The 121,896-nt window shown below is 32.9% G+C and overlaps 3 protein-coding genes and 1 long non-coding RNA gene across 5 annotated transcripts; all 4 read left to right on the forward strand.

Annotated features, from left to right (window-relative positions):
- The first annotated feature begins 61,034 nt into the window (after positions 1-61,034).
- On the forward strand, positions 61,035-66,119 carry LOC146993903 (uncharacterized). 2 transcript variants are annotated; one of them, XM_085826623.1, is made up of 3 exons: positions 61,035-61,145; positions 61,928-62,035; positions 65,268-66,119. In XM_085826623.1, exon 3 carries the CDS (start codon positions 65,448-65,450, stop codon positions 66,114-66,116), a length of 669 nt encoding a protein of 222 aa, XP_085682749.1. In that variant the 5' UTR covers positions 61,035-61,145; positions 61,928-62,035; positions 65,268-65,447; the 3' UTR covers positions 66,117-66,119. Both variants share the same exon structure in this region, with proteins under 2 accessions (XP_085682749.1, XP_085682750.1).
- Positions 63,865-64,756, forward strand: LOC146993904 (uncharacterized). The gene has a single exon (XM_085826507.1). The coding sequence runs from the start codon at positions 63,869-63,871 to the stop codon at positions 64,754-64,756; it is 888 nt and encodes a 295-aa protein (XP_085682633.1). The 5' UTR covers positions 63,865-63,868.
- Positions 66,120-88,065: 21,946 nt separating the features above from the next.
- LOC146993905 (uncharacterized protein F54H12.2-like) lies at positions 88,066-89,373 on the forward strand. Its single transcript, XM_085826273.1, has one exon. It carries the CDS (start codon positions 88,066-88,068, stop codon positions 89,371-89,373), a length of 1,308 nt encoding a protein of 435 aa, XP_085682399.1.
- An 18,202-nt stretch (positions 89,374-107,575) lies between these two features.
- LOC146993906 (uncharacterized) lies at positions 107,576-109,782 on the forward strand. The gene is made up of 2 exons (XR_015043828.1): positions 107,576-107,986; positions 108,859-109,782. It is a non-coding gene; the product is annotated as an uncharacterized LOC146993906 (long non-coding RNA).
- The last annotated feature ends 12,114 nt before the right edge of the window (positions 109,783-121,896 follow it).

Consider the following 121,896-nt stretch of genomic DNA (forward strand, 5'->3'; position numbering starts at 1 on the left):
ATAAAATTTCTAGCATAAGTGTAATTCGGCTAGCAGATTGTTGGAAAAAGTGTTCAGTAAATAAAAAGAAAAGAAACATGTCTTTACTTCGTGAAGACAAAATGGCGCCGAAAAAAAAAGTAGAAGGTTGCTGCAGCAGAGTTGGTCGCCAAGTTGTCGCCAAAAAATCGGCAAGTTACCATAATCCAAAGATCAACCCCTTTATCACCTTACCGAGATGTCACAAAACTACCTGTTACAATATTCCAAAGATTAGCCAAAACTTGATTTTTGATTTGCAAGAATGCACACTTTATAAGCATGAACAGGTGTGTACAAGTAAAAAAAAAAAAAAAAATCTTTTTCACTTGTAACTGTCTCATTGTTCTTGGCAAAAATCATCATTATAAGCATCTCAAGCATACAAAAGAAAGTGTCTTAAATGGTTCCCATAATAATGCAACTTTGGAAATGAATAGAAACTAGAAATATATATGGCACTTTGCCACCATTTTTATGGTTTTTAATTCAAGGAAAACCTTTTTCTGGAATCTAAGATGTGCTTGTAAAGCAGGAATCTCATAGAAATTTGCTGTGCTACTTTAAAATTTTATTTCATGGAACTTATTGAAGTAACTTTGCTGTTCTTCAACCTGTTTTTTAATAACCCGTATTTTTTTATAAAATTATAATCATAAATGCTTTTTTATAGTTTATTTAGTCTTAAGGGTAAAATGGTAAAAAATACTGAAATTATGAAGATATTAAATTAAAATTTGGAACTACTCTGATATGCGCCCTCAAGTCGCCAAATTTCTCGCCAAACATTTTTGGCGAGAAACTTCACGCTGCTGTATTACTATCTAAATTTTTTGTCTATATTTCGAACTTTAAGCCTAAAATGTCTCCAAAAACGCGGTTTTCCCACATGCAAAAACTACGTTTTGAACACACGATTTAAGCTAAAAATCCGAAACAAAAACAAAAAATTTAGATAGCAAAAACGTAAAGTTTCTAACCAAAAATATTTGACAAGAAGCCATGTACACAGCGACGTGTTTTAACTTAAAAAAAGTCTACGAATGGCACAATGTAGGCAATGAACGAATTTACAAGCTACGCACACCTCGTTTTAATAAATTAACATAACAATAAATTTCAAAGAATACCATGTACACAGCATCCTGTTTAAACTTAAAAAAAACATCTACGAATTGCAAAATTTAGGCAAGGAACGAATCTACGATCTACGCACACCTCGCTTTAGTAAAATAACATAATAACAATAAATTTCAAATAATACCATGTGCACAGTGTTTTGTTTAAAAAACAACAATAATGACAGAAATTCATACTAAATAACCAATGAACATAACATTTTACAAAATAAGAACAAGAATAAAATAAAATGCACTTACCATGAATTAATGCTTTTTCGAGCAGCAGAAATACCAATTTCATACCGCCTTTAACATGCCGCCACGTAATTACTATCATATTTACGTGACAGCCAGACACACTCCAGAAAATTCATACTATGGTTCACAAATAAATAAAATCACAAATCCCTACTTCTATCATGCACAGCCATTAAAAATAATCTCCCAGACCCTCTTTCCACACCTCCAAATATCCACTACCTCTCAACAGGATGGCTACAATGTTATTTCCTTTTGCCGAACTTCAATTCAACAACTTCTACCATTTTATCTTTCCCTCCCATCTTCTCAGACACAGACGCGAATCAACGAGCTCCAGCTAAAGATTGTTCAACGTCAACAGGGTTGCCATAGAACACGCAATCGCGCCAAAAACCAGTGCAGAACACATGTCGCCACCTTTGGTGAAATTAGGGCGTATATCAGAGTTGTACCTAAAATTTTTTTCAATATAAATATATCAAATTTTATATTTTAAATATTTTTCCCCCTTGATGTTAATTAATATATGTGTTTAATGGAAGTATGAGAGGAATTTTGTAAATTCTTCAGTTTCTTTCTTTCTTTTTTCTTTCTTTTTTTTTTTTTTTTTTAATATTTAGCACTTCAAGCATAGATATTTAATATTTAGTCAGTAACTTCTTAAATTTATGCATGTAAGTTTTTGTTGCACAGACATAAGACATTTTTCATGATATGCTCATGAATTGAATGTAAAAAATACCTACACAGCATGCATTTAATTCAGCATTCTGTGCAACTTTGTATGCATAAAGTAAGATGCAACTCTTTAGATATAAATATTAGGTATTCATCAGGTACCGGGATCAGATTCAGAAATGTATGCATACATACATAAATTTCTAAATCCTGTCCCAGTAACAGAAAAGGGGAACCAAATATTAACTAAAATAGCATTAGTCTCATTTACGTCGTTAATGCTGAAACATTTTCCTTGCTTTTACTACCGTACACATCTCATTTGTGATATTGCATTTTTCAAGGTCACCAATGGCTAATCAGCAGGGTTCTAAGCATACTTACAGCAGAAAGTACATGATATTGAGCATAAATGTGTCAATTGTTTCTTCTTAAACATGCTATTTGGCAACAGCAGTGTGGCATAAAGCATATGTAATTTATATTTATGCCAGAAAAGAAAAAAGAACATGATATTAAACATAACATTAGGAGAAAATAATGATGTTAAACATGTGTAAGTCTCATTTAGCTCATTAAACATGCAACTTAGTGCATATGCACTAAAGCTAGGAGGGAAAGAATATTAAGTGTATGTAAATGAAATTTGCCTTGTTAAACATAATGTTTAATACAGTTCAGAGTCCGAAATCCGGACCTCAAAATTACCAACAACATTTACTTGTAGGCTTTACGCATGTGCATTTAATTTCCCCCTCCACACATAATAAAACATCTGGAGAGTCGCAATTCTTATTTTCACTTCGACACTAAATAAAATACCTTGATATTAAAGAAGCAATCATTTTAGCGTAAATTTGTATGCTACGCAGCAACTTGGCTTACATCTCGAACCTAAACATTCCACATAGATACATCATTGATCTGATGCCAACCAAAACATGACAACTTGAGTAATGACTCATGTAGCGATGCCTAAGCATTTTTTTGTGTTATTAATTGAATGATAAATGAGCCAGTTTCTCTTAGAAAGTCCTCCACAAAGGAACTCCCCCCCCATTAGGCAGATAGCCCTCGAGACTTTGCCATAATAATCACACACACACAATTGAATAATAAATGAGCATGGTAACCTTTTATGTTGACATTATGCGTGGCGATTATTACAGATTAAATTAAATGAGTTAAAAATTGTTGACGGTGAAAAATCTACCAAAAATTCTTTCCATATGCTAAAAATAGATTTGTTGATAATACTCATAGACACAAAGATTACATTTAGGAATATTTAAATTAAAAATAAAGGATTTGTTGTTCATGCAAATCCAAAACCAGCGGCAGGACTCATATGGCCGCATTGAGTCACAGAATTTAGGACCCACAGAGACTGCATCAGGCGGTAAGATAGCTAGCGCCGGCCCTCAGTAAGGTAACGTATATATGGGAATATGGCCTGTATATGTAGGAATTTATTTATTCAGAACTTTGATAAGCCTTAAGCATGTGCAAAAAATAGACATAAGTATAATAAATAACTAAAGTAATACAATTCAGGCTTAATTGTCTCAGTGTGCAATAGAAGCAAGATAAAATTTAACAGAACGACTTGTTTGTTATCAAGCTCATGATTGTATATCTAAGTATATAATGTGAAGGATAGCTAACTTTGATCTTCATAGCTGTTAATTGTAAAGGTTTTCAGATATCGCAAACAAAGGTGAAATATTTCAATTAACAGATTTTGTAAAGAAATGTGGAAAAGCGGAAATAAATGAAGATGATAAGAAAGAAGTTTTTCTTTGTGATGACAATGCTTCTCAATCATGAATCAATTAATGAATGGCAAAATCTGTAGTATGGTTCTAAATCACCAAAATACCGAAAGTGAAGAAAAGCGACAGAGAAGTTACTGAAAAAGAGAAAATTTCAATTGACAAGTTAGTCGGAATTTTTGAAATAGCAGCTACAGGACTTCAACAATGTAACTAAACAGGAGATATGTCCGTCTGCCTATAGAATTAAAGAGAATGTATTAGCACAAAAAATGAAGCAACTTACATTGAAAGAAATGTCTAATAAGGTAAACAAATAAATATTAAGCTTTTTTTGTAAATTTTGATACCCTTTACATCATAAATACTTCATTATTTTATAAATCACGATTTCGTATTTTTAATTGTATAATTTTTGCATGCTATCTCATCAGATTTAAATTAATCTAATATCCAGAAAAATTCCAAATCTGGAATTGCTGCAGTCCCGATGAGTCTGGATTTTGGACATTCTACTGTACATGTAAATTTATGTTAGAAAGAAAAGCAAAACAATATATAATTAAATATTAACATAAAAATAAATGCTATTTATGGAAATTGTTTTGAATTAATTCTGTATTTGTAAAACAGTTACAAATACTTGTATACATACAGCAATGCTTCATTTGCCTTTTATTAGATTTCTCTGGCCATTTTTCCGAAAACAAAACCGTTAAGAATAGTACATTTTCAGAGAACAATCATACTTAAAATTTCCTACAGTGAGTCTTGCACATTATGTTTAATTTCATGTACACTGCTCAAAAAAAAAAAAAAAAAAAATGGGACAGTCCTATATCTCCCAATCTACTGGGCCGATTGACAAAATTCAAATTACGTTCTTCATGTTTCGAAAGCGCGACTTAGGATATATATTAGATTTATATATAGCACTATTCTAACATAGGTATTTTGACACAAAATCGGACTTTTTCTGAAATAACATACCAATTTTTTTACATATTTCGATTCTACGACTCAAATTACGCCTAAATATGAAATTTTGTAAAATTTGGAGCGAAATTTACGGAGAAATTCACAAATTTATGTTGGCACTTTTTTGTCAATTTGCGCCAAGAATACTTCACTTGGCGAACTTCTTAATATATGGCAACCTAGTTTCCTTAGGAAAAAAAGTCACCATCGTTCCTTTTTTCCAAATAATATTCTTTATATTATATTTTTCATTATAACTTATTATTTTAAGTAATTTTTTCTTTTCGAATTTCATTTTAATTGTTTAAGTTGCACATTTTTTTTTTTTTCTAATAACTGTTCTAAAAATTTCTATTTACCTATTCGAACTGCGTAAATAAAGGTGCAGCGTTTACTTATTTTTTTTTTTCAAATAGTTTTCTTTATATATATTTTTCGTCATAGCTATTATTTTAGGTCATTTTTAAATTTTTATACTTTTATTTTAATTGTTTGTGTTGCATTGTCTCTTCAGATAATTGTTTTAAAATTTTCTATTTATTCCTTCGAACTGAGCATTTTAAATATATTTATTAATATCAATTTTCCAGAATTTGATTTTATTTATTTGAACTGCGTTTTTTTCGGAAGAATACTTTGTAACCCAGACTACGATGCATTTGAAAACTGCATACTATATTAAAAGAGAAAATACAGTAAAGCACAGTTTTACACGCCTTTCAATGTTCCGTTCAGAAAAAATATATATAAATAAGAGAGATGTATAACCGATATTTTAACTTAAGATGACTTGCATACACTGCTTTAAACAGTTTTATCATTGTGCCCATTGCTTTACACAATTTTATTCTACATTTGGTTTCTTAAAATGTTATTCATATTTTAGTCAAATATTTTATTTTTGAAATCGCAAGAATCAAATATCATAAGATTGAAAAGTTTTAAATTTAAAAAAATACGAATACTAAATTTTACGAAAAAATTTATTTTTCTTCTCTGTTTCTTTAAGCATTCTGAAAGTATATTGAAAAGTATCCAACTTTTCGAAACATTTTGGTATTTCTGACAATCATTTTAAATAAAGTTATCGCCTTCCATTTCATAAAGGCCCACAAACGGCCGAGCGGTAAAGTTGCTGAACACTGGTAGTTCACTCCGGGGTTCGAACCCGGTAAACGGGCTGGTTGCATGGCGTTTTCGTGGATTTTCTCATGTGTACCGCGTATGACAGCTGGTTTCCCTTAGAAAGTTCTTCACGAAGTATTTCGTCAGAGCCTTTATCAGTCTTTAGAGGCTAAACATTTTGAAGCTATGAGATGAAAGGAAAGACTGGTTTCATCAAAAGGTTTTGGTTTATTTTATTATGACAAAGCACACTACGGCTATCTGCCTAAGGGGAGGGATGCCTTCCTGGAGGACTTTCTAAGGGAAACTGGCTCGCATACACGTTACACCTGGGGAAAACCACGAAAACGCCCATGCAGCCAGCCCGTTTGCGGGATTCAAACCTCGGACCGAACTACCAGTGTTCAGCGACTTTACCGCTCAGCCGCTAGTTCATCAGGAAGGGAAAAAAACATCTTTAAGTGACATCCACATACATCACTGGATAAACTCCTGAATCTTCAAATAATTCGACTGAGGAAATCATGGGATTCACCATTTATGATACGATATGATGTTCTATAACGTAATTTACACAACCATATAGTTTAAAACCAGTCGCTCTTCACTTTAATCTGCAATGATATCGTTTTGTCTTTTCTGTTAACACAAGCTCAATTGATGGTATTTGCTGGTTTACTCGTCCAAGAGTTTTCTCTTTGAACACCTAAATTCTTTGAAAGTATCCTGAAAGTATATTCGAAAGCGTCCAACTTTTTGAACATCTTGGTACGTCTGACAGCGAAATTTCCCTGCAAATTCTTGCTTACTTTTCTCCCTAATTTTCTTCTTTCCTTCTACAGTTATTTTCAGTGCTCACACAAGAAAATTAAGATTTTTCGACTGCTAGACTTCCATACATTTTGCATTCTTGTCAATTTTTTAAAATTTCAATTATATGAATTGCGTTTCAGCTAAAGACAGCTTTTCATTTTTTAGTCATTTTAGCTATAAATAAAGTTTAAAGCGAAGTCCAAAGGATAAATAATTTAATTAAAAGATTTTTGCTAAATGACAAAGAAATAAAACAGTCCAGCAGGGTTTATTCTGTACCACAGAGTAACCCGATTCTTATATCGGCTGAAACAATCTAAATCATATTAAAGATCATGTTTTTTTTATACAATCTATAACGCGAGAGAAAAAATTAGCTTCTTAAAACATGCTTTCTAAGAGAATTAATATAAAAATTTATATTTATATATATATTTTTTAAAGTTGGGACTTGAACCAAACTGTCAGACTTTTAAAGCTTATTTTACATGGTGGTTATTATTAAAGTTCCACTTTGAAATGGTCATAAAATGAAAACTACCGGACCAAATGTTATCAAACTTGGGAATCGTGTAAAGGAGGTTATGAGAATTTCTTTTCGGCGGAAAAAAAAAGAGTTCAAAAACTCACCATCAGGGGAAAAATGGCGCTGTATACAATATTGTTAAATGAAATAAGACACGAAAACATCTGCTTAAAATGTGTTTAATATTTTCCGAAACGTGTTACAAAGCATGTTCAATGTAGCGTCCAGCATTTTGCGAAAGCAAGTTAAATCATGTTACTGCATTCTCAACAGCAGCTCTTAGCATATCAGGTTTGGTTTTGGTTTGGTTTATTAGATTACGGCAAAGCACTCGAGGGCTATCTGCCTTAAGAGAGGGATGCCTTCGTGGAGGACTTTTTAAGGAAAACTGGCTCGTATACACGTTACACATAGCATATCAGGAGGAATGTTATCAGTGTATCACATTTTTCATTTCTGCCAAATTGTTTAGATTATCACCATAAACAGTGCTTTTGAGATAACCTCATAGACAAAAGTCACAGAGGTTGAGGTCTGGTGGGAAGAGGGGAAGTGTTGGCCTATAAGACGTTCATTTGTGAAATGTTGCCTAAGTAACTATGCGACACTCTTGAGGTGGTGCCCAGCCCTGCATAAAAATCGTAGTATCTAAAATGCCACGTTACTGCAGTTCATGTATCACGAAACATTTTAATATTGGCTCTAAGGAACTGCAATCGCAGTGGTCCAGCTGTCGACTGCTCTTCAGAAAAAAATGGTTCAGTTATAAAACTAGCTGTCATTCAAGAGTAAACGGTGTGAAATGACTGTTATGCAATCGAATGCAGTGGAACTAGATAGATAACATGAGGGATTTCTTTGGCGAAAATCGATTAAAAGTATTTTGAATCAGTATCTTCATGTTTTAGTGCCGAATTCAGGCTTAAAAAATTACAAATTAGCGATCTGTAAGAAAACGATTTCCAGATTGTACGCACTTGTGAGAGTGATTTGCGATCTTACATTTTCTAATCGCTAATTCGTGGTTTTCACGGACGAAATTCTCACTTACAGGGATGGCGCACTCGACATTTATCGAATTTAACGTCTTTAAATAATAATTTGCCTACTTCAAAGTTTCTTAAGGGTATACAACATATTAAACCCGTTTAACAAAAGGTTAAGTTAGATTCCGACCCATATTTCGTTTAACAATATTGCATACAGCGCCATTTCCCTCCCTGGTGGTGAGGTTTCGAACTTCCTTTTTTTCGCGGAAAATAAATTCCCATGACCTCCTTTACACGATTTCCAAGTTTGATAACATTTGATCCAGTAGTTTTATGACCGTTTCAATGTGGAACTTTAATTATAACCACTCTGTATATTATTAAATTTTAATTTGAAGCTATGCGTTATATGTATACCATGCGTAAAATTTTCGCTTTTATGGAAAAATAAAAAATCGAAGCAAATATAGTTAGTATAATGGACCAAAACTGAAAACATTTCCCCTCCCTCCGAAAATAAAATATTGAAATTTCGAACTTGAATTTACTGGGTTATCGAAATATTTAATTTGACTTATCTTCTAAGTCCTAGTTCCAACAACAATTCCGTCAAAAATTCCGAATTACTTAAGCTAAAGTTAAAGATTTAGTATATATTCACTGTATGTTAATAAAGTAATCAGAATGTAATAAAAATAGATTATAGAATTTACGCTGATGTAACTTTTTGTCTGACTGCACAACATGTAATGGAAGAGAAGGTTTGTAGAGATCTGTTTTTCACATGCCTCTAAATGTAGATGTCATATTAATTTTGTCTCTTCAGTGTCAAAAAACTTTCCTTTGAGAGGCAACTTTAGTTTTTGAGAAAGAAAAAAAATCACAAGAAGACAAATTTGAAGAACATGCAGGACGATTGAATATACGTACTTATTTTCCGAACACAAGCGATTCTCCGACTGGTTATTGAATAATGAAAAGATGCATTGTCATGCAATACAAAACATTTGGAATACGTTTTCTGGCTGAATAATGTAAGATTAAAAGTTATCTGCTTAATTCACATTCATTTACAAGTCAACTACTCGGGCAATTGCAGAATCGTTTTGATCCTGAGCTTGTAGGACAAACCTAATATCACTGGATTTAAACACTTCTTCAATCTTCCGAGAACGTTCCTTCTTTAGCTCATATTCCAAGAATATTAAGTGAATACAATTATTGCCAGAGAAATTGAATATTCATTTGCACTACGGCTTGGTAGTTTACTAACGAGTTAACAAAACTTAAATTCTGCTTTTTGTGTCAAAGAATACAACAATATTTTAAATATTTACAAATAAAATATTAAATTGGAGATTTAATTGGAGCCTCGTCAGTTGCCTAGCATTTGAAAAAGAAAATATTGTTAAATACTAATTGTTTGCTGCTCAGTCTAACCCAGGCTGCATGGTTGGTTTTCGTAGTTTTTTAGGTTCTCTTTACAAAGATTCTCTATGAAAGCATCTTAATCAAATAGCTCCCATGTTCTTTCTATGTTCAAATAACCAACTAACCTAGTTTAAGAGCGATTTCCAAGTGAAGTTACTAGTAAAATCCGAATACTCATTAAAAGTCCTGTAGCTAGCCAATCGGTAGTAACATGAAAGATACGGAACCAATAATTGAAATGTTGTTACGGTACGCTGTTTCTTAACTTAGATGGTCATTCCTTAATTAAATAGCCACCAACAGCCGAGCGGTAAAGACGCTGAACACTGGTAGTTCGGTTCGAGTTTCGAATCCTGCGAACGGGCTGGCAGCATGGGCGGTTTCGTGGTTTTCCCCATGTGTAACGTGTATACGAGCCAGTTTCCATTAGAAAGTCCTCCACGAAGGCATCCCTCCCTTTAGGCAGATAGCCCTCGTGTGCTTTGCCATAATTAAATAATCCAATTCAATCCTTAATTAAATATAATTGATTTGTAAATTCTACTAGAACTGACGGTAAGAATTGAAGTGGAAATAAGTAATATGGTGTGCAATCTTGATTAATATAAAATTTAAAATATTTGCATAGAAAAATGTTTGCATTCAGACAGAAAGTTTTTTGAAATATTTGCAATTACTTTATAAGAAGGATTTATTAATAACAGCAATAATTACTTATTATATTTCTGATGATTAAGATTCAGTTCTTGACAATTACATTCTAAATTAGAATTTTAAGGATATAATGAAAATACGCTACGCACAAAAATACATTTTAGGAAAAAAATTAGTTGATTTTTTGTTTTAAAACTTCTTAATTCATTTAGTAAACATCGTATCCTCGTTGTTTATTGAATCCAGAATGTTGGTGTCGTTTATATAATTATTCTTACTTGTCCACAGAATCTGCTGACTTATCCAGCCATTAAGTAGCTGCAGATCATTTCTACATAACCATTGAACTTCCATTAATTCATTCTCTAGAGGGTTGTATGTTTATATCATAATTTGACTTTTATAAAAAATGATTATTCTAAATATTATGTTTCTATAAAAATATATTGTGCTTTAAAAATATGGATAATAGTATCAGCCGCTCTTTCAGCCACTTCAAAAGCAACAGTTTGTTTAGAAATAAATTATGCAGTTAATGTCATAAAATTCAAATAAATATCAAACTAAAATTCTAAGTTTTAGACAATTCGATTTAAACGAAGTAAAGTAGCAGACGATAAAACGCGGAAGGTAAAAATTTACTCTTACAAAAACTTACTCTTAAACGTTTTAAAAAAAGAAAAGATACGAGAGAAATTTAAAAAAAAGTAGTTAAAAATTTGAATAATATCATCTATAATTTAAAAAAATAGCCTTTCATATAGTATTAATAAATATTTATTACGCATCATTGAGGGAAAAAATGTCATATAATTAATTCTCCGTAAAATTTTACTTGAAGTATAAGGTTAAAAATAGCTGTGGCAATTCAGTGTAACAAAAATCCATAGACCACATTTGGCGTTATTATCGCTCAAATAAAAGGTGCCAAATTTCAAAACGCGAAATTATGTAAATTCGTGTATATCTTAGAAAATTTTGAGTAAAAAAGTCTAATTTTTTGCAGATATGCTTAAAAATACACCTACTTTAAGATGATGGTAAAAATTTTATAGGTTATAATTCAAAATTTTTTTCGAGAAATCTATAGAAATTATTTAAAAATAAAAATTTAAAAAATAAAACGCAAAAAATGGGTAAATTTTATTTGGAATGAACCAATATTTCGAAATGTGAGAGAAAAAATCAAAAAAGTTTAATTAAAAAAGAGATATTAATAAATATTTGCCAAATTCAATTAACATTGAGGAGCTAAAATTTTGAGAGCTAATATTTTAAAAACTAATCGTACGATTTTTACAAAACTTGGTATTCTGGCATAATTTGAATCGTAGAATCGAAATATGTAAAAAAATTGGTATGTTATTTCAGAAAAAGTCCGATTTTGTGTCAAAATACCTATGTTAGAATAGTACTATATATAAATCTAATATATATCCTAAGTCGCGCTTTCGAGACATGAAAAACGTAGTTTGAATTTTGTTAATCGCCCCAGTAGAACGGGAGATATAGCACTGTCCCATTTTTTTTTTTGAGCAGTGTACAAGTATTCAAATGAGTGATCTGTTAGATTTTTAGAATATGGACCACTTTTTTACAGCTTCACTATGGAAAAAGATAATGTTGAAATCATGCAAAATAATAATAAATTAGTGAAGAATAAATTATGTGTAGGAAGTCAATGAGGATTGTGATATGATGTGCAAATTGTGCGTAGCAGTCAAAGAAAACAATGACAACACAAGAAAAATGGGGTAAAAGTTTACAATTGTGTACACCTTTTTTTTTGGTGATTTTTTTATGATGCCAATATCGGCAGCAGAAAAGCACAATTTCAAGATGGCCGCTACATGAAACCAAAATAACAAGTCAAAGAATTGTACAAACAGTATGTCCATGTACACATCAATCTATTTTCACTTTAAAAAAATCAGAGAATCACACAAACTAGGCATTGCGCACTTCCTTAACTTTCCATGTGCGCATCAATCTATTTTCACTTAAATAAAGTTAGGAAGCTAAAAGTTAAAACTATCATGGTGACCAGAATGGGGGTTTTATCGCCAAAATCAATCAAAATTTCTCGCCAATTGAAAGAGAACCTTAATGTACACTAGAGCCAAGAAATGGATGTGTAATGGAGTTACTAGTTTTTTTCTCTTTCTTTTTTTTTTTTTTTTACTAAGTAAGGCATACAGACAAGATTTATTTGAAGTATTTCATATGGCATTTTTCAAAAGTATTGTGAAAATTGTCTTCACTATTTGCTGTAAATGCAGTACAAAGTGTGATGTTGGGACTTGTGCGATTCCGCATTTGGAATTTTTTCGAATATTAGAACATCTTCCGAAATCTAGTAAGAGGGCAGTTGGGAATTATAAAATTAAAAGAGTGAAATAATGACTTATCAAATAATAAAGCATTTATGATCTAAATGGTATAAAAATTTACAAAAAACAAAGCCTTATATTTATTTGTTCACTTTATTAAGCATATTTTTCACTGTAAGTTGTTTTGTTTTTGTGTTGATAGAAAAAACTTATTTTGGGGCCCAACTTGATGAAAGTTGCGATTTTTTTTTTTTGGTGCTATTCCTGTTTCTGTGCAGTGCCCTCTCAAGTAAAATGTCATCCAAAACATAGCTAAAACAAAAAAGTATAATCTAAATAAACTGCATTTTAAATCAAAATAAAGCACGAATATACAGATTATCTAATCTGTGCAGTACGGAAAAGAAATATCGACTTACCTTTGTGTCTTTGGAAATTTGTCTTTGTGGATTGTTTTGTGCGAAATTCATTAACAGCATCCAAAAACGGTTTAAAATTATTTGAACTGGAATCTGTATACTGCCATCGGCACATAATTTCTCAAAAGTAAGAATAAAAATATCCTTTGCAGTGCCGGACTGTCAATGGCATTTCTTTTTAAAATCACTTTTTATTACTCTCTACATATGGTATGGTTCATCTTGGGGTGATCCTCAGTAAAACTCTCTCATGGCACCCACACATAACCCCTTAATTTCTTGAAACAGTGTACTTTCAATAGATAACAAGTTGCTTATTTATAAAACTGTATTGCGTCTTATACTATGCATATTAATGTAAATCATACAGGAAAAAGTTCCAGCAGGCACAAAATTGTGCCCTAAGACAGATCACCAACTTGGCCTGGTACATTCGAAATCAAAAACTTCATGATGAATTAGGCAATTGAACAACTGAAATATATTTATGCTAACCTCTCAAGTGTGTATATGTTATATGCATCTCTAGACTCAGGTTAAAGCCAGCTTGTTCCGCTTTTCAGCTTTCCCAGATGGCATTTTTGGGTCTTGGAACTCTGCGCACACTTTATTTATTCTAGAATTACCAGTTATCTACTCTCCTTTTACTAAAAATCATAACATAATAATTTGAAAAAAAAAAAAAAAAAATATGTTAGTTACTCATGACAACATTCGAAACAACCTACATGTTCAACAAGAGGTACGGTCCTTGACCCAGGCACCCTGGTGCTACACCGCTTCCATGTGAGCGAGATATGATATGGTTCATTAGAGAAACATCTTCATATACGTACAGCAGAAAAAAACTGATTTGTAAGGCATGTAAGAGTTCGTTTAGATGGAAGGACATTTTAAATATGCATATACTTAATCGCACAGGAAAAAAAACCTCACGTGTGTGAGGTATGTAACAAGTCATTTGTTCCAACTAGTTATTTAAACAATCATATACTTATTCATAAATGCGAGAAACTTCATATATGTGAGATATGTAATCAGACATTTACTGAAAAGGGAACTTTAAAAAAGCCATTTGCTTAGTTACACAGGAGAAAAACCTCATGTGTGTGAGATATGTAATAAGTCATTTAAAAAACCATATGCGTATTCACACAGGAGAGAAACCTTATGCATGTGAGGAATGTAACAGGTCATTTACTGTAAAAGGTGATTTAAAAAGACATATACTTATTGACACAAGAAAGAAATATTTTGTGTGTTAGTTATGTAACAAGTCACTTACTCAAAAAGGAAATTTAAAGAGACATATGCTTAATCACATAGGAGAGAGACCTCATGTGTGTGAGGTATGCAACAAGTCATTTACTCTAAAAGAAGGTATGTAACAAGTCATTTACTCTAAAAGAGAATTTAAACAGATATATGCTAATTCACACAGGAGAGACACCTCATGAGTGTGAGATATGAAATAAGTTACTTGCTGACAAATGTAGTTTAAACAAACATATCCACACCTGAGAGAAACCTTATGTGTATGATATATGTAATATGTCATTTACTCACAAACCCAGTTTAAACAAAAATGTACTTATCCACACAGGAGAGAAACCTCATGTGTGTAATATATGTAAGGAGTCCTTAACTCACAAACATCTTTTAAACAACCATATACTTATTTGCAAGGAGAGAAACTCCATGAGTTACATATGTAAGAAATTGCTTAAATGTTATAAAAATTGAAACGTGGATGCCTACAAATAATAGAAGGCTAGTGTCTTTTGTTAAAAAGCTAGATTAATAAGAAAGTTTACTCATCTGTGCAGTAATGACTTGTCCATGCTATAAAGAAATGTCTTTCTATGAGGCGTATTTAACTTGTCTTTTCATATCAATTCTTAATAAATCATTTGCTTCTTTCCACAAGATTAAAACTTCATGTTTGAGAGATAATTCAGAAGTCATTTTATCATCATGTTAGTGCAAAATACAAGAGACTTATTTTTCATGAAATTTGTTCCTCGAAATCATGCCATTAGTATATCCCACTACATGTGTTTTCTGTGCGATATGTATTAGTATTTCATATCACATATGCAGGCTGATTAAAGTATTTCTAATTTAAAGCAATTCTTATTCTTGGTATTTAATTTGTAATGAAAGATTTAAAACGGCGTGTTCGAACTGTGAAAAGGTAATGACTGCTTATAATGTTTTGAATCAAGAAATTGTATTCATGTCACATTCCTCCCATTCAGGTAATGTCATGAAATGCTTGAAATGTTGAACATTTTCATTTGACTGGAAATTTCATTTACATTTTGCACTGTAATCCACTTTTCACTTCATTTTTGTAAAAAGTATGGAATGTGAAATATCTTGTTTTGTGATAATTTTGGTATTCTAGGATTTAAGTAGTTCTATCTTCCTTGTTAACTGCTGGAACTGCTTTTTTAATGTTGAGAATGCTTAGAATTTAGATTTCAGTAAGCTTATGTGTTCAGTGTCATATATTTAAAATGTTAATTTTGGACTATGTGTTTGATGGTCCAATGCAGCCACTATGCAGCTTGTAGTGTCTTTGAACAAAGTCAGAATTTCTTAAGGTTTTTTTTTTTCCTTTCTGTGGTAGTGCATAATCATTCATCCAGCAACCATGGGTATAATAATCCTTCAGTTAAGCAATTCGGCCATTTTGTGCGTTTCATTTTTGTTGGATTTCAAAGTCGAACAGTTTTTTTGCCTTAAACTATGGCCTTGTAGCATTTGCAAGCAATGGAAAATACTGGTGTAAAATTTCTGCAAGAACACAAAATTTTGCTGAAAATTTTCTAAATAAAACAACAAGGAAATTCTTTTCCTCCATAGTCGAGTGTTGCACGAACCCAGTTTTGAGCAATTCCACCATTTTTTTATGCAAAAACAGATAGCTTTGTCCTTGAATAGGAGAAAATTGCAAAAGAATAACGGAAAGATTTGAAGAAGCATGTATTTTATTTTTTTTATTCATTGCTTATTTAATAATTCAAATTTGTATTTTAAGGAATGTTTTGTTTGGCTATATTGATAATGTTGTACCAATTTATAATAAATATTGACAGTTTGGGTATCTTTCTGGAATAAAGGTGTGAAAACCACCAACTTGCACCCAATAAGTAACTTTTCATGTATAAAAAATCAAAAAATTGTGCAAAGATTATTTCTTTATTATATTACTACCTTTTTTTGTTGCTCATGGGTCCATGCAAATGTTTCAGATACACTTGTTCTAATATGTCTCTGTTTATTGTCTATTATTAAGTATTCAGTTTTGACATCCGATTCCTATGGAATTTGCTGACTTTCATTTTACCACCTTCAAATTCTTCGTGATCTGAAATTCTGAAGAACGGGTTAATATTTCATAACCCTGTGCATGCTGTAGCTTTTAAGTTCATTTTATTAAACTTGGCTGTTCTTGTGTTAACAAAATATTTAATTATAGTTCTGAAATGATATATGAAAATGTTTCTCAGCTTCGATAATGATTGAATCAATTTACGCAACAGTGCTATAGAAAAATCCCATGTGCATATATAACTAAAAAGCATTTGGAAATATCTTTGCAATGTAAGAAACAGTTATTTACTAAATACGTTTTTAAGGAAGATTTTTTTTAAGTCATATTATTTTTGAAAAATTTTCGAGCAAGAAGAAGACATCATTTTTAATTTTCAAAGGCACACACTAGTTTTCGATATGCATTAACACTTATGTACCAAAGTAAACTCTCATATTTATCCTATAATTCCTGCTTTGTTTGGAAGTGTTTGTACAAATCAACCTTATGAGAAATGGGAGCTTAAATTTGTTATGAAATTCACTGAGGCAAAAAGAGACAACGCAGTATTATTAAAAGGAATATACTACAAATGTCTTGAAACTACAATTTAGTAATTTGTAAAATTATTTACCACAACAAGATACGGAAAAACGGGTGGTTAGGAATTGTAACATTAATTCATCGTATTGGTTAGGAATTGTAACAATAATTCATTGTACGCTATTTCATTTGAAAATCCATAGAATTTAAAATCCATCCTTATAGACTCAGTTAAGAAATAAAAATGGGTGTAGCTAGAGTTTCATATCCTAGACTCTTTAAGGGCAAACTTAGTTTTTGGAAAAAAATTCAAGAAATGTCTTGCAAAATACTTGAAGTCAGTTTTTTCCCCTGAATTAATATTATGTAAGATTTTATTTATGTCAGTATTAACTTACCCCCAAAGCAGGAGCGGCCAAACGAATACCCCCCCTGCCCGCAGAAAATTAAAGAAATAGAATACAGTATTTATATAATGTATTTACAATATTACTATACGGGTGACAGCAGAGAGCGACTCCGAAAACACGGCCGGCTTACAAGTACTACTCGAGTATCTTCCGAAATCCACAACTGTACAACGACAGAATTCCATGGCGCCAAGGAGCTCGGCGTCGGACGTTTAAAAGAACTTTTTACTGTAGACAGCTATAACAGGGCAAGGACGCATGTTCCTAAAACGTACTCGCCCAATGAGGTAGGAAAGGGAGGAGGGGCCATTCCGCGCTAGAAGTGAAGCACTGCTTTGAAGCTTGGGTCACCAGACGGGGTTGTTCTTTGTTTACATTCAGAAGCTTGCTTGACAAGATTCTGACAGTATTTCAACACACGACAGTTCCATAGAAATCGAAAAAGGGACACTTTTGCATGAAAGAAACATTCATAGTGGGATGGATAATAGCAATTTGTATAGTTTAGTGACATTTACGCAAATATCACATCTTGGTTATTTTTCGATAACTAACAACAGCGATTTTGATTATGAATTTGTTTTATAAAATTATAAGCTGTTGCACTACAAAAATATAGATTTTAAGAAAATTGCTAAAAGAGATCTGCTAAAATTTATTTTCTAGAAGATTTGAAAAGTTTGAAACTTGATGGCTAAATGTAAATATAAAATTATGTATGTTAAAATATTTGTAATTAGGCACATAGGTCAGATTAAGTTTTTATTAAATAGAGTAACGCATGCAAGGGCTATCTGCCTAAAGAGAGAGATGCCATCGTGGAGGAATTTTGAAGAAAAACTGACCTTTGAGTGGGTATTAAAAATAATACTTATAATTTTCATTCAAATTATATTCATATATATTTTTATGTAAAACTTTCGGGTGTATGCTAAATTAGTGTAAATTACTTTACACGAAAAATATAGTGAATGCACAGAAATTAAAGATTTGCACATGCCGGAAATGATAAATAGGAAATATGTATGGGTATTTATGCATGTGCTTGCAAAAAGCATGTATCTGCCTTTGACAAAATACTTAAATATTCATTAAATTATTTATAAATGTATTTGAAATGAAGAATTTATTCACTTATAAACAACTGTGAAAGTACTGTGAAGAAATCTAATTATTAAATGTATCTAATTTATAATGATTATAAATGTTATCTAAATATATAATAACCTTAATATTGAATAGTAAACATAAATTGAAATCCTGTTGACAAATACATTATAAAACTATTTAAGCAAGAATTGTTCGTATTGGAAAGCAATTTGTTAAAATGTATTGTAAAGCAAATGCTATGAGACGCGCACTTAAGAACGTAATAAAGAGTTTTGGAATATGTATTGTTGAAATGAAGGGTAAAAAAAAAAAAAAAAAAAAAAAAAATCTGATAAGTATAATTAAAAGAATTATTCCCTTTACATTTTATAATAACTCAGTTACAAGTTTTAAATAATACTTAAAAAAAAAACTTGTTTTATTCTCTTTCAGAAATGTTCAGAGAAAGTCAAATACTATTTAATACCTATTTAATTATTAGGAATTAGCGAAATACTTATTTAAAGTATTTCGCTAATTCCTAATAATTCTCTAATTTAAAATGAACCGAATAGAGCATTAATTATAAATTGACTTACATTTTTCTATTTAAAAGAAGCCAAAAAATCATGTCATATTTAAGAAAGTATTTTAGGAAGAAGCTCTATAAATAGAAAAGAAATAATGCATAATTTTAATATTAATAATACAATAAACTTTGATCTTAATTTTTGTACCTTAACCGAATAAAATCAAATTACCTTAATTTTTTTTCTAATGTAATTAACGAAAACTTGTGAAAATATTTCATTCAAATTAAACCATTCTGAGAAAACTGTCCTGTGAAAAGTATAGCATTTAATTCCGTTCAGAATGAAATGTTGTTTTCACATACTTACGACTCTGAAGTGTTGTAAAAAAAGAAAATATATACATTTATATGTATATTTGCGACGTAATTACAAAATATTTACACCCGAACGCGTCAAATCCCATAGAACTCAATGATAAATGAACCAATGTTTTGGTCACCACGTAGGGATCGCCGGTGCTTCAGAGCAGGGTACGGAGAAACTTGTTTAGGGCGACTCCTTCTTACTTCCTACCTCCATGTACTCGCCGTACCCCCTGCTGTGATAATGCGGAATCACTATTGGCTGATCGACTTGCTACGTAAAAACGTCACTTGTTTGGTCACGTGATAAGCCGATTGCATGTATTCTGAAGTGTCGTGGAACCATTGTAATTTGTAGTTTGCTCTATAAAACGTAACAAATTTTGTATGCATATACAATTCTGAATTAATAATAAACCACTAAAAGGTACAGCTGGTAAAAAATAAAGAACACAAACCTCTTCGGACATATCGCTTAAAGTATTTTATTTGGACGGCATAAGATATGTTTACTAGGAAGACAAATTCCGGCAAGCAAAATATATAATTATGTAAAAGAAATTTCGTTACCAGAGCATAAAAGTATCTAATCTTGTACTTTAGATTTTCAAATATCAGAAGTTGTGAAATAATGTAAGAGAATTTTGATTTAACATAAGAGATTCAATTTTGAGGGAGTTGGAGCTTGACATGAAGGGATTTTTTATTTATCTTTAATAAAACAAGATTGGTTTTGTATTTTTGAAAATTTTTGGCAGAAGAACAGTTTAATCTTTTAATATTTCATTGGTATGTTAATATTTTCTTGAACTAAAATTAAAAAAATGGAGGACTGTTAATATTTGCAGTAATAACCTATATTCTGAAAAATAATATTGTTTTTGATTATTTAAAAATATAGAGCAACTTCTGATGATGTCCGTCTTTTAAAAAGACAAACTAGAACACTACTTTGTCATTGTCACCAGTAATGCATCAAAAAACATTGTTTCAGTTTTGGATGTGGGTATTCAGTTGCATACTAAGTTATGTAAATCATAGGAAAAAAATAAGCATTCAAAAACTTGGAAACAGTCATTATGGTATTTCTAGGCACAGTTTGTCATGATGAATTAATAATTTCAAAAAGTTGTGGATTTGTCATTCGAAAAGCACTTTGTAAGGTTGGAATGTGCTCAAAATATCATGATATGCCTTGAATAATAAGAAGAAATGCTTACCATCAAGGGTCAGAATTCAATAGAGCCAGGATTGTTGCCTATAGAGAGTGTGGATTATCGACCGTTGCACTAGTCGACATCCAACCACTGTTAAGCGAATATGGCATGTATGGAATGCTGAGGATTATACTGAATGGCATGCAGGATCTCAATGCCATCCCATTATTAATACCCGAGAGGACAGGCATATTGTGAGGTCAGCCCTCCAAATTTACAACCACATCACAGTCCATTAGTCAGAAAATGGGCATGTTTGCAGCATGCCCAGTATCTGCTCGTACGGTGTGTCAACGTTTGCATCAGCATGGACTATCAGCACGGTGTCTATTACTTTAGCTTTCCTTGATAATGCAGCACAGAGCGATACGGCTACTGTGGTGTGTCCAACAACAAAGCTGGATATAGAAGGGGCACAATGTCGTCTTTTCAGATGAGTTCCGTTTCTGTGTGCATTATTCTGATGATCGTATAAGTGTCTAGAGGCTCCAAGGAGACCGCACATCGCCTGGTTGCATTCAGTATCGGCATAGGAACCCTAATGTGATGGTATGGGCAGCCACTGAGCACATGGCACACACATCTCTAGTTTGGATCGATGGTAATTTGAATGCCAGATCGGTACATTTCTGACATCTTACGTCCAGTGGTTGTGCCCTATCTTTGAGGCCTGCCAAATGCAATCTTCCAACAGGATAATACAAGACCACATGTTGCACGTTGTGTTCTGACCTTTCTCGATACGCAGTGCATTTGATTGCTGCCCTGGCCTGTACGGTCTCTAGATCTGTCACCCATTGAAAACACCTGCTCATGGTTTGCTGAGGACTGGCCTAGCAACCCTCTCCATCTAATACTCTAATACGATTGAAGTGTGGCATAGACTTGAATCAGAATGGAATGAGATGCCGATTTCTGTCATTCAAGCGAAATTCTACTCAGTGCCTAACCAGATAAGGGCCGTTTTACCTGCCAGGTGGAGCAATTGTTTCGACTGATTTCGCACCCTTGTAAACCCCCAAACTGCTTACAAATTTAATCATTTTGTCTTCATGCCATACTATTTACGTACAACAAATATTTTTTTTATTTGTTTTATTTCATGCTGTAGCAATTTTAACGGCTATTAGTGTATTATTGATTAACAGTTATCTAAGAGACTTCAAGAGTAGTTACTTTACATAGTTTATAAATTATTGCATATTTCTGTATAAAAAATTATTGATGCAGGATAGATAGCGCCTAAAGACTTCATGCAGCCATCAATGGAGTTGACAACACATTCATATTAGATCATTTTCTTTTATATGTTTCCCGCCCACCAGTAGATTGCAAATAAAAAACAAAGTGACTTACAATTACAACACAGCCTGACTGTCCTGAAGTAAACATTAACAATATATATAAAGCCAAAATAATTATATTCGCATAATATGTGCATGACACTTTGTTACTAATAAATATCAGAGTATCTTGGATCAAATTAATATTTTAACAGATGAAAAATTAAGTTTGACACTATCATAAGTAACTGCAGTTTTTTATTATCATAGTGGCAGGGATATCTTTGAAGATATAATTAATGGCATCATTAAAACAAAAGTAAAACCACCCACTACTAGACAGTTACAGGATCGCTATATATGTGTACAGTGGTTCTCTACTTCGAAATCAGGAACTGTCTATTAATGGGGTATATCTGATAATGTGAAATGTCCATTGCTGGAGGCTCGACTTACATTATCATCATGTTGGGAAAATATTTTGCATCATGACATAATTTATGTGCATGATAAGATACATAAAACTGTTTTGAGTGATATCAGATGTAAATTTAGAAAGACACTTGGTACACTCCCTATTAAAGTGGCTTTTCCATAGGTCTTAGGCATTGTTTAAGATTACATAAAGCAGTCAAGTTGATTCGTGATGAATTACTAACTCTATCTCAGATTTTATTATACTTATGAAAGTTACAGATTTTATTTAATAAAAAGCACCAGAAATAACCACTGTCTTATTGACTAGCCATATAGTCGCTCTCATACCATTTGCCATTGTGCATAATGATATAAAACTAATACCTTAGTAGCATTGCTCAGTCAACATCATGATATTCATGAAATTTTCTAAGGGATAAATCAAACAAAAATGTAAGCAAAAGTCTTCTAAAAGATTATCTTCCCTAGAAAATATCAGCCAGATTTAAGATAAAAATACAACATGTCTTCTGAGAAGAAAATAATTACTTACAAAATCATGTTTCCAACACTAATAAAGCACCTAATTATATATTAAAATTTCAAAACAAGATTTACACAATTGATATTCAACTAAGTCTTGCATATCTATTATTTGGCTTCATAAAGTAATATATTGTCTAAAATGAAGTAGTAATATAAAAACATATTAAAAACAATATATTTTTCTTAATGATGATTATTTAAAATTTCTTAATAGAATGGTTTTTCTGAGTAAATGAATTAGAGTTTAAAACAATAAATCTAATAGTGCTATAATAAAGCTCCGTAGGAAGGCTATATTTCCTGCTAATTTGTACTTTAGATTTTTTTTCTGCTTTGTGGAACTTTTCTCTTCTTCATAACATCATGCTTTTAATGTACCTTTAAAAGCTAATTAATTAATTTTGACAAGTATTTTGCTTGAGAGATGCTCTCATGGAAGCTACTAAATGATATTTGTCTCATAGCTGCTTTTCCGATTAGAAAATACATGATAGACCAAGCCAGCCATGACCTGCCTGAGATCAGCGTACAAATGTTTTGTGTCGTTAAATATGAAGCTAGGTTAAGTGATTAGTTTAGTAAAACTCTTAATCTTTATAATAAAATATATCATAAATATATTATACCTACGTAAATATGTATCACAGAACATTTGCTTAGATACAGCTAGGATAACTTCTCTTGTTGATGTTATTTTGCATAGACTTTTTAATCAACATTGTCTGAAGTAATGTGCTATAGCTCTTTTGAGATTTAGAATGATGTCAGACAAAACTGGACAAAATTTATATTTTCCAAGATCCAAATTTTCCTACTTAATGGAAATAATGCTTACTCATCACATGAAGTAAAATTCTGAGAAGAAAAAAAAAAAAAACTTATGAATGCATTTTAATGAAAATTAATAACAAACAGCAATACAGTCAAAAGTCGTTAATTCGGACACCCACAATACAGAATGATCTATAATCCGGACCTCAAAGTGTTAAATAAATCGATATCATATGAAGAAGCAAGTCGAAAAATAAGAAACGTATCTTTTCACATTTTTTATTTAAACTTAACAACACGTGCACAACATTACATCAGCATCCATAGCTCGCACACAGAGAAGAGAGAACTTGGTGTTGCCAATACGGTAAATATAAATGTACCAAACTAACATGCCTCCTTACATTTATATTTACTAATTACTAACAAACAGAAACTCCATTTTGAACATAAGCAATCTTTTCATCTTTACCATTTACAATTAAGCATAGATATAAACAATAACATTCAACACTTAACACAAATTATTTTTAAAAAAAGTTTCTTTCATTAACTTAAATGTTAAAATCAAAGTTAAACACAATTTAGTTTAGATAAGGACATTACCAAAATCTATTTCATTTCAAGCAAATATATTTAAATAAACATCACTCAAATAAACAGTATACAAAATTTATTTCAATTTCAAACCTTCTCTAAATTTCATAAATTTAATCTTTCCTAAAGACTTAGTAAAGATATCTGCAATATTTGATTCTGAATCAATCTTTACAATTTCAATTACTCCATTTTGAACATTTTCGTGAACATAGTGATATTGAACTTCTATGTGTTTTAAATTTTTAGTGAAGTTCCCATAATTAGCAATGGCCAAAGCTCCTGAATTATCTTCATAAATTTTAATGGGGTGAGTTATATCAGCAAAAACATCATTCATAACATTTTTCAAGAAATTAATTTCTGTCACAGCCTCAGATAGAGCAATATATTCGGCAACAGTGGAAGATTTTGTCTAACAATTTTGCTTTTTGGATTTCCAGTAAATTGGATTACCAAATAATTCAATAACAAACCCAGTAGTTGACTTTCTGTCAACAATATCACCTGCCCAATCAGCATCAACATAACAATTCATAATATCAGTTTTAAGATTTTTACTATAGGTTAATTTTAGATGTTTTGTTACGTACAAATACTTTAAAACTCTCAAAGCATATTTGAAATGTGTCTCATCATAACAATTTTGAAATCTACTTAAATAATTTACGCTGAAAGATATGTCTGGTCTAGTACCATGACTAATATACAAGAGTGCTCCTATTAGATTTCTATATTTGAGATTTTGATTTAAATTAGATTGGCTTAGTTTAAGATTAGTCTCCATTGGTGTATCATAAAGCTTTGAATTTTTAATACCATACAGTTTAGCTAAAGATTCAATATAATTTTCCTGACTCAGTGTTAAGATATTGCTTTTCTCATCATATTCAATATCAATTCCAATGTAGCTTTTTACTTTAAATTTTTTAAGTAGTTGTTCCTTAATATCATTAATTACCCGAGTATCTCTGCAACATATCAACAAATCATCAACAAATAAAAGAATATTTACAAATACATCATTTTCAGATTTTACATAAAGACAATAATCATATTTACTTCTACGAAATCCTAGACTCTCAATATACTCGTTGAAGCACTCATACCAAGCACGAGGGCTTTCTTTTAACCCATGTAGTGCTTTGTTTAATTTATACACTCTATTCGAATTATCATTATAGCCTTGTGGCTGTTTAACATAAACCTCAGACACAACATAACCATTTAAAAAGGCAGTCTCAACATCCATTTGATGAATATTTAAATTATACTGACAGGAATATGAAAGTAACAATTTTAAGGTTTGCATCTTGATGACAGGGGAGTAAGTGTCCTCAATACTATCTTTTTGCTGAAAACCTCGAACCACTAATCTAGCTTTAAAAACATTACCTGGTTTTCTTTTGAATACCCACTTCACATCTAGAATTGCTTTATCCTCTGGTTTAGTCACTAGTGTCCCAAGTGTTATTTTTAACAAGACTGTTCATTTCACTGTCCAGCCTCACTGCATGTTGTCGCCTCCTCAAAGTTACCTGGAACTGTAGCATCACAAAAATTTGCACTAACACAGTAGTACCCGAATTCTTCATGAAATCGAACTGGTGGTTTGATTTGCCTTCTTGGTCTCATTCCACTTTTTGTTTCATCTTCATTTATCATACTATCCTTGGAGTTATCATTACCCCTCGATTCACACACTTCTTGAGGATCATCATTCTTATCTTCATCATACAACCTACACACATTATGTCTTCTTCAATAATGTCAACATGTCTGTCAACTATTATTCTGTTATTCATCAAAACTCTATATCCAACTTCTGTATATCCAAGTAAAATTCCAAATTCAGCCTTTTTATCCCACTTTGACTTTCTCTTTTCTTCTGGTATTCTTACATACACTCTACTTCCGTATAATTTCATTTCATTAGCAGATGGTTTCCTATTGAAAAATATTTCATATGGTGTCTTCTTTACAATAGTATTTGTTAATGTCCTGTTTTTCAAATAAGCAGCAGCTTTAATTACTTCAGGCCAGTAACGTCTGTCAACTTTTGCTTCGGCTAAAAGACATCTTGCCATATCCATTATAGTTCTGTTGTAACGCTCAGCAGTACCATTTAATTCGTGTACATATGGTGGGCATGACTTTATCTTGAAACCTTTTTCTCTTGCAAATTTGTATATCTTGCTATTCATATATTCACTACCATTATCACATCTTAGTTCTTTGATAGTCTTCCCTGTTAAATTTTGAATTTCATTTACATATTCAATTAAGCAATCAGAGACTTGATCCTTAGATTTGATACAATAAATTTTTGCCAACTTGCTATAATCATCAATAAAACTCACAAAGTATTTCTCACCATTACATCCAATTGTTCTGTGAGGTCCATTTACATCTGTATGTATAATCTCCAGAATATCTTCTGCTTTTCTTCTATTATTCTTGAATGGTAAATTGTGCATTTTATTTTCAATACATATGGCACACTTCATATATTCGGTTTCTATTTCTTTAGGGATTCCTTCCAATAGCTGATCTTTGCACATATTATCCAGATATTTAAAATTTACATGTCCAAATGAACGGTGCAATTTTTCTTTTAACGTTAACTTATTGTTGGTCAAATTTGAAAATATTTTGCTATTTTTAACATAACTCTTTACTTTATATAATCTTTCTTTGCTACTGCTACTAATAAACCATTGACATCATATATTTTAGAAAACTTTTCTTTTGAAACTATTTTATGATTATCAGTAATCTTCGAATAACTTAATAAATTTGCTTTCATTTCTTTTACATAAAATACATTCTTCAATGTTACAATCGATTCAGAGTTATATACAGGAAAAGAAACTATTATATTGCCAACCTTTGTAGCTTTCAAAATCCTTCCGTCACCGACTTTCACTTGAATAGGATCCTTCAAAGTGACTTGCTCTTTGAAATATTCATCACTGTTTATAATGTGGTCTGTGCATCCGCTACCCAGTAACCAATCGATTTCATTTTTATTCGTCACAGTATTTGCACTGGAACTTGTCATGTTACTTTCAATAACAGTGGTGTGAAAACTATTGCCTTGATGAGTGTTTATTCTCTGGTTAGAGTATGCTCCACGTTCACGATGTCCACTAAAAGCACGACTACGTCCTCGATTGTTTGAAGAACTTCGACCGCGATAATTAGTGGAGCCATTACAACGATAGTTCCTTTGATGGACATGCCAACAATTCTTTTTAATGTGACCAGGTTTTCCACAGTTATAACAGACATTCCCCCCTTGTGGACCCGATTTACTTGTTTCGATTTTGAACACATTTGATTTTTCTGCTGGTGCACGATCTTCATAATCATTTTTCTCTTCAAGTAATTTTGATTTGATTTTGCTCTTTAGGTAATCGACTGTTCTGTCCTTCTCTGGTAATACATCTACTAAGTCACCAATGTGACTGTAATTTGAAGGTAATGCTCTTAGCATATAGTTCAATTTTTCTTATTCCGTCACGGTGGCGCCGGCATGTTTCAGTTCGTTCACATACTTTTCAAAATCATCGAAAAATATATTTACATCAGGATAATTTTTCAGTTTCACACTTTCTAAGTTATTTCTACAAACAATTTGTAGAGATGTTGAAGTTTTTAAATACATTGCATCAAATTTCGTAATTATATCAAATGCAGTCTCACACTCGTGAATATATTCCAATTGCTTGTTTGTTATGGCGCCGTAAATGTAATTTGTAGCTTGTACATCCTTTTCTTCCCATTTTTCCACGTCATCATTTTCACTGACTTTTCGCTGAACCACAACTTTACACTTTTTAAATTTAAGAAATTTCATCATACGCACTTTCCAATTAAAATAGTCCGAACCATCAAATAGCGGTATGCCGATATCGCTGCTTCTTGTACATGCCATTTTTACGCTAGTACCGGTAACTTTTAAAACAAATTATAACTATTAAATTCTTCATTCCTATTCACAAACCACGAGAACTGCTACCATGTTAAATAAATCGATATCATATGAAGAAGCAAGTCGAAAAATAAGAAACGTATCTTTTCACATTTTTTATTGAAACTTAACAACACGTGCACAACATTACATCGGCATCCATAGCTCGCACACAGAGAAGAGAGAACTTGGTGTTGCCAATACGGTAAATATAAATGTACCAAACTAACACAAAGCTAAAAAGTTTCTGCGCATGCGTCGCGTTGGTGCATGCGTATAGGCGTTTACGCGTAAGACCTTTACGGCTGCAAATATGCGTGTGTGCATAATACGTTTACGCATGCGCGTTTAACGTATAACAGACGGTATAAGCTAAGCTAAAATTATCTAATTCAGTTAATGTTGCAGATTGTGTTATTCCTTAATCTTCGAATTGGATCCGGTTTATTATTTTTTGCAGACTGTTAGAGCAATTTTATAAAAGTAAGCTTGAACTTTCGATTATGTCAAGTAGAATTTCCGATATATATTTACTAATACGTAAAAGATCTACTAAGCGAAAGTATGTTTCGAAATCCAAAATCTTTTTATCAATTTCACGCTGCTCTGCGTGGGGGGGGGAATGCCACGCAATGAATTGGAAGTTGATCTGTCAGCACTATCCTTAGCTTCAGGGCAGATATTTTTATTTTATTTGGCTTATAATTTCTTACTAAATGTAGTATTTCATCTCGATGTACTCCGTCTTTGATATGATTTAAATCAAGTTCCTCATCATTATAATTCGCTTCGGATAGTGAAGAAAGTGACGGAGAGGTTATTGAAAACGAAAAAATTTCGATTGACAAATTAGTCGGTATTCTCGACACAGCAATTATAGGACTTGAACAGCGGAACTTTGTAAATAAACAAGAAATTATGTCTGTTTAATAGAATTAAAGAGAAAGTATTATCACATGAAACGAAGCAACTTAAACAACTTACATTGAAAGAAATGTTTAATAAAGTAAACAAATAAGTATTAAGCTTTTTCTTTTTGTAAATTTTGATACCCTTTAGATCATAATTGTTCTTTATTTCATAAATTACGCTTTCATATTTTTAATTTTGTAATTTCTGCATGCCATCTTATCAGATTTAAACTGATGATCTATAATCCGGAATCGGCGAAGTCCCGACGAGTCCGGATTAACGACTTTTGACTGTACCAGTTTCTAGGAAATGATGATTTAAGTGAAAGAAATATTAATTAGAAAATATGTAAACTGACGTTTAACATGTATGTTACAAAAGTGCATAAAAGCTAACAAGTTAGGTAAAATGTATTTCATCAAAAAGTAAAATCTTCTATTAATGATTTACTATGAATAAATTATTAGTAGTTATGTGTACATTTGAGAAAGAGTATGAAAATCATCAGTGCAGCGAATATGTTCTACTGATATTATCACTTAACGCACTTACCATTTATAGACAAAAATATGAAAATTTCCACAATTTGTTTGCAGAATGAGTGTGGATGAATCTAAACAACATAGGAACATTTCTTTAGATCAGTTCTCATCCGGTGGTATGCAAAGAAGCAAAGTATTTTTAACTTTTAAATTAAAACATTAAAACTCAACATCCTGATTGAGTTTTTTTTTTCGAACACTCGTAAATTTATGTGATTTGAGCTTTGTTCAGGAGTGGTGGTGCTATTAAAGGTTTTCAATTTTTTTTAGATGGTACGCGTTAGTCAAAAGGTTGAGAACCGCTGCTTTAGATTAAATATTAGAAGAAAATGATAATTGCAGTTTGTCTAATTTGTAGATTTCCACAGTGATTAAATTTTTTTGGGTTAACATTAATATATAAATAACTGTTGTAATCATAAAACACAGACACCTATTAGAAGCATAACATTACAGAAGACAGTAGGTAAAATCATATTTATTATGCAGATAACTTTTAATACATGATTTAACTGTACATGTGTAAGCAAATCAGTTAGACTTGAAGTACATGGTTTAAAAAACAGTTAAACTTGGAATATACCTCCTCGTACAGCCATTGCATGAAGGTAAACAGATACTAGATGTGCAACTAAGAATATGTGAGAAAATGAGATTTCAATTATTACCAGTGTTCAGCTGATGTAGCCATGGGTAGACTGTGGTGCATAATCATAGGCCTGATATATTCAGTAGATAAGAGATCTGATGAAATCATAGATCAAGGGCTAAATAGATTAGTAAAAAAAAAATGGTGGGAATTCAAAAGTTGTTTTCTGTTATATGCCAGACATTCCTTGTTGATCACTAGTTCTAAACAACCTCTAAAGTTAGACAGCAGTGAGCTTCGAAAACCTCAGAGTAATAGTAAATGATTCATCGGATTTTAAAAAACTGCCTTTTCATAAGTAGTATACATACAATAATCAATTTATGGAAATGAACTAGAAACTAAAAAATTACCTCGCGTGCTACAGACATTTTATGAACATTGATCACATAGCACACTTCCAAATGGCTATTGATATCACATTTTTTGTACCTCGAGTTTCCATACTGCATCATCTATCACATATGAAGTCTTCCATTGGGCAAACATTAAAGAGTGCATTTTTTTATATAATGTACTGGTAATACATTATGTACAAAATGTACCTGGTGCTCACATAACATACACAGCAAAACATTTGTTGTACATAAAGAAAATTTGGATAATTTCTCATTCTTTATTTGGATTCAATCATTATAATATGCATAATATTTTTAATATTGGAATTTTTAATCTGATAAATCATTTGTAGTAGCCCTAAACAATGGCACCTGTTCAACTGCACATTAAACATGGAGGTTGTTTTTTTTGGGGGGGGTTTAATTTATTTGATTACAGTATAGTGTGGCTAAGGGTAGAGATACTTTCAAAGAGAAATTAGCTTATACATATTTCATACATGCGGAAAACTATGAAAACACACATGCAGCCAGCCTATTCACCAGAATGTGAACACAGGTTGAATTATCAGTATTCAGCTACTTTACTGCTAGTGAAGCCAGAGCTAGACATTTTATTACCTAATAGAATAATTGCTGCTTGCAAATTATGCTTTCCAGTTCCTGCCAAAATTCTAAAAATTTTGACACTCTTATGTCTTGCAAAACCCATTGCACTCTTACAGGTTGCCCTGGCCACCGATGATCATTAAACATGAAGGCAACTGGGATGTAATGGACCATACGATTACACTTGGTTTCAGAACTGTATGGAGATGCATAATGCATGACATAATGTGCCATTTTGTTGATGCAGACTATTGATGTGATCCTTGATGGTGTTGATGTATTAAGATTCATCTGGAAAAAATGAATTTATGTTATTTATCCTTGTATTTGCAAAGTTCTATGCACAACTATAGCTGTAGTCACTTATAATGTTCTAACGAGGGTTTAGTTGGGTTATTTGAATATGGCTAAGCACCTAAGGGCTGCTTATTTTTTCTACCAAAGTTAGCTGAAACAATGGTCACTTTAAAAAAAACTACTTTAATTTTTTGCTATGTAGCACCTACTTAGGTCTGAACTGAAGAATAATATAACTGAAACAGCCATACATACAGATTATGTTATCTTAATCAATGAGTCAAACTAGTGAGTTCATTGCTTAAGCATTCACCAGCTTAAGGAAAACCAGATCAAGTAGGATAGTGCTTTTTTTTTTCTTTTAACATAATTAAGTATCAATGTGCTTTAAAAATGATAATTCAGATTGTGACAAAGGTACCTATTGATTATTTACTACATCTCAGATTTTTAGAGGTAGTTATTTCCCAGCAATGATGTCTGTGTGTTTTCTTTGGTGGTAAAGTGCCAATAAATAATATTTAACTGTAACAGTCATGTATAATCATAACTGACTTCTGATAATTGTGTATGTAATTTTATGTTTCATTTTTGTTAGCCATTTCTCATTTTATAAATATGGGTCTTTTTGATTTGCTAAAAATAATGAAAACAGAAAACTGCTCGTTTTTTCTAGTTTCAGTCCTATGTCATGGGATAGTAAAAATCTCATAGAATGAAATAATAATCATTCCAATAGCATATTGCAGTACTAGTAAAGTTCTCATATGTGCAAATAAATCATTATGTGAAAGAAAGGAAATTGGTTTGAGGGAAGCATAGCTTATTAATTTTTGTTCATCAGAGTTCACAAAGTGTATAACTTACTCAAAATAATTCTAAAATGGTGAATTTTGGTACTTTCTAATTTTCTGAACCTCACCAGAATGCTGTGAAAAATTATTCATGGTCTAAACCATGTTGCTAAGAAAAGTTTATGTGGCTACACATGTCACTAAAAATCATTTATGTGGCAACCCAAGTATACACATAGCATTCTCCCAGACAGCACTTCTCCAGATATTTCACCAGTGTGGTTGAAGATTATGATCCCTCCTATGGGAATTTCAGCACTTCAGCATTGCGGTGGACCACATACTGCAGTTTCTGGTAAAATCTTTGGCAATGTAGCTTTCTGCATGCATTCAACATAAAAGGCATCACATGCCCCTCTTTCCTTTCTCATTTTAGGATTCTGGTGCCAAAATTTTACAATTTTCTGATTTTTTTTTCTAATTAAAAAGATTTATAGGAAGAACAACAGTGAAAAAAAGCCTAGAATTGTGCGTGTCTTCTATTGAAGAATGTAAAACAATAGGTGGTGGTGGATGCATCGTTGAAATAAATTTAAAGATATGCAAACAAACATCCCTCTCCTAACTCACCAACAAGTTTGCAAATGCTCTTCAAAGTTGCCAATGAGTTCATGACTTACCACATCTGTGGTAAGAATGTAAATTCCATATATTTTATGGCTCTTGTTAAAGATGGAATTAAACACAGGAATTTTAATTTAAGTATAGGAATTTTAATTTAATAACTTATAATATTTAAACACAAAAACTTATTTCTATGTTTCCCTTAATGGGAAAGCAAACATAAATATTGTTGCAAAATGTAGTTTAAAATATTAATGGTAAATTTAAAATACATTCAAAATGCAATTTGTCACAGTTCTAGATCATCCCCATCTTTAGAAAAAGGAAAAAAAAAAGGTAATGAAGTAGAAATAAATAATGGAAATGACACTGTGTATTTTAAAATATAAATGAAAATTTGGGATAATCCAAGCAATGTTTATGTGTGTAAAAAGTATATTCCTTACTACCTTATGCATACTAAAGGTACCTGATAGATTTAACTGACAACAGTTACTTTTAAAAGAAGAAGAATATTAAGAGCGATTCAAAGGTTGCATTTAATTTAAGGGACAGTAGGCAATGTAGGTATATATATTTTGCTGTAAATTGACTGGCAAATGTTATTCAGTAAAGGAAAAGATCCCACATGTGCTTTCTCTATATCACTACTTTAATCTAGTCCATCATTAACAATATTTTTCCTGGGTTTCCATCTCAGGGTGAAAACTGAGATAAATTTAGGTGTAAAATTGTAAGCTTTGTAATCTTGTTCTTAAAAATGTAGTTGTATCACGATAAAACATTAATAAACAATGTTAAATATTGTTTTTCCAACATTCCATTAGCAAAATAGAATAAGGATATAACCCTCTCAAGCAAATAACCCATTTTCCTTCCTTTGTAATGATCCGGTATTTCTCAAGGTGTATTGCATAAAGTAAAAATATATATTAACATATTGTTACGAATTTGGTATTTAAAAAGCTAATGTTAGTTCAATTATAAATTAAATGGTTTTATTTCTCGCGCAGTGCAGCGCGTGACGAATATTAAAAGAAAGCTAAGCCGGAAAATTGAAAATACAAGAGCGCGTGCATTAAATAAATAAATATCTCTTTTTGATTTCGAGAAAGTACTGGAAAATTCTAGCGCGTGATTTTAAAATCTTATAAAAGGAGGAAAACATCTCAGTTTGTAGTAGTTGCTTAGTTTTTTGTTGTTTAGAAAACTACTGTTGTTGATTGTAGCGAATTCGCGGATTAGCTTTCTTTAGCTGTTTTGAATTACGTTCTATTGGACATTTGAGTAGTTAAAAGATAACTACTGTGAGATATCGTAATACTGCATGATAATTTGAGAAAATTTAAGCATTTTTGTTGTGATAATAATAAATTTTTGTTCATTTTTCATCGGACTTGTGCATTCATTTCGTAACGAACCCGTACGCACGCAACAATTTTTGGTGTCAGAAGTGGGGTTCGAATGCCAAGAACAAGAGCGATGGAAGAAACAATTGAGACAGCTCATTAGTGCTTTTGCTGCATTCCAAGAAAAGATGGAAGCTGGCCAAGCATCATTTAAAGAAGAGATGAAAGACTCTGTTAAAGCAGAGATTAGATCCGTTAAGGAAGAAATGAAATTGGGCCAGGAATCCGTTAAGGAAGAAATGAAATTGGGCCAGGAATCCGTTAAGGACGAAATGAAAGCCGTTCAAGCTGGTCAAGAAGAAATGAAAAGAGAAATTACTTGCATAATAGAAAATAAATGTGAGCTAAATATTCTGGGGATAACGTGCGGCCCTGATAGATTGTCTGATCGCTGGCCACCAGATCGTGTCGAATACGCCATGGAGGTCCAGAGAGATGAAGGCCGTGTGGAGAAGATGGATCCTGTTGTGATGAATGACTTGGCGAATTTCATCCAGTGCATGAAGAAATGATAGGCTAGGGCGGAATCCATATTGTTTATTGCTTATGATGCTCTGTACTTGGAGGTGGTTACTCTCGTTGTACAAGATGTTTTTCGTAAAATTTGTTAAGCGCGGGCAGGAAGCAGATGAGACGCTAAGAGCAAGGAATCGTAGGGGCAAACAATTTCATCTCCAGCGCGTGAGACTCTGCATCGGAAATTATAAAGATATGCTCATTTTAAAATTATTTTGGGATATTGCTGCTGAACTGAATTTTATGGTTTAAGTGCGAAGAAAATGATATTTAATAAATAAAGTTAACAAACAGATTGTTAAAAAAACTCCTCTAAGGACGTATTTTAAAATGTGAAACGTTTCAGATTTTTTTTCCTTTTATTTCCGTGATTGAAATTTTTTATTACTATCATACTGGCGATCACCCCAAAACCAATAATCACTTTAAATAAAATGCTTATCATCATCTGTATGTTGATATCCAATAACGCAAAACAGGATACAGGCAACACAGGTAATTTCTGAAACCAGGCATCCATACGAAAACGTATTTGACAAATAAACAAATCTTCTACTCTTTATGAAAAAAATACTTTCAGTTTATTGTTCACCACTTTTCACCTGCACTTATATTGTATAAACTTCAGGCTGATTTGCGTTCTCGTACCATCTCCAGCACACTTCTACCTCCACGAGAGAAAATTTCTTTCAGGTTTCTACTCTGTCAGGCCCCACATGGGGTGTCACATCAGGAACTGGCAAAAGCAGGACTTTAATTTCCTGCTGAAAGCCAGTATAACCGCAAAGTTCCAAAGTTCTCGTACGAGTTATTAGATCTTTGTCTTCTTACTTTTTTAATGAAACTGCATAGTCCTTTAGAGGCGGAGCGGTGGTTTTAAGATATTTGGTGTCACAGCTAGAATCTTACTGCATGGCGGTTATTTCTATGTGTTGCAGTAACATAATTTCAAACTCAGTTTGGTTGAGGGCTGATAATTCTCCGTTTAATCTAAAGTGTGCGAATTTATAAGAAACTTTCAGAATTCTTATGTAAGCGAATTTTTCAAAAAAATATAGGTAAACCAGACCAGTTTAATAAACTAAAACAAAGTTATCAATTTTGGGTATTTTATTGCGAACTGTTCGTCTTCCGGACGCATTGCACTAATCTCCAGTTGTTCATTATTCCATTCACGGGGAACTAGCAGGGTTTAATGAGCATCTAACGCAGTGAACCACCTGTTCTGTCAATGGCGAAAAGAACAAGAAGGAAACACACTAACTGCTGCTGAATTTTCAAGTCTCACTCCGCTATTTCGAGTCCGTGCTTCTTCTTCCCTACTGATTGATGCAGAAAGATTAAACTGTGTAGATTTCAGATGATGGGATGAACGTAGAGCTGAATGAAATTACCTAAAAGAGGAAGACTGGGTTAATTCTGAAAGATTCCTTGGGAGATGGGCTGTATATGGCCTATGTCCATATATTTGACATCTTCGTTAATAGTGAGTTTACAGATGAAGCTATTATTAAATTTCCTGAAGATTGCTTTACTGTTTACCAGTTCAGGATCCCGGTGCAGTTATTCATTGCAGAATTTTGGAAAGCTTAATTTTTTATGCCAAATCTTCTAGTGACACGTCGAGGAGTATTTGCGTAGAAAAATATGTCGTTTTATTCCGGGAAGAAAATTTCTTACAAAATGAAAAAATAGTAATATTACATTCTTTAGTTTTCTCCTGTCTTTGTTCGGCATGCTGCTGTTTTGAAGCATTATTTTTATTATTTGTCATTTCAATTAAAACTATCGGCGAAATTCAGTTAATCTTGTGAAATTCTTGTAATCGTGGGTAAAGTAAATACGAAATGCTATCTTCATTCTGGATGCAGTGGTGAATGGGAAGCATTTGACAGAAGCAAAGATTTAGAAATGAGACTATTCAGGAAAATTCAGGGACAATACGCCTGTAAACAAATGTAACATCAACGACCGTTGTAATTGAAATTACTTTAATTGTAATTCGACTTCAATTGTAAGTAAGGCCGCTTGTGGCAAATCAGAGAACTATGTTACCAGGGAATGTGTTATTGTTGCAGTCCCACTCGTGAAGGTATGTATGCATTAAAGTCTCCATCTAAGACAATACTATGGTCGAGAGAACTGAAAACCACGCTAAATGTTTCCTTGTATCACTTGTTAGATGGTGTATAGGCGGAGATAATTGCTAGTGGTCGTGGGGTGAGTAGTATGATGGTGATAGTTAAGGCATAAGTTATCCCGCCTTCCTAGCATGCCTTCGTGGTGTACTGGTCTGCACGCTGGGCGCGTATTCCAGAGGTCCGTCGTTCGATTCCCGACGAAGGCGTTGCTAATTTTTCACTCTCATTTTACCCGCGTTCAAGAATGCCTAATGTCTCTACAGTGGAGCTCGAACTAATAGGGTTGTTGCATGATGATTCTCCTCAACCAGGATTTGGCGATTGGGTTCCCTAAAAACTCCAGTCGCCCTTTAGAAGGGAGAGTATATAAGGTATTTCTCTCACCTTCATGGCATGCCTTCGTGGTGTGGTGGTGCACGCTCAGAGCGTAATTGAGAGATCCGTGGTTCGGTTCCCGGCGAAGGCGTTGCATATTTTTGATCTTGCCTGCTTCCAAAGTTTAATCTAATGTTTCTACAAAGATTTAAAAGCTGTGACATTCTGGTGTGGTATTGGGTGGAGAGCTTAATTACAAGAATTATATACTACGGGCATTGGCTGTCACGACTTCTATCCGATGTATACATGTAGTAACTCCTGACTCTAATAGTTGCCACACGCCTGAGCTTGTGTTCCTGTAGGAGGATTACGTCGGGATTGTACTCATTTACAAAAATATGAACTTCATTATTTCTATGGAATAAAACATTTACGTCACCTGTCACAATTTTAAGTTCAGAATTCATAGTTGTTTTTGATAAGATAGCCTGTGGTTTTCTTCGAGTATCTAATACAATACAGACATTTTATCTAATTCATTTTTGCACTGCTTCAAAGCATGCATTTCACTTTTAAAGACTTTAATAATGCTGGCAAAATTTAGTCCAGACTCTTTTTAAAACTGATTCATAACCTTAAACAGTTCCAGATGACCTGAAATTTCATTTCTGTTTGAGATATTTGGCATATTAATCTGTTTGTAAACTTGGTAAGCCACAGTAGCAACTAAAATTGTAGTACTCTAGGCAGTACCCACATTTTGGGTAATAGGACTTTCAGCAGTGGCTGGACTAAGAGCCTGAGCATAGTTAATTCCTTATTCTATTGTAAACGTTCTTGGAGAATTATTAACATGCTTCTTTTTCCATTAAGGAAATTTCAACATCCTCTATACCAGGCTACATGGAGCCAGAACTATTTTCTCGCTTTGGCGTCTCGAGACGCTCCTGGTGGTCACGATTGCCAATTCAGGGACCTAAATATGTCACCTGCACATTTGACACATCTAGGTGCCACATGGCAATTCCCGGAAGTGTTGTGGCACTTCTTACAATTCTGACAATGGAGCATTTGATTTTTCGCTAAATATATTCCAGCTTTAATACGAAAAACCATTATATATACTATGAAAACTCTCGTTAGGATTATATCTGCACCTTAAATACTAGCATCAGAGCCCTGGTCTTATGTTTGGCGAGCTTTACTTTCTTACGCACATCGCATCGCGTAGAGATTCACGTATTATATAACAATCTGAGTTTGAGAGGAGATAATTAAATACGCTTTTACAGGCTTTTTATGCCTTGGGTTGACAACATAACTTTCAATATTTTTATATAAGAAAAAAAGAATTAAGTGTAAGATGATCGTCCGAAGAAACCGGCTGAACTGTAAGGAATTCACAAGTAAGGCGTCCAGAAAATTTACAGTTAGAAGACTGTCTAGATAAGTCTTTGCGAATGGCATAATAATTAACACCCTCTGAGGGTTTAGGTTTTAGGATAAGGGGTTTTAGGCTGATCCGGCTGCAGCCTCACGCCTGTGCCTGCTGGGGTACTACTACTGGCAATATTTACATTTATAATTATCAAGGACATTTTTACTAGGATTAGGCTTGTCATTAATATTATTCAATGCAGCATTATTATCAGTACCAAGATGACAAATGTTTTCAATAGTAATAGCTTTATCATGTACATCAAGATTAGCAAATATGTTTTGTAACGTTAACTGCGACTTACGTTTAACTAATTCTGTACCTCTCGCTGTTTTAGCCGGCTGTAAATGCAAAAAGTGCACAGATATTCACACGTGAAACATTCAGAGATCACTTTCTTCTACAGGGTTATGAGAAGTAACTAACTTTGAGGAAATATGTAGTGAAATGGAATATGTTTCTTTGTTCGTGCACTTGAAGGAAATCTCGAATCAGAGCAAGATATTCTGACATTCTTAGGCAGGCCAAAAAAAAAAAAGTCTTCTTGGGGCGTTATTTGCCCGTTAAATACTTTAACTGATAAGACTTTCCGTGAGAGCTCTTGGAAATCCCTCCTCCATTAAATGTTATTCGGCTTTTAAAGACACAAATCAGTTCTTTTTCAAAAATATAAAAATGTTCACCATTCTGTAAATGAAACTTGCGAATTACGTTCTGAAGTGTGAAAAAACACTTTAATCACAATCCAAGCAAAAGAACAAGATAAATAATGTACTCCAAAGACACCGCTCTGCCTATAATAAGCAACGCACTTTCATTTAACATGTTGCAATTACATCTTGTATCGTATTGTATAACTCAATTTTAAAATTGTTATATGCCGCAAGATTGTACGAAAAAACTAGCGAGTAACACGTTGGTTATAAATTTTTACCTAATAATTATAATTTCAAACTGCAAATGTACTTTTAAAATCAGCCATGGCATCATCGAATAGAAACTTTTTTCCATGTCACATATATTTCAAGAAGAAATTTGAAGAACTAATTTTCCTAAGTGCTTAATAGTACAGACTTTTTTAAAAAGCTATCAGGTATTAACCTTAATTTTGATCGACACTATTAAACGAGAATACTATGTATTTGTTTACAAACAAAAGAGAAGCATTTGCGAGATTTATAAAATACCCAAGTCTCAATTTTAATAGTTTTATATTATTGTCCTCTACAAGTCTGATATAATTTACGTGTTTCAAATAGGTACGGAAAATTCAGTGTAAAAACATTGATCTGCATTTTGTTAGTAGATATGTTTTTCTTAAATTTAATATTTTTTAACCAACATGTCTGTAGTCAATAAGCGTGTTGTCTTCAATCCTGAAGTTCCCTGGTTCTTCAAACATCAGCATACAAGCATCATCAGTCATCAGTAAACAAGTAAGTAAAACGTAATTATGAAAATAAAATATTCTGCAACGATTTTAATGTCAAGTCGTATAAATTATCAAATGCATAACTTCCAATCTCTGAATTTGCTTAATATCATAGTTTATATCATATCGATTTCCAGAGGCGTTACTCATGTTCGGGTTTAATGATAATCAAAATATCCTAAATTTGGACTCAAAACCATTTGATTTCTGAAACATTGGTAAATATCCTCGCTTAATAATATTAGTATCATAATAATGCTAATTAATTGAACGCAAAATGCATTCGCTGGCTGCATAAGATTGCTTGGACAGCCGCTAGGTTCAGACCACTACCTCACAGAAGTGGCGTTCTTAGCGCACAATAAAATATTCATTTTAAACAGAGTTTTAGTCTACTATATCACGGAATCTATTATGCTGTATTATTAGCTCAGAAAATACATTCATTTTGTTAATCTGACACAGAGCAAATAGCATGAGAACCTAATTTACAAGCTATCCTCACTTGAAATGGGTAAACGGTGTTACAAAAATGAACTAAGCGTGAAGACTTAACGGTTAACATTCAAAATGGCCTTAACCTGTTTACGAATTTCCTGCCCTTAACTGCTATGTAACAGGAATCAGAGAACAACTTTGAGGAAAATACAAATAAAAGTTCCTTAAGCCATTCTTTTGGCTTATAACAAAAAAAAAAAAAAAAAAAAAAAAAAAAATACAAATGATAAACAATGATTTTATTGTAATCAAAATAGCTGCTTTTGTTACCAAGTTTAATTGTCTAAATCAGATCAAGCATACGAAATTCATTGTAACAAGGGTCCCCCAAGTGTGCGACTTTTGTTAGTATACAGGTACATTACAGGTACTGAATACAGTTACCTTGTGCATAGACCTGCTGCTTTAGGCGTTAGAATACAGGTAACAGTTCGACTTTCTTTAGTTCCGCAGCCAATTGTGAAGAACAGCTCGAGTCGACTTATCCGATGATCTCCCATTCCTCTTTCCCTGCCTCAAACCTCTCGAAAGAATATTTAGCTGGCCGCATATATAGAGTGTCCCATGGTGTAAAGAAACACTACTCATTTACAGACATCGGTACTTACGTATTAACGCCACTCCAGCAGAAGCGTTGCTGATGTGCCAATAAAGAGCAAGCCTATTGTTTGCACGCGGTTATCCTTTGGATTCCTTTTCGCCTTGTTGTTTGCTGATTTTTTGCGCCATTTTGTAGTGCTAGGAAAATGCGTCTTTGGGAAAATGCGCCTCTGTCACACACAGAAGAGGATGCAATTTTATTTTTTCAGGAGCGAAATATTTTACCAAGAAAACGAAAATGTACCAATTCGCATGGTATGAAACTTTATTTTGGTAAACGTACGTTTTCCTGCGATCAGCAAGTGGAACTTAGAAAAGACAACTGGTTTGAAAGAAGCAGAATTACATTTTGTTCAGCTTTGAGATTCATTAACTGCTGGTGCGAGGAGTTGACGTGGATTAAATTTTGTGAAAAGCAGCTTGATTTATCGGAAAAAGTGTTTTAATTTATGATTTGTCGAAAAAATGTTAGGTGTAGATTGGCGGCACTTAACTACCGCTAACTCTGCAGCTGCTGTGGCGTTAATACGTAAATACCCAAACATCTGTGCTTTCACCGGAATTAGTACCCGTCCCTATGGTAGTCATCGTCACTTACCACTATTCCGTGGGGTGACATAGAAATAGGATGACAAAGATGAGTCTGTGATTCTTTTGTAATTAAACTTAAAAAAATGATAAACACAAAGTTTAATTCAAAGTTAAACATCTGATAAGTCTCAATATAATTAAACTCTTACGCAGTTTACGAGTAGCACAGGCATTATCTAATTTTAGCACACAAATTGATTTAGAAGGAGGAATATTTTAGTGAGGTAATGCCGAGCATTACACTAGCCGAACTAAATTCGTACTTTTAATCTCTGCCTCATGGATATTAAATTTGTATAACTTTCTGATGTATTTGAAAATTGTGACAGGAGCAAAGAAGGAGGAAATACCTCAAAAGAAGTATTAGTGAAATTTATGTATAATTATCCCAAATGTTGTAAATGGAAAATCCTTTTATGCTGAGAATTCTCTTGCCCTATATTGCAGCTGGATACGAATGAATATTTTCCGATACTTGAAAAGTTCAAGGACTTAAATTTATCAAGACGTGCTTTGAAGAAAGCTGTAGTACAGAACTTTGAAATTTATTATACGCGTAAATTTAATAAATTTAAGTTTAAATATCTTTAAACATTGACCATAAAGCAACATGTATCATGGGAATTAAAATTATATTTCTCATTACAGTGAAAATCGTTTAACAAGAAACAGAGGGGACTGAAATATGTTTTCGTGTTAAAGGATATTTCAAAAAATACAATATATTGAACAAAATTACGTTTGTTAGAGTAGATTTCTCTTACGTAGATATGTATGTATGCCTGTATTTAATAAAAATCAATGAAACAAAAATCATCTGCAAGAACTTAAATTAATAAAAAAATTTCAAGTTTTTTGAAGAACCAAACAGTTATTGAGTTTTTGGAAAACAATCTGACATTTTTCTTTCCATTGCCTTTTTTAACATCAAATTGTCAACAAATTGTTCATTTCATTTTCGTCATTGGAATCTGCATCAATGATGTTTTGTGAGCTTCGAACAAACTCCAAAATGTCTTGTTTCTACCATAATTGGGGCTTTACGCACATTATTATCTACTGCAACGAGTTCTTTCAATGACATAAATTTCGACAGTCCAATAAAACAGAAACTTGCTCAAATATTAAATTAAGTGGTTGCTCACTTTCAATATTGTCTTTCTCCATTTCTTTTAGCGCGAACCAAACTCGCAATGTACACGTCACCGAATTCCAAAGCCAACTGATGAGAGAAGAGGTTTTTTTTATTGTGTAGCGTTTGTACGGGTGGAGGGTGACTGTATCTTATATAAACAATATTGGCTCGTGTCACAGGCTATTCTGAGGGTTTTCAGAGACTTTCTCCTTTCTACTGAGCTTGTGAAACATTTGTGCCAATCACCTTTCTCTTATTTCACACGCCTCTTAAATCTCGCCTGTGCGGCTGGAGTATTCCGTACTTTGTTCATTCCCAGAAGCGAAATCTTTTTGTGTTAAGCAATTTGCGTTTCATGTTAAAAAAAACATATATGAAAATACATAGTAGTTTCTCGGGACCGTTGTATTATTTCGTGTTGACCGACATTTCGTTGATATTCGATTTGAGACACCCTTTATAAATATATCGCAAGTCTGCAGAATGAAGATGAGATCGTTGTAGTGAAGGTTGATACTGCTGACCTCTTCTAAGATCAGAAGGCCCACCAGCGGCCGAGCGGTAAAGTCCCTGAACACTGGTAGTTCGGTCCGAGGTTCGAATCCTGCGAACGGGCTGGCTGCATGGGAGCAAATAAAACAATTTTAATTGATATTTAAGGAATTTCTTGCTGATGATGCAGTTTCGAGATTACATGCCAAGTTTCGCGGAAGAAGAGTTTGACGACGAAGTTTTTCCTTAGAGCGATGGCTTATTTTGTACGAGTTGCCTCCAAGTTACATCATACTTTTTTTTAAATGTAGCTACTAATTTGGGGCGGCGTATAGATTTTTTAGAATAAACAAATTATTGTAAATCAGTTTTCACCTCAAATTATACGGTATATTAATGTAGCTACTTTCGCGAAATACATTTTCGGAGGAAATTAGTTTCAGCATTTTTTTTAATGAAACTGCATTGCATCTTAGAAGCAAAGCGGTGGTTTTATAATGAAAGGTGCGACAGCTGGGGAATTTTTCTGCGTGTTTATTACCTGTATATGTTGCAGCAACATACTTCCGAGATTTTCTTGGAAAATGTAGTGCTGACAATTCTCCATGCAGTGTAATGTGTGCGAATTGATACGAATACTCGAAAATCCTGATGTAGATAATATTTCAGAAACGTATGGGTAAACCATTGCTGTTTCTCAACTAAGAAAATATGAGAATGTCAACATTTTAGCAGTTTTTTGCTAGGCCTCTTTTGCCTCGAATACATTCCACTAAGATCTAATTTTTATTGATTTCATTGACGGGGATCTCATAGGCTAATGGACACAATGAATCAATGGTTCTACTGATGGCGAAATGAAAGACACTAACTGCTTTAACCGCTGATTAATTTTAGGGTCTCCATTTCGACTTAGAGCTTTTTCTCCCTTGTTTGATGCAAAAGAATTACACTGTATAGATTTCAGATGACGGGATGAACATAAAGCTGAAAAAATTATCTAAAAGAGGGAGATTGGATTAATTTGAAATATTCCTTGGGAGATGTGTTGTACAGGGCGTATGTTGCTATTTTTACTTCCTCGTTATTATTACTAATAGTAGTTTACAAATGGAACTGCTATTAAATTTCTTCACGACTGCTTTATTGTTTCAAAATTCAGTATCTTCATGCAGTTACTCATTTCAGAATTAACAAAGCTGAATTTATTTTACAAAATTTCAAGTGGCAGAGCGAACAGTAATTGTGTATAAAATTGATGTAATTTTGTTCCGGAAGCAAATAGAGTACAGTAAACAAAGTAGTACTATAAGATTTTTCAGCTTTCTCCTTTCATTATATCCAGTGCTACAGTTTTAAAATAGTTCTTTTTATTCTTTCTCATTTCAGTTAACTTTATCAGTGAAATAATTCAGTTAATAAATTCAGTGTATATCCATTGTGATCGTGGGTCAAACAGATAAGAAAAGCTATCTCCACTCTGGATGCAGTGGTGAATACGGAAAATTACACAGAAGCAATTATTTAAAAATAAAATATCTCGAAATTAGATTTTTCTGGAAAATATAGGAATAATACTCCTATGAACGAATGTAACTTCAGATGGAGATTGCAAGGACGTAAAAAATTCGAAGCAAATTTAACAGCAAAATTTATTTTTCAGACATCTGCATATCTTTGCATTTCAGAAAATACGAAAGTCTAAAAATGCATGTGCGTCTGTATGTAACAGTGTCATCTTGTTTATATATGTACACATACATAGATAGGTTTAAAATATATACTTTAATACAGTAATTTAACTCTCCTGGAAATTTAAAAAAAAATATTTATCTGTAAGTTACGTTCATAAAAACTCGCACGACAAATAAACATTTTGAACTATATGTTCAGCAATTTGATGGAAATAATTAATAAAAAAGATTCATTAACTTCTTTTAATTAAGAAAATCGTTATCTGGAACCCAAGAGCTTCAATTCGTGTGTTCACGGCAAGAAAAAATTCGGAAAAGATAAATTCGAAAAACAAATAACTGACAAAATATATAGAGATAAACAACGTCTTCAAGATTTTGAAAAGAACAGAATGGGAAGGTCATAAGTTTCAACGATGTGACAAAAGTTCTGTGAAGTTTGACTTCTGGCATTATGCTTTTACATGACTAGTAATTCTTTCTTTTTATGATGGGATGACACATACCTTCAGTGCCATATAACTTTTAAAGGAGGAGAATAAGATACTTAAGAAGATCACAACGCATCGCATTATGGCATTCTGATTAAGCATACTAATTACTCATATTTTAATGCTACAAATACACACATCGGGTGATAATTATTTAAAATAATAAAATTGAACATTTAAGTATTACTAAATACTATACACATGCATAATATCCTATATAAATGTTCGCTTCCATTATTTCAGCGAAACTGCTATTGCCCTGTCTGTCTGCTTAAATAATACAAATACTCCCTTCAAAAATTATCTACTTTCAAAATAGTATCACCTAAGCTAAGACATTAGCAATGTTCGTCGATTCTAGCAATGATCCGGAAACACCACACAAATACACACACGATATGACACACGAATTTCAACGCCCTCATAGCCTACATACTTAGTATTTAATTGTAGTTTAAGGAGAGATAACTATGATTGATGAATACTCATAGGAGGTGTGAAAACAGAAAAAAGAGACTAACTGTGCTGCATGAAAACAGAAAAAAGAGACTAACTGTGCTGCATGAAAACAGAGTGGAGTTCTAATGTTGTCTAAAAAGTTGCAAATTTTAATTGAAATCTCACGTTTCTGGACACGGCAGAAATTCGAATAAATTACGCCCATTATGTGTTTCAAGATCATATGAAAGTATCAGCCAGTGGCTTGTGTGGAACATTCACGAAGAGCTAAATTCGCTTTTCTGTACAAGCAAATAAACTGCATAGTACAGTTATACAAACTGATGCACAGTTTGCCTGAAAGGAATATGATTTGCTTTCTCAGGATCCATATGTCAGGTGCAATAACTTCCGACGGGTATATGATTTGTGCAAGTTTTCCATGTGAACATGTGTACTTGCGCGTTTCATAATAAATTGAACGCAAACAAATGATGCGTGATGGTACCTTGATAATATTTATTTTTACCGTAGGGAAGAGTTTATAATTCTCAAACTTTCGACAAAACTAGTCTTACAACACTTCATCAGAACGTCTAGTTAAACTTCAGACGACGGAGAAAGTTAAACACAACGCAGTGCAAACAGCACCTAAAGAGAGAAGCTAACCCAGAGATATCTCAGTACTCCGAACTCACGTTGAACTAACAATAGAGAAACTGATATTCTCTCTGCTGTTATATGGTTTTCACCCGACCGCTGAGATAATTCTAGTACTTTCAACTTTTCGATATTACTGGAAGACGCATGAGGGTAGGAACATAGGTCACAGTTGCATGTGAAATGAATGACAACTATTCAGTTACATTACCTATTACAATGATGCAGAGAATTTACAAATATGTCACTATATGGTCCACGTTTGGCAAGTTTGCCGATTTTCGCCAACTTCAGCGACAAACATTCGTCGCGAAAACATTCGCCAGCTTTGTGATATCTCGCCAATTTAGCGAGAAAGCTATTTGCTCAATGTTAAAAACACTTGCCCCTGTATTTTATTTTTCTGCAAAGAATCGTTTCTCTCAGTTTTTCAGGTTACAATACAAAAACGACAAGAATTTCATATAAAATAGCGATAAAATCATCTATCTATATATATCGTAACTGTATATACTCTCATATTTATTTCCCTCTCTTACCTCCTCCCTGTAGTTTCAATATGTAGGTTACAAACTTCTGATTAACGGTAACAATAAAAGATGTCTGCACAAATAGTGAAGTACTCTGTATAAGTAAAAATATTATTATTGAAATTGATAGATTCTTCGAAATGACATGTATAAAAATTATTAGCGTGTAATTTGCGCTTTTTTGTGCTGTATTTTTTCATCGAAGCCGTCTTTTGAGAAATAGAATATATTTTGCTCTTCCAATTTTCAATCGGAAAAATTAGCTAGAAAAGAGGAAAAATAATCTTATAAGCACAGTATTTCATATTTGAAATATATATATATATATATAAAGAATAAATATTGTTACGAATTTGGTATTTAAAAAGCTAATGTTAGTTCAATTATAAATTAAATGGTTTTATTTCTCGCGCAGTGCAGCGCGTGACGAATATTAAAAGAAAGCTAAGCCGGAAAATTGAAAATACAAGAGCGCGTGCATTAAATAAATAAATATCTCTTTTTGATTTCGAGAAAGTACTGGAAAATTCTAGCGCGTGATTTTAAAATCTTATAAAAGGAGGAAAACATCTCAGTTTGTAGTAGTTGCTTAGTTTGTTGTTGTTTAGAAAACTACTGTTGTTGATTGTAGCGAATTCGCGGATTAGCGTTCTTTAGCTGTTTTGAAGTACGTTCTATTGGACATTTGAGTAGTTAAAAGAAAACTACTGTGAGATATTGTAATACTGCATGATAATTTGAGAAAATTTAAGCATTTTTGTTGTGATAATAATAAATTTTTGTTCATTTTTCATCGGACCTGTGCATTCATTTCATAACGAACCCGTACGCACGGAACAATTTTTGGTGTCAGAAGTGGGATTCGAATGCAAATAACAAGAGCGATGGAAGAACAATTGAGACAGCTCATTAGTGCTTTTGCTGCATTCCAAGAAAAGATGGAAGCTGGCCAAGCATCATTTAAAGAAGAGATGAAAGACTCTGTTAAAGCAGAGATTAGATCCGTTAAAGCAGAAATGAAATTGTGCCAGGAATCCGTTAAGGAAGAAATGAAATTGGGCCAGGAATCCGTTAAGGACGAAATGAAAGCCGTTCAAGCTGGTCAAGAAGAAATGAAAAGAGAAATTACTTGCATAATAGAAAATAAATTCGAAGCTATGGAAGGCAGAATTAACGCAGTTGAAAATAAAGTTGGACATATTGAAGAAAGAGTTTCTTCGGTGAAAGAAGAAATAGAAGAAAGAGTTTCTTCTGTAAAAGAACATATAGAAGGGAGAGATTCTGCTGTGGAGGAACGAATTGAAGGAAGAGTTTGTGCCGTCCAACACCAAATCGAACAACAAATTGATGAGAGAGTTTCTGCAGTTGCCAAAGAAATGGATACTTTAAAGAAATTCGTAGCGTCGGCAGGGAGCAGGAGTGATGATTTTAAATTCTTACCAATGCCTGCTCGTCCACCTCTGAAGCTATCCACATATGATGGGAAGACCTCCTGGCAGGTGTATAAGACACAATTTTCTATCGTGGCGGATGCGAATGGATGGGATTCCCAAGCTAAGGCCTGTCATCTCGCCGCTTCTCTAAGAGCCGACGCAGCGGATATCCTTCAGACTCTTCCCGAAAACAAAAGGTTAGATTTCGAAGCTCTGTCCGGCGCCTTGGAGTTGCGCTTTCGGGAGAAGTGTTTAAAAGACTACAGCAGGCTCCAATTAAAATCTCGTCAACAGAAGCCTACCGAAACACTTCAGGAGCTCGCCGCGGATGTTGAAAGGCTGTCCCATCTCGCCTTTTCGGAATGCCCGACAGAAACAAGGGAAATCCTGTCCTTGCAATACTTTATCGACGGCATCCGAGATACTGAAATACAGAAAGCTCTACGAATGGCGGATGTAAAAGATTTAAAAAGTGCTCTAGTGTACGCCATGAAATTTGAGGCAGCCCAGCAAGCCACTCGTCGAGACCGCCACCCAGTCAGAGCTGCTCAAGTCCAGGAGCCAGGGGATCAAGTCACCGCTCGACTTGACGATTTAACTAGACAACTGAACGCCTTGAGACGGAATATTGGTGAGAAGAAACCGACCGTTAAGTGCTGGAACTGCGGTGCTGAAGGACACATACGACGAAACTGCAAAACACCCCAGGGTACTGATGTTAAGACCGCTTCTAACAAGCAGCAGGGAAACTAATTAGTGGCCATCTCGCGGGGCGGAGGCTGCCAGATAATGAAAAGCCCCCGTTTAAAGCGCTTCAGATTTCTGCAGTGAGAGGCGGCAGTAATGGACTTTTCATAATAGGACATATTAATGGAGTTCCGTGCAATATGACTATAGATACAGGAGCCAACGTCACCATCATCCGAAAAGATTTGGCTCAACAACTAGGAAACAAACTTATCTGGACGCCGCCCTGCGTTACCCTCCAGACTGTGTCCGGTGAGAAGATCGACATCGACGGAAAAGTAAATGTTAACATCACGTTTGGAAGTACGCCGCTTACCATCACACGGCATATGTAGCAGAGATCACTGATTCTTGCATACTCGGATTGGACTTTCTAAGGAAATACAATTTTTCCTTGGATTTTAAAAATAACGAATTGCATTCTACATCTGAGGACATAGCGTTATTTCTCGTTAATGATGAAGAAGTTAAATCTGTCCATAAAATCATAGCACAAGACTATATTACAATACCGGCAAGAACAGAAATTTTACTTCCTGGATCCATAGCCGAAAATAGAAATTTCCGCTACGGCATCATAGAATATCCCAATAATTGTAATATCCCAAAAGGAGTATTAGTAGCCTCAACACTCGTCGACCTATCCAGAACGGTTATCCCGGTGAGAGTCGCCAATGTAACTGAAAAGTCGAGAGTTATTAAGAAAGGTGAAATGGTTGCAACATGTACTCCAATAACCAGCGTTGAAAAAAAGAGTAACATCCCAGAATCGGTGTCCTCAGAGACCATTACATCGGAGTTATTGCAGAATGCACAATTAAACGATAAAGAGAAAAATGCTGCCGATCGCGTCATTAAAGATCTTCAAGTTGTTTTCTCCCGCTCGTCTTCTGACGTGGGTCGAACTAGTTTGACACAACATAGAATAGATACTGGCGATCATCCCCCGATCAAGCAACATCGAAGACGTCTACCGTTTGCTAAACAGGAAGAGGTGCGAACACTGTTAAAAGATATGGAAGAAGGCGATGTCATCGAGCCTTCAGCGAGTCCATGGGCATCTCCCATCGTTCTCGTCAGAAAGAAAGACGGCTCAACAAGATTTTGCGTTGACTATCGCGGTTGAATGAGGTTACGAAGAAAGACAGTTACCCTCTTCCTAGAATTGATGACATTCTAGACACTCTTTCTGGAAGCAAGTGGTTCTCAACACTTGATTTAAAGAGTGGGTATTGGCAGGTAGAAATCCATCCTGATGACCGAGAAAAGACGGCATTTACTACGGGACAAGGACTTTGGCAGTTCAAAGTGATGCCGTTTGGACTGTGTAATGCGCAGGCAACATTCGAACTTCTTATGGAGACTGTTTTGAAAGGCCTTTCTTACGAATCCTGTCTGATATACCTGGACGATATCATCATCGTCGGAAAGAGTTTTGAAGAGCATCTAGAAAATCTTAGAAAGGTGCTTCAGAAACTGAAAGAGGCCAGTCTGAAGCTGAGTCCTGCTAAATGCAAATTGTTCGGAAAAGGAAGTGACTTACCTGGGACATGTCATCTCTGCAGAAGGTGTGCGCACGGATCCTGAAAAGGTATCAGCGGTTAAATCCTGGAAACGTCCCGAAAATGTCCATCAGCTGAGAAGCTTCCTAGGGCTTTGCACCTACTATAGGAGATTCGTGAAGGACTTTTCTTCCATCGCAAGACCCCTTCACAAGCTGACAGAGAGCAACCAAAAGTTCTTGTGGACAAAAGAATGCGAGGATGCATTTAACAACTTAAAGGAAGCTTTAACATCTGCTCCAATCCTGACGTATCCTCAGCTCGACAGACCATTTATTCTCGACACCGACGCGAGCAATGAAAGTGTCGGTGCTGTTTTGTCCCAAGAAATAGACGGCCAAGAACGTGTAGTAGCTTACTGGAGCAAGTGCCTGTCTAAACCGGAGAGGAATTACTGTGTCACAAGGAAAGAGTTGCTCGCCATAGTCAAAGCTGTAGAACATTTCCATCATTATCTATACGGGAGAAAATTCCTCCTCCGCACGGACCATGCCTCATTGGCCTGGCTTTTAAATTTCAAAAATCCTGAGGGTCAAATAGCCAGGTGGATACAGAGACTCCAAGAATATGACATCACTATCCTTCATCGTAAGGGATCATCACACGGAAACGCCGACGCCCTGTCTAGAAGACCTTGCCAAGAAAACTGCCGATATTGTTTCAGGGTGGAAGCGAAATACGAGCTGCTGACTCCGGTCGCAAGACAAGTTACAGCATCAACATCGGCTGATCGAGAACCGTGGAGTGATGATGAAGTCAGGAAAGACCAGCTGGAAGACCGCGACATTAAACCCATAATTGATTTAATGGAGTCGTCAAACAGAAAACCTACCTGGCAGGACATTTCTATGTGTAGTCCTACAACCAAACAATATTGGGACACTGGGATTCACTTCACATTCGAAACGGCGTCTTATACCGGAAATTCGAATCGGATGATGGGAAGACGTTCCGATGGCAGCTGATACTTCCAAGATCCCGCATTCCTGATGTCCTTAAAGAACTACATAACAGCCCTACGGGAGGTCACTTTGGAATAATGAAGACCTTACAGAGAGTTCGTGAGCGCTTTTACTGGAGTAATGCAAAGGATGACGTGCAAAAGTGGTGCCGATCTTGCGATGCCTGTGCAGGTCGGAAAGGACCGAAGAGACGCAGCCGAGGCAAGCTGCAACGTTACAACGTAGGGGCGCCTTTTGAACGTATCGCCTTTGACATCCTGGGACCTCTGCCACGAACTGCTGATGGCAACAAATACATACTCGTTGTCGTTGATTACTTCACCAAGTGGCCTGAAGCGTATCCTATTCCTGATCAAGAGGCTGTTACAGTAGCTGAGGTGATGATACAGCACTGGATTTCCAGGTTCGGAGTGCCTCTTCAGTTACATTCCGATCAGGGAAGGAATTTTACCTCGGTAGTAATCAAAGAACTATGCAAACTACTCGGCATTGACAAGACCCAAACGACGCCATTACATGCCCAGTCGGACGGCATGGTAGAGAGGTTCAATCGAACCATCCTTAATAACCTCTCATTAGTGGTTTCCAGAAACCAGCAGGACTGGGACAAGAAATTATCGCTGTTTTTACTGGCTTACCGCAGTACTGTCCACGAGACTACCGGCTATTCTCCATCACAGATGCTCTTCGGTCGTGACCTTCGTCTGCCTTGTGATCTATTGTTTGGCCGCCCTCCGGATGCTCCTTCATCGTCTGAGGAATATATTCAAGATCTCCAGGCCCGGTTTGAAGTGATGCACAATTTTGCACGAGAGCGAGTCAACTTGGCGACGGAGAAGATGAAGACCCGATACGACACAAGAGCTACTGAACATCAATTCCACGAAGGAGACAAGGTGTGGTTGTGGAATCCGACTCGACGGAAAGGACTTTGTCCGAAATTACAGTCACCTTGGGATGGGCCGTACACAGTCCTAAGCAGGCTGAATGACGTCGTGGTTCGGATTCGTAAGTCTTCGAACTCTAAACTTAAAGTCGTTCATTACGACAGGTTAGCTTATTACTATGGCCATAGTACGTAATGTAAATAATTGTAAATAGTATCAGACCATGGTCCTTTTTGTTTATAAATGTGTATTTGATTTGATTTGCATTTAGTATTTGTTTTGTATTTAGTATTTGATAGCATTTGATTTGTTTAAGTTAGTTATTGCATTTATTGTTTATATTGTTTGATATTGTAATGTAATGTTTATGCCTCAGTTGCATTTATGCAATAGTTGTAAGTTTAGCTTCCTGTCCAGGGATTGTACTGCCCGGGACGTGCAGTCCTTGGGAAGGGGGCAGTGTTACGAATTTGGTATTTGAAAAGCTAATGTTAGTTCAATTATAAATTAAATGGTTTTATTTCTCGCGCAGTGCAGCGCGTGACGAATATTAAAAGAAAGCTAAGCCGGAAAATTGAAAATACAAGAGCGCGTGCATTAAATAAATAAATATCTCTTTTTGATTTCGAGAAAGTACTGGAAAATTCTAGCGCGTGATTTTAAAATCTTATAAAAGGAGGAAAACATCTCAGTTTGTAGTAGTTGCTTAGTTTGTTGTTGTTTAGAAAACTACTGTTGTTGATTGTAGCGAATTCGCGGATTAGCGTTCTTTAGCTGTTTTGAATTACGTTCTATTGGACATTTGAGTAGTTAAAAGAAAACTACTGTGAGATATTGTAATACTGCATGATAATTTGAGAAAATTTAAGCATTTTTGTTGTGATAATAATAAATTTTTGTTCATTTTTCATCGGACTTGTGCATTCATTTCATAACAAACCCGTACGCACGCAACAATATATTAAAATACCCATAGAATAAATACAAACAGCTGTAAAGTTTTTTCATGCGAGTTCTTTTCTCTGATTTAGAAGATGTCTCTCGAGCACTTTAAAGTAGTCTGATTCACAATTCTTCTAATTTGTGAGAACGTTTATTAAAACGTTACATGTATAGACTTATCCTAAAAAAGAGAACACCGATTTCGATACATGTTTCTTCCATTATTTCAGCGAAAATTTCGATCTCGGTATCATCAGCTAGTAGATACATATGAAAACATTTTAGCGCCATTTTTTTATTTCTGTTTCAAACATGAATTAATTTTGTTGAACTGAAATACAGGGAAAGAAAATCGAAAAACACTTATGGGAAGCGCAATTCGACGTAGAGCCCGAACAAGACAGTAAGTGGTTTGTTTATGTTCACTGTATCAGGGAAAATTTATGATCGCTGCTTTATCAGATAAACATTTAGAAATACTTTAGCACAAATTTTTCGTCAGTGTTTCGCGGGTTAACAGCTTGAAACAGCATTTTTTCTATAGACAACAATTTACTCATTTACAAGTCCCTTCTACGTCCAATATTGTGTTATGTTTGCCCTGTTTAGGCTTATTCTAGAAGATCCTTAAGGAAGAAATTGCAAACTGCACAAAACGGGATTTTGGACAAATTACTAATGTTTCATGGTACGTTCGGATTTACAGATTTGCATGCTGAACTGAAAATTGACCACATTGGAACCTTTTACTATCGCCTTGCTAAGAAATTCTATAAAGACATAGAGTCCATTAACAACACTGCAATTAAAATTTATGATTACGACGCAAATGATCAATGTAATATCAAAAGGCCTATGGCCATTCTTAGTGACACTCTTGATTAAGCTTAACTGCACCATGGCTACCTTATATATAGTATGATTTTGTATTGTATGTAACTGTTTACTTTTAACTTGAGCTCCTTACTTAATTTATTCTATGATTATGATCACATTTTTAATATGCTTACTGGGTCTTGCATTTACCAAATGTTTGCATGACAATTTTCATATGTTCATTTATTATTGTTCCCACTGGCTCGACGGACTTTGCAGCTTTTCTGGACGGCATTTTCATCACCGAATCATGTACGCTTGTTACAAATATTTATCTTAACGTCATTTATTAACGCCATTATAAATAATTATTTGGAAAAAAAACCTTTAAGATATCCTGGGCATATTTATATAATACTATAAGTTATAACTTTGTATTGCATGCGAAGTGGCATATTTTCGATTGGGGGTAGAGTCTAAGACCCAGGCACCCCGGTGCTACACACTCGTTGCGTAATCTGTTAAAAGATGCCTAACCGTCACAAAGACCTCACAAAACCTGAGTACTATTAGCCCTCTTTTCGATGCGAGCAAAACTTTGGAAAGATTATCCATGCGAGAATAGATTTTTTTTGACAGACTTCTCGCACAGCAATTAGGCTTTAGAAAAAATCTCTGCGACGAAGCAGTTGGTGCGTCTAACAGAATTTATTAGAGGTGCTTTCCATAATAAGCAATGTGTTGTCTTAGTCATGATAAACGTAGCGAAAGCGTTCGATAGCGTCGGCATGAGGTTTAATTTTCAGGCTTATTCAAGCTCGACTTCTCTAGGGAATTAACCCTAATTGTGAGTTCCTTTATCACTGAGAACATTTTATATTCGCATTGAAAAGATGCTTTGAACAGGAAGCAGGCGTGCACTGATGATGGTCAGAGGTGATTTTTTATGTCCTATATTGCACTTGTATTATGCTGCGGTCCCACTCATCTTGATTATAATTACTTTCTTGGTTGTTACGCCGATAGCACGGCTCTTGCAGTTTCGAGTCTTAGTAGATGAATCATGTGGTACAAAAACTACAGGAGATTATTCCTAGTTTAGAGAAATGTTGTACACTTTGGAGAACAGGTATTAGTATGCAAAAGTAAGAGCTGTTGATTATCAGAAAAACTCGCAAGTATAGTCCAACCTATAAGAAACTTTACTTATATAATGAAGAAGCTCCCGTCGTGAAAAAATGCTACATTGGCTTTTTTCAAAGCTACGGTAGCTGTATTTGTGCACTGCTTTTAATGAAAAGTTGACATGGAAGGACCACATCACAAACCGTGTCTGTTTTAAATAGTCTGATACCACTACTTGGGAATTTTTCTAATTTGGACTTACACAAGAAAATACCTATTTATACTGCAATGATTAGACCCAAATTTTCATATACCTCGCCGATCTGATGACGGCCTCCCAGAAGGCTATAGCAAAACTTCAGATTACTCGACGTCTATTTTTATGTCAGTAATGAGACTCTACACAAAGATTTAAGGTTTGAAAGTGGAAGAATATTTAAACCGTACGAAAGAAGTTTTTTTAATATAGCTGTCAGTTAAGTCCATCTAGGCAGTCTTCAGGTTTAACATTAACAGATTCTAGAAGACAAAAACAGTCGCCCTCTGACTGCTAGCCTCAACACCAAGGATTATGTTTTACGGAGTACGGGACTCTAACTTTACCACGTAATTTTATTCTGATCAGTGCTACTAGTGTACGTATTGTTTACTATACACATTTTATTTTATTTTTCTCTATTTTCTTTATGCATCTTTTACATACAATTTGTATTATTTTCTGCGTTATATTATTATCTGTTTTATTTAAATATCTGCATTTTTGTATTTGTGCGTTTTGTAAAATTTTCCCTTACCCCCTTCGCAAGAATTTATGTATAAGTATTTGTGTGTTTTGCTTTATTTCACGTTATTAGCGCATACACGTACATTAGAGTTATGTTATATGATTCTCTAGTAGGGTATTCCTCCACGATACTGCACCGGTATGCCTCTCTGTTGGTCATCTCGGATTCTCACTTGCAGATTTTATGTTCATTTATCCCCCTCTTGCCTTTCTTCTTCTACTTTGAGATGCCACGTGCACGACCGTTTTGCGTTATGTGCCCACGAGATATTAATTTATCGATCAGGATACGTCGAGCTTCCCGCCGGTATCCTCACAGAACAGAACAGAATCTGTTATACAATATAATTCATTCATTTTTATTAACACCATAGCTTGAATTTTTCAAAATCTAAATCTGCATGCACAGTATTTCGAAAAACATTACCATGACATCGAAAATTAAAAAAAAAAAAAAAAAAATATTTCTGGGATCAAAATCGAGATTCTTTCTACTTTCACATTTGAAATGGTAAAATTATTTTATTAACAAAGGCAAATAGTGTGTGTAATATATCCAATTTGTACAAAGTAGAATTTGTAAAGTTCAGGACTATGTACAAAGCAGAATGTTTAAATAGTGTAAGAATACAATTAATCATTTAAACTGTCCTGAGTCACAAACCACTAATAAAACTTTTTCCGCTAAGCTGATAAAATTAATTTCTAAAATATAGGAAAACTCATACGCATGAAAGTGTTTGTGGAGAGAGGACATTTTTCAATTACATGCTATTTTATAAAATATAAGTCTGATATCCGAATTAATATTGGTTTGATAATCGCGAGTAAATATTTTTACAGTCACGGCGGAGTTAGGGAGGGGCCTCGCAAAATAAATATTAGAATTATACGTATACTCTTGAGAAATTTCAGACAACATTCAGTGATGATATATTATGAAGGTTTGTCACAAGGGGTGATTAATAGTTATTAAATTCATTTTATCGCTTAGGCTGTGAAGCAGATATTTTAATTTTTTCCGTTTAATTAAGATATTGTTAAAATGTTTGCATATCAGTTTAAACTTGTGTTCATTTCTCATACTAAGCGGTATCATGTATGAATCACTTTATTTACCAGTCGACAATGCAAGTTTTTAATTTTCTGCGTTCTTTTTTCAACGTTTTTATTGGAAAGTTTTTATTTCAACGTTTTTATTATGTAAGAAAAGGCTAAAACACTTGTCTGACGCCTACACTTCACTAAAGATTAACATTTATTTGCATTCTTTCCCATCGGGTTTCACAAACAGAAAATCAGTCACTGTTCTTTTTAATTTCACAGTGGTTTAATACTGCTACTGCAACTTAACGTTAATCAAAACTACGTGATGACGCAATAAATCGAATCGATGCGATCGAAGCAACTCTACATCAGTGGCATTCCTTTAAAAGAAATTCTTAATTATTAAACCTATGCCCGGATTTACATCAACATGCTCTCGTTTGATATTTTATTACAAATACTTAATTTTCACTTGTAATTAATAATTAAAATTTTGTCTCAATGTATAGCTTAATGCCTTAATGTTTAACTATCATAAGGCAGTGTCTATTCTAGATTATGTATCCTGACCATGGAGCCCACCAGCGGCCGAGCGGTAAAGTCGCTGAACACTGGTAGTTTGGTCCGAGGTTCGAATCCCGCGAACGGGCTGGCTGCATGGGCGTTTTCGTGGTTTTCCCCATGTGTAACGTGGTTACGAGCCAGTTTCCCTTAGAAAGTCCTCCACGAAGGCATTCCTCCCCTTAGGCAGATAGCCCTAGTGTGCTTTGCCATAATTAAATACACACATTCCTGACCATGGACCTTATAAGAAATAGACTAACCCAAATGGGTTTTCTCCCTTGTCTGAGGCGTTGCCGGCTGTCACCTTCATCACATCCGGAGGAGTAGGGACGACTTCCAGAAATTTACATTGATTGCCTATTGCAGCGTGTATAATTGTCTAGAAAAAGCTGGTTGTAGCCCCTCATTTCACAAATTAGAATTTCTACATGTTTTTATTTTTGAAATTGAGATTGATTTTTAAAAATGTAGCATATTTATCGAGTATGATTAACATTCCAAATAATTATAAAGCTATTGCATGCTTTCAGGACTGGATTTTTTTTAGCTTTTCCTATGCTGTAAGGAAATTTGTAACTACTTCTTTTAGAAAATAATATTTTAAATCTAACTAATAGAAAATTTCAAACAAGCAATTTTCTCTTGCAATTTTTATGCTTTTTATTGGTGTAAATAAGTAAAAAAATATTAAAATATTTAAAAACGAATTTTTGTAAGTTTTGTTTAAAATTCTAAATTGTGCTCCTTTTTTAAAATTATAGATGAGTATTAAAGCACAATTTCTATAAGGGAATTTTATTTCAATTATATTTCATAATACATCATAGTGATAAACACTTTTGACTCCTTAATAATTTTTATACATTTAATTCTAATATTAAAATTGTATTTAACCGTAATAATTAATTTTGCTTGTATTTTATACTGATTATTTTTTTTAATTTATTTTTAGTTCTGCAGAAGATTTTTTTTATTTATTGTTAATTTAATTTATTAGCCCATGCATGAATACATGTATGTTTCTCGCACTGTGACAAAAACGACAGTATCTAGAGCCATCGAATTTTGAATAATGTAATCCTCCACCCGAACATAGGCATCTGGACGGCCGAATTTCGAATTTTTTTTAAATCTATTTCACATTTTGTAAAATTTTAACGAATTTTTGATTAACAAACTCAACGAGTTCAGAGCGAGCACTGTACGGATATGCTGTTTTCAAATTTTTATGTGGTTTACGAGCGAAGAACATGATATTTAAAAAATATAGGTAACACACAAAACTTTAAAAAAAGAGTGCTTCTAGATTTTATTTTAATTTTTTTCCCCTTCATTACGCTCAGCAAATTTTATGCTTCGAATTTTATGAATTATTAAAATAAATAATCCACTTTAATGTTAATAATTTAATGATCATATAATCAAATAAATATGATCGTTTTGTAATGTTATAGTTTGGAAAATCACTGCCTGAAAATGCTCATTAAATTAAAAAAAAAAAAAAAAATGATAAGATCTTGTTTAATTTTACCTTATTTATTTCAAAGCATCGCGTACCATCAATCTCATTTAATTTTACTTTATTTTTAAGCAAAATTAAGCTCATAAATTTTGTGCGTAGAGTTTTTAGTGTTTTACCAAAGTAAAGATGTTTGTACGAGAATTACGCGTGAAAAAAATGCGCGAAATGCAGTAAAAAGTGCTTTAATGAGATATATTAAATCCTATTTGGAAAAAACTGTGGCTTTCATAATCTCATCACTATACAACGTATCACATTTAATAATTAAAAAGCGTTATGTGATATAAACGCCATAGGTTTCAGTGTTAAAGTAAACCAGATCGTCCCTACTGTTTCTTGCCGACATGTCGGTGACGCGCGCCCCGCCCACTGGGTTAGTCTATCTCTTATAAGGTCCATGATCCTGACGGGTTTCCAACTATGAACCAGCTGCCTTTTAAACTGGTAGTTTTCATCTATCACATTCATCTCGCATTTAGTTTTCAATCTTTCACACTACTTATAAAACTCGGAATTAAAGCATGTTTACTTTCATTATTGGAATTCGAACATTCGTCAGTTGTCTCGTACCGTCTTTCAAGCTTGTTATTTAAACTACAATTAATTCCTGTGCTTACTTCCACCAAGCCTAATCATCCTATAAGCCACGCCTCTCCGCTATGTTGGGTTACCAGACCGAACATAACTTTACATTATTAACAATTATTAGCATTACGCTGTGTCGGCGAAGCGGTTATCGCTTGTAATTTCAATTTTACACCATCGGCTAAGCTGCAGAGGGCAACACAAAGAGCTGTGATATGTCGTTAGACCGAGTCATCCGCGAAACGAAACTTGTAGTCTCTACAAAAAATTACTACTTTTTTATTGCTCACCAGATTTCTCGTACACTTTTACGTTAGAACAATTCATCTAGTGTTAACAATTTTAACATTACGTGACCGTATAGCTTTTCGGCTGCTCTGCTCCGAGTAACTTAATCTCATTACAGGTCGACTCTACCTTTGGACACGTCGTGAAGGTTCAACTTCCACTATTGCCCTCCAGTAGAGCCGCGCACCACCTGGATAAGTCACCAGGCAGCACCGGTCGTCTAATGCTCCTGCCAGTCGCAGCGGGTCATTGCGACACCACCGAGACTTAGAAGGCCGTATCACTCCCCTCGCTACGTCATCTTACGTCACGATGAGGAAACCTCTTGCGACTCGTAGCCTTGACCTTTGACTGATATGTTCACGAGCTCTCAGTAGCTCGAAGGTATGGGGTCTCCTTGCCGTGACGTCACTCTTCAGTGATACGGCCTTCTTAAGTCTCGGTGGTGTCGTCATAGCGCGCCATATTGAACGCTAAGCACGAGGATTTCAGCAATTTTGAACATTTGGAAATGGAAAAAAATAATGAATCACGCTCTAGTGATCCTGCGTGTGAAAGGTACGTAAAAATACCTTTACCTTTACCTTACTCTTATACCTTTTCATAGTAGAATTATTTTTTAATTACCAGAGTTATGTTCAAATCCATTCCATAACATGGGATGGTAATCAAATATCATATGTAATGAACGATTATTAATTAAGTTGGCAAAAGTTTCATTGGAACATTTTATTGAAAAATTATAATTCCTACTGTTAAAGAAATCAGAAGTATTTCGAAAAATCTCTATCAAAGCTTCTTACGCAAAATTAGTATATTTGTATATAATTGCGAGGATAAAATCAAGCAATCATGGATGATTTACTATGATTGCTAATGAACATTATTTCAGTTCTTCATATCCGATCTTTTCTGCAGTTATATGTAATGTATATTGCAACTTCTTCTATTTTCGTTTAACCAGGTATCAATTTTTTAGTTCATGATATTTTCTAATTAATTATTTATATCATTATTTATAATCAAAGAATCTTTATAATAAACTATTCACAGATATCAATTTTTTGCTACTAAGAACTGCAATATTATCCCAATTTTTAATTATTTTTTAAATTAATTTTTTAATAATTTTTCCAGTTTTAAAAATAAAATTATTAAAGTAAATTAGCTGCATAATTCTGGTGTCATGATATTCATTGGCTCTTTTATTTTATTTCAACCTTGCAACTTAAATGTATTCTGTAAATTAATTATTAAATATCCATATTTTATTTTTATATTCAATTTTTTTATATTCTGTACTGATGTGATTTAAATCTTTATAATAATAATTCATTTAGGTTAAATGATCCTTCACCAAAGGCTTATGTGCATTGTGTGGTGTGTAATGCCAATTCTTGGTATTTTCCTGAAAGAAAATTCTTTCGATTTCCTAAAAATCCAGAGAGGTAAAAATTTTATTTTTATTTTAAGTTATAAGTATTTAAAATGCATGAAAATAAGTACAGTATGACAGATGAAGAAATTTTTTTAACTTTCTGTTATTTAAAAAAATTATTCCTTTTCAAATGAAAACGTTATATTCATTAACATACTTTGTGTGATATTCAATATTGCCTTATCTGTTTAGCCTAATTATATATACAATAGTAATAAAATATTTATGTAAATATTACAAAATCGTAGAAGCATTAGTTGAATATATGCATCAGCTAAAATGAATTTTTTCATAAGCAGAATGCTTAAAAATTTAACATTAGTTTGAGTAAAATGCATAAATATTAAATTTTTTGTACATAAATTAGTACTTAAATGTTATCTACATGTCAAATTTCTGGAAAAACTAAAATATGTATTTGTTTTGCACAGTGATAAGTTACATTTTAAATGAATGCTTAAAACTAGTGTTCCCTGTGTAAAGTAGGTGTAAATTTCATGTTGTTTTAACTTTTATAGATCAGCACAATGGCTTGAAGCATGTAGAATTTACTTCATTGGACGTGACAAGGAAATATTAAAGAAGCCACCTTCTCTTTTATATCGAAGTCGTCTTTGTTCCGCACATTTTGAAGACAATGCATATTCCACAACTAAGAAGCATTTTTTGCATTCGAGTGCTAAATCAACAAAATTTGGTGAAACAGGTATGCATTAATTTCAAGTTTATATATTTCAAAAATTTTTAAAAATTTAACCTCTTATATATTGTACTGATCAACAACTTACTATGTTATCTTAGAAAGAGAGTAGTCTGCTGTCTTTAAAAAGAGTGATAAATCTTTTTCTGAATGATAATTTAGTTTAATTTCCCACAGAAATTTCATTTGTTTACATAAATAATATAATTTATTTATTATGAAAGGACTCTTCTGCTGTTTCTTACATAGTCAATTTTGGTATGAGAGAATGTAAAGTAACCCTTTTTTAAAATCCATTAAATTTTCCTTAGTAAATCCTTTATGGATATAGCAGAATGTTCTTAGAATATGATATAGCAGAATATATTTACGCAAAGTATAATTTTAGGCTTTGAATCAGATTTACAAACTCAGGATAAATGAAATTAACGATAATTAAAAATAAAATTAAAACTTCGGCTAATCTTTGGAATATGGTAACTGGTAGTTTGGCGACATTTTGTAAGGCGATAAAGTTTACTAGCTAGGACTTTAGCAGTGTACATGGATAAAGTCAAGAGTGTGCACAATGCCATTTTTGTGCAATTCTGGGATGTTTTTTTAAGTCAAAATAGATCGACGTATACATGGATGATACCGTGTATGTGCAATTCTTAACGCTGCAAGCAGTGGGCGATTCTGCACTTTCTCCCAATTTCGCACCTAATCTTCGTCATGATTAAGCACTTTTGTTCCATAAAAGTTCTAGCATAAGTGTAATTCGGCTAGCAAATTGTTGGAAAAAAAATGTTGAGTAGTAAAAAAAAAAAAAAAAAAAAAAAAAAAAAAAAAAAAAAATGCCTTTACTTTGTCAAAACAAAATGGCGTCCAAAAAAAAACAACTAGCAGGTTGCTGTAGCAGGGTTGGTCGCCAAAAAATCGCCAAGTTACCATAATCCGAAGATTAACCAAAACTTCTTTTCTTAAAACTAAATGTCAAACCGTGTTAAAGGTTAGTTAAATATTTATTTGTTTAGAGATGAAATATTCATAAAATAATTAATTGATAATGATTATATTATGAATTATTATGCATTAGTCTTGTTGTATATATATATATATATATATATATATAAATTTTCTTTTTCCTTCCTAGCTGATGAGATGTCCAGAAATGACAGAGTTGTAAATGTTCATCAGCTGTCTATGAAGTTGTGCTCGAAATTGCAGCAGCATGCAATCAATATCGATGATAATTCAAGTCCTTTGGCACAAACAGATTCTGGCACTTCACAAACAGATTCTGGCTCTCTAGAACTTGGTTCACACCAGCACTCCATAGAACTAAATAATATTACCGAGACGCCAAAAAGATTAAAATGCAACAAAAATTTAACACCAAAATCTTTAAAAATAAGGCAGTTAAGTCATAAGCTGGCTTATTTAAAGCGAAAACATTCAGCAAAAAGGAAAGCAAACAAAGCTGGAGTCGAAAAGGCACTCCAGCTGATTAGCTCATTAGTTACTTCTGTCGTTTTCACTTTTATAAAATCACAAATAAAAGCATCAAATGTGTCAAAATATGGACGAAGATGGTCACTGATGGATAAAAATTTGTGCCTTCAGATCTATCTTAGTAGTCCAACATCATATAATACACTGAAGGCTTTTTTGCATTTGCCCAGCAAGCCTACATTATTGAAAGCTGTATCTGGTATAAAAATGGAACCTGGATTTTCAGTTGCTGTGCTCAATGCCATAAAATTAGTTGCTAGCAAACTGAAAATCCATGACAGGTATTGCATCTTATCCTTCGATGAAATCACTTTAAAGCAAAGCTTATCTTATGATAAGAAAAGTGATTACATTGTTGGATTTGAAAACTATGGTTCCTACACTGAACTAAAAACGTTTCCCGAATATGCAACTCATGGTCTTGTTTTTATGGTCCGTGGGCTGTGTAAAAAGTGGAAACAAGTCATTGGCTATTTTTTTTCTTCTCACACTACTCCAGGTTTTATGCTGTGTACTTTGGTCATGGAAGCCCTATAAAAATTATTTGATTGTGGTTTGATACCTGTGGCTGTTGTTTGTGATGGTGGTGCAAACAATGTAGTTTGTTACAAAAAATTTATGAAAGTCACAGAAGAAAGACCATATATTATATGTCAAGACAAAAAGGTATTCACACTTTTTGATGTGCCTCACCTTTTGAAGTGCTTGCGAAATAATTTTAGAAAGTATGATGTTAAATTTCAGGGTGGCAAAATTGCTAGTTGGAACCATATCGTATCTTTGTGGGAATTTGATCGTAAAATGCCTCACAGATGTGTTCCGAAATTAACAGACCGCCATGTAAATGTGGATTACCTTAGTGCTATGAGTGTAAAATTAGCAGCTCAGGTCTTCAGTCATTCTGTGGCTTCAAGCCTGTGTTACCTTAGTGCACTAAATGGCTTACCCGCATCGGCTAGTCTTACAGCAGATTTCTGTTCAAATATAAATATTTTATTTGACAGTTTGAACAGTAGAACACTTAAGCACTCTAATCCTTTTCTTGCAGGAGTTACCAAGTCATCGATTCACTTAAAAACCTGGAAGGAAAAGATGGATTTCATCAAAGGCATTGAGTTTCAAACAGAAAAAAAAAATATCTTTCCCAAGTATATTTGGCTGGAAATTAACACTATCAGCAGTTCAGCAGTTAATTCCAGTTCTATTGGAAGATGTACCATTTGTATTAATGTGTCGTTTCACCCAAGATGCCTTGGAAAATTTTTTCTCTGTTGTTAGACGCAGATGTGGAAATAATGACCATCCAACTGCATATGATTTTCAACAGAGGATGAGAATACTAATGGCACAGAATATCATAAGCACAAGTAAGCTATCAAACTGTGAACCTGATAACGATACAGTTTTGATACCTACAGAGTTGCTGACAGTTATCGATAACACTGAGCCTGGAAATGGCAGTGATGTAAATGATATGAAAATTGACTTTGATGATCCCTTATTGGTAGCAAATGAAAATTCTGATACTAGTGCTTGTATTGCAAGTACATCATATGATGTATTTTCACAAAATTCAGCAGCTTATGTTGCTGGATATATTGCTGGAAGGGCATTGAAGCAATTTCCTTGCACTTTATGTAAGAATATTCTTCTTGTTGATAAATCTTTGGGTGAACACACTTACTTTTTGTATTTTAAAGAATTTGATGTAGTGAAAAATGGATTGTGTTACCCCTCACAACAGTTTACATTTACTGTTTGTGAGATGGGTGAAAAATTTGTAACTTTGTTTGATAAAATATGTAGCCAAAAAGATGTGAAATCCAAAATTATATCCCAACTGAAACTAATTGATCATGAATGGCTTACATGCCATTATCATGCAGTAAAAATGTAGGAATATATTGTCAGTTCATATGCTCAGCTTATGATATATTATAAGCTGAAAAGTATAAATAACTGCTTGAAAAACAGACGTAGAGGAAAGAAAAAAATTATTAAATTACACTAAAAAGTCTTATTTGTATATATTATATGTATTATTTGTAAGAAAAATATATTAATGTAAGGAGTATGTGTGAGAAGTTTTTGATTTTGTATTTTTGCTATATTACTATTTGTTGGATTTTAATGTTTTTGTAATGTAATGTAATTTGTTGAATTTTACAAAAGTTCATATAATTTAATTCTCTCTCTCTCTGTATATATATGAAATTTCTATTTATGTATATATATGAAATTTGGATTTATGTGTGTATCTTCAAATGTAACTTCAGTATCTAAATTGTCTCTAACCTCAGTTAACGAATATAGTTTGTTCCTAGAGGTCATCTGAAATCTTTGTAAACCAAACCTAATTCTCCTTTACGAACTTCTGTAAAATATATTATTGATTCATTCCTTCGCCTCAGATGACTGCAGATTTTAAACTTTTGCATTGGTAACATTTGCACCAGTTTACAATTGAAAAACCAGTGCATATCATTAAATCTAAACTAGAAAGAAACTAGTTCAGTAGTAGAGAAATATACATGTATAAAAAAGAGTTGGTGATATAATTACAAGATAATGAGAAATGAAAAGGGAAGAAATATTGTTATTAATCTTTAAAATGAAATAGAAATAAATCTTGCTGATAGAAAAAAGGGTTACTTTTCCATTATACTCCCGCAAACTTAACAAATATCCTGAATTAATAGAAAATTACGAATTTAAAAAAAAAAAAATGTATGTAAGAATTGCATTATATATAATTTTTTAACATTATTTTACAAGGTAAATCGTCAGAAAAATTAAAAAAATTAACATTTATGTAATTTTTCTGTAGCAGTGAAAATATAAGTACCTACATAATAAGGACGTTTGGCTAAATGGGTAAAAAAACTCAGTAAAATAAGGATTAAAAAAATAATCAGTGTTTTTGTTTTTAAATTTCAAAGATAAAAAAATTTTGTGACACTGTTCAAAGCATGTTTTGTCTTTTTGGTACATGCATAGACTCACATTCCACGTTTCACACATGTATCTTCTATGAAGTTTCTTCCTTGTGCTACAAAATATACACTGCCTGGATCTAAATTTCACTGGTATATCCAGTGTTATTTAGTTTCTTTTCATCAGATGACATTTGTGGTTTTTTATGTTAATGGGGAGGGCTTGGTCTTTTTGGCTTTGGTACGGATCATTCGTTTCCCATTCATACTTATTTTATTCATATTTCATCCCAAAATATTCAGAAAATATTTTTAATTTAAATAAAACTTTAAGCGATTTCAATTTTTATTATAGCAAAGTATATTTACATTAAATTTAAACCACAGGAAATAATTTATAAAATCACAATACTAGCTTGGGGAGCAAGTGTGTTGAGGTCAGATAAAACTCTCTGGTAAAAAGATCAGTAATCAATCAATTTTCATTCAAAAATTTCGGAAAGAAGGAAAAAAAAAAAAATTCGAAAATTGGTGGTTTCAGGGCACGACCACAGCGCGTCAAAGGATTTAGGCATTATATAGAAACAGAAAAGTCCTTAACTGTCAACTTCTTTAAAATCTCTGGTAATAATTTCTTCCAGATTGAATTCATTGTTTCATTATTTATGTATTACAAGGCTTTGTCCATGAAAATTGAATAATAGAGAATATTAAAACTGCTCATTTTTGTTAGAAGTGACCTCAAAACATGTAGGAAATTCATTTATTGATAGCTTGTATGTTTGTCTTTCGAGACGGTTCTTTTTTTTTTTGGTTAGGAAATTTGTTCATCGTGAAACATATTTGTAACCTGAGGTTCCACTATGCATTGAGCTGTGTTATGCTAATAAATTTTGACAATAACAATGTTTTTTTTTTTTTTTTTTAATTTACATGTGAAAAAAATTCTGAATGCTGTATTTGCTAACATTGCATCCTGCTTTGTATTTTCTTCTCAAGTTTTTTTTTCAACGTATTTAGACATGTAATTTATAGCTATATACAAAGTATAGAGAGATAAAAAAGTGCATTATGTAACTTAAAAGAATACAGTAGACGCTGCTTATTGTGGTCATGGTTAATGTTATTAATTGGATATTAATGTTATTAATTGGATGTGGTGAAGTCTCACTCATTTGTATATGAAAACTTGGAAAATACTTTGTTTATTGTGATCAACAATTCAGTTAATATTGTTTATTGTGGTCAACAATTTAGTTAATATGTCCAGATTCATACAATTGATTTGAATTTTTAAAATTTAACATTAACATTGCATTAACATTTGATGAAGGATTTTTAAAATTTAACATTGCCAAATTAGATTAAAATAGATTTTAAAAAATTGTCAGGTGACACAGAAATGTTGCGAAGTGTGAGATTAGGTTTCCAAACACCTTGATTTCAACTTTAGTCATTTATTTAAAATCGGGTTTAAAAAAACAACTTTAGTTTGACGTATCCTATTAGGAACTCTATTGATTTTAAGAACATCACACATAAGTCCTTTCTTTTTCAGAAGCCACTCCCCCCCCCAAAAAAAATCCTGTAAACACTGATGGCAAATAATGGTTGCATTTTTGCTTAATTTTACACTGGCAGTCTTCAAACAAAGGATGCATTTTTAATTTTAAGATTACGTGTACAGAAGCAGTAAAATAATATCCAGGAACATTATGAGCAGTTCACAAACACATTTTTGCATTTTCTAATTAAAATGCTGTGAAAATACTTGTGTTCTTGATATTTTTTAATTAAATTAGTTAAATTCCATTTCCATTCTGAAGTGCTTTTTTAAAATTAATGTTATTATTCTGCTAATATTATGAAAATAGATATGAAAAAACATGATCACATTAAGTGGCACCTACTATGCAGTGATTTGAAAGTAATATTTGTATGTCTTCTTTGGAAATGTAGTATTTTAATTATTGTTACACCTCTTCATGTGTTCTTTTAAAACTGCTAAATTAATCACTGAATAAATTATAAATAACCATTTGCTTATTACCTTATAAAGTTTGAATTATCTTAAGCAGTATTTCTCACAAATTCTAAAGCATGATGAACAGGCAAGTCTTTGAACTAATATGAAAATATGCAGAGGTTTTCAGATAGTTTTTAAGTTACATTTTAGGATTGGTAAACAAAGAATAATCTTATCACATATCTTACTTCTTTTCCTTTCAATATGAAATACTTTATGAAGTGCATAATAGGAAATTTATTGCTACAGTATCTCATTCTATACAAAAAGATTCCATTATTTGAGATTTTATAATAAAAATTTCCTTCTTTTACTAGTTATGCAAATCATTTGAAAATTATCTTAGTACAAAATGCATACCAAGCCATTTGTTATGGATAATATATTAAGATATTGTTTTCCATGTAGATGCTTTTATTTGTGATTTGATGAATGGAAATGCATTATACTGCTCAGACGCCTCAGTTGATGATTTTTCTCATACTCTTACAAACGTGCAGTTTTAAGATTCCTGCATTCAGCACGTTAAAAGATATATTTATTGACATTTTTATGAAAATTTGCAGCATTGCTGTAAGCATTGAATAATGGTGCTTTAACATCATGCATTATTATCATTGGTACAGAATGATTTAGTTTGCTTTTCTTTTTGTAAAATATATTTTCTTTTCAAATTTGCCACCCCCTCCTTTTTTGGGGGGAAAGCAAACAAAGAATTTAATATGGAAAATAATCCCAAAATTTTCACATTCTCTCAAAACTGTTTTTAGTAGCCATAAGTGACAAATTCAGATTGTTTCCAAAACAATATTGACTGAATCTAAAATTTTCAGTCAGATATTGAATGTTTCTTAAAGAACTAACATAGATTGTTTGTTATTATATAGAAGTTATTTTTTAACTATTATCTCTTAATCTCTAATATGTGCTCCTAAACATTGGGTATTACAGAGTTTATTATTTTATGAAAATTACTAATTTACAGAAATATAACCCGTGTGAGATCTAAGTATTTAAATTTCAGAATAATTTGATTTCTAAAAGATATATTATTGTTGTAGTTTCTGCCATTAGCCTTTGTGTGCTTTGCCATATCTCAGTAATTCTGTCATATGCAATAACAAACGTTATATTTATTAAATTGCATACATACGTACTACGTGGCATTTAAAATTAAATCATATTTTAAAGCCGTAATTAAACGAAGTATTAAACTAATAGTAACCATTTATGAAATATTTAAGTATTAATATGAATAATTATGAAACAAAAAAGTGGATGTAAAATAAAAAATCATATACTGCAAAGCAAAATTTTCAAAAAAAAAAAAAAAAAAAAAACAGTAAAAGCTAATTATCAATTATCAAATAAAAGATTTACGCTTTCTGCTTCACGAGCGTTTAAAGTAAGATCGATTTTCCGCCTCGACTACACCCTGCGTGTTTGCTTCACCGCATACTGACTTGGATTCGAAATTTGCCTGAGGGCGAGCCAACTGGTTTACATTGTGTCTACGAGAGCTTGCCTTCTTTTGCCCTAGAGTTTCTTTGGTCTAAGCTTCTGCGTGAGTCAAGAAGAGCAGGAACACGAGATCAGCGTCCGGCATTTAGATTGGTCAAGGAGTCAGAGTTCGAAAAATGAAGTTTTTGTAGTTTTTGGCAATAAATAAAGTTCGAACATAGTAAAAGCAACATCTATTTGTGAATTAAGAGTCTAATGTCTTTTGAAACACTTGAAAATCTTCTAAACTTGCGATATAATCATCAAATGAATAGGAAACTGTAAAAGGCGAAAATGAGGTCTAGGGCTAATGAGTGAGAGTAAGCACTTGGTGTTACCACGAACTTTGATTTTAAAACACACGATACGAAATAGTAAAAATAAAAAGTAAAAATCTTGGTTAAATAAGTAGTAAAACGAAGAATTCATCGATGAAAAATAAAGTCCTAATTTTGCAAAGTTCATCTTTCTTGAATAGTAACTGCAAAGGAATAGTAATTTTTTTTTAAATACATTATATACACTACCACCACTTAGAATTGTGGTGGATCGTTCGAGGTCTTTTCACTACGTTCTCAATAGTAGGGTCATAGTCTGTAAGCGATTTAATAGCTTCATAGGGAGAATTTCTCATATCTTCAAAGAAGTTGTGTGCAGAAATTAGGATTTGGTCGTGAATTGGATTGATATCCAGGTCTTTGTGAATTTGAGAATTTCGCACGAACCAGGGTGCGTTCACTATGCTACGTAAGATTTTGTTTTGAAGTACATTTAATTTTTGTCTGTCTATTTTTCGGGCAGTAGCCCAGGCTGGAACTGCATAAAGGATTATTGGTCGAATAAGTGAGATGTAGATATTTTTCTTGGTACGGAGGTTTAACTTAGAGTTTCTTCCAATTAATGAGTAGAGAGCAATGAAAGCAGCGTTAGCCTTATTTGTAACATACTGAATATGATCTTTGAAATTTAGGGTTTTGTCAATATAGACACCTAAATATTTATAGGAGTTGGCAACAGGAATATCTTGGTTATTGAGTCGGATATTTATATTCACTGGGATATTTTTTCTGTATCTGCGAAAGAGAACTACGCAGCATTTATCAGTATTTAGTTTGATTTTCCAGTCTTGACAAAATTTGTTAATAATGTTGACTTGGAGCTGAAGTTTCTCTAAAGCATTATTTGGACTTCGTGAACTGGTGAGGATGACTGTGTCGTCGGCATATTTGAGTATATTAGAATGAAAAGGTAGAGGCATATCATTTATGAATATTGTAAAAAGCTTCGGTCCTAAAACACTGCCTTGAGCTACTCCACTGTAAATCACTTTTTTTGAAGAGATTGCTTCACCACAGCGCACTTGAAAAGTACGATGTTTAAAATAAGAATGCATAAGCTTAATAAAGCTGTTTGGTAAAAGGAAGTTAGATAGCTTATGAAGTAAGCCAGCATGCCACACTCGATCGAAAGCTTTTTCGAAATCGAGGAAGCATGCCGCTACTCTGTTCTTTTTTGTAAATTCTTGGGCAATAAATTCAACTAAATTTAATATTTGATGTGTGGTATTGTGGCCTTTGCGGAATCCAAATTGATGCTTGTCTATTAGATTAAGGCGTTCTAGATGATTGGTGAGCCGAGCACTAAGTACTCGTTCGAAAACTTTTCCAAGCGCTGGCAGAAGACTGATGGGTCTGTAATTTTTTGCTAGCTTTGGATCTTTTCCTGGTTTCGGGATCGTAACAATGATCGAATTTTTCCACTGCGATGGAAAGTAGCTGAGTCTAATACAAGCATTAAAAATATTTGTAATTAAGACTATGCATCTTCTAGGTAAAGCTTGCAACGCTTCATTAGAAATCATGTCATATCCTTTAGCTTTGCGCTTCTTTAATTTTTTAATAATTTGCTGAACTTCGTTTGGAGATGCAGGCATAAAAAAATTAATGCTGGGACTGTTGAGGATGCTATTGACAGAGTAATTAATATCTTTTTCGTGATCAGAATTTTTATTTTCATGTTGTTTAAAAATGTTTTCTAATTCTTTTGCATGAATTTCAGCTATGGAGTCTTCGGAGTGGTGAATTTTGCCCATGTGATACAGGGGGTGAATTTGATTGGGTGAAAGATTTCTGAGTGATTTAGCTACTTTCCAAACAGAGTTTGGGTAAAGATCCATGTTTTCTAGGAAATTATCCCACGAATTTGATCGATGGGTGGCGATGTCTTCTTTTATTTTTCTGTTTAAATAATTAATATGACGTTTTTCAGTAGGATTGTGAGTAATATGCCATCTTTTTCTAAGTCTATTTCTATCTTGTATAAGGGATTTAATTTCTTCTGGGATGTCATAGGAATTTTTATTCTTGACTGCATAGGTAGCATTATTGATAGCGTTTTGAATTTTGGAGTTTAATCTGGTGATTTCCAGCTCAATATCGCAGTCATAACGAAGTGTGGCTCTGCTGTTAACAGAATTTAGCTGTTCGGTAACCATATACCAATTAACTTTTGTATGAGCTTTAGGGAGAGGGGGATAAAATCCATAGAAGTTGAAGACTATAGGGAGATGGTCAGACGAAAGTTCTGGGAGAACATCAAGATTAGGAATATTAGGAAGGTTTTTCATCAAAACTATATCTAAAATATCCCCTAGTCCGTTGTGCGTATAGTGCGTTGGGTGATTGGGAGCAATGAGATTGATGTTACTATTGTGGATGAAGTTGCTTAAATTTTCTCCATTTCTATTTGTGACTCTACAGTTCCAAGAGGAATGTTTAGCATTTAAATCACCTGCTATTAAGGTGGGGTAGTTATTTTCAGTAAGTAGTTTCAGATTAGTGAGATCAAGAGTGCTGGAGGGGGGATTGTAGACGGAGATAAAAAGAAAAGGTTCTCTAAAACCACTATAGATAAGTACTGCAGCATTTTCTATAGTACAAGCGGGATTTAAATCGTATTTGGCTGTTTTGATATGGTTTTTAATGAGAATTGCGTTTCCTCCCCCTCTATTATGTCTTCTGTCTTTTCTGTAGATGCAGTAGCCTTGTATTTTAAATTTGTCGCAAGAGCGGAGATGGGTTTCATTTACTAGCATAACATCAATGTTATGTCTAGTAAGAAAATTTGAAATTTCCACTTGTTGGTATCTGATGCCGTTTGCATTATAGTAACAAATCTTTAAGAAGCTATTTGTAGCTGAGATAAAATTTATTTGACTATGAGTTTGATTAAAATTCATAGTTTAGATTTGAGAAATATTCGAAGGCCACCATACCGACCTCTAGTTTGTCTAATATTGTTTTTGCTATTTTAAATTTTTGGAAGAATTCTTTAACTTGAGTGAATTGGATTTTTATCCAGTCAAAAAAGCCAAGTGGGTTTGAGTTTGAGTCTTCTGTTTTAATAGTGTTTTCATTTTCCTTGGAAGTATTCCATGCATTTTTTGGTTTGTTCTCAGGGAGTGAAGGAAAATCCTTTTTGTTAAATTTGAATTGTTCTTTTTTCTTTTCTTCTTTGAAAGCTTTAGATTCTTCGATTTGCTTCTGAACATTATAAGGATGTTTACTGCAACCTTTGAAGGAAGAAACGTGATTTTGCCCACAGAGGGCACAGACAGGGAGTTTGTTGTCATTTTTTGTTTGATTACAAGTAAATGTTTCATGAGGCTCTGCACATTTTAAACAGCGAGGTTTATAGTGACATTTGTCCCGTGTGTGCCCGTACCTTTGGCACTTATGGCACTGCACGGGTCCAGGGCGAGCTTTAAAAGGCTCGATGAAGACATCCAGACCTCTGAGTTTCTTTAGTTCATATATTCTTTTACCTTCTTTATTTCTAGTACATTCTGCTATAAAAACAGGAAGATGAACTTTCTTTCCTTCAATAGTGTGAATTACTTGTCGAATTTTTTGAATTGGGATACCTTCTTGGGCAATCTCGTTTTTGATTAGTTCCATATTAGCTGTTTTTGGAAGTTTTTTAATTATTGCCTTGATAGGCTTTTCACTGTTGAGTTTATAAGTATGAAAAGGAATAAGTAGTTTAGTTAGGTATTCAGTAACTGTGCGGTAGTGGTCTGAGTCATAAACTCTTATGGTCAGTGTACCTCCACTTAGGTTTCCACGATATTTTTTTATATTTAATTGCTCTTCAAAATCTTCTTTAATCTTATCCCAATCCCCCGTGAAGTCTGCTAAGACTATAGGGGGAATGTGTCCTGCTTTTTTGTTGGGTGTAATAAATTCACCTTCCTCTGCTTCCATATTGTCTTCAGGGTTTAGTTCTTCGAATTTATTTTTTTGAGCTGGTTCTTCAATTTCGGAATTTGATAGAGTTCTTTTATGAGTTTTTCTAGGGGTTATGTATCCTTCTTTATCTATTGTGGTTTTCTTTTTGATTCTAGATTTTTGACTAGCAGTAATATCAGATTGATTTGTTTCCTCTGTTGGATTATTTAGGGTTTCTTTTTGTTTCATTTCATTAATGTATAATTCTAAGATTTGTATATCCTTTTCCATAGCATTGACGTGGGCTAAGTGAACTTCAGTCGCATTTTTTGGATTAAATGAATTTTGATAAGCATGAAACTCAGAAAGCATAAGTTGCTTAAGTTTTTCTAAGTTTTCGCAGGTAACTTCCAGATTTCTGTGATCACACACAGATTTGATATGGTTTTCAATCGCCTCCTTGTCCATGATATGCATGAATCCTAACTTTTAACCTAATGGCGAAAAGAATAAAGAAAACATACTTATGTGAACATCAAGAAGAGACGACAGCAACTCAGGATCAGCTTCAGTAGTGAGAGCAATGTCGTTTTCCCTTACTTCACAAAATCGCAGGAAAAGCAACGCCGTAGACAGAAAAAACAATTTCTTTAATCAACAGCAACACCTCATGCCAGCACTACCAAATCGAAAGTTGATTGTAAACCACATGAGAGGCGGAGTTTAAATACGTCAAAATGACGTCACCAAAGCCAACCAATCAAAATTTCCTGCCAAGTTGAAATTTAGTATCACCCCGGTTTCTGTTCGAATACGAATGATACGGTTGCGTCACAATGCACTCATATTTTTCATAGATAATTTTGAATTTTTTTGGGGCATAGGGCAAACTCTTGTTTACATTATGTGTTTTAGTTGAAATACTATTTAGTTGTTGATATTTAAGAAAATGAGCAATTTTGATAGCGTGAAGCGTTATTTTGTACTTGCTTTTTACTATTGCTATTTATGTTTGTAATTTGAAAATTTAGATGATTCTTCTTTTTTTTTTTTTTTTTTTTTTTCCTTGAGCGTGCCATAGTCAGATTTTATTGATTTGAAATATTTATATACTGCACTTAGGGTATTGTTTATATAAGAATATGTAGGTTAATATAGGTTCTTTACTTCCTTATATCAAAGAAAATGGTAGTAATTATTGTAATCGAGAAAACTTTTGGGTATCATATTTTAACGGAAATATCCGTTTTTGACGATTACGGAATCCACGTGAATTATTTTTTGGGCTGACGCCTGTACGTACGAACACAATGAAAGACTCTCTCTCTCTCTCTTTTTTTTTTCAAAAAAAACTTATTGTTAAATGTAATCCCATTTACTCTAAGCTGATACTTATGACTAATGATTATGACTCTAAGTTGATACTTGAAAGGCATTTTCTTCGTGATGTGTAAGTAGGTATGTATGTATGCAATTCGCATAACTCAAAAACGATTAGTTGTAGAACGTTGAAATTTTGTATATGGGTCCGTTATAACATCTAGATGTGCACCTCCCTTTTTATTGCAATCGGTAATACTACCAAACGTAAATATGTATATATATATCAAATAAATTATAATTAAATGTAAAGTACACACACACACACATATATATAATAAAAGCCAAGTAAGGCGAAAATAAAAGTTTTGGCTTTTATTTTATTTAATTATCACTAAATAAGTTACTTGACTTTTATTTTCGCAATCATTGGTTGTAGTCAGGACTTAATTTTTAAAATTAGAAGTGCTGGAGCTCAATGGAAGGCCATCAGGAAAGATGAATAAATAAATAAAAATAAAATAGCTATTACAAGAATAAAATAAATAGTAACTGGAATATTAAATGATTATTATTATAATTCAATAAACATTTAAAGACAAATGAAAATTTAATTAATTCTTAAATTAATGATGAATAACTAAGTAATGAAATAAAATACCAGACATCGTCTTGTTTGGGGGCTGTAGCTAAAATTGCAATTTAAGAACTAAGCCGAGCATTAGCTAAATTTAGGCTTTTGAAGAGCAAATAATGTACTGTTTACCAGAGTATAGAGAGAAATTTGGTTATGTAGCCCATTCTTCTAAAACGACGTTTCGTAGCTGCCTTCCACCACGAATTCCCCCCCTTTTTTTTCCGGTTTCGGTTTATTCCGTTACAGCAAAGCACACTAGGGCTATTGCCTACGGGGAGGGAGGCCTTCGTGGAGGATTTTTTAAAGGAAACTGACTCATATGCAAGTTACACACGGGAATAACAATGAAAACGCCCGTGCAGCTAGCCGTTAGCGGGGAATTGAACCTCGGACCGAACTATTAGTGAACTTTACCGCTCAAGCTCTGGTGGGCTCTTTTTTTTCTTTTCATTCGCTGTTTGAAAAACGGGTGTTCACTTTACGATAAAGTAAGCACCTGTTTACTTCAATTAAAATGGGTTAGATGATATGGGTCTTCCTACTTTAATCTCACTTAACTTTTGATTTCTAATATTGATTCAATGTTTTCTGTAGACAAAGTATTCTGATTAGTATAATAGATTTCAAACATGTTCAAAAGGTGTGTATCTGAATATAATTAGGTTTTTATAACATAGGGCCCATTTTATTAGTTTCACATAGTTCTAAAGCATTTGAACCACAGCATCGCTGTTTTGAAAGAAAGTAAAAATGTGAGAAATGTATAATGAACATTAATATACAAGCTTTATTAAAAGTAGTCAGCCTTTTAAAACGTGACCGTCTATGCTTTTACAGGATTTTGGGGGCTCTTTGCATTTGCTCTGGCATCTTAAAAAAGTGATGTTCAATATCAACGTATGTTTATGTTCTCAAAAATACAGGTTTCTTTCAGAAAGCGACCTCTTAGAAGTCGTCAATAAATGCTTCAGTATAGTTATTTTCTAATAGACCATAGAATAAATTTATTTTAACGTCAATTTAAAAATGGCTGCTTGTACTAAGAGTTAAGAGCAATAAGACTCTAATTTTTCTTTCGCAGTTAGCTATCATGCCAGCTGAATTGTTTACTGCATAACCTTTATTGTGTATAATTGAAATATTTAGCTATGCATTCAACAAATATACAACAAATGTAAGACAAATCATTAAAAAAATTAAAATTTGGAACATTAACGATAATTTTTCTGCTATACATAAAATATTATTAATGAATGATGAATTTACATCATATTATGTATAAATCAAAATTTAAACTCCTATTTCTTTATAATAAATTGAAGAAAAGCTATAAAGTGAATTAATTTTTAAAAACAAAACGAAATTTAAAAAAAAAAAAAATTTGTCATATACCTAGAATCTAAGAATGACGAACACTGAATTTTACGACTCATGCGTGTATGGATGTATTTAATTATGGCAAGGCACACTATGGCTATCTGCCTAAGGGGAGATGCCTTCGTCGAGGACTTTCTACGGGAAACTGGCTCGTATACACGTTACACTTGGGGAAAACCACGAAAACACCCATGTAGCCGGACCGTTCGCGGGATTCGAACCTCGGACCGACCTACCCGTGTTCAGCGACGTTACCGCTCGGCCGCTGGTAGGCCGTTTTACGACTCATATAATAATAAATGCATATTAATATTGTAACAGAAATTTTGTTAGAAGTCTAGCATATGTATAGTTATTTGTGATCTTTTAAAACTGTCGTAACATGATGCATATTTATCATTATCGTGAACCAAAACAGTATGCTTTACATCCTTACAAATATACGTGATAGATTTTAATATCTATTTCTGCATATACTTACGGTTCCCAAAGACACGAAAGCAAGTCAAGCAGATTTTTGTTGTATTAAGCAGACTTAAGTTCTCTGTTAGCTAGTGTAACATAATTTCGGATGTTAGTGTAACATAATTTCGGATTCTATGAGCCTTCCAGAATTATTAGCAAAATAGTGGAAACCTCATTACAAAGTGTTTTTATAAGCAAACAGCAGATGTACACTGAGCAGTGATCAACTGATATATTTCTTAAATGATTTGGTTTAGTTGATTATGACAAAACACACTGGGACTATGTGCCTAAAAGGAAAAATGCGTTCGTAGAGCACTTTCTTAGGAAAGCTGGCTCGTATGGTACGTGGTAGCTGGTAAGGGAAAAAAAACCACGAAACGCTTATCAAGCCAACCCGTTTGCCTGAGATCGAACTCAGGTCGAAACTACCAGTGTTCAGCGATTTTACCGCTCGACCGCTGGTGGGCCATTTTTCAAACGAATAAAGGTATACTCATAGCATTATGAAACAACACTGATTGAAATATTTAGTGCTTCACTATTATCTCATAGTAACATAAAACTTTCCTTACCTTTTATAGATTTCTAAATTTCTTTTAAGTTCTTTCTTAATTCGTACTTAACCTGTACATGTGCGAATGTTTTTAACGATCATATTGTTAAGTGTAAAAAGCAAGTTGACATTTATAATATAGCATTCCTTGTCTCAACAAATAACAGTCTCAACAAGGAGTTTTTGGAGAGGGGATGAATCGGGGAAATTTCACCTTTTCGGTCATTAGCGGTTCTGATGAAGGGAATGGGGGAAGCAGCAAACGAAATAACGAATAACGGACAAATAACGAAAGCTAATCTTAAATGCGGTCTCCCAGTTTCTGTATTTGTATTTCGGAAAGTTTTATGGTCATTATGATAAAGTGAAAATTTGATATGGATTCCGCATGACTTCCTTCTACGACTATTTAAATTATGCTTATTTTTTCTGCACTTCATTTAAACTTATTTCCTCGAATTATTCTAACTCAATTAAGCGATACCCAAAGGCAAGTTACAAATGGCATCAAACATTGCAAATTTTGAAACTAAATTTCCTGGTCAATCTTTGTCCTACGGGACTCAAACTTCTTGTATTTTTATTTTTTCATAACGAGTATAAAACTTTGCCAAATATAAATATAGAAACCAGAAGACGACATTAAAAGTTAGATTTCATAATTTGTCCAAAATTAATTCTTTTTAAAATTTGACATTGACAAAATATGAATATTTTCGTCATTTAAAATACTTCTATATTTTTGTTGCACCGTATTTAAACTTGCTTCCTCGAGTTATTGTCATTAAATTACATTAATTCCATTATCTATCGGAAAATAATTATAGCAAATCATCTATTTACGACATCTCTAAGAGGTCATCTTTTAAGAGATCTCTATTTTTGTGAACATAAACAAAACATTGGTAGTAAACATCATCTTTTTAAGACCACCACATGTAAAATCCTCTAAAAGCATGAATGGTTGCATTTAATGAGGACCCATTACTTTTAATAAGGAATGTAACATTAATCTTAATTATACATATTTTTGATGTGTGTGCCAAAATAGTGATAACGTACTTCTGTTGCTTTAGAAATGTGTGAAATTAAAAAAATGAATACTATACAACAAAAATGTTATTATATTCAGATACACACCTTTTGAACACGTCTGAAATTCATTATTCTGCTCAACATAATTTGTCTGCATAAAATATTAAATAATATTAAAAATTCAAAAGCTAAGTCGAAGTAGAAACAGTCATCTCTTCTAAACAATTCTAATTGAAGTAAACAGACGTTCACCTTATCGTAAACACCTATTTTTCAAACAGCGGATGAAACGGGAAAGAGGGAATTGGTGGGGTAGGGCAGCGAACGAAATAACACTTTTTCGAGCTGGGGATGAAATGAGAAAGGACGAAACGATACTAAGCCAATAAGACAAGATCTAGTATTTTACTTTATTATTTAATTAGTCATCATAAATTTAAAAATTATTTTAATTTTTATTTGTTTTTACATTTTTATTATATAACTATTTTATATTTCGGTTGCTAATTATTATGTTACTTTAATTATTCATTATTTTAATCATTATTTTTTATTATTTTAATTATTAAGTTTTTAATAAGTAATTTTTTTTGTTATTTTAATTACTAATTAAGGTTATTATTGTAATATTTATTTCCTTTCTTTCTTTCTTTTTTATTTTATTTTTTCCTGTCTTCCTGACGGCCTTCCGTAGGCCCTTCTGACTTTAGAAACTAAGCCCTGACAGCAATAGAAAATTTAATAATGAATCATATCTAGTGCACCAAAAAATAATAGCCAAAATAAAGTGAATTATTTCTACCCAAAAATGCGGCGCAAAACTCCCTATCGCAGCACTACCCTATTCCCGCGGGGTAGAATAGCTCACGTGATTCAATGCAATGCGACGTTTCTAGACCTTTTTAGACGACCTTTTTAGACGACCTTTTTAGGGCCGTAGACCGATAAAATAGGCTCAGGATACGGATACCGATCGATTTTACCGAAAGTAACGAGTAACGATACGATAGTAACGAGTACTGGTTCACCGAGTAACGAATACATACGGGTACACAATTTCTCGTTACTTCTACAGCACTAGTCGGGGTACTCTTTCTACTCGATTCGCGATTCCACAAGCGTCTAGCCAAAGAATTTGTGTCCCTTACAAATTCTTTGGTCTAGCCCTTCAGATGCTAGTTTCTTCCTGATTCCTCGCTGATCATTTGCACAGATTCATGCGCAGCGTGTTTATGTCAGGGAGCTCGGCATGCAGAAAAGAATCATCTGGCACCGACGCCATGCCGTTAAGTTACGAAAGTGCTGCACATTACTCAGTGCAAATTAATTTCTTTTATTAGTTTTCTACACTATTTTTCTTTTTAAGTCGGATACATATTTACATGTTTGATATTGATTTTTGGTTGTTTCCCATTTTCTATGAAATAATATATTATTTTGATTTGTGTTTTTCCTTTTGCACCGTTTTGTTTAGTTGTTTAATTATAAATCTATATATAAACGAATTCCTAATATTTATTCATTCATTCATTCATCTATACATCATCGCCCAAAGCTATTACAGATGCAAATATCAAAAGCTAGGAGCTCATTGCTTGTCTACTGAAGGCGTCATTTAAGAAGAGACTTTTGAAAATTCGGCACCCAAGGGGGGGAGGGCAAAACATGTTTTTACGTTTTCTCATATAAGGGAGAAACAGATGTACACAAGATTCTTGCTTTAAAATGTATGGAACATGAATAGTTAAAAACCAATTTCAGCAGTTCGACCCTCCCCCCAAGGACCCCTACCTTTGAGAATTCGGCCCCAAGGGGATAGGGAGCTGTGGTAATACAATTTTTATTAAGGTAGTACAATAATTGAGACAGATCCTTAATAATCATAACAAGAGAATAGAATAAATATTATTTTGTGTTTCATTGTTATGGGTTACCAGACTGGCAGCGTTGTAATAGGCAAGTCGCCACAGGGCAAAACATGTTTTTCACATATTTCTTCACACTTTAGATATTCGTAAGATTCAGTGGTGGATAAGGCTGGTGGGTTGGTGCGGTTACGGGCTGATCAAGAAATTTGAAAAATCGAATTGACACAGATGACTCGGCGAGACAACCCTGCGAGGGAGGGTATGTGTGTAGAATTAATACTTACTCTTAAAAGTATATCTTCCAATGGATGCACAGATACGACAAATGGCAAAATCTATTCTGGATAAAATATCAACTTTTAGAATAATTTTGTCTGCTCATGTATATTTGAAAATATTTCAATATACTGAGCCAGTATGAAGTATTTGCAGACTAAAGGATTAGATTACATCCTAGCATATAATATAGTTAGGGAGGCTGCAAGCTCTTTAAAAGCCAATTCTAGAAACTTCAATTTAACATTTAAGGCATCAAAATTGTTTGCAACGGATTACAATAATAAACTAGAAAGGCTGGGTTGTGATATAATTATAAAAGAAGAGCTACTGTTAGAAGATACAAAAAGTGAAACAAACAGACGATCAAGAATCGGCCGACTATAATTTAAATTGCTCCATCAAACAAGTTATTGTCTTTAATTTTATATTGGATAATGCCATTTAATCGATGAATAGTAGGTTTAAAGGGCATGGGAAATTGTATGAAGACATATCACTTCTCGATCCCCAAAACGTTTTGAAGCCATTGTCGCCGAACGCTTTCTACTATTTTTCTATATTATTAGGACATTATGCAGGTGTAACAGCTGGTTAAAATTCTTAAGGACGAATATCAGGACCTAGTAATTAAATGTGAAATAATAAAAAATTCAATTGAAAATCATTATTCTGAATCTAATATTGAGTCAGAAAGAGAAAGAACTCTATCTATTCATGAGCATTCATCCAAAGCTAAATGCAATTTCTTGTGTGCGTATAAATTACTCTTGAAATATAATTTATGTAGTATTGTGTATGCCAATGTCTTTTTTGCTTATACGTTTGTACTCGCCCTATCTATAACGATGAATACGAAAGAACGTTTTCAAAATAAAAAATTGTAAAAAGTAGATTAAGGAGTGCAATGAAGCAAGCTAATTTGAAGTCATTACCATTGATGAACATAGAAAAGCAAAAATTAAAGATATTGTGGAGGAAATATTTGCCCAGGCATATGGAATTAAAAAATCTTTAAATGGCTAATTATGAATCAGCGCCTGTTTTGTTTATATATTATTTAGTCACTGTTATTTATTGTTTGTAGTTTATTTGAATATATGTATCTGAATAAAGTGTTACTTTTCTGTAACCGTAACACTTCATTCAGATATTCCGTCGAAACCGCTGCTGTGCGTTGAGTCGGATGTGGACGAGCATTGTCATGCAGGAGCACAAAACCTGCAGTAAGCATTCCACGCCTCTTGTTTCAAATGGCTCGTCACAATTTACACAGTGTTTCACAGTAACGGTCAGCGTTTACTGTTTCACCACGTGGAAGGAACTCAATGAGCAGAATGCCCTTCCTGTCCCAGAACACTGTGCACATCACTTTGCGTACCGATAGCGTCTGTTTGAACTTCATCCCGACTGGAGACCCACTATGCTGCCAATGCATTGACTGCTGCTTGGTTTCCGCGGCCAAGTGCAGAATCCAAGTCTGATTGCCTGTGACGATCCCATCGAGGAACTAGTCGCCGTCATCGGGATACCGTTACAGAAATGTCAGTGCTGCTCCTAAGCGTTCAATTTTGTGTTCAGATGTCGGGTTTTCCGACACCCACCTGGCACACAATTTTTTGAACAGCAGGTGCTTAGTGACAATCTCTTGCAACAAGGATTGTGATATCTGCAGAAAATGACTGCTCAGCTTCGTAATCGTGAAGAGACGGTTCTCCACCACAAGATCATCATTGATGAGGGACTGTTTGCCACTGCATTCTTCATTATGAGCACTTTGACGACCTTCTGAAAACTGCCTACACCAACGATGCATCATCTGCTTTACTCATGATGTTTGTCTCATAGACCTGACAATAAATTTCAATTGGCGCAATACTTGCATTCAAGAACTTTATCACCGACACAACCTCGCAGGCGGCAGGAGAAGGAATAAGAGCTTCCATTTCGGACCACTGCAACCATGCTACTGGCACGAGGCAGAACCTGTCTGGCTGGCATATGATTGATATGTCATAAATCTGTTACGCATGTGCAATTGACACGGCTAATTACGTTTACTTTAACCCTCCAAGTGGCCGAGCCGTATATATACGTTCAACCAAAATTGTGCTCTAAGCGGCCAGCAAGCATGTATACGTCCAACCAAAATCCTCTTCTAAGCGCCCAGCAAGCATATATACGTCCAACCAAAATCTTGCTCTAAGCGGCCAGCAAGCATATATACGCTCGCGTTAGGATTTCTTTCCCCCGGTAATTTCGACGGGAGTGATTGCACTAATAGGCTCCCTGCTGGGAAGGGTTTCGCTTTTCTGAAATTTAGCTTGTTATTTTGGGGTTGCCGCATATAACTTTTGAGTCGCCAAAAATCTATGTTTTGTTCGAATTTTTAATACTGCTATCGAATTAGCCAAGACAGCAGAAATACTTTCAACACGTACTGAAATGGAATTTATTTCTTCATCTAATATCTAAAATGGAGAATAAAAATAATTGAATTATAACCGCTCTTCAACTAAAATCTGGTTTGACAGTTTGAAGCTAATATATAAATCCAGAGTACTTATTCAAAGTTCCTATGTTTTAATCAGAATCGACTATCCGCAACACAATAAGTTGAACAGAATCATTAAAATAAATTTCAAAATGTTAATGATTTAACGTACCTTAACATTTAATGAAGATTTGTTTTAATAGAAGCATATCGGTATTGTATTGAAAATTTATGTATGCAAGAGACGTTTTAATGACAGACGTTTGACAGTAGATAGAAAATGCGGGTTCTGCTGCACGCGGTGTGGGGTGTGGGCGTGGCCAATGACGTCACACAGAGGGCGGGACCAAAGGCAACGTCATCACACTAGGAGACGTGGTCACGAGTGGAGTTGAGGTGTTGGTAGATTGCTGATTGAGTTGTAGACCTCCTGCTTTTCATTTAAAGTTAGTTTTTTTTAATTGGCAACGGGGTCATGGCGTCCTCTAGGGACGACAGAAGAAAATAATTTATTTAGAAGTTTCTTTTATTAAAAAATATTCTATGATTCAAAATATAGAATTGAACTCTCAAACAAAATATCTCACCAGCTCAGTAGTTTGAAGATTTTAACCACTAAGCTGACGGGATACATTCAGATTCAGGTAAAAAAGCCTATATAAAAGAAAATGGAATTTGAATCAGCTCATCAATTACAATTATGCCTGCCCCAGGAGAAGCCACCGTTGCGGTGTGTTTATACACTGTTTTATGTGTTATTTTATCATCCATCTATATTTTTACAGAATTTCATAAAATTCCTATTGATTTTACGCTACGTCTTAACGACAGTGGGAATTTATCATTATCCATATGAAGAATAATTCAATAGGTTATGAATATGAATTTATCGTATCAGGATCCGGCTCATGTTGCAAGTTTTGGTGGTGTTGAAGCTTTACATCGTGCTGCAGGAGGTAAAGTTTCCAGGAAAGAGATTCAAACATGGTTAGAGGGAGTAGATGCGTACACGCTTCACAAGCCGATTCGCCGAAAATTTCCAACGAATAGAGTAATCGTGTATTCTATAGATCAACAATGGCAAGCTGATTTAGTGGATGTTTCACATTTACGTGATCATAATGATGGTTATCGATATATATTAACCTGTATTGACATATTATCCAAATATGCATGGACTATTCCTCTGAAACAAAAGAGAGGAGAAGATATTGTGAAAGCGTTTCAAAAAATAATGAGCCAACGTAAACCAAAATTACTTCAAACGGATCAGGGCACCGAATTTAAAAATAAAGTGTTTATAAAATTTTTAAAAAGAAATCAAGTTAAACTTTTCAATACATTCAATACTACTAAAGCATCCGTGGTGGAAAGGTTTAATTGCACTTTGAAAACAAAAATGAGGAAATACTTTACGACTCGAAATACATATAAATATGTAGAAGTCTTGGACAAATTAATAGAAAGTTATAATGCTACTTTTCATTCAAGTATAAAGCGAGCTCCCATAGAAGTCAATTCAGAAAATGAGAGTGATGTATGGTTTACCTTGTATGAAGATCATCCTTCTAACGTTTCTAAATGTATATTCGCTGTAGGAGATGTGGTACGTGTTTCCAAACTAAAGCTTACTTTCGAAAAAGGTTATGAAACCAATTGGACGGAAGAACTATTTGTGGTGACAGAGTGTGTTAAAAGACATCCAGCCGTGTATAGAATTAAGGATTTACTTGGAGACTCAGTAAAAGGAACGTTTTATGCACAAGAGTTGTAGAAAGTGAGACTGAAAGAGGAATATCGCATTGAAAAAATTTTAAAGAAACGTATGCGTAAGAAACAGACAGAATACTTTGTAAAATATCGCGGTTATCCCGACAAATTCAATCAATGGATTCCAGCTTCTAATTTACTCTCGATATAAAGTGTGAGAAAATATTATATCCGAATCATTTGTGAAAATGAGTTTCTACGTAACACTTCCGAGCGATAGCTCTATGAATTATTTCCCCGAAAATAAAATTTCACATTTTATAACACGTTTACCTGTTCCCATTGAATTAAAAGGTATGTGGAAAGTTGGTTTGATTGAATTGCTATATCCGCACCCATGGCACAATGTGAATGCACACAATAACTTAATTGGATTTGTTTTAGAGAAAGATGGTGAAATGTTAGGTCGTAGATTACCTCCAGGATGTTATGAAACAGTACCTGATATTTTAAAAGCTATTTATATTAAAGAACATCAAAACAAAATAATTTTTAATCATAACCCAGTAACAAAACGAGTGAAAATCAAAGTGAAAAATAACGCTAAAGTGATTTTACATGATGGGTTAGCACAAATGTTAGGTTTTGAACCTACGGAAATTACATCTGCAGATGATAGTTCCGAAACTGTTGTAGAAAGTCCTTTTGCAGCCGACCCCTGTGCACATTATCGTGTATTAATGATATATACGGATATTGTAGAACCTCAAATCGTAGGAGATGTTTTAGCTCCTCTACTTCGAATTGTAAGAGTAACTGGTAGCGATGGAGAAGTGGTGAGTGCACTATTTGATAGACCTCATTATTTACCTGTGAATCGGAAAATGATAGACACTTTGGAAATCGATATAAGAACGCATATGGGAGCATTTACGCCATTTGAACGAGGAAGGTCATACGTGAAACTTCATTTCCGTCAAAAATACTTGTCATAATGTATGTACCTTATCAGTGTTGTCAAAAATCTTTTGAAGATTATTATGTACAACAAACAGGACATGGATTGAATTATTATCAAGGTAATCTTTATCAGAGAGGATACGGATTAGGGGGTCTATTCAGATCCTTCTTTCGCGCTGCCGTACCTCTTATTAAATCAGGAGCCAAAGCAATTGGAAAACAAGTATGGCAATGTGGACTGAATTTGTTAAATGATGTATCACAAGGACAAGATGTAAAAGAGGCTGCTAAGCGTCGACTGAAAGAAGCCGGAAATATATTAACGGATAAAGCTGCTACTGAAGTGAAGAACATGATTGGTTCTGGACGAGTCAATAAAAAGCAGAAACGTAGGAAAAAGCGTACCATTTCTCACCGATCAAAGAAGGTGAAAGCACAGGATATTTTCTCTTAAAAAAAAAGTATGACTTCGTATATACATCGAGACTCTCCCGTTTGCGTCAAATCTGAATTAGATTTATTTACCATTCCTCCTACGCAAACAGCTATAGAAAAAGGACAGTTTGTGGAATATCACCCTCTCGCAAATATACGAGATGGAGGACCTATCGAATTTAATATTTCTGGCAGTGGTGAAGACTATATTGATCTAGCTGCTTCTTATATACACGTGAAAGTTAAAGTAGTTAAGGCAGACGGATCCAATCTAACAGGCAAAGAACCGGTTGCCCCTGTAAATTTATTTTTACATTCTCTCTTTTCGCAAGTAGATGTAAGTTTAAATGAAAGAAACATTTCATCTGCGACAAATACCTATCCCTATAGAGCCTTCATCGAAACATTATTGAATTATGGGGAAGATGCAAAGAAAAGTTTACTCACCTGCGAAGGATTTTTCCAAGACACTTCACCTAATAAAATAGATGTCTTAGCTCAAGATGCGGATGCTGGACTAAAAGCTCGCGGTGAACTTATAAAAAACAGTCAAAGTGTGGATTTGATAGGACAATTACATTGTGACATTTTTCAACAAAATCGATTCATGTTCAATTTAGTTGATGTGAAAATTAAAATGGTGCGTAGTAAATCTGCTTTCTGTCTAGTTTCTACTGAGAAAGATGCCGATTATAAAGTGATCTTGGATCATGCTTCTTTGTTTATCAGAAAAGTAAAAGTAAACCCTGGAGTCTCTCTCGGACATGTAAAAGCGTTGGAAAAAAGTTCTGCTAAATACCCTATAGATCGAGTATTATGCAAAACATATTCAGTATCTAAGGGAAGTTGGTCTTTTATGCAAGATAATGTATTTTTAGGATTGATGCACAAGCGAGTCATTATTACTTGTGTAGAAAATGCTGCAATGAATGGACAATATTCGATGAATCCCTTTCTGTTTGCCCATCATCATGTCAACTTTATATCGATTTATGTAGATGGACAACCCGTTCCATGTAAACCAATGGACCTTGATTTCGAATCTAATCATTATGTGCGTGCTTACCACAGTTTATTTTCTGGATTTAATCGCGACAAAGGCATCTATTTATCTCGAGAAGAATTTGTGAAAGGGCATGTGTTATATGCTTTCGATTTAACTCCAGATATGTGTGATGGATCTCATTTTAACTTACAGCATCAAGGCAATTTGCGAGTAGAAATTAAATTTGCTAAAGCTCTCTCTGTGACTCTGTCGGTGCTAGTCTATGCAAAATTTCAAAACGTGATAGAAATAACAAAATCTCGTCATGTACTATGCGATTTTGCTAATTAAGCAATGGACAGCCTTGAAATAAACAGAGCACTCTCTCAGAATGCAAAGACACGAAAAGCATTTCTGGGAGTTTTTGCAAGTGATCGACTCCCTATCGAGATCAAGAAATATCCAAGTTGCTTTATAGCTAATGTAGATCGTGCATCTGAATCCGGTAGTCACTGGTTAGCCTTTTACATTTCATCCCCACAGCATTTAGAATTTTTGATTCCTATGGACATGACCCATCCTATTTTCCTAGACCGATAACCAAGTACGCAGAACGATTTCCACAGATGGACTTTAATTCGATGACTCTCCAAACTAATGTAACGGCAGTATGTGGTCAATATTGCATATACTACTATTTACATTGTAAATGTCGTGGACAATCTCTCAATGATATATTGTTATCTTTCATACCTCAACATATATCTAATGATATTAAAGTATATAATTTTGTAATCAAGAAATTTCATGTAAGATCTTCTTTCTATCAATAAATACATTTAAACTTTATAAATTATATGTCTTGTCTCATTTAATATGGAATTTCCAAAGCTACAACATCCTTTCACAATGGTGATTTCGGGACCCACTGGATGTGGGAAAACCTATTTTGTACGAGAACTGTTAAAGTATAAAGAGGAAATGTTTTCAACGATTCCCGATAAAGTAGTATGGTGTTATGGAATTTACCAACCTCTGTATAATGATATACCGAATGTTACTTTTGTAGAAGGTTTACCAATTAAATATCAAGAATATTTAGTTTCCAACACAACATCATAGACGATTTGATGAGCGAATGTGGGAATGATAAACGTCTGACTAACTTATTTACAAAAGGAAGTCATCATTTAAATTTAAGCGTTATTTTTATCACACAAAACTTTTTTCACAAGGGAAAAGAAATGCCTGAAGTGACTTTAAATGCACACTATTTGATTTTGTGTAAAACCAGAAGAGATGTCAGTCAAATCGTACATTTAGGAAAACAGCTCTTTCCGCGTCATTTAAAGTTTTTTCAAGAAGTATATGAAGATGCAACCAAGAAACCTTTTTCTTATTTATTCATTGATCTGCGCAGTGAAACTCCGGAAGAATTACGTTTACGCACCCAAATTTTACCTAACCAAGTACAGTATGTTTATCAAATGAAACATTATTAAAAAATAATAAAAACAACAGCTTTATAAAATGCATCATCATTTTATAAAATGACGCTGGTCAAGAAACAGCTAAGACAGTTACAGCTGTTAAACATTTGTCCGTTAAAGTTACGGAAACAGCTATTAAAGAAAATTAATATCAATTGCATAAAAGCTATATGCGAATGTAGTTTAAACATACTCAAAGGAAACGTTCCATTGTCAGAGCAACAAAGGAAGTCTCTCTGTAAGCATAAAACAACTTTACGAAAATTAGGAAATCGTAAGATTTCTCTTGTGAAGAAACGAAAATTAATTTTACAAAAAGGAGGTTTTCTAAACGTTTTGATTCCTGCTGCTCTCAGTGTTCTTACAGGACTAATCAATGGAGTTCACTAAGAAATATGTGTTAGTTCCAGAAGAGATGATGACAAAGCATACCATTTCTGATAAACAGTTAAGTGAATTGGATAAAGCCACGATGCATATTTTAAACAGTTCAGTTGACGATCGTGAGAAATTAGTGCGTTATTATGAACTTTTACAAAAGAAATTGAACTTAAAGGAATACAATTCACCCTTTAAACCTCCTAAAGACGACTCACAAAATTCTTTAGACGATTCAGCTGAGATCAAGAAAGTGAAAGAGGAAGAAGCCCCTTCATCTGTGACGGACGGCGACAAACAGATGACTGTAACTGATTATTCTACTGTTACCTTAGACAGTGTACCTTTACGAATGAGAAGAAAAGCACAAAATGCATTAGCTATTTTAAAGCGACATCCTGATATTCTTAAGTGGAATGATAAAGGCGAGGTACTTTATCATAAGGAAAAAATTAAGCATTCAAATATTATAGACTTATTCAATATCCTTTTTACAACCAAAAAGAAAAAGATTAATATTCCTGCTAAAAGCGAATTTTTAAAAGCCTTGACTGAAATCAACATGCCAATGGACTATATCAAAAATAAAAATTTACAGAATCATGATGTTAATATGAAAAAAAAAAAATATTGCATGTTAAATCTGTAAAACATATACGTTTTCCACGAAAATGGGAACCTTATTAAATGAATAAAATTATTATTTTTACATATAGACTCTTTCTTCTCTCTACAATCAATATTTCTTTTACATCGTTTTTAAATGTTATGAAAAACATTCATTTCACCAAGAAGCTTTTACCTTTCAATACATTTATTTTCGAAGAATAAATTTCTGTATTATACATAAAATATACTTGGAATTTTCTTTCATTAGTTAATATCAAATTAACAGCAATATCCATTTACTGACATTTGATATACACGTTTGCTTTAAAATTAAAACTAAAATTTCAATATATTTCTATTAAAAACATAAGAAAAAAAAATAGTCATAACATCAACCAAACACAGAAATTTAAATAGAATAGCTGTACTTATATCAATGCATTTTTATAATCTTCATAACATTTCGATTCAAAAAACCTATCACAAAATAAATGAACAATTTTTTCCTGCCTTAAAGAATCTCTTATATTTTTAAAATTAATACATAAAAATATATCTTCACCAATATAATTCATCAACACTTATCGTAATACATTCTTGTCTTGTCTTGTTTGGGAAGGACAGTCTGTCCGGCGTCATATGTATATTACGTTATCATGGTAAGATAGGTTAATGGAAAACTCTGATAATCACTGAAAACTTATTTGAAAGAGTTGTTATTCTTAAGTTTGACATTACATATATGCATAAGGGTAATCTTAAAAGCATCATCTACTTATCATGATACAGTAATGGAAAATTTCTAAAACTCTGATAATCATATGCGAAAGAATGTATTATCTTAAGGTTGTTGTTGCTATTCCAAGTTTGACAGTACATACAGAAGTGAAGGAAGATCCTTGATAAGCGTTGTAGACTTCACGTTATCATGATAAGGGTTAATGGAAGTTGAAATCGTATTCGAAAGAAAGGGTTATCCTGGTTCAGATTACACAAATCTGGAATGTTGGAGAATATTCTTTAATCCCTATAAAACGCTGTGTCAGAAATGGAAGAAGTCAGTTCGCTCGACAATCTCGGAAAGAGCAAGTCTTCCTGATTAATATTTTCTAAATTGAAAATGTCAACTTTTGAAAATGATGTTGCTGGAGATCTGATAATCAGTATGGTTCCGGAACATGTAAGTTTTTTTTTTTTTTTTTTTTTTTTTTTTTTATAAAATATTTTATTTTGCAAAAATTATTTTAGGGTGGATCATTCTTTCAGGACCTCTTATGTGAGGGAAAAGTTTTAAAATGGATTATTACAGATTAAGTTTTTCATTTTGTTAGGTATGTTTTACATGATTTACGGTGTGAATTTTTAGTATCAGTGTATATTTTGAAGTTTTAGTACATCATTCGAAAGTTTAAACTTATAACGTGAACTTAGTTAACGCTGATAAATGTTTCTTGAAGAGGTATTGATATTTAATTACATGTGTATAGTTGTGGTTTTTTATATTATATTTTCAGTTTTATGTATTGCATATAATTTGTAAAGTTGTTGTGTTTTAAGAAAGGTAGCGGTACGGTATCAGAAAATGTAGTATGTTAACAATAATCCTTCTCCGTTACACGCTTAAGACATGAATGAATCTTAAATTCTGAAATAACTATGTTTCTCAGTACTTGAAATGCAACGTAAATCCATGTATACATTAAATGTTAGAAAAGAAAAAATATTGGTAGTTAGTTAAATATTTTAGATACACACTTTCTATTGAAAATATATTCTTGTTTTGGGGTAGAAGAATTCTATTTGTTATCTTTTAAGTAAGGATACAATTGGCAATCTTGCTTTGTGACTTTAACCAGCTTTGCACACGTGACCCTTTTGTGAAGAGTTTCTACCTGATCATTATCAGCGATCGTTTCCGTATTTGTAAAGATTCTCACTTAACTGCTCGCTTTCAGGGTATTATTCACTTATTCAATAAATCATGTTTTTCCGTATCTTTGAGTTAAATGCGAAAGGATTTAAATCTTGAGGAAACTATGTTTAGTTATATCTGTTATGTTTAAGCGCGTTATGTGAAATAGTTGGGGTAGATGAGAAATTTTTATTACACTTTGCGTGACGCATATTTATATAATATGTAACATACACCTTGAAAAGATGTATACTTATAGGGTTCCCCTTTAATTTTCCTAGGTCTGTACCATCTGTTCTAAATTCTTTTCCCGCAAGGAGAGTTTAACCAGACATATGAAAACTCATATCGGAGAAAAAAGTTTTACTTGCGATGTTTGTTAGAAAGCATTTGCAAGAAATGGACATTTGAAACGTCATGCTTTGACCCATATCAAGCCTTCTAAAGAACACTCTTGTAATATTTGCGACCAAGTGCTCACTCAAAAGAGTGAATTGCTACAACATGTGCGCACGGCTCACTGCACTAAAAGGAAGGTCGATGCGCTCTATCGTCCCGTGAAAAAAATGAGGAAAGAAGGTGCTTTAAACGTATTTAGTGTACATACGTTTACACCCTCTGAGGAAAATGCGTCCGACTTTTTGTTATGTTTTGAAGAGATGCGCCCCCAAATTACATCAAAATTACAAGAAGAATTAGCCGACAAATCCGCTATTAAATGGTATGTCGTGGCAAAAGTTCATTTAACACGCACAACACGGGATGGAGAATTAGACGCTATTGCTTCCCACTTCCGATCTAAATGTGCTATTGAATTAATGGAGGAAACTGTGGAAGGTCATGTGGAAGAGGGATTTCAAAAAATTCTGAAATCCTTCGAAGCATTTACTCAGCGGGGATCGGGATGGATTCTCGATAAAATAAATTAATTAGATTTATGTGTGGCAAAATATCATCCGCTCGCCCCCAGTAGTTACATCCCCCTTCCCAAAAAGCTGGCTGATAAGAAAACCATTTTAAATATCCAGAACATGGACTTAAAATGCTTCGTATGGTGCCTACTAGCACATAAAATGAAGATTGACCGGAAAAATAACCCTGAACGAGTTAGTCATTACATACCCTATGAAGCAGATATTAAATTAGGCGAGATTCAGTGCCCCGTTCCAGTCACGAAAATATCAGTCATTGAAAGACTGAATAATATCCGTATTAACGTCTTCGGATATGAAGATGATGAAGTGTTCCCCCTCTATGTATCCCCTCAAGAAAATGAGGACTGTATTAATTTGCTCTACATTTCTAATGAAGGAGGCAGTCATTATTGCCTCATTAGAAATTTTTCGCGGTTAATGGGAGATTTAACACGTCATAAGGCATACACCTTTTACTGCTATCACTGTCTCCACAGATTTTCAGAGGAGCGAAATTTAAAAATTCATATAACGTTCTGCAAAGAACACTCACCGCAGCATATTAAAATGCCTTCAGAGGAAGATAAATTTCTTTTATTTAGAAATCAACATTTCCAACATCCAATTCCATATATCATATATGCTGACTTTGAGGCTATCGTCAAAAAAGTGCATACATCGGAACCGAGTCATGCTACCTCATACACACAACCCATTATGAAGCATGAAGCTTGCGGGTACGCTTACATCATAATAGGTCCCGATGGCAAGAGTTTGCCATCGGGACCTGCTCACGTGTATCTAGGATCAGATGCCGTAGATAATTTTCTGCAAAATATCATCCGTGAAAAAGATGAACTTGCGGAAACATTAACTCACATCGTTCCATTAATTATGACACCACAACAAGAGCAGGACTTTTTAACGGCTACGATTTGCAATCTGTGTAAGAAGCCTCTTTATAAGGATCGCGTTCGCGATCACGATCACTTGACGGGACATTACAGAGGAGCATTACACAGTTTATGCAATCTGAAATATCGCTTGCAGAAAAAGATACCGGTGGTCTTCCATAATTTGAGGCATTATGACGCTCACCATATAATGCAGGGACTGGGAAAGATCGAAGACCATCAAATTGAAGTCATCGCTACGAATATGGAAAAATATATCACTTTTGCCCTTAGCAAGAAACACAATAAGATCAAAATTTCTTTACAATTCATCGACAGTTTCCAGTTTTTGAATACATCTCTTGAAAAACTGGTACAAAATCTGCCTGCAGAAAAATTCAGCATTTTAAAGGAAAATGTAAGAGAAGGGGATCTTTCTCTTCTCTTGAAAAAGGGCATTTACCCTTACGATTACATCCAGTCCTTTGAGATGTTTGAAGAGACGGTGTTACCACCTCCTGCCGCCTTTCACAATAGTTTAACGGACGAGGAGATTTCAGCGTCAGATTACGAACATGCACAGGCAGTATGGAACAGCTTCAACATCCGTACAATGGGGGAATATCACGACTTGTACGTGAAATCAGACGTTTTACAACTGGCAGACGTATTCGAAAATTTTAGGAAATTGTATTTGCAATTTTATGAAATCGATTGTGCTCATGTAATGACATCACCCGGTCTGTCCTGGCAAGCATGTTTAAAAATGATTGAGCAGCCTCTAGAACTTTTAACCGATGTAGATATGCATCTCTTCATTGAACAGGGGATACGAGGGGGAATTTCAGTGATTACAAAGCGGTGGGCGCAGGCAAATAATCATTATATGCCAAATTACGATTCAACAAACCCAGAGAGCTATATCATGTATCTAGATGCAAATAACCTGTATGGATGGGCGATGTCGCAAGCATTACCCTATGGCGAATTTGAATGGATTTCTGCGGAAGCTGTGACCCCTGAATGGATTCTTTCCATTAGTGAAAATTCAACAGAAAGTTATATTTTAGAAGTTGATTTGGAGTATCCTCCTGAACTACATGACGCTCATAATGATTATCTTCTCGCACCTGAAAAGTTAAAAATTAATTTAGAAGATCTTTCTCCTTTCTCTCAGAACATCCTCCCCTATCAAAATTTCAATAGCCAAATTAAATTAATCCCCAATTTGAAACATAAACAAAATTATATTGTGTATTATAAGAACTTACAATTTTATTTAAAGGAAGGTTTGAGATTGACTGCCGTACATAGGATTTTGAAATTTACTCAGAAGGCCTGGCTAAAACCATATATTGATTTTAATACAGAACAACGCAAGAACTCAAAATCTGCTTTTGAGAAAGATTTCTTTAAACTACTGAATAATTCCATCTATGGTAAAACTATGGAAAATATAAGAAACCATGTTAACGTGCAACTTGTGAATGAACGGAAAAAGGCAGAAAAATTGGTAGCATGTCCCACTTTTAAACGATTCGAAATTTTCAGTGAGAATCTTGTTGCAGTGGAGAGATTGAAAAACACCCTCACTTTGAATCGACCAATCTATGTAGGTTTTGTGATTTTGGAATTAAGTAAAATTCTGACGTACAACTTCCATTACAATATTATAAAGAAGGAGTACGGAGAAAATGCGTCATTGTTATTCACTGACACAGATTCTCTCACGTATGAAATTCGTACGAAGGATGTATATGAGGATATGAAACATTGCAGCGACATTTACGATACATCAGACTATCCCCCTAATCATCCTTTTTACAGTCAGAAAAACATGAAAAAAATTGGATGTATGAAAGATGAATTTCCATCTAAATTGGTTTATGAATTTGTGGGTCTGAGAGCAAAAATGTATTCCTTTTTATCGGAGACGGGGGAGAAGAAGACGGCAAAGGGCGTTTCACGTCACGTCATGCGAAGTAAAATCCTGCATGAGAATTACAAGCACTGCCTTCAAAACCTGCAGTCTAGACGTGAGATTCAATATAGAATTGCAAGTGAAGAACATCATCTTTTCACTCTTCGCCAGAATAAATTAAGTGTCTCCCCATTCGACGATAAAAGGTATATTTTGGAGGATGGCATCCATACAATAGCGTACGGTCATTATAAAATAGAGGCTGATAAAGAAAAAGTATATTAATATTTTTTTGAATGTCATCATTGGTCAATGACTTCAGAGTGGAGTTGTGGGAAGGGGCTGGCACCTGGGAATTCAAAAAAAACCCCATGACTGTGAAACTGTGAAGAGAGACCCTCAGGTGTCAGAAAGCTGAGGCTTTCGATAAAAGCCCATGTGTATGTGTGTGTGTGCGAAATTTTAATGAGTATTATGTTATTCTTTGCAATATTTTTAGCAGTTATTTCTTTCCAGAAAAGCAGATATTTTGTTTCAGGGTTCGATCCTATATTTTGAATCATAGAACATTTTCTTAATAAAAGAAACTTCTAAATAAATTATTTTCTTTTTTCGTCCCTAGAGGACGCCATGACCCCGTTGCCAATTTAAAAAAACTAACTTTAAATGAAAAGCAGGAGGTCTACAACTCAATCAGCAATCTACCAACACCTCAACTCCACTCGTGACCACGCCTCCTAGTGTGATGACGTTGCCTTTGGCCCCGCCCTCTGTGTGACGTCATTGGCCACGCCCACACCCCACACCACGTGCAGCAGAACCCGCATTTTCTATCTACTTTTGACAGCATAAGACTGATATTAACGTTATAAACACAGAAACATCTTTATTTTCGGAAATACTAGAATAATAAACATGTTGCAAGAATTTTAAATAATCGTAAGCTTTAAACTGATACTCGTTGAAACCAGGTCTGACGTCACAGCAGGAGCGGCAGCAATTCGCGGCAGAATTAAAAGGCGGGAAAATTTTTAGAATTTAGAAAAACACTGAGCAGCAAAATTTAGGGATGGCAAAAATTTTGGAATTTAGGTAATATACAAGGCAGAGGCATTTAGAAGCTGAAAATGTTTTTTAATTTAGTAATGCACCGGAAAGCAAAATTTAAAACCTTCAAAAGTTACGCCGATCGGCAAAATGTCTAGCGCCGGCCATGGTTGCAACGCCTCGACGTATGCTATCATATGTTAGAGGTTCTGAACTTTATTAAGTAATCACAGTAATGAGCAAAGTGTTTTTTATTAAATATAAAAGTAAACGAGTAATAAAATAAATATTATCATTCTTTTCTATACAACTTTCCCTTAACTTCATTTATTATTAAAATTATTGTTATTATTATACCAATACCAGCTACTTATAGATCTTTCACTACATATTTTACAGGCGATAGCTGAATTCATCTCCCGCAGTAATCTATACTATAATAAACATATATTTAAATAGCTTATTGTTTCGTATATGTTTGAGAAAATGGACTAATTTTCATAACAGCAATCTTACAAAAAACAAGCAATTTAAATCCGAATAAAAAAATTTTATTATTCTAGAGGGCGTTAGCCCAGAAGGCCTATTAATTTCGTTTTGGCATTTTGCGTCGATTCACTTTCTGCGTTGATTCACTTTTCAAACTGTTGCCATCGAATATTACAGCCCTGTATTATATTTAAAGAAATTAAATAATGAAGAATCTTCATAAATGTATGTATGTTTCTCGTATTGTGATAAAACAACGGTACTTAGAGCCATCAGATTTTGAATAACGTCTTCCACCAAATATGGGCATCTGGAAGCCCTAATTTGGAATTTGTTTTATTATCGATTTCATATTTTGGAACACTGTAAGGAATTCTTGATAAACAAACTCAACGATTTCAAAGTGAGCAATGATAATATTGTACGGGGGGGGGAATTATCTGATACGCTCATTTTAAAATTATTTTGCGATATTGCTGTTGAATTGAATTCTATGGTTTAAGTGCGAAGAACATGATATTTAATAAATGAAAGTAACACACAAAACCTTAAAATTAAGCGTAATGTAAATGTAATGTTTTCAGATTTTATCTATTTTTCTTCTCATTAAAACTGCAGTTGTGACATGAATACCAGCAATTTTTCCTACAAAGTCTCTCTATAAAGATGTCTACCTCAAGGTAAATAGCTTTTCCGTGCATTTCCATTTAACTTTATCAAATCTGTCTATAAACACAGACATCTAGTGATTATCTAATCAGTATAAAAACGTAGTCGTTTAATACTTATGCGTAAAAAAAATGTTATATATATTTTATTACAGTGTATTGTAAAAAGTGTTGCTTAGACACTGTCATAAAGCAGTGAATGAGAAGGAAAAAAAAAAAAAAAAAAAGAGCTTGTCACTTTCTGTACAGCTGTTAACAGGATCATTATTTTGTTTTCAAACAGAGAACGAAATTTTCAGAATAAAGAATTTTCAGAGGATGAAATATGTCGAAAGAAATTAATGGTGTTACCGCAATTTAGGTTTGCGAATTTTAAAAAATTCCATACAATATGCACAAATCTATAACAATCACATGAATGATTTTTAATACCTAATTTAGAAAACAGACCTGATATTTGATCAATATGCTTTCAGTTTTATTTTCTTCTCTGTATTGATAGATTGAATACGTAATTCAATTAAACTTTTCCTTGAAAGCATCAATTTCATTTGTAAATGTTTTGCAATACTAAATACTAATATTATTAAAATTCTCAGCCTTAGTAAAAGGCCAACCACTGGCAGAGTGAATAAGAGTACTGTAATTGTGTTAAGCCGGCGTTAAAATCCCAGAGAATGAGGTGGCTACTTAGTCGTTTTTGCATTTTTTTTTCCCCATGAGCAATGCGAACACGAGCTAGTTGCCCTTGAAAAATCCTCCTCGTATGCGTCTTTTGCCTTAGGGAAATAGCCCTCCAATGCTATATCAGGTGCGCCGCAAACTCGGGAAAGTTTATGTTCTTTCATTATAGTTAAATAAAAAAGCAATCAAACCCAATAATACTGTTTATGGATGTTTCAGAAGTTATTCAAGACTTAAAAAAACATACTAATAGTGCCTTTTGTTAGTAGAACAGACTACTACTATTTTATTACTAGAACAGAATTTTTGATAGGATTAAATTAGATCAAGAAAATTGCAATCTATTGGCTATGCATTAAAGAAAAACAATTAATTCCAAATTATCATTCATTTCAACATGTTATGGACAAATCTTTAATTAAAAAATACGTATTTATAACAAAAACAAGATCAAAAGAGGAAAATATTTCAATTTGATTGTGAAGAAGTAGAAAAATGCAGTAAATTTTTCGTATGCTTTAAGAATTTTTCAATTTCATAGTATCGACCTAGCGGTAATGTCGCTGAACTGGTAGTTTGACCTAGGTTGAAATCCTAGTGAAGGGGTAGACTGCATGGGAGTTTTAATGGTTTCCTTTTCTGTAGCGTGAATACGAGATATTTTCCCTTCAGAAGTCTTCACGAAAGCATCCTTGTTCATAGGCAGATATTTTTAGTCTCTTAGTTAAGAAGAATCGTAGGTTACCTCACTTGCGTAAACAAACGAAAGTGAGTTCTCGCTCTATATTGGCTCTTATAGACTTTTGCATTGATTTAAGTTTAATGTAAAGTTGAACGTGACTGTAAAATTAATTTTTTTATGTCACAAATATTAAATTTATATAGCATAATCATTGGTACGCAAGTGAGCTAACCTGTTCTTCTACGGACTTTGAGTCATTACGGCTTTTGATGCTGCAGACGTGAAAAATGTACATTGCCCTTTGCCGGGATTCGAACCTTGGAGCTCTCGAATACGCGTCGAGTATGCTTCTAATTACACCGCGATGGATTACGTAAAGGTGGGGGAAAATACCTTATTAATTAAACTAACTATCATAGTGTTCAAACTCTGCTATTCTATTCTAAGCAAGGCATTGAAGAAAGTTGCTCTGCAGTAACTCTTATTCTCGAAGTAAAGGAAAACAAACTACTGAAATATTATGTCCTTTGATAGTAATCAATTTTGAGTTTTCCTCGTTTGAAAATATAGTTATTTTAAAGAATTTTTTTTTTCTTTTATCAAAATAAACGATCTACTGTTTACTGAGATCAATGTACTAGGAAAAAGAAACATAATTTATCATATCAAATATACATGAAAACAATGAACAAATTAGAACTCACTTCAGTTATCTGCAATCAATGCATATAATCTCTGGGAATACATCAAAGATGAATGCATTGATTATATAATGGAATTCACGGATTTATATAAGATTAAAAGCACTTCCTTCATTAGGGACTTGAAAACGATATCTAACGACGCAGGTGTGGAATTGCAATTAAAAAGCGCATAGGATAAGCGATTTTGTAAAAGAATAACAAATATCATAAGCTTGAATTATTTTGTCGGTTATGGAACTTAGAATTTCAAAATTGTGAACATTACTGATAAAACAGTAATAATAATAATAATAATAAAATAATATTTAAATAATAAATTATAAAATATTATATATATTATTAATAATTATTTAATAATATATATTATTAAAATAATAAATTATGCAATAAGGGGCGTTTTTTTTTAATGTTTTGTGCGTTACCTTTATTTATTAAATATCATGCTCTTCGCACTTAACCATAAAATTCAATTCAACAGCAATATCGCAAAATAATTTTAAAATAAACAGATCTTTAGAATTTCCGATTCAGTCTCGCGCGCTGAAGGTGATTTTTTTTTTTTTTTTAAATCCCTTACAATGTTGTCATTTCTCGCTATGAAATTGTTGAGTTTGTTAATCAAAAATTCTTTAATGTCTGACAAAATATGTCTGACATAATATAGTAAAACAAACTCCAAATTAGGGCTTCCACAAAAGTGAATCAACACAGAAAGTGAATGGACGCAAAATGCCAAAACGAAATTAATATCCTTTCTGGGCTAATGCCCTTTGGCTAAAATGAAACTACACAAAATGATTTTTTTTTAATTTATCCAAGTTATTTACATTTCCAGAATAAAAGAAAAATCTGAAAAGTTTCAGATTTTAAATTACGTCCAAAGGGACTTTTTTTTAACATTTTGTGTGTTACCTTTATTTATTAAATATCACGTTCTTTGCACTTAAACAATAAAATTCAGTTCAAGAGCAATATTGCAAAGTAGTTTTAAATTGAGCATACCTTTAGAATTTCCGATACACAGTTCCGCGCGCTGGAGATAAAAAGGTTTTTTCTGTACAACTTTGCCATTGCTCGCCTTTAAATCGTTTAGTTTGCTACTCAAAAATTCGTTAAAGTTTTACAAAATATCAAATCGATCACAAAACAAATTCCAAATTTCAAATTTGGGCTTCCACATACCCATATCCGCAGTAGGATTACGTCATTCAAAATTCGATGGCTGTATGTACCAATGTTTTATCACAATGCGAGAAATATACATACATTTATGCAGATTTTTCATCATTTAATTTTTTCAAATATAATGCAGGACTCTAACATTGGGTGGCAACAGTTTGAAAATTCAAACTGACATTTATAGTGAACCAACGCGAAATCGCAAAACGAAAACAATAGCCTCCAAGGACAAAGCCCCTTTGGACAAAAAAGAATATTAATGAAAAGACTTAGACATTATTCTTTAAATTGTTAAGCATTATTCGTTAGATTAACCTTTGAAAGAATTTAGGGAACAACGTAAGAGTTTCACTTATCATACAGTGTTAAAAAATCTTTACTGTCCTTTTTTTGTTTGTTTTGTTTTTAGTTTTTTGTTTTGTTTCTAAAAATTGTTGCAACAAACTGTAGTTTTATTCTTGAAACGTAATTCTAACTTGAAACAGCTTGAAAAAAATCTTCAAATGAAATGACAGATACTTTCTCACGATTCTGAAAATCAAAAATATACATCGTCTGCATCTTTCTTTTTGGATACAGGGCCAAGTCAAAATTGCTTGAACGCGGCGGGGGCGGGGGGGGGAACAGAAGAAAAGGCAGGGACAGCCTTTTCTTCCTTCCCATTCTGTCTGTTTCATTGTGACTGAGGGTAATAAAATTTCCCGCGCTGCTGGAGAAGTTGTCCCTTCATCTAAATTAGGTTGCAATAATTGTAACGTTTTGGTCCCCCTTTTTTTTTCCTTTTGAAGGATTTTCTAAGCTTTCACATTAAAGAAAAATTCTGATATTTTGTATTTCCTATCTGTTGTCTAAAAGTGTGTAATACAGAAGATGTAAATCCTTAGTTCAATTTCAATCAAATTTAATCATATAAAAATTATTATTTTCTTAAATCACTGAATAATAATTTACGATAAAATATCAATCATTCGTATAATGGCATATTTTAAAATTTTTACGTCGTTCGTTTTAGAGTTTCGGATGACCTCTTGTTGTCCATCCATTAAAAGTATTATCCACTGAACGATGAGTGCGCATTCAAAACATAAAAATTTTAAAAAGTAGATGAATAAAGATTTTAATTAATTTTAGAAATAGGTATAGTCTACACTAAAAATGGATAAAAAATATTTGAGCTATCTTATTCCAAAAGTGTTAAATTTCTAAAAGCATTTCAAAACATTTTTGATTGTTGCTATGATAAAATAATACGAAATACCAAAAGCAGATTTTGGTTTTTGAAATAAATTACTATCATGAAACTACATTTATAATATTCTGTTGCACTCTGATGACCATACTTTAGATACTCCTTCCAGTTTTTAAATTAAATGTTGAATAGAATTGCAGATATAAATTTATGCACAATGAGAATGAAATTTGCGTATGGTGGAAATAATCATACAATACTTGCCACCAAGAATAATTCTATGTAACAGAACAGTACTTCAGGTTCTGCATATAAAACTGTACAATGTTAGTTATATTATAAAATGTTCAGGAAACATCAAGAATTTCACTTTATTTGTAATCATTCTCATTCAGCGTTGCAAGTAAATTCATGGTAATCATGAACTCCATGTGTGCAATTTCTGCTCAGTCAATGGATCATTTTCAATTATTAAATATCCATTCATTATATATATCATTTCCATAGTAAAGTTCTCGTTTTCTTCTTTACTTACTCAAAAAGAAAGCTAGAAAAGTACATCGTTCGAGAGTCCTCCCTTTTTGAGGTATATTTATCGAATTCCATTAAATTATTTGTCTAATGTGTAGTTAAGAGCTGAAGGTTAAGAATTATGCAGTTAAGAACTTTTTTGACTGAGTCAAATTTTGAAATAAATTTCTGATTTGCTTTGCCAATTTCAGTTGCTTCTGCAGAGTCGTTTCTGCAACGCTAGTACAATATTTCACCGAATACGAGTTTTTCCATTTGGTATTTTTATTCTGACAGAAAATTCAGTGTGGGTCCATAAGGTTCAAATTTTTCTTTGTGTTTCTAACCACATTATTAGATTTAAAAAGACATGGAAGTGCTTCAAATTACAAAACGAACAAAAGTGTAGGAAATTAAAAGATGCAAAATGAAACGTATTAAAAAATCTTTTTAATTACTCAGTTTTCAGAACGTCATTGGACGCCTCCGTTTAAAATGTAACTAGTGGGTTATCAGGTCAGGGTATTTGGATATGACAAAGCACACGACGGCTGTCCTAAGGGAAGGTATATTTTCGAGGACGACTTGCTCAGCGAAACTAGGTCGTATTCACATTACACAAGCAGAAAGCCACAAAATGGTCTATATAATAACAACCCGCTCTTCTGCACAATAACCTAGATCGAACTACCAGTATACAACTCTTTACTTCTCGACCACAAGTGGAGCCCCTACTCCACAGATCACGTGATTTAACGAAACAGAAATTTTTTTTCATTCTTGATTGTTCGCTTGACTGGATTTGATGCACACAAAGGCTACATACCTAAGGGAAGGGATGCCTTCATGGAGGACCTTTTAAGGAAAATTAACTCCCATTCATGCTATACAGTGGGAAAATCGCTTTTCTTGTTGAATTGAAATTTTAAGCTATAGCTATCCTGGGTAAGGAAACGAAATTAAATAAAAGAACTTACATAAAGTTCAAAATATATACGTTAAAGTACATGTGTTTTAATTATAAGCGTTTAAAAATAATGAGAACAAGCATCCTTTGAAAAGTGTTGTATGATTTTGACTTTAGTATCATATGATCAGAACTGTTGGGATAATTTAAGAATTATTTTTTTATTTTTCAATGCATTCTGATAAAACTTGCATATTAAAGATTTTATATATATATACATATGCATGTATATGTAAATTTCCACATGAGCATGATTTCAAGTATCATATTTTTGAATTTTCAATATAGCAAATTAATAAGAAGAGAAGCATGCCAATATAATAGTTAAAATTTGTAAAAAAGTAAACTTTAAATTCGCGTAGATTTTTAAATAAACATTTATCAATTTCAAGAGCGAACAGGCATAAGTCCTTCTTCTTCAGACGCGAAACAGATTTACTGAAATTTGCCTGCTCAAGATTGCTCTAGAAATCGATAGTGTATTATATCCTTACGTATTTTTCCCACTATCGTTTTAGCTGCAGGCTCCGTAAATTAAAAAATATTCCTGTAACTTTCCCCTTCCTCAATGCGTTTAAATTGGATTCGTCCACGTCGTGATTGTTTTCATCTTATTGACAAAAACAAATCCCTGCAAACTACCTGTGAAGGTAACGCCGAAACTTTCCCTTCTAACTCTTGAAATTTATGCCTAATACAAGAACCGACGAATAACAGCGAAGTAAACCCGAACTTACATTCACTCTATGATTTATCTAAGTCAGCTACACATTCCTCTTCTCTAATTATTTACGGATGTCTTGGAGCCTAGGAGTAGCAGCGACATCTTTAAAAACGGGAAAGCATCAGCTTTAACACTGTACAGAAAAAAAAAAAAAAAAAAAAAAAAAAAAATTTCTTATTTAATGTCATATAATTTTATCTAACACGATTCAAGACACACTTATTTCAAGGCATTTTAATTTAATTCTGAAACTATATTTCCGTTCAAGAATGTGTTTCTAGAATTTATAACAAAAAAAGAGACGCTTCTTTAGGGAAATGTTTAAAAACAGTTTTAACTTTGAAAATACAGCATCTTAAAACTGAATTTTAGTTTTTTTCAGTGCACTAAATTAGGCAAAATTCTTCTCAGTTCTACGTTTATTCGCACGATAGTTTTAGTCTTAATTTTCATTTTAAGTTAGAAATACTTAAAGCATTAATAAAAGAAAGTGAAAAAAATTATATTTTGGAAGTTTTCTGTGCGTATGTACGAATTTAGAAAAATTTCAAGTAATTTATCGTTTTTCAGTACATGATTTAAAATCATCATTATAAACTTTTAATATGGAAACGGAATTTTTAATAAATAAAATCATTCAAAAATCTAGTTAGTAATATAATTTATCTGAAAGGAGTTCATTTATGTGCCGGCTTTTAACTTTAGACGATCTTTTATCATTGCACTCTACTTCATGACACAGTTTTCTTTCCGCAAATATCTCCAGCGACGGGGGGAAGGCATTGAGGGTCTTAATGTAGCAAAGAATATTTTATTTTTATCTAAAAAAAGTATTTATAATAACGATGAATAGGAAGCTGAGAATTAAAGTTAAGATTTTGGTAGGAAAAAAAGAAAAATGCAGAACTTGTAAAAACTGAATGGTATAGGAAAATTTTTAATTTAATATTCTATCATATAAATTCGTTGTGATCAGCGTTGAAAGTTACCATGTAAAGAAACATTTTTGAAATTCAAATTCATCTCAAATAGATTTATTCAAGTTCAATGTCGTTGGAAAATATTCATGTTAACGTCATTCAGAAAAGATTATTGATTAGAATATAAGTTGAAGTAATTAAAAGATAAAATAAGTAAAATTAGTTGTTTATTAAACTATAGGCTAACGTAATGCATTTTATTTAGTACATAAATTGTGTACGTTTTTATTTGTATAATGCGATGAGTAGAAAATTTTGATGACCGCATCTTTTCTCTGGGCCTAATTATTAGTTCTATTCTTCTTCTTGCTACGTAATACAAATGAGTAATGGTACAAAGTTATGGTGGAATCAAAACGTAATTTTCTATAAATTTTTGGGTGAGGAAATGACTACAATTTTTATGCAGATTTTGTAAAATATTTTAGTAAAACACGGAGAAATAAAAGTAAATAATTTTCCAAATAAAAAACTAAAAACGCAAAGCAATATCAATTTCAAACACATATTCATAAAGTACGTACGCTGTTTAAAATCTGCTTAGTTACGCAGCCAACACGGCGATAACCACTAAAATCTGGTATACATTCAATTAAATCTTTCTTGCCATAACGGGAGCCTGCTGGACAAAAGGACATGGACACGTCAATACGCCCCGCTGAACGACGGTCATTTGAGTGGTGGGAAAGCAACTAAAGACAGCGAAACGTCTGCCGCTTTTAGCTTTAATCTGGATACAGAATGGGCAGAAGAAATAGTAGAATCTGGTTTCTTTTCAAGATTTGAGATGAAGAGATTTTAGTTGAGTGTCTCGGCCACTAAGATGGTTAATGGCGGCTGTGTAGTTACGGTGGAACAATTTTTTGTGTAAAATGGGCGGATGTGCAGCTATTAATTGTTCAAATCATTCACGGAAAGGTCATACATTGGTAAAATTTCCTAAAAATGAAGAAAGAAGAAAATATGGGTAAATAATTGCCGAAGAGACAATTGGAAACCTGGTCCAGGGGCTGAACTTTGCTTAGTAAGTATAATGTTAATTATGCCTTCATTTAGAGTTTATATCTTCTCTGATGTTTATAATGTGCAAGTAAAGTGAAATCCTTGTGTACAATAACCTGAGTATCTGCTAATTTCTGTAATAATAGCTATAATTAAATTAGTCTAGGGTTAATGTACCCGTCGCTAAACATCGCCAATGTGGATGTTTTGAATGTGGGAAAGAAATTTCTCTTCTAATATAAAGCGCAGATTTTGTTTTCCTGTGCTAATTGTGGAATTTATACTAATGTAACATGAAAATCATTAGCATATTGAAATTTATTAAAAAATAAATAATAATTTGGAAAGTCAAGATAAAATCTGAATGTTTGCTAAAGATATATGTAACACTATACTATAGTTGCAATATCGTTGGAATGATATATAATTTTTTTCTTTATTTTATAATCACTATTGTTAAAAAGTTAGATGAGTTGTTTATGCACGGTCCCTACTACTGTTTCTTGGTTAAAATAACTTCCAGAATTTTGACATTGACATCTGAAGTCAATAGAATAAATTGAATAGTGTGAGACAAAATATATATAATCTGACTTCAATAATTGCAAGGATTGTGCAAGTTTATTTATAATCACAGTATTATACAATTTGGCAATGGAGTAAAGATTTAGAAATGAATGCAGAACATTCAAATTATTATTTTCTTGTTTGTAATATATAGAAATATAGTCTATTTTCCAGTATAAAATTTCAGTTAAGTTTTACTTAAAATTATGGGAAAGCAGATTTGTTTCATGCATGATCTTTATAATACTCGTATGAAATGAATGAATTTTAATCTGTAAATAATTTTTTTGTTAATATTGAAATGCGTTTCTTTGGGTACATTTTTAGGCACTTGTGGATCATGTCAGACAACATGCAATAGAAAAAAGATGTCAGTGTGCATAAATTTTCCCATTGTGTTACTTCATTTTATCTAAATTTCAAGGATAATTCTTTTCATTTTTATATGACATGTTATCAGTATAAAGGCTAGTGAAAATAAATTGGTATGTGTATCTGTTTTTGAAGTGTAATGCTTAAATAAAAAGATGGTGTGTGTTTCTTCATTTAAACAAAATTTCAAGGATAGTATTTTTCAGTGTTGTACTGTTTGTTATTTCTCAATGTAAAGGGTAACAAGGGGAAAAAAAACTAGTATGGTATATCTGTTTTTTAAGCATGATAATTTTATTTATTTCTTTAGTGATGCATATATATAGAGAGAAGGTGTTTGGTCCAACTAAAGTTATAATAAATCTAATTTTACTAGATCTCTCCCTCCCCTCAGGTGTAGAAAATTTTCAAGTGCAGAAAGTTTATTTGCAGAATTAATTCATTTCTCATAAACTTATTATCATTAATTTTTTTATATAACATGTTATTAAGTTACATTTGACTACTGTGTAATAAACTTGTATTTAGGGCAAAAAAATAACTATAATTTTGCATCTGGTGACTAATATCATATGCTTCTAAGAATATTATTTTAACTTTTTCCATAATTTTTGTATTTCAGGAACATGAAACTGTTATTTTGATATACTTAAATAATAAAAGCGTGTATCTGAATCAATTAATGGATACAAATATTTTACAGTTATTTTTAGAAGATATTTGCCATATCGCTTCTAATAACTCATAAAGTATGTTAAAATATAGGTGAATAATTTGGTGCAGAATTCAAATTTAGGGTTTAAAATATAGTGAATCATAAGACTAAATGATTTTTATTGTCATGATTTGCCTGGGCTTAAGAATGTACTTTTCGCCCGGTGGAAATTGTCATCAAACTGTCCTGAACAGGCTTTTTGTTGATAATAACTTCCAGGCTTATCAGTACCTCCTTTTGGTGTGTGCGTATTTAATTATGGCAAAACTCACTAGGGCTATCTGCCTAAGAGGAGGGATGCCTTCGTGGAGGACTTTCTAAGGGAAACTGGCTCGTATACACGTTACACATGGGGAAAACCACGAAAACACCCATGCACCCAGCCCGTTCAGTACCTCCTTTTGAGTGGAGGGTATGCAAATATAGTACCCAATTTAAATTACATTGTGATTGTAATAATATTGTGGTATTAAATAAGTGATTATAATTACAATTTATTTAATGGCATTGTAATTATATTACATTGTATGTGTGAACTCTTAATTTCATTACTTTATGCAATTATGTTGTAAGTGCATAATCTAATTGCAATAATATAATCTATTCACAATTACAAAATAATTATAAATGCAGTTACATCTTAAATAGAGGCCATTTTAATACTTTTAAATTTTCGCAAGATAACTTCCCATTAAGGTTCATTTGGAGGAAACTATGCAAATACTAAAAAAGAAGTTATGCTAAATTTACATATTTTGTACAGTACTTTCTTGTTATAATGCTGTTCAATATATCTTCAATACTTTTGTAAATTTAACGACATTCTTTGCAATCACTGTGGTGCTTTAAAAAGAAGTTTCTTAGTTATGCTTTCTAATAAGAATGGGTTTAAAATTAAGTATTACGTATAATAACTAGCAGTTAAAAAAACTTGACTGCGTGAAAATGCTGTTGCTGTGTAAAATAAAAAATAAGCTTTCTTTTATGCTTTGAAATGAATTACATGTGCTTAAGTCGTCCTTTCACAATTTAAGAATGTGGTTAACACACATTCTTAAATTGGACAGGTTTTATCTAAATTATTATTATAAAATATATAAACTATGAATTATTTTGTAACATAACTCAAATTACAAAATTCATTCTATATATGTTCAAAGTTATTATCTTTTATGGAATAACTTTTTTAATTTAGGTAAAAATTGGATTTTTATAAGTATTACAAATACAGTGCAACACAAAAGTGATCTGATTGGAGAGGAAGAAGGACTTTTTATTACGGTTTCTAGTTCGTATTTATATTACATTTGGGGAAAAGCATCCAAAACACAGAATGCTGTACTTTCTTCTTCCATATATGTTATGAAATATTTCACACATTTAAAAGAAAGTGTTTCTTCAGAGTCTTCCACAATTATTTCCATATACTTCAGACTTAAATGACAACATATTCTTAAGTTATTTATTTAGTATTAATTTACAGTGTTTTTATGGAAATTTTTGTTAAAATATCATTAAGATAAATTTATTTGCACACTCTACGCTTTAACTATTTCCCCATTTGACACTATTGTAAGTTTTTATTCATATCTTATTTATTTTAGTCTGCTAACGAAACTGAAACATGTAAAGAATAAGTTATTTTGAATATGTTTACAAAATATATGCGAAATTTTTATTTAAGTGAAAACGTCTATATACTAGTCGAGAATTAATAAATTATCCGAAAAGTTTATATGCGCTGAATGCCACGCGTCTATAAAATAAATCTTTAAAAAAACAGCAGACATTCAGCCAGCGTGTGCGATAAACGCACCAAAATTGGCAGCGCGTTCACTCCCTCGCCAAGAGAGAAAAGTTGGTGATTCAGCCTGGTTTAGAGGAGCTTGTTTTATCACGTTGTTGCCGGAACAAAGTGTTTGCAGCTACAGTTCTGAGAAACGGCCTTTGGCGAAATAAGGTTACCATCTTCACCGGCAAACAGGCTGAAAGCCAAACAAGAATCAGTTATCGCTCAGATTGGCGAAAGTAACGTTTCCTTTCAAGTGACATTCGCTTCTTCATGTTGTTTTGTATCGCTCACACGCTTTTCGTTTTAAACTTTATTGTTAGTAATGGAAGATAATAGAAAGGTGATTGCTATCAAGTTAATCACTTTGATCTCCACTCTGGCACTTCATGTAAGAAAATAAACACACTTCTGGTTCAATTACATCAGTAATAGCCAAATTCTGTATACACCTAAGAATAGTTTAAAAACATGTGCTGGATAAGTCTATTTATCACACATCGCTCATGAGTATTTTCTGTTGTCTGCATTTCAATGAAAATTTGATGGCTCACTGGAAAATTTGTGACCTGGTGAAAGCATTTTCTGACTAACTTTATGGCTCATAATTACTGTTCTGTCCATTCAAATGACAAAAATCTATATGGCTGATATTTACCTCCTCACAACCAACAGATACTATTCAGCAAAATGAAGATCAAATAAAGCATATGAATACATGAGCAATCAAACATGTGCGAGTTGTTTACTGTCCCATAGAACACTCGGTAATATACCTAAAACACATTAATTATACCTACTCTAGAAATTAGGTGTTCACATCATGAGTTTGTTTTATGGTTTAGTTTATTGAGATTACAGCAAAGCACACTAGGGCTATCTGCCTAAGGGAAGGAATGCCTTCGTGGAGGACTTTCTAAGGGAAACTGGCTCGTGTACACGTTACACATGGGGAAAGCCACGAAAGCGTCCATGCAGCCAGCCCGTTCGCAGGATTCGAACCTCGGACCGAACTACCAGTGTTCATCGACTTTACCGCTCGGCCGCTGGTGGGCTCAGTTGGCTTTATGTGATTACCGCAAAGCCTCGAGGGATAACAACAAGAGGGATCCCTTTGTAGAAGATTTTTTAAAACTGGCTCGTATACCAGTTACAAATGGGGCGAACCAAGGAAACGTCATGTAGCCAGCCCGTTCACGGCATTCTAACCTGAGGCAGAATTACCAGTGTTCAACGACGCTTCGGCCACTAGTAGGCCCGTGCACTTAATTGGAAAGTGCAATTCATTATGTAAACAGACATGAAGGTGATAATCAGTTGTGCACTTTTTTAAGTAATCAAATGTTATAAATGCACAGCTGTTGCATTTCTTATTATTTATTAGTCATGTTTTTATTACGTATGATATAATTATGAATTAACCCAATAACAAAATGTGTACACTCTTTAGTACTCAAATACTCATCAATTATTTTTCAACTGATTATTACATACCCATAATAATTTGCAAAGAACTGATAACTATAGTTGCTGCCAATTACATAATCATTATCTGAATTAAAAGTAACTTCAAATAAACTTCTTGGCAATGTTCATTTTTGTATTCATACATACACATCTAATAAGTCATATATTTACATACAGATAGAGAGATGCGATGTTTTAGAAGTTGTTAATATATATTTATTAGTATTAATGTAATGAATAAGATTTATATTAATGAATGTATATACAAATGTTTTTCATCATGCATAATAATAAATCCATAAATTTCTAATGTTTCAATATGTAGCATTTACAATAAAAGTATAGTTTCTAATGTATTTATAATTCAAAAAGTATTTCATTAATGACATGAAAATAATAGATAAATTTAATGAGTATTCTCATTATTACATAAACTATGCTTTTCTCTTTTATGCATCTTTTATGCTGTTTAAAATGTGTCACTGATTATGCAGTAAACAATTTAAAAGATAAGTAATTAGAAGAAAAGCCGCACATATACAAACGGATTTTAAAAAATTATTCAACTAAAATTTAAGAAATAAAATTCTATTATATAACAGTGTTATAATACACGATCAGCACGAAATACGACAAATTTGGCGAACTTTTGGCTACGAACAATTTGTAAGCAAATCCGAACTGCAAAAACGTTGTAAAATACTGTCAACTCTGAAATTTCCACGATTATATATTTAATCAATATATACACATTTAAAAAATGACTCAGGCAGTTGTATTACAACAAAACAGCAATAATTAAATCGGCCTCTATTTCCACCATCCATCACTTCACACTGAGAGCCATCGCCATATTGAAAGTTACCCGTGATCCTTCAGAAGCTGACCTTTCGTCTGATTGATTGAATGTTCGAGGAACACGTCTCCAGCCGGAACATTTTGGGAAAAGTTTTAAAATGTTGCTCGTAGCTGGGACACGTTCTTCCTAGCTAGACGAAACATTTCTCGGAATTATCCTGGGTAAGCGCGCGCGTCTATAGATGCGATAACAGCATAGTTTACGTGTATGTACGATTTTGAAAAACGCGGCAAGGAGTTTGCGATTCTGCACTTTTCCCAATTTTGCAGTTAATATTTGTCATGATTAAGCAGTTTTGTTACATAAAATTTCTAGCATAAGTGTAATTCGGCTAGTAGATTGTTGGAAAAAGTGTTCAGTAAATAAAAAGAAAAGAAACATGTCTTTACTTCGTGAAGAGAAATTGGCGGCGAAAAAAAAAAAAAATAGAGGGTTGCTGTAGCAGAGTTGGTCGCCAAATTTTCGCCAAAAAATCGTCAAGCTACCATAACCCAAAAATTAACCATTTTTTTTTTGGTTGCACGTGTACGCCAAATATAAAAATAAAATGGATACTACATGCAATTTTGAAGGCGATGATTGGGTAAATGACAAATCTATTTATTATTATTATTATTGTGTGTTATTTTTCAAAAATACCTGAATTTTAGCGAGTTTTAAAGAAATTTTTTTTTTAGCTTTTAACGTGTATAAAACTGGATTCATTTATTTGTATGAATTTTCTTGTTATTTTAAATTGCAAAATATCTAGTCCAGGGTTAGAAAAAAATCAAGAATACTGTCTTTACTGTTCGTACAAATAAGCAACTGGCTTAGCTTATTTAGAACTTTTTTTTTCCTGGTAAAAATTTTCTGGCTTCTGTCTAATGCTTTTTTAACATTGACTCAAAATAGTCTTCCTTCTTATTGGCTTGAGTTTACTGCCATATCAACTTGATGAGATATGAATCAAGATAATGATGGGCTTTGGCCCTCTTTTTTTTTTTCAACTGTGCTTCTGGCAGAGTCCCGTGTTCATTCTGAATTTTGGGTGTGATGGATGTTTCGGGATCTATAAACTTACGCTTATGTTTCATTGTATTATACAGAATTTTAGCTTTTTCTAGTTCTGATTTGATAGCCTAGCAATCAGAATACATTTTATTTCTTTTTTGATAATTTTCTCGATTAAAGTAGAGGCACTTTTGTCAGGCAAAGCAGTAAAAATGTTTATTTTATCTCATAGAATATCCCTCCGAAAACACATTTTATAGGCAGTAAATGTTGAGTATTATTTTTTTTGACAAAGAAACTTTCGCAAACTTCTATCACATGTCCTTTATGATCTGTTTTCTTTTCTTCACCCATTTTCTAAAACCCATATTTCTTGCATGTAACTAATTCAATCATGCATGTAATTTGTTAACCAATAGGTAATTTCATTGGATCCAAATTTTTACATATGACAATGTCCGGCAAAATGCCATATTTTTGAAGTATTTGAATGGCATCTTTTTTGTTTGTAGGTAAATCACAAATATTCATATTTAGAAAATTTTACTTAAGCTAAAATGTATTATTAAATTGAGTATAATAATGAGTGAGTATAATAGAATGCTTTCAAAAATCTCAAAGAGCATTCAGGGTAGGCCACATTGATGCCTTTCATGCATTAGCTTGAAAAATTAATTGCCAGTGACTTTGCAAATTATCTCCAAAGTGGGCAACGAGTTTATGACTTTTTTTGCAGGGTTGTGGGTAGTCAGAAAGTGCAAAAAAAATTTAGTTCTAAACATATAAACATTCTTTGAAACGCATGTGACTGTTATAAAAGTAAAATTTAAATATTTCAAGAAATTATCTTATGTTATTGGCAAGTTTTAGGGAGCTGCTTTTTTTTTTTTTTCTCAAACTGATTTTACACTTTTATTAAATATTAGATTATGCTTTATAATAATACATATTGTGAACACTTCTCGGTCATTCATAGAATTGTATTATTTGGGTGAAATCAGTTGTACATGTATTTTCTGTAATTTATTCAATTATTAATTGTTGATAAACCCTTAATTTTATTGATAGTCCTCAAAGGGCAAGATTAAACTATTTTTAACTCATAATCATCAGCATGGGAATTTCAGTTAATTATAGATTGTTTACAAAATGTTATATTTTTAATGAATAATTAAAAGGCATTTAATTCTAAATAATATGGATCCGCGGTAACTGTCTTCCCAGCATTGTGTAGAAATATACATACTTAGGATTTCTAAGTAAATAATTGTAGCTGGTAGAAAAAATAATTTTATTTTCCATCCGAGACAAACATGATTAATTACAGTGTGACTTCAGTCTTCAGTAATATTATTAATTAAGAATTAATCCTTTATTAAATATGATATATTTTAAATAAATAATTAAAAGAAAGGAGAAATTAGTAGGATGGATAGTTTATTAGAATGGATTTTATTAGAATGGATAGTTTCAGTAGGCTCTTATATCAAGATTGATTTTTAAGTTTAGAAGTTTCAGAGCCCTGTGGAAGGCTACTAGGAAAGATGAGGGAAATAAATGATTAAAATAACTAATTAAAATTAAAATTCAATCTTATGTGAATAAATAAATGACAATTAACTAAATTAACAATAAATAGTTAAATAATGAAATGAAATATCAGATCTCATCATATTTGGGGCCCTAACTGGAATTGAAGCGTCACTCAAAAACCAAGACATAGAGATAAGTATATTATACTAGTAGTAATGTACTACTACAAAGATCATTCTTTTTCCTTCGCATTAATGAAAAATGGGTAAAATGGTTATAAAGCAGTACTAATGAGAACAGACAGAATGATAGAAAGCGTATGTAAAAAATGTTATTGAAGAAGTTCAAGTTAAAAAAAAGGGAAGAAGAATCTAATCCTTTCTGACTGTAGTCTCTTTCTGATATAATTCTACCTGTTAAGGAAGATGTGATAGGGAAAAAATTTTCCCTATACATTTAGAGTTTACCTGAAAGCTGAGAACAAATGTAAGATTCTGTATAAAGGGACCATCCTCCATGTTTGGTTACATCATTTCAAAAGTCTGCAGGTGCTCTTTTTAGCAGGAATTCTCTAATACTGAATGTGTCTGAGCTGTTTGTCCATTGTAAATTGCAACATATTTTGGTATATATAAACAAGGGTTGGTACTTACACATTAGCATAACCACCATATAAGAAATCAGCAAATTTTCAGAATGTGCCAAGCTCTGGCTGCCAAGTCATAACAGTTCTTCAGTCTTAGTAAACAGCATTGCCATTTTCATTATTCTTTTTGCACTATCCCATGTTACAACAATTTTTGTAGCAAAATCATGAAGTTTCTTTTTTTTTTTTTTTTTTTTTTTTTTTTTTTTTAACTCAGTTTTAATATATATGCTGATAAGATTTGCATGCAAAATTTCTGCAGGAATTTCATTGCAAAATCATAAAAGGAAAAATTGCTTTGAATTTTGTCTTAAAGCAATCACCATATCTCATCACAATTAAAAAAAAAAAAAAAAACTCGTTTGTTGGTTTACTGATTGATTTTTCCTTTAAATATAATGTAGAATATATATGCATGCAATTAATAAAATTTGCAATTATAAATCACCATTCCTTTTCGTTTAATAAAAAATCAAGAAACTTTACCAAGGTGGTTGTGTTATCCCCTTTCGTGTTTGTTCTGTTGTAAATTTTGAGTAACTGGAGATATTAATATATTTTGTAGATTCATGGCCTGGATACTTGTAATAATGTTTGCAGATCAGGCTAAATTTTAGCAGCATCTAAACACTATAGCAAGCAAAAATTTTAGCCTATATACTGCAATGCACTTGCCAAAATGATTTTCATGGTTTAAAGAATATGATTTGAGAGAAATGGTGAAATCATAAAAACTTTTTTTTTGAAATTGCCCATGGTGTTCATTAATTGCAGTTGACTTTGCTTAGTAGAAAAATATAGGGGGAATAATATTACTAATCATTTTTAGTTTTAAAAACATAATTTCTTGCAAATTTATCTATTTATTAAGCAAAATGTAACCTTGGTTTTTCTTTTTTTATTTTAAGGGAATTTAGAGAAATGTTGAAGAAAGTGAAACTGTAGGGTAAGTAAACATAATATTCTTTTCATATTGAAGTAAATTAATTCTGGATAAACATTGCTATATATATTAATATATAACTTAATTAATATACATAACCAAACTGCAGCTGTCAGTCCTCTTAACTGCCGCCTGTGAACCACATGACGCTCTTTAGCCCTTAATTGCAACATCCTTCATTCACCTCAACTGCAATATAGCAAGCAAAAATTTTATTTTTGAAGTACACTTGTATTTTGAAACAAAAATTGTGTAAGGATATGCTTTTTTTTTATTAATTACAAGAATAATTTAATTTTATTAATATAGCTTAAACTATTTTACTAGTAAAAAAAAAGGGAATATTTTTATGTGAGTTGCAATAGTAGTTATGTTTAGTTTTAAAGCAAATAATGATCACAGAGCCAAATGTGAAAGTCATTTAAAACATAATGCATTTTAATGCTTTCCCCTCTGGGGTATTGTTATCAAGCTATTGGTACAGTAATTAAATCAGCATGTTTCCCAACCAACAATGACACAAAGTTGAAAACTTAAAATAATCTCATAAAAACAGTTGGCTAATCTTTGGAATATGGTAACAGGTAGTTTGATGACATTTTGGTAAGGCGATAAAGGTTACTAGCTAGGACTTTAGCAGTGTACATGGATAAAGCCAAGAGTGTGTGCAATGCCATTTTTGTGCAATTCTGGGATGGCTTTTTAAGTGAAAATAGGTCGACGTGTACATGGATACCATGTATGTGCAATTCTTGAAAACGCGGCAAGCAGTGACTCTGCACTTTCTCCCAATTTCGCACCTAATCTTCGTCATGATTAAGCACTTTTGTTCCATAAAAGTTCTAGCATAAGCATAATTCGGCTAGCAGGTTGGTAAAAAAAAATGTTGAGTTAAAAAAAAAACCTTTACTTTGTGAAAACAAAATGGCGTCAAAAAAAAAAAAAAAAAAAAAAAAAAAAAACTAGCAGGTTGCTGTAGCAGGGTTGGTTGCCAAAAAATCGCCAAGTTACCATAATCCGAAGATTAACCAAACAGTTTAAGTAATCTGTGTCTTTATCAGTCTAATCCTTATAGGCCGAAAAGTTCATAAAATTTGTTTTCTTTTCAGTTAGACAATTAACCACCATCAAGTAGATAAAAATTTCAATTCGGAATGTACTTTCAAAGCCAAAATCTAGTATTAATCCATTTAAGATTAATTAAATTTATAAACTACAGAGATGATCTTCCCAGAAAATTTAAAGTAAAAACTTATTTTAATTTGAAAACTGTTGTAACATACTAAGTTACTATTCAGATAAAGATACATTATAAAAAAAATTAATTAAATCAATTATTGCTGATTTCATGAAAAAAAAAAGGCTGACTTTTCAAAGTGTATTAGCTTTTTTTGATAAAATCACCAACAGTTAAGGAAATTTGAATCGTGTTTCGTCTTCCCAATCTAGTTGAGTGTAAATTCGATTTAAGGATCTAAATGAAGCTTTTAGCTCAATTTAATTCCCAAGCAGATTAGAAAAATACCTTGACACAATTCTGGTGCCTAAAAAAATACTGTAAAAATATTGGTAAAACATCTGGATTTAAAAGAATATGCAATAAATCAAAAAATAAAAAGTAACTTCAAAATATAAACCTAAATAAACGTATTTATAAAAATGTTTTACAATAAAGGGAAATATAGGAGTTTCATTTTTAGATTGTGACTAGGAAGTTTGGTTTTAAGTTTTTCCTTTAAAAATCTTAACTGTAATGTAGATTAGCTCTCTCTTTACTTTTATTTTTGTCTCATATTATGTATTTTGTCTCATTTATATATTTTGTCATCATTATATTGTATGAAGAGTCATGCACATAATAAAAGAATTATTATATAAAGATATATTTATAAATTTATACTTTGCAGTTACTTTATTTAAAACTGTTGTCTTGGATGTGACGAAAATATATTTTATCAATCGGATGTTACAAATCAAAGCAGACAATAATTATTTTTCTGTTTTCTGTAAATAGAATTGATTCAGTTTCATCAGGTAGTTCTGATGTGGTACATAATGAGCCTAGCCGAACAGGTGTTAAGGATTTCAAAATTCTGTCATTTTTAGGGAAAGGAGGCTTTGGTAAAGTAAGTGTTGCTTTTTTAATTTTTATTTTTCATTTAAGAAAGTAACTAAATATTTATTTACATTTTTGCACTTAAGATATGCAATTCTATATTTTACTCATTTAACCATAAAGTTATCTGTTCTCTTAATTGATTTTTAATAATTTGATATGCTTTAAAGTAATCAATTAAAAAGAATTTGAGAAGTTTTCTGTAATTTTATTTGTATGTATTGACAATATTTAGTTATTGCAGTTAGTTTGATTTGTGAATTGTATATCGGTTTTTTAATTTGATATTTTAAACGTATACAAATCTGATTTACAAAAGGGCATTTCTGTAGCTATGTATCTGTTTAATATTAATTCTAACTGATATAGGGAATTTCAGGTTTTTCTGGTTCGAAAAATAGCTGGTCAGAACTCTGAAAAAGTATTTGCTATGAAGATTGTGGATAAGGTATACTTGTTTCTGTTTGCTTTACTTAATTTTTTTGTGAATAAGGTATACTTGTTTCTGTTTGCTTTACTTAAATTTTTTGTGAATAAGGTATACTTGTTTCTGTTTGCTTTACTTAATTTTAACATGTTCTCTTCTGTAATCTTTTGTGTAAAGTCGAAGAATATCATTTTTCTATTTATATTAATGTGATACAGTATTATGAAATTGGCAAGGAAAACATTTAAAGAATTTTTTTATAATGTTTTATTATTATTAAATTCTTTATCTTATTCTTTATCATAATTTTAATCAAGAATATTCTGCAATTTATAATGCCCAATATAATATGTACCCAAAAAATGATGCAAAATATTAAAGTTAATATTTTTAAAATATGAAACTTATTTACATGCAAACATGAAATATTTTCTAATATCAAATTTAGTTAGTGTAAGTTTTGTTTATAAAATGGTTATCACAAACTATTGTGAGATACAATAATAATTTTGCTTCTATTGTTCTGTTTTGCATTTCTCAAACTTATTCTCAACACTTTTTATACCAGCATCCTCTGAGTACAACCACATCATTCTTCACAGATTCTGTATATACTTCTCAACAGAAAGAATACTATTGGCAGTAGTACTATTACTCATATTTGTTGTTTAAAACCTAGTCGTAAAAAATAACTATTTGAAATAATGGTATGAAATCATCTAAGCTCAAATTATTTTCAGCAGACCATGTACCTTTCCTTATCTATTATATCTTTCCTTTCACACAACCTTATTTCATTCTTTTCCTTTCTATGTTGGCCATTCTTACTTATTTGTGATAAATTCCTTAATTTTGCATCATCCAGTAACTATTTTGCATCAGTAGATACATTCTGCAGAAATTTGGAATTAAATTTAGAATGAGCCATGGATTGCAAATTATAAACATATAGCAAAAAAATTCCCATATACCAATTAAAAAATTATGGAAAGGCTAAAGGAACATGTGAACAAACCAAATTCTTGCACAGCACAGCTCATTAACAGCTGGATGGATGAAAGCTGCAAACACTGGTAATCAAATTGGATTCACTGTGTTGGTTTCATAAGCATTTTAAGTTTTCCCTGTGTTTAACATGAATACAAGCAAGTTTGCTTTAAAATTGCTTGCTGATGATTTATTTGAATTGACCATTGAAGATTTACATATTTCTTAGAAATTCATAGATTTTTGCTTCCTAGAAGTTTTGCTCAAGCTTCTTAATTTTGCTCATCTTCTCCCTTACTGCCATTCTCAGAGTACAGCAACATTTTAGGAGAATATGGAATTCAAGTCATAGATCTCACTACAGAATTATCATAAATTTGTGTTGGGAATGATGCAGATCAGTCAATTATCCTAGAATGAAAGTTTCTAGGTGCCTAATTGATTATTTTATAAAACTTTCAAAACATGTTATCATTAAGAATGCTGTATATGTACATTGAAGAAAAGAGCTTTTTGGA

Source organism: Stegodyphus dumicola, chromosome 11 (genome assembly GCF_044657685.1).
Source record: "Stegodyphus dumicola isolate Sdum_Otavi_A_Nest chromosome 11, ASM4465768v1".
NCBI classification, from domain to species: Eukaryota; Metazoa; Arthropoda; class Arachnida; order Araneae; family Eresidae; genus Stegodyphus; species Stegodyphus dumicola.

What these genes read in the sequence shown, in the direction of transcription:
- LOC146993904 (XM_085826507.1), top strand. Translation starts at nt 63,869, where the DNA reads ATGTCCAGAAATGACAGAGTTGTAAATGTTCATCAGCTGTCTATGAAG.
- LOC146993903 (XM_085826623.1), top strand. Translation starts at nt 65,448, where the DNA reads ATGTGTCGTTTCACCCAAGATGCCTTGGAAAATTTTTTCTCTGTTGTT.
- LOC146993905 (XM_085826273.1), top strand. Translation starts at nt 88,066, where the DNA reads ATGACTTCGTATATACATCGAGACTCTCCCGTTTGCGTCAAATCTGAA.